The sequence below is a fragment of the Schistocerca cancellata genome, chromosome 5 (genome assembly GCF_023864275.1).
Source record: "Schistocerca cancellata isolate TAMUIC-IGC-003103 chromosome 5, iqSchCanc2.1, whole genome shotgun sequence".
Classification (NCBI taxonomy): Eukaryota; Metazoa; Arthropoda; class Insecta; order Orthoptera; family Acrididae; genus Schistocerca; species Schistocerca cancellata.
In genome coordinates, this window is record NC_064630.1 from 333,246,939 (window position 1) to 333,391,117 (window position 144,179).

Genomic DNA, 144,179 nt, shown 5'->3' on the forward strand with positions numbered 1-144,179 from the left:
GCATGACAGGGGGTGTTTAAATCTCTTACAAAAATTCATCTTTCCAATGGTTTTGTATCATTGATTCCAATGGAGCTTAAAGTAGCAAGTTTCTGGTAAGAGTTATCAGTTCTGCACAGTTATCCTACACTCTTTTGAAGGTATGTGTATTTCTCAGCAAAAAAATACTTTAAAATTAGCACAACTTTAGTTTTATAAACAGAATTGTTACAGAAATTACTTTTATTGATTACTTAGAACTGTCAGACACAAAGTATGTCACCAGAAGTCAGTACAAGTGATCTAAATATTTGATCTGCTATTATTGAATGGCTTGAAGATGAAAATTTCTTTTATCAGGAAGAGAACAGAGTCTCAGACATGATAGCTCACATCTTCTGGCATCCCAACCGAAGTGAGCAGAGATGGGTTAGAGAATACAGACTACAAAGTATGAGTACACAGTATCATAAAAATTGCCCCTACGCACACAGAGTCAGTCGGTGGGCAGGGAAGTACTGGAAAAAGAGAGAAATAAAATGACTGGATGTGGTGGTGGAATAATGGCTGTGTAGTGCTGGAATGGTAACAGGGAAGGGGCTGGATGGGTGAGGACAGTGACTAACGAAGGTTGAGGCCAGGAGGGTTATGGGAATGTAGGTTGTATTGCAGGGAAAGTTCCCACCTGAGAAATTCAGAAAAGCTGGTGTTGCTGGGGAGGATCCGTATGGCACAGGCTGTGAAGCAGTCATTGAAATGAAAGATGTCATGTTTGGCAGCATGTTCAGCAACAGGGTGGTCCACTTGTTTCTTGGCCACAGTTTGTCAGTGACCATTCATGCAGACAGACAGCTTGTTGGTTGTCATGCCTAAATAGAATGCAGCACATTGGTTGCAGCTTAGCTTGTAGACCACATGACTGGTTCATAGGTAGCCCTGCCTTTGATGAGATAGCTGATGTTAGTGACAGGACTGGAGTAGGTGGTGGTTGGAGGATGTATAGGACAGGTCTCATGTCTAGGTCTATTGAAGGGGTATGAGCATTGAGGGAAGGGATTGAGAGTGGGGTTGTGTAAGGATGGACAAGTATATTGGTATATTGAGTAGGTTTGGTGGACAGCAGAATACCACTGTGGGAGGGATGGGAAGGATAGTGGGCAGGACATTTCTCATTTAGGGCATGATGAGAGATAATCAAAACGCTGGTGGAGAATGCTCTACTGAGTTCATTATGAAAAAGGCAACTGGCCATGGACTAAATTGCTACTCAACCAAACATTTTAATCTGTTTATTAAAAGTCTACAATATGTAGAAGAAAGCGAGGGAAAAATAAATGATGATTTTAAAAATGCAGCTTGAAGCACAGTTTGATGATTTTATAGTATTTTAGATGATTTTATATTATAGTTGACATATGATCACTTATGATAATATTAATACATCTATGATATTATAATGGTGATACTGGTGGTGCATGAAAATACTCAAGTTCGTTATAGAACAGGGATGATGAGTATGGCTATGGGGTTTGTGGAACTACAGGTAGCAACTAAAAGTCACTGAGGGGAAGTAACATGGAGGGAGAAAACTCGAAGAATGGTGTGAGGTGCAGTGTTTTGACTAGGACTCAAAAGAGAGGCATATCTGCGGGCGAGATTTTGTCGTTGAGTAGTGGAGGTTATTTGGTACTGGGAGTTTGTTGAAGTAATGGTTGGAGAGGATGGATAAAGCATGAAGGGGCACAGAAGGTGGGGTACAATCAAAGTGGTACCGCAAGGTACCTGTATTGGTGATTATTGGTAGAATCTTGGGTGCTGGGACTACATTCTGCTGTTAATGTCTTTCATCCAAATAGGCTCCAAGAGGAGATGAAGGTTAGAGGAGTGAATTAACTGGTGTAGAATGCTACTTGGCAGATAGGTGGATGTTGTAGGTGAGAAAGAGCATACGGCTTTCCAGAATTTCCAGGAATTTGTAAAATTTAGGGCACACGGAGATAGTAGTTTACAGACCCCAGGTGCAGCCTGTTGGTAGTTTTGATAGTATTAGTTTTGGGATTTATGTTGGATGGTATGGAGGTGTGCATTCTGTGTTAGTTTGCTGAGTTAGTCAGAGGGTTGGGTTGTTTGTAGATGGAAAGGTGCAAATCATGTCAGAAATGGTGAGTCAGTAAGTGGTGTTTTAATAAATTTTTTGGCTCATTTGTAACTGGATTGAGACCACAGAATGTATTATAAAACTCCATCGGAACAGGCCTTAGAAGGCCCAATGGTATTGACTGGCTGCCATGTCATTCTAAGTCCACAGGTGTCATTGGATGTGGATATGGAGGGGCATGTTGTCAGCACATCGCTCTTCCGGGCGTGTGTCAGTTTACAAGACCCAAGTCGCTACTTTTCAATCAAGTAGCTCCTCAGTTTGCCTCATGAGGGCTGGGTGCACCCCGCTACCCAACAGAGCTCAAAAGACCGGATGGTCACCCATCCAAGTGCTAGCACAGCCCGACAGTGCTTAACTTCGGTGATCTGACAGGAACCGGTGCTACCACTGTAGCAAGGGCGTTGGCAATGTATTATAGTAATGAATATTAAATAGAGATCAATTAAGTTTACAGATTGGTATAATATGTTTCATACAAACTCTTGGAACTTGAGCATGGACTTTTCGTTAAAGGTCCATTCCTGTATTTTTAACCGTGTTGCTTCTCTCTGTGTTTTCACTAAAATCAGACTTCATAATAAGACAGCACCCAATGACAACGGTGGATCGAGCTGGACAACTTTTTGCTTAAAAGTCGGAACCTTTTGCCATTTCAAGGCACCCAACAGACTTACAATAACTAAAGACACAAAATAAAACATACATAGGTTGGTAATAACAATATATTCAGAAATAAAAACACAATGAAAAGAACAATTGTTGTTGTTGTGGTCTTCAGTCCTGAGACTGGTTTGATGCAGCTCTCCATGCTACTCTACGTTATGTAATTACGAGTGTCGTTTGGTTGCAACTCATCAAATATTAATAAAATAATGTAGTATTAATGGTGGTGTGCCACATACGTCTGATCTGGACAAGACCTAGAAAACAAAAGGTGACTCTTAGTCTAACAAATGACGATCAAATATCTTCAAAAGTTTCCAGCAGCTGCATACAATATTTATACAGCCATGGACTATATCTACAGCTCAAATTTCTTTTTCTGCTAAGAAAAGCTCAGCATGTAAATGAGCCTTTAAAGTGTGGCTAAAGATGTTGTCTTCGGTTTTCTGTGGATTTCCTTGAAGTTTCCAGTATGGAAAAGCAATGGAAAACTATAGAATATAGTGGATATTAGGTGGTGTCATCAACATATTGCAGAAGGTAGATATGAGGTGGATGATTCAGAATGTCCAGTGGCGGGAGGGGGGGGGGGGGCACAGAGCCTTCAGGCACACTGGCAATGGGGTGAAAAAGGTGGCAGCAGTTATGTAGTGTGGTGGCGGAGGAATGATGCTGTAAGGTGCATGCAGATAATTAAGAGGGCATTGGTTTGTAGCATGAAGAGCAGTCTAGAATGTCATGGCAACTCAAAAGGTTTTCGTATATCAAGGAACACAAGTAGTCACATTTATATTTATGGGAAATAATGTGGGTAAGGAAAACAAGTTAACTGTCAGTGGAATAATTGGGATGAAATCTACACTGGGTGTTAACAATAGGTAGATTTTTTCAAGGTGCTGATGGATTCGATTGGTAAAGATGGTTTCAAGGATTTTGCTTAAAACTGATGTGATATGGGTAGTTCAATAGAATGGGATCTGTGAGGGTAGTTTATCTCGTTTTAGAAAGAGTAGGACTTTTGATGTTTCCCAGTTTGACCTAGGACTTCTACTTTGGTGCACCTTAAATGGTTAGATAAAGCGATAATAGCATAGGAGGTCTGTCCCAGGCCAGATGTTGGCAGATGTAGCGATGCAAAGTGGATATGAATTTGCTTTGTGTCGTTGCCAGATCTCTTTATGTAATCAAATACTTATCCCCATCCACCCTATCGTCCCATTGATCTTTCCCTCCCATTACCATCCCCTTCCCACACTTCTCTCCATCAATTGGGTGAGGTATAGATAATAGTAAATTGAGAGAAGTGTTGTTCTGTTGGTTAAGAGAGCTGGCACAGCCTGTCTGGTTGCCAGATTTGCCATGTATATTTAGGACCTAATATATGATCCATATTTAAATGAACATATGCCTTGTGCTCTGTCCAGTATTTATGACACACTATCATAACATTCTATGTATTTAGCCCTATCTTAATTACTATAACTTATGACCTAAAATTTGACTCTCACACAGCATATATACATTATCTTTATCTTAATTATTGTAATATATGACCCAGAATAATTGCCATGTAAACAAACCACTCACAAGTGGTTAGACAAAGTAAAACAACATCAGAGGTAGTATCTGTGTCAAGTTGGGTGTGGGCAGAAGTAGTGGTGCAAAGTGAATATGAGCACACTCTGCATTGTTGTCATATGTCTTTATGTATACAAACATCAGTCCCCATCCACCCTTCCTTCTCATTACCCTCTCCCACCCACTATCCTCCTCCTCATCTACTTTTCTAGGCCAATTTGGTGAGGTATAAATGGCAGGAAATTAAAAGGGGCATTGACCAGTTGGTCAGGAGAGCTTGCACAGACTGTGTGGCTGCCAGACTTACCATGTATATTTAGGACCTAATTTATGACCTTTCTGTAAACAAACCAACCTCTTCTGCTCTTATCCAGTATTTATGACCCACTATCATAGCATTCTGTGTATATAGCCTTATCTTCATTATAACAATTTACAATGCAGTGGCATTATGCCACCTTACTGGGAGGGCCTGTAGACCCACATGGTGCCAATCTACTGGTTGACATTGGAGTGCAGATGGGCATGCTTGAGGGAAGGTTGAGATGGATAGTGGTGGAGATGTAGAGAGAGAGGGGGGAGGGGGTGGATGAGGTTGGCAGGAAGAGGGGAGGGAAAAGGAGATGGATGGACAGTGAGATGAGGAGGTGATAGACAGGAGGGGGAAGAGGAGATGAACCGTGAGACATGTGCATTATATGCGATATCCATGAACACAGGTGAAGCTACAAGTAAGTTTGCGGAAGTATTTCCTCTACTTTTTAAGTTCGAATGGTTTCATTAAAATTGAGCAAGCAATATATGTTGGAAGCTAAATGCTCTGGGTGTTTGAAGTAAACTATAATGTAGGCCCAACATTTCTCTAGACGAATGTGGTAAACTTTCTAAAAAACACATGAAATTATATGGTAGAACCAACTTCTATTAATTTACTACAGAATCACCACAGTCCTTGTATCCACAGCTGAGCAGCCCTGTTCCTGTGTTGCAGAATTTTACAATACTATCTCTGTATGTTGAGTGGTTAAGATGATGTGAAATCTCCATACTGTTTTGTTTTGTATTTCTAGGGTATGAAGTGTCTTGTTATATTTCCGAACGATGCATTTGGACCCATACTTAAAGCACAGAAAAGCAATCCTATTGCATGAAAGGTTCGCTTCTTACAATGACAACTACAATCGCTACGCCACGTGAATCTCAATGCAACCGCAGTGGCTCAGCTCAGGTCTAGGCTGTTCTTAAGTTGTGCAACTTGTGGGCGAGGTATGGGACGGACGGAGGTCGTCAGGCGAAATTTCCGTTGTGCTGGAGGGGGAGGAGACGGGTGTCCAGCGCACTGGCGGCTGATACTACACTTTGGGGTGAAGCACAGGTCTTTTTTCGTAGCTCCATAATTTAGTTAGAGAGAAAGAGACAGCGTAAAGTTTATGATCGCTATTTTGGTATTATTCTGTTAACGTTCGCAACCATTTTCATTGAAGACAGTGAGGAAAAAACATCTTAAAAAACAAAAAAAATTAATTCTGCGCATTTTTCCCAGCGATAAATTACTTGGCAGTGACCTTGGTTGTAAAAGTCTGCACTTTGCTGTGCAGGAAACGTTTCGCCTCTACAATAGCTCATCGTCAATTGGGAAATGCCTGTCATGGAATGGTTTCTGCACCTAAGGAAAGAGAAAGAGGTTGCTGGATGTCATGTCGGTAGAGTACTCGTCTGTTGGTTTAGGCAAAAACTGGTAGCCTAAAGAAACAGTACGTGTGACTGACCTGTGCAGAATGAACTAGGGTGTTATAGCGCAAAAACACCCTTTTGACAACTTCCCGCAAAAGCCACCTACAAGCTAGTCATAAGATGTCGATAGTACGTACCTGTGATGATTGGTCCCTTGCAAGCATTATCTGCTAACATCGCAGCATGACAGTCACAAAAATCAATCAGGGTGGCAGCGTCGAGTGATGATCGGATCTTTCCCTTTTTCCACAGTGGTGAATTCGCAAGTTTTCACTGCTTGCTTCGCTCATTTGCCTTGGGATCATAAAGATAGACCTGATACCCATAAAAGGCAGTTAGAAAGCCAAAGAAGTCATTAGGCTTGACCAGACACAGCTGCCACAATTCCGGTGCTGACTCAGATCGTTGAGCTTTTGAAATGGAAGTATGTAGTCGCGGAATCCACTGGCGGTCGGCCTATAGCGTGTTCAAATTGTCGCACAAGAGGTGGGAAACTGATCCATAACTATTTTTCAGTTCTTCCAAGTTCTTCAATTGTGAGGCGGTACCTAACCGCAGGATCATGTAATCGTGCTGTGTTGCTGCACAATTTCACAAACTCAGTATGGGTTTTTGCAGCATTGTTTCCCTTCAAATGGAGAAAACAAATTACTACGTGATATTCCACTTCATCAGTGGGCTGCACCATTTTGTTAAGCAATCTCTAGAGCTGTGCTGCATTACCACAGTCTAACGGAGGCCAACGAAAAAGACACTGCAGCACGTACGCGACAGGACGTGACACTGTAGGTCTTATGAGTTCCAGCATTCAGGCGGAGAGCAAGTAATTAATCTAGACGAGTTTAATAATTCTTAACTGAGCGTTTAAATGCATGCAAGCTCTTGATAGCACGCGATTCAGTTACTTTCTTGCTGAAATACTGATTTCCCGTGGACCCTGCACGGAAATGGCTGTTCGCGGAGTATGGAGCACAAGGTGACTAATGTGACATCAGAAGTTCTTTGCGAGGTCCGTGTTCCTCATATAATACGTGATGACACTTTCGCTCATTTATGTTATTGAGTACATGCGACAGCAGCGCGCCAAATGGACAGTAAAGCTACATTGTTGGACACGATATCTGATGAATACGAATAGTACGGTTTATATCAATTTGTAAAATAGTTTTTACAAAACTGAGAGTATGTAGTGCAACAAAATGGGCAGTAACTAAAAATTACGCCACATTTCTCTTTAATTAGTTTCCTAAGGACCCTGAGAGATACGAAACATTACATTACGGCACAGTTTATTTAGAGTTCTCTTATAACGTAGAGATATTTTGTGGTGAATGTCGGTTTCCTTCACGAGAAAAGACGGCTAGTATACAGCAGAAGACCGTACCTTCTGCAAAAAGACGTCATATATCTAGCCAAAAACGTGAAGTTTTCTTCGTTACACTTCAAACGAAATCACTGAATGCGAAATGTAGGAAACTTGTATGGAACACAAAACGTACGTTATTTAAGGTACAAAATAAGCCACTACAACTGTAGCTGAAGAGAAAACCACACAGACGTGATAATAAAACGTCGTTAAGCAATAAAATTATTTTCCAACACAAAAGAAACCAATTCTAAAATTCTTTCTACCTCTGGGCCATAACAGGGAAGAATCTTCAATATTAGCGTCATTTAAAGAAAAAATATTGTAATTCTATTTACAAAAATATTTGGATTTAGAGATTCGAGTGAAGTGTTAGAAAATATGAATTATTACACTCTATACAGAGTTGTTAGTGTCAAGATAACTGCCTATCATAATAAGAACAGACAGCAGCAGAAATATTTGCTTCTCTTGCATGAATAACAGTGTTTATATTCTGTTGCTCTCAGAGTAGTAAATTGCAATTATACACATATTCGAAAACATTTCTTCCTGAATATGTCGTAACTTGTGTCATTGAATCAGAGACGTATGGTTATTTTTACAGCCGACCGCTGTGGCCGAGCGGTTCCAGGCACTTCAGTGCGGAACCACGCGGCTGCTACGGTCTCAGGTTCGAATCCTGCCTCGGGCATGGATATGTGTGATGTCCTTAGGTTAGTTAGCTTTAGGTAGTTCTAAGTCTAGGGGACTGATGACCTCAGATGTTAAGTCCCATAGTGCTTAGAGTCATTCTTTTTACATTTATTTCACTATCATTCATTTATATTGATAGTTTAGTGATTTTAGAACGCAAAAATGTAATAAATACTTCTTTAATTAAGTAGAAGCAATGTAATGAAAAACGAACATTAATCTCTTGGCTAGCTTTCTCGCTGTCACGGGCGCTAGTGTCTTTTCAACTGTCAGACAGTAACAGCTTTTACAGAAGAATGCCATGACTCTACACTGAGGTGGATAACAATATGCATCTACACAGATGACGGTAGTACCGCGTACAAAAGATATAAAACGGCGGTGCTTTGGCAAAGCTGTCATTTGTACTCAGGTGATTCATGCGAAAAGATTTGCAACATGATTGTGGTCGCACGACGGAAGATAATACACTTCGAAAGCGGAATAGTAGTCGGAGCTAGACGAACGGTACATCCATTTCGGAAATCGCTAGGCAATTCAATACTCCGGGATCCACAGCGTCAAGAGTGGCTCGAAAATAATACGTTCCAGGCATTACTTCTCATCATGGACAACATAGTGGCCGAAGGTCTTCACTTAAGGCTCGAGAGCAGAGGTGTTTGCGTACAGTTGTCAGTGTTAACAGACAAGCAACACTGCGTGAAAAAATGGCAGAAATGGATGTGGGGCACACGACGAACGTATCCGTCAGGTAATGTGGCGAAATTTGGCTTTAATGGGCTGTGGCAGCAGACGACAGACGCGAGAACCTTTGCAGACAGCACGACATCTCCTGCAGCGCCTCTCCTGAGCTCGTGACCATATCGATTGGACCCTAGACGACTGGAAAACCGTGGCCTGGGCAGATACTGTAAGTCCCGATGTCAGTTGGTAAAAGTTGATGGTAGAGTTTGAGTGTGGCGCAGACCCCACGAAGCCATGGACCCAGGTTGTCAACAAGACACTGAGCAAGCCAGTGCTGATGTTGAAAAATATATCGGCTCAACCACTTGTTTATAGTGTAAAACACTAAGATTGAAGCGTTTCGGAAGTCAAGCTTCCATCATCAGAATAATAAAAAGTAAAAGAACCTGTTAAAACTCGCTAAAATGGAACATGCACCAGGCACAATAAAATTGATAATAAAATTAAAACATCGTGGCTACTTCCCTTGTTGCAGTCGTGTCTTCCAAGGTGCATCTCCACATAATCGTCTAAATATAAAAAAACTCTAAAATGATGCAGGGTGTATACGACCCGGGACAACCGGGAAATCCGGGAAAAACCCGGGAATTTTTCATCCGGGAGAAAACCGGGAAAAACCGGGGAATTTTTCGGAATTCCGGGAATTTTTCATTGTTTTAGCTTTCAGTTAAATTTTTTAAATTTTGGCTGCAGAATTGATACTCTAGCAAAGAATGTTATTGTATCCTGCTACTGGAGAATGATACTGCAGCAATAAAATATAAACGAGAGGGAAAAAAAGCAAAACTTTAGTGACAAAGGAAATGTGCAATTTACAACAAAAAAACCGTGCACGCACAAGCGTTTGCAAATAGCAAAAATATGTCAAAGGCCGTAGGGCGCAGACTGTAATTCTTCGTAACAATAAACTGCTTGCTATGAGCATGACGTCACAACTTTTCACATTAGGTTCGTTTGACCAATTGCCAGCGGTCTGTTGCGCATGCGCATTTGACTCGCGTATAAGCAGTACCTTCTCCTTCTACATGAAGTTTGGCTGTTAGTTGTGTCTGTAGCAGTAGCAAGCAGCCAGATGCAAACGAGAAAAATTTTTCTCACGCGCCCTAGCTGCCAGATTCACACTTGCACAAAGGTTGTCTGAGTTGTAGTGGGGAGGGGGTTAACCTCCACGTGACGCGTGTTTACGCTGCTTTCGCTTCTCCTCTTCGTGTACAGCTCCCAAGTCAAATGAAAACAAAACGGATTTCTGTGGCCGGGGAGCTATCAAGTGAATTAAAATACATTCACATAATTATGGAGGGCAAAAGTATATTACTAATTTCAGTTTTCTGATTTTATTTTATTTCCAAGTTAGTAGCAGTCAAGCATTAATCGCGTTGCAGAACAGTGAAGTTATTTTTGCAAGTTTGCTAAAGACATTTGGCTTTATTAATCTTTCCGCTGAGGCAATCATTTTATTTGAAACGAAGTGTTTCATTCTACAGTATTGGCTAGTTCCCACTTTTCGCTGAATCTCAAGTGCACGTTATCATCTTCTGTCATATATGGCATTATGCCATAATAAAGAACCAAAAATGAGATCGTAGAGTACTGGTACTCCAAGAAAATTTACATCCCAAAAACCACACTGAAAAGCTTAATATCATATGGGACATACTTCATTGTGAATCTGGAAAAAGTCAATTCGCACTTCAAGCCGAATTATGCATTTTAGTATGGTTTACGAAATTCCGATGCTCTGATGCCCTGTTTCTTTTATGGTGTAATGTAAGCTCTTTTAGTGCTTTATAAACACGAACATACTGGCTTCCTACACCACTGCAGTAGCACACGCACAATAATGCCTGTTTTCTGGTGCTCTCTGGAAACTGGTAAATCGAACCTATTTCTAACAGTCTTCGGATAGTATTGCGAACGGTGGTTAGAAAAGCGTTACTTTCAAAGTAAATTTCTTTTTACGCAAGATGAATTATGTTATGTGTGAGAAAGTGAGATGGATATCTAAACCACAGAGCGTTCGAAACTGAACAGTTTAAGGACCAGCCACTTACAAGAGTTTCGAGCCGAGACATTTATGTCATAATATTACATTTACTGGCACATTTGTGTGATGTATCTTAAAGTTTAACACACGCAAAAAAAGATCAATATTACATGTGAAAACTAAGCTTCTGTTGTAGCGTGTTAATCTTAGAGACTAATATTATATGTGAAAGCTTAGCTTTTATTGTAGATATACGGTACTGTGTACATTAACGTAAACCGTTAACTTTTGCTCTTGAGTGTTCGCGCTATTTAACCTGTGATCTTGCTATTGGCTGACTATAACACGTGTCCTATGCTCTGAAGAGCTGCTGTTATCGGCTGACGAGATCTCGTGGCTTGAGATATGACTCGCTTACAAAAGGACATCGCAACCTCGGTCTCAACGCTCCGCAAAGTAACGCGCTGTGTTTGGTGCAATTCGAATTTATGCTTTCGTAATACGAAAATATGCAACGTATATGTTGCTGCAAATCAAAGGTATCTTTTTTTGTTATAAGTCTCTCCAAAACTTCTCTGCCCGTCTTTTTTTTCCGGGAGGTTCTACGCGATTGTATAAAACGTTAACCATTCAAAGGATTGATAAGTTTTACAGTTCCGAGGGAAAATCTACTGTCAGTTAGCACAGAAAAAGTGTATTTTCGCCCGGGAAAAAGCGTATTTTTTAAACGGGATATCCGGGAGAAATCCGGGAATAATCCGGGAATTTTTTTTCCTTGTCCCCGTATACACCCTGTGATGTCGCCTATGGTGTTCAACATCTAACCACATGACTCTCTCCTCTCTCGTCGTAAACCGGCCTTGCGTCTTCGTTGATACCACACACCACGTAGCCAAACACGACACTGAAACGCGAGTGAGCTCACGCGCAAGTAAACAAGGAAGTCACAGAGATGTCTATACAAACAGATAACGTATACATGTTCCAAGGACCTCATGAACTGATGGTATCCTGCCAATTGCTAAAAATGTAGTTACTAAAATAAACCAGTGAAATGTTTGAAAAAGTTATTTGTATCACCAGTTAGCTGTTCATTCAGTGTGTTCTGATTATCCACGCTATGTATCGTAATTTCCAGCTGTTCTAGTAGTCCAGCTTTTTGCCTTTGTCCTGTCTATGTAAAATAACGAGATCCTGATCTATTCATGAGGTCCTTGGAACATCTATACGTTATCTGTTTGTATAATGTTTGTATAGACATCTCTGTGACTTCCTTGTTTACTTGCGCGTGAGCTCACTCGCGTTTCAGTGCCGTGTTTGGCCACGTGGTGTGTGGTATCAACGAAGATGCAAGGCCGGTTTACGAAGAGAGAGGAGAGAGCCATGTGGTTAGATGTTGAACACCATAGGCGACATCATTTTAGAGGTTTTTATCTTTAGACGACTACGTGGAGATGCACCTTGGAAGACACGGCTGCAACAAGGGAAGTAGCCACGATGTTTTAATGTTATTATCAATTTTATTGTGCCTGGTGCATGTTCCATTTTAGCGAGTTTTAACATGTTCTTTTACTTTTTATTATTCTGATGATGGAAGCTTGACTTCCGAAACGCGTCAATATTAGTGTTTTACACTATAAACAAGTGGTTGAGCCGATATATTTTTCAACATTGACATTCAAAATCACGACCTCTCGTCCACTATGGATAAAATCAAAGCCAGTGCTGGCTCCATAACGGGGCGGGCTCTGTTTACATAGAAAAGACTGGATCCCCTGGTCCAACTGAACCAGTCGCTGACTAGAAATGCTTAACATCGGCTACGTGGAGACCATTTGCAGCCAAACAACAATGGAATTTTTATGTATGACAATGCGCCATGTCAGTGGGCCACAATTGTTCCTGATTGGTTCGAAGAACGTTCTGGATATTTCGAGCGAATGATTTGGCCACCAACCGAACATTTATGGGACATAATCGAGACGTCAGTCCGTATATAGAATCCTGCACTGGCAACAATTTCGCAGTTATGGTCGGTTACAGAGGCAGCATGACTCAGTAAGCCTTCAGGGGACTTCCAGCGACTTGTTGAGTCCATGCAACGTCGAGTTTCATCACTACACTGGGCAAAAGGAGGTCCGACACGATATTAGGAGGTATTTCATGACTTTTGTCACCTCATGGTATGTTAGAGAGCTGCATTACTGTGACGCTGGAATTTCTGCGTGCAATAAGTCTCCATACATGTACCTGGAAGCAGACAAAAACAATAATAATCTAACTTTATAATTTTGAGGTGATAATTAAAACTTTATGACGATCCCTCGTATATAGTGATTATGAAGACCACGAAATCTGTGACTGAATAGGTATACAGACAACCATTTATAGAAATCTTTGAGAATTCTGCAGTGAATTAAAAGTTGTAGTGTCAGATGTCTCTTGTCCCATTCAGGACTGCTCCCTAAACCCCCTCCATTGCGGATGTCTATGATGTGCGTCCCCACAACTAAACAGTGTAGTCAGTTTGAAATCTCGAGGCTCATCGATTTCGAATCTATTGTGTAGTCGATGGAACAATGGAGTGTATGTGCCTATCTTTAAATGCAGCGATGAACTGGTACTGCATCAAGCAATGTTGGCTAGAGCCGGGAATCTGTACGTGCCACTGTTGAAGGTTTTTTTTTTTTTTTTTCAAATAATGTCTTACTATCGGGATTAATTTTCACAGTTCCTGAAGATTGTCTCAGCAACGGCATCGAAACTATGGCGACTGTTTTAGCAAGTGTGAGATGACGTTAATTTTTTTAACGATGTTCACGATATCCCACATAGACGAAACACAAGAACTGATATAATCATGATATGAAAGCATTTATTTGAGTTGCATTGTTACATCAGCCAAAACTAAACATTAATTTTAGAGGTCGATTCCTTATTACAGTCACTTACTTTAACTTATACAGAGAGACTGAATAGAGCTAAGGAACAGATATACTCACAGCTGTTTTTCGAGATCTGATACAAGCTGCCGGCCGTTGTGGTTGTAGGCGCTTCAGTTTGGAACCGCGGGACCGCTACGGTCGCAGGTTCGAATCCTGCCTCGGGCATGGATGTGTGTGATGTCCTTAGGTTAGTTAGGTTTAAGTAGTTGTAAGTTCTATGGGACTGGTGATCTCAGATGTTAAGTCCCATATGCTCAGAGCCATTTGATACAAGCTGCGCGCCTTGAATACTGCAGCTAACTGACATTAACCAGATGCTAGCCATCTGTCTGCACGTAGGAAGGGACATTAGATTTGAAACTGCCGTTGACAACGAAAAGATTTGTGGTTGAGTAAGGATTACGAATGAAGGAAATCTGTCATTTCTTTCTTAACTGAAACATCCTGGCACTTTCTTAAATCTATTACATGAAACAATAAACATTTAAATATAGTTGACAGGACGTATATTTTAACCACACTCCTCCAAAATACAAGACCAGTATCTGTCGACGTAAGAATGCTGGGAAGAGAAGCACAGCAGCAAGAAGCGATGTAAGCTCCCAAGACAGTGATCCGTCTTCCGTAATGCGTTGCCATACCGTTGCTACGAGTCAACGACCGTTGAAGTTCTGCAGCACTGCGTAGTAGGAGTACCCTGCGTTCAGCAGCTGCAACAGTATTGGCAGATTTGTCGTTACGTGCCACAGAAAAGTGTGTTTCATGTTAGGAAGTGAGCATGCAAGTGTTCTCAGCCACATACCACATATTATAATATTTCACCTCTACAATACGGGGTGTACAAAATCTTGTGTCAGAAACTTTAGAGAATAGTTCTTAACATCAAAACAGCGCAAAAAGTTCATATCACGAACATGGATCCGAAAAGTAAGGAATTAGGGTTTAACGTGCCATCGACAACGAGGTCATTAGAGATGGAGCACAAGCTCGGATTGTTTCAATGATGGGGAATGAAATCCCGGTCGTGCCGTTTCAAAGGAACCATTGTAGTAACTGATATCACTTAGTTCCACTAGGATCGATGTAGAGGAATTATGGGCAAAATTTAAGCAGATTGTAAAGCGAGGTCTGAAGAGTTTTGTGCCTAGTAAATGGATAAAGAATGGAAAATATCCGCCATGGTTTAATAACAAAATTCGGAAGATGCTGAGGAAGCAGAGGCTGTTGCACACACTGTTCAAAAGAAAACGCACAAAAGACGACAAGCGAAGGTTAGTACAGACTCCTGCTTCTGTGAAAAGATCTATGCGCGAAGCACACAACAACTACCACCGTCACACCTTAGCAAAAGATGTACCAGAGAACCCGAGAAAATTCTGGTACTACGTAAAATCTCTAATCGGGTCTAAGGCTTCCATTCAGTCCTTTGTTGACCTGTTTGGTGTGGTGGTTGAAAATAGCAAAACGAAAGCCGAAGTTTTAAATTTGACGTTCAAGAAATCGTTCACACAGGGGATTCGTTCAAATGTCTCACCGTTTGACCATCGGACAGACTGTTGTGTGGAAGACATAGTAATAAGCATCCCTGGTATAGAGAAACAACTGAAAGATTTGAAAGCAAATAAATCAGCAGGTCCGGATGAAATCTCAGTTCGGTTTTACAAAGAGTACTCAGTGGCTCATTACCTAGCCTGTAATTATCGTGAATCGTACGAAGTCCCAAGTGACTTGAAAAAAGCGCGGGTGACTCCAGTGTATAAGAAGGGTAAAAGAATGGACCCGCAGAATTCAGACCAATATACCTAGCTTAGGTTTGCTACAGAACCCGTGAACATATTCTCAGTTCGTATATATTAAACTTTCTTCAGACTGAGGAGCTTATGTCCATGAGTCATGCGAAACTCAGCTTGCCTTTTTCTCGCATGATATACTGCGAACTATGGATGAAGGGCGACAGCAAGATTTCATATTTTTAAATTTTCGGAAAGCATTTGACACGGTGCCCCATTGAAGGCTGTTGACGAAGTTGCGAGCGTATGGAATAATTTCAGAGATATGTGAGTGGCTCGACAGACAAGGGTATCGTCAGGAGCGCCCCAGGGAAATTTGATAGGATCACTGTTGTTCTCTGTATAAATGGTTCGAATGGCTCTGAGCACTATGGGACTTAACTTCTGAGGTCATCAGTCCCTAGAAATTAGAACTACTTAAACCTAACTAACCTAAGGACACCACACACATCCATGCCCGAGGCAGGATTCGAACCTGCGACCGTAGCGGTCGGGCGGTTCCAGACTGTAGCGCCTAGAACCGCTCGGCCACTCTGGCCGGCGTTCTCTGTATACATAAATGATTTGGCGGAGAGGGTGGGCAACAATCTGGGGTTGTTTGTTGAAGATTCCGTGGTGTTCGGTCAGGTGTCGAACTTGAATGACGTAGGAAGGCACAAGACGACTTACGTGGACAAAATTTCTAGTTGATGTGATGAATGGCAGCTAGCTCTAAATGTGGAAAAATTTAAGGTAAAGCGGATAAGTAGGAAGAACAAACCTGTAATGTTCGGATACCGTATTACTAATGTCCTGCTTAACACAGTCAAGTCGTTTAAATATCTGGGCGTAAAAGAGATATGAAATGGAAAGATCATGTGAAGATTGTGGTAGAGAAGGCGAGCAGTCAGCTTCGGTTTCTTGGGAGAATTTTAGTAAAGACTGGTTGACCGGTAGAGCAGACCGCATATACGTATGACGCTGGTGCGGTCTATTCTTGAGTAATGTTCGAGTGTTTGGGATCCGTACCACGTCGGATTGAAAGAAGACATCGAAGCAATTCACAGGCGGGCTGCGATATTTGTTACCGGTAGGTTTGAATTGACAGGAATGGGGGAAAGAAGTACAGTAGAAGAAGAATGGGTAGCTCTGAGGGATGAAGTAGTGAAGGCAGCAGAGGATCAAGTAGGTAAAAAGACGAGGGGTAGTAGAACTCCTTGGGTAACAGAAGAAATATTTAACTTAATTGATGAAAGGAGAAAATATAAAAATGCAGTAAATGAAGCAGGCAAAAAGGAATACAGACGTCTCAAAAATGAGATTGACAGGAAGTGCAAAATGGCTAAGCAGGGATGAACAAATGTAAGGATGTAGAGGCTTATCTCACTAGGGGTAAGATAGATACTGCCTGCAGGAAAATTAAAGAGACCTTTGGAGGAAAGAGAACCACTTGTATGAATATCAAGAGCTCAGATGGAAACCCAGTTCTAAGCAAAGAAGGGAAAGCAGAAAGGTGGAAGTAGTATATAGAGGGTCTATACAAGGGCGATGTACTTGAGGACAATATTATGGAAATGGAAGAGGATGTAGATGAAGATGAAATGGGAGATACGATACTGCGTGAAGAGTTTGACAGAGCACTGAAAGACCTGAGTCGAAACAAGGCCCCGGGAGTAGACAACATTCCATTAGAACTACTGACGGCCTTGGGAGAGCCAGTCCTGACAAAACTCTACCATCTGGTGAGCAAAATGTATGAGACATGCGAAATACCCTCAGACTTCAAGAAGAATATAATAATCCCAATCCCAAAGAAAGCAGGTGTTGACAGATGTGAAAATTACCGAACTATCAGTTTAATAAGTCACAGCAGCAAAATGCTAACACGAATTCTTTACAGACGAATGGAAAAAACTAGTAGAAGCCGACCTCGGGGAAGATCAGTTTGGAGTCCGTAGAAATGTTAGAACACGTGAGGCAATACTGACCTTACGGCTTATCTTAGAAGAAAGATTAAGGAAAGGCAAACCTACGTTTCTAGCATTTGTAGACTTAGAGAAAGCTTTCGACAAGGTTGACTGGAATACTCTCTTTCAAATTCCTAAGGTGGCAGGGGTAAAATAAGGGAGCGAAAGGCTATTTACAATTTGTACAGAAACCAGATGGCAGTTATAAGAGTCGAGGGGCATGAAAGGGAGGCAGTGGTTGGGAAGGGAGTGGGACAGGGTTGTAGCCTCTCCTCGATGTTATTCAATCTGTATATTGAGCAAGCAGTAAAGGAAACAAAAGAAAAATTCGGAGTAGGTATGAAAATCCATGGAGAAGAAATAAAAACTTTGAGGTTCGCCGATGACATTGTAATTCTATCAGAGACTGCAAAAGACTTGGAAGAGCAGTTGAACGGAATGGACAGTGTCTTGAAAGGAGGATGTAAGGTGAACATCAACAAAATCAAAACGAGGATAATGGAATGTAGTCGAATTAAGTCGGGTCATGCTGAGGGAATTAGATTAGTAAATGAGACACTTAAAGTAGTAAAGGAGTTTTGCTATTTGGGGAGCAAAATAACTGACGATGGTCGAAGTAGAGAAGATATAAAATGTAAACTGGCAATGAAAAGGAAATCGTTTATGAAGAAGAGAAATTTGTTAACATCTAGTATAGATTTAAGTGTCAGGAAGTCGTTTCTGAAAGTATTTGTATGGAGTGTAGCCATGTATGGAAGTGAAACATGGACGATAAATAGTTTGGACAAGAAGAGAATAGAAGCTTTCGAAATGTGGTGCTACAGAAGAATGCTGATGATTAGATGGGTAGATCACATAACTAATGAAGAAGTATTGAATAGAATTGGGGAGAAGAGGAGTATGTGGCACAACTCGACAAAAAGAAGTGACCGGTTAATAGGACATGTTCTGAGACATGAAGGGATCACAAATTTAGCATTGGAGGGCAGCGTGGAGGGTAAAAATCGTAGAGGGAGACCAAGAGATGAATACACTAAGCAGATTCAGAAGGATGTAGGTTGCAGTAAGTACTGGGAGATGAAGAAGCTTGCACAGGATAAGGTAGAATGGAGAGCTGCATCAAACCAGTCTCAGGACTGAAGACCACAACAACAACAGGTTTGAACAACGTGTAAGTATTTCGAAGATGATTCAGGAACGCAAGTGGGAATCACTAGAGGGAAGACGACGTTCTCTTCGAGAAACACTATTGAGTAAATTTCGAGAACCAGCGCCTGAAGCTGACTGCCGAACGATTCTACTGACGCCAACATTGCGCGTAAGGACCATGTAGATAAGATACGAGAATTTAGGGCTCATACGGAGGCATATAGATAGTCGTTTTTCCGTCGTTCTATTGCGAGTGGAACAGGAAAGGAAATGACCAGCAGTGGTACAAGGCATCCTCCGCCACGCACCGTACGGTGGGTTGCGGAGTATGGAATACAGGTTGCGCTGCGATCGAGGGGTACATGGGTGTATGGACAGAGACGCCATATTGGTGTACGAGTATGGCAAGCTGGGAATCTGGGTCCCGATGGTTGAGATGGTTAACGCAACAGTTGTAGAGAAGCGGAGCATCCGGGTTCGAATCCGGTACGGCACAACTATTCATATCGCATCACTGATTCATTTCAATGCCATAATGCGGCTGCCGTTCAGAAATATTTCCCTGAATTGTAAGTCATGATGGTTGGACTCGCATTTGTAGCGTCGTCCTCCTGACTCTTTGTCCAATAAGCTTTTCTTTACTGATTCTTATTTTTCAAATGTTCTGTTTTATTTCTGTATTAATATTACCAATGTCTACCGTTAAAATGATTTACTACTACGTACATAATGTAAAACATCGCATGTCACTATGATTGACGATTATGTACGACGTGTTTAGAGTTTCCAGGTAACAGGTTTTTAATTCGTAGCAGTAAATTGAATTGATTTGAATTGTGCTACCCACTAGATCGCCTCGGATGGGTCCGAAAATCCTTCGTTGGTTTCGTTACGTTGATGACTTTCTCTTTCTGTTTAAAAGCCCCAATGAGTTTTGCGGTGGACCACCTGAGTTCGCACCAGTCTGGTATACAATTTACAATCTAACACAGTGTTAACGACACACCCTCTTACCTTGACCTTTTAATCGCATTTTGTTTTTGGTATTGCCCGTAAACCGTAAACCACTGACGCGGTGCTCCATCGTTCTTCTAACCATCCCATGATATCTAAAAAGGCTGCTTTTCGTTCGCTGCTTTACCGCCTCCAGCAAGTCACCCTAACCCTTTCGACCGGGAATACCAGGTCACACAAGGTACTGTACTAGCTAAAAGTTACGATATAAATTTTGTTCACATTATTAATAAGGAAGTACTGAACACGACAAGTTCTGGCAATAACTGCTCCACGTTTTCTACTACTTTATCTCCTGTTAGGCAGGACAGCAAGAACCACCACCGCATTCCCTACTACGGACCCCTTTCAGAAAGAATAGGTAAACATTTTTAAAAAATAACATGAATCCAGCGTTTTTTTATTCCTCAGAATATAGGTTCCAATTACAAACACAAGGAACAGTCGATCAGGAACCCAGGTAAGAACACCGGGTTTTATTCAATTTCCTGTAATGACTGTTCTCAAAATTACTTTGGGCAGACAGGTAGGGATTTAGAATTTCGCTTGAAAGAACATTTCAACTTGTGCAGTTCGAAATCCGCGTTAACATGTAACTTACGTAATAACGAACATTCTATTTCAGATCTCCACAATAACTTCTAGATACTACATAAAGAGAAAAACGGCGCTGTTTCAAACGTGCTTGAGGAAATATACAGGGTGTTACAAAAAGGTACGGCCAAACTTTCAGGAAACATTCCTCACACACAAAGAAAGAAAATATGTTATGTGAACATGTGTCCGGAAACGCTTACTTTCCATGTTAGAGCTCATTTTATTACTTCTCTTCAAATCACATTACTCATGGAATGGAAGCACACAGCAACAGAACGTACCAGCGTGACTTCAAACACTTTGTTACAGGAAATGTTCAAAATGTCCTCCGTTAGCGAGGATACATGCATTCACCATGGAGTCCCTGATGCGCTGATGCAGCCCTGGAGAATGGCGTATTGTATCACAGCCGTCCACAATACGAGCACGAAGAGTCTCTACATTTGGTACCGGGCTTGCGTAGACAAGAGCTTTCAAATGCCCCCATAAATGAAAGTCAAGAGGGTTGAGATCAGGAGAGCGTGGAGGCCATGGAATTGGTCCGCCTCTACCAATCCATCGGTCACCGAATCTGTTGTTGAGAAGCGTACCAACACTTCGACTGAAATGTGCAGGAGCTCCATCGTGCATGAACCACATGTTGTGTCGTACTTGTAAAGGCACATGTTCTAGCAGTACAGGTAGAGTATCCCGTATGAAATCATGATAACGTGCTCCATTGAGCGTAGGTGGAAGAACATGGGGCCCAATCAAGACATCACCAACAATGCCTGCCCAAACGTTCACAGAAAATCTGTGTTGATGACGTGATTGCACAATTGCGTGCGGATTCTCGTCAGCCCACACATGTTGATCACGTTGGAATGAAGCCACTAAAATGAGCTCTAACATGGAAATTAAGCGTTTCCGGACACATGTCCACATAACATCTTTTCTTTATTTGTGTGTGAGGAATGTTTCCTGAAAGTTTGGCCGTACCTTTTTGTAACACCCTGTATGTAACAAAGTCCATAAGACAGTCCCCTGATAAAATTATCAGTAACCAAACGGAGTTAAGGCACAGAGTTTTACTGGCCAATTTTGACTATTTAAATTTTTGAAGTTACGCGTCTCAACATCTAATCAGTAGGTTAGCTTATTGCAGCTTTTTTATGTTAACATTCATGTTTATTCCCACTGCTGGTCCACTTGGAGGTCATTTGCTCCATTTAATGTCTACACTGTTTTAATGATTCAGAAATAAGTTTTAGTGCTTCAAAAATAATTAGTTCATCTTAGCAACATTATTATATTTATGATTACTCATGTTCACTTTTATGTAATACAGAGAGGCGAGTCTAACAGTTTGTGTGGTGACCGTAAGTCCTCAGCAGAACACTAGCGTCTCGCTTTCTGTTTTCCGCGTTGCCCACGTTAATTCAATTTCCGTCGTCGTCTTAGTACCCGGATGACAGCCACAGCACACGCTTCGACAACACACTCGTACCTTACGTTGTCAGCTACTAAGTTGGAGGCAAATACATGTGGGCGTGTCAGCTTTTCGTAAGTTTGACCGGCAGCATACGCATTTTGCTTTCGGTAGTTAGTGCCCCCCCCCCCCCCCCTTAACGGTTACAGCAATTTTACTGCTTTTACTGCTTACTGCTTTTAATCACCAACTTTATTTTATTCTTCAGACACTATGGGGCCCAGTACTTCCCCGATTAACATCTATGAAAGTAAACACTGACGCCAGCGCTGCCACAATACAAGTCGAACTAGCTCAGATAAAGTTATATATATATATACCAAGATGGTATCTGTTCTTTCATCTGTCCGAAAGAACAGATACCATCTTAGTATATATATAGTTAAGGCTCACCGGCCACTTGACCATCTTCTTCGTCTTCTGTGCGAATGCACAAACAATGCCCAACTCTTACGGGAATCGGCAACGCGCCGCGAGTAATGAGTATAATAGGCGGGGACACTACGAATGTAGTGCGGGACAATAGGTTGAGAATGTGGGTTTGGCGGGAGGCGTGCCGGAGATAAATCCCTGCAGTCGCGCTATCCTCTGTGTCCTCGGTGGCTCAGATGGATAGAGCGTCTGCCATGTTAGCAGGAGGTCCCTGGTTCGAGTTCGGTCAGGGCACACATTTTCATTCGTCCCCGTTGACATATGTCAACGCCTGTAAGCAGCTAAGGGTGTTCATTTCATTGTAATTTCAGATAAAGTCACGTGTGTCGGCTCAGTTGCCGGCCGATGTGGCCGAGCGGTTCTAGGCGTTTCAGTCTGGAACCGCGCGACCGCTACTGTCGCAGATTCGAATCCTGCCTCGGACATGGATGTGTGTGGTGTGCTTAGGTTAGTTAGGTTTAAGTAGTTCTAAGTCTATGGGACTGATGACCTCAGATGTTAAGTCCCATAGTGCTCGGAGACATTTTTTTAGCAGAGTTACCAATTTGGCAACGAGATGTCGCACGAAGGCTATCTGAGCTAGAGTAACAGGTAAACAGTGGGGGACTGGCAGTCAATCAGACTCCGCGTACAGATCGTTACAACATAAACAGCGTGCAAAACTCTTACGCGCTGACACAACCAGCTGTCAATAACAGACATGAACAATACGCAGTACCATGTAGTTCACAACACGAATTAAGAAACGAAACGGACAGTACCGGAAGGAGGATAATGTGATCAAACATCGAACATTTCAACCTTTCAACAGTGAGAAGCGTAATGTCCGCCCAGTTGTTTTTATCAAGAGTATTCATAATGTTTTTTTTCCCAGGGTTTGGACGGAAAGGCAACGCATACACTTCGTAGTCTCTTTTTTACAAGGTGACGCGCCACTATGGGCAACAGCTGTATCTGAAAAATGTCACACTATGCATCAATTCGAGTGTGCATTTTTGCAGAAATTTTCGTCAGACAGTGTATAAGAAAGACTGCGTAAAGAACTATATAGCCCTGAAATGTACAACCCGAAATTATAAACTTTGCGCAAGTATTTTGAAAAATACATAAATAAGACTAGGTATTGGGACGAACCCAAGTCTGATTGTGATGTGATCAGAATGATAAAGATGAAATTACCAAGTGGTGTTAGGAAATATTTGATCAACGTCCCCGAGTACGACATTCAACAATTCATGGACATAGTTGACTCCGTGGATTTGTTCAAAAATGGTTCAAATGGCTCTGAGCACTATGGGACTTAACATCTGAGGTCATCAGTCTCCTAGAACTTAGAACTACTTAAACCTAACTAACCTAAGCACATCACACACATCCATGCCCGAGGGAGGATTCGAATCTGCGACCGTAGCGGTCGCGCGGTTGCAGACTGAAGCGTCTAGAACCGCTCGGCCACAGCTACCGGCGTGGATCTGTTAATCGAGGACATGAAAAGTGAAAATAAGTGGAATCAGCAGAAAGCTGATTACAAATGCAGTAATAATAAGCCAATACCAAACGGTACTGGGAACAGACAAGAATATGGACAACCGAATCGTGGGCCAAACAATATAACGGTTATACTAATCAAAACAGAAAAACGCATCATGACGGGTGCGTGAGTAATGGTTACAATGGTATCGGTAATCCGCAATGGCGGAATAACCGGAACCAGTGGCGCGGATATAACGAACCACCAGCACAGTGGCAACAAAATGCAGCGCCACAATGGAATTCTAATTCAGGTCCACAACAGAACATGGCTGCAGGCTATAACCGCCCGCCACATAATCAGAACAACGCGACATATCAAACTCCACCATCGGGGAGGTTGGATAGCCAACCCAACCATAGTAGCAACAACCAAAATTATAGTGTGAGGATAATGGAGGGCCGGCCGCGGTGGTCTCGCGGTTCTAGGCGAGCAGTCCGGAACCGCGCGACTGCTACGGTCGCAGGTTCGAATCCTGCCTCGGGCATGGATGTGTGTGATGTCCTTAGGTTAGTTAGGTTTAAGTAGTTCTAAGTTCTAGGGGACTGATGACCACAGCTGTTAAGTCCCATAGTGCTCAGAGCCATTTGAACCATTTTTTTTTTTTATAATGGAGGTTACAGATAACCGTCAACCCAATGTCTGTCACCCGCCAACCTATAAACAGCCGCAATCCAATCTCCGTTGTTGGCTGTGAGATGGTGTAGTGAGGGTACATTCTATAATGACAATAACAATCTCTGTATGCTGAGGTATAATGACGGGATGAAAATAGAGGAGGAATTAGTAAATGTACCTCAAAAATGTAAACAAACAGATAAAGATGTTGTGCAAGCGGTATTACAAGCCGAAATATACGGTGCACCCATTCAAATAATAGTAGACACAGGTGCGTCAACTAGCGTCCTGAGTTTAGAACTTTAAAAGTACATAAGCCAAAACAATCACATACAAAATTGTCGAGTGACACGTGCAATTGGTGCACAGTCCCAAATCATAAAGCACCAGGTGCAAGTTAAATTTGTTATAGGAAATGAAGCAATAAGAAGCTCGTTCCTTGTTGTTAAAGGATTGATGGTCGCTTGCATTCTGGGAATAGAATTTTTACGCCAGAGGGACGCAAATATCGACCTTTTGTGCGGTGAATTGACCATTAGGAACGGGAGTAAACGTGTGACATTGCCAGTGTTACAAACACGAGAAATGCACGGAAAATATTGCAGTAGCTTTCAGGTTAGATTTGAAGGCCTACAGGTTATGAACTTGTACTCAGACTTACGTGGAAGAAAAGAACATTATAATGAATCTATTACCGAAGACAGTGAAGAGAAAAGAAATCTGATAAACACGAAGGTCATGGAATCAGAATATTTCTCAGTGGCACAACAGAATGAATTAATTCAGCTGCTCGTAAGTTATGAGAATGTGTTCTCAGAGAAACCAGGTGATATAAAAGGCTACACTTATAATATTGAGGAAGTACCTCATGATACATTTTGCCATGCCAACTACACCGTCCCATGGTCCAAAAAGGAGACAGTAATGAAAGAGATACGAAGAATGATGCAATGGGGGATAATTGAACCGTGCTTATCTCCATATAGCAACCCGCTTGTTGCATCAGCAAAGGCAGATGGTAGTATATGTCTCGTGCTTGACGTATGAGACATCAATAAAATAATCGTATCTGTGAGAACACGGCCCGAGAATTCGGATGAAAAAATACAGAAATTTTTTGGGGTCAAATATTTGACCTCTGTTGATTTGCGATCGTCCTACTGGCAAATCCAACTTACTGAGTCGTCAAGAAAATACACAGCATTTGTATTTTCTGGGAGAAGCTATCAGTTTAAAGTTTTGCCATTCAGGTTAAATGTATGCGCAGGAGTTTTCATTGCAGCGCTTGACACAATGTTGGGACCATATTTACTGCACCGTGCGACATTATATGTATACGATCTGTTAATAGCTACTCTAGATTTGGAAAGTCACATTGATATGCTAACACACGTACTCAAACGATTTTCCGAAGTAGATGTAACTGCAATCCTGGCGAAGTCCAAGTTTGGCAGATTGAGAATTAAATTTCTTGGACACATAATATCACCCACAGGTATTGTACCTGATAGAAAGAAAATTAAAGCGATTGAGAACTTTCCTCATCCAAGAACTAAGAAACAACTGAAGGCCTTTTTAGGACTAGTGTCCTTTTTTGACTGTTTATACCCGACCAGCTATTGAATAACAATGCACTTTTAAACTTTCTGAGAAAAAATGTACCATGGATATGGAATGACCAGTGTCAGCGAGCATTCGAGCAAATACGACAAGCCCTTCTGAATGCTAACTTATTATCGCATCCTGATCTGTCGAAGGAGTTTTGTCTTGCCACAGACTCTTCCGCTGTCGGAGTAGTAGTTTGTTTGTTCCAAATTGAGCAGAAGGAAGAAAGAAAGGAAATAAAAATAATTGGTTTCGCAAGTCGAGTGTTATCGAGTTTTGAACGTTCATACACTGTTACTGAACTCGAAGCACTGGCAGTTGTGTGGGTCAGAAAAAAGTTCTGGTACAATGTGTGTGGGAAGAATGTGAAAATCTTTTGCGATTTATTGTTGATGTGTAAGCTGATGCATGATAGATTGACTAGGTGGGTACTTGCACTCCAGGAATACCAATTCCGAAGGTATTAAGGGTAGTGACAATGTAATTCCCGATGCTCTATCACGTTTGCCGGAAGGTCTGCCAGAATTGACAGCAATACTGGAACAGTCATCAGAGTATAGAATCTTGATCATGAAAGATCATACTTATAGAAAAAAGTTCCTGCAGGTATGCAGGCAACTGCCTAGGTTACAGGATGAAGATCCTGTGTTAGGAAGAATCAAACAAGAACTCCAGACTTCTCGCCAGCACTCTCGCCGTCGAGGACTACATACTATATTCTATTACTTAAGAAGTCCACCAGCCACTCACGTATCTGGGAACCTACTCCGTATGCTCGTATCTTCATTAACACTCTGCAGTGGGGCACCGTGTCAAATGTTTTCCGGAAATCTATGAATTTGGAATCCGCCTGTTGCCCTTCATCCATAGATCGTAGTATATCATGTGAGAAAAGGGCGAGCTGACTTTTCAGGCAAGTGATACTTTCTAAAACCGTGTTGATTTGTGAACAGAAGCTATTCCCTCAAAAGAAATTTACTATATTCCAACTGAGAATATCTTCAAGTATTCTCAGCGAACCGATGTTAAGGATATTGGTCTGCAATGCTGCGGGTCCGTTCCTTTACCCTTCTTACATAAGAGAGTCACCTGCGCTTTTTTACAGTCGCTTGGGACTTCGCGCTGGGTGACAGATTCGCGATAAATGCAATCTAAGTAAGGGGCCAGTGCCATAGGGTACTCTTTGTAGAACTGAATTGGGATTCCCTCCCAATGCATAAACTCAAGTAACCTTATGTACAGAACAACTTCGCCAAACTGTAAAACATTGTATAAATGTCTAAGAACATAAATAAGATACTGTATACCCGAAAATACTATAGTTGAAAATAAAGAGGTATCGTAAGTTTCCGTATTCTAAAAACGTTACATAATATCTTGGATTACTGAACAGTACAGGAAAATAATCGGTTGATAATGCCTACAGACGTTGTAATGTAATTATGAAGTGAAGTAGAAAATAAAGTCAAACATGAAAATAAAATGTTTTCGGATGCAGGTCCATGTAACACATTTTATTTCTCTGTGTGTGAGGAATGTTTGCTGAAAGTTTGGCCGTACCTTTTTATTATGCCCTCTATACACCGCTTCACTGCCATGACTTATGTCAGTGGCGGACGGGCACATGCTACACCATCTACAGTGCTTCAAAGAGACCTGTGTGTTGTTTTAAGGAGGTGACATGTATTTTTTTATGTTTGCTTCATTCGAAAGTATACTGCAGGAAAAAAATTGGCACACCTGTAAAGACTAAGTTGATTTTGATCTAGTGACAGCATATGCCACATGGGGGAAAGAAGATGTACTGATAATGTTTCCAAAGTCGGCTAACACGTAGCATAGTGTCATAGATACCGGAGCGCCGTCCGTGTCTACCCTTTAATAAGAAATGCTCGCAGCCAGAAGGCCCACCGTGGTACAAAAGTGTGAAGCAAGCAGGCAGTCGTGCCACGGAGACGCACTCATGTTTCCAGTAGACCAATTGAGCGAGTTTGAAAGGGGTCAAATTGTGGCCTTCCGAGTGGCGGGATGGTCCTTTCGGAGAACTGCTACACAAGTTGGACGTTTGCGTCACTGGCGCAACGATGCTGGTATCAGTGGTCACTTGAACATTCTCACAGCCATAGACAAGATTCTTGAAGTCCATAAAGCAGAGGCCCCGTCAGGATCGTCGTACTGTAAGGGCAGCAGTGGCAGACCGTACATGTACGCAGCGCAGATAAGAGAACTTGTTAGCTCAAGTGTCAACACAAACTGTAGCGAACCGGTTATTTGCAGTGGGATTACGGGCACGCACACCTCCAGCCTGTTTTCCACTACCCCACAGCATCGACGTGAACGGCTCAGAGCATCGCTTTGGAGATGGAATACCGCGCCGCGGTCTACAGTGATAAGAGCAGATTCTGCTGCACGCAAGTGATGGTCATTTGCGCGTACGACGTATACCTGGTGAGCGCTGCTTCGAAGAGTGCATTCGTCCAAGACACAGTGGCCCACCCCAGGTCTCATGGTCTGGGGTGCGATAAACTACAACTCTCGTTCACCTTTGGAGTTTCTGGAGGGGACGCTAACAAGTGCTCGGCACGCGGAATGTTGTTAGAACCGTTCTTTTGTCGTTATTGCAACACGAAGGTGATGTGTTGTTCTTACAGGATAATGCTTGCCCACACACTGCCCATGAAACTCAACATGCTCTGCAAGACGTAGCCAGCACGATCTCAGGACTTGTTTGCAAACGAGCACGTGTGAGCTATGACAAGTGACTCATGCGACTTGGCAACCAACAACTCTTATAGAACTACATGAACAGGTCGAACGGGCGTGGCATAACGTATTCCAGGACAGCATTCACCATCTGTACGATCGATTGGATGCCAGAGTCTGAAGATTTTTGGAAATTTGTGGTAAGGTCTTATGGGACCAAACTACTAAGGTCATTGGTCCCTAAGCTTACGCACTACTTAATCTAAGACTAACCTATGCTAAGGACAACACACACACACACACACACACACACACACACACACACACACACACACCCATGCCCGAGGGAGGACTCGAACCTCCGACGGGGGCAGCCAGAGTTGGCACCTGCATTGCCGTCTGTGGAGACTATGCCTCGTACTAAGAGGGGTGTTTCGACATGAGTCGACAGCTGGTACCTCAGATCCGCTTGTGCTACTGATTTGTAAATGTAACCATTTCATGTACTTCATAAGCACTGTTGCAATAATAAATCTTGAGTTAACTGGAAACCTCTGAAAAGGAGTACCAATTTTTTTCCGGCAGTGTATTACGGTGTATGAAAAAGACGGAAAGGGCAGATATAATGGTGACGGTAGGCTGTGGTAATGTGCTGTAAAACTTACCGACAGGAAGGTGGCCCTCTGGATGGGGTAGACCCCACCAGCGGTGAGCGCCAACGGCCGCTGCGCGCGGTTGATGACCAGCTGCACTGCCCTCCCGAAGCGGGCGCTGGCGTCTGGCCACCCACTGTTGTACGCCGCTAGGGACACAGACTCTCCCTGGAACATTCAAGTAACCAGCAGAAGCACAGTTAATGTGCCTATCTGTATGCTGCACTATAAACGGGAAAAGGAACATAGCGTATGTACAGATGATAATTAATTGAAACCCTCAGCTGCCGACAGGTGTTGTTGATATACCTCGATGGGGACAGCTGAAAATGCCTGACCCGACCGGGACTCGAACCCGGGATCTTCTGCTTACATGGCAGACGCTCTATCCATCTGAGCCACCGAGGACACAGATGAATAGGGCGACTGCAGGGACTTATCCCTTGCACGCCTCCCATGAGACCCACATTCCCAACTGCCCACAATCTACATACGTAATGTTGCTAATAGATATTTTGCCCATCCACTAATTGCTCGCGCACACTAAGATGACGGTTCCCGTAAGAGTTTGGTCAACGTGTGCGCATTCGCACAGAACAGTTACTATCTTCATACATGTGTACAAGCCTGCAAGATTTTGTGGCCCTTGTCATTGCAAATAGGATCTTGTAGGTTTGTTAGGCCACGTCATGTTCCTCTTCAGATTTCCTCTTTAGAAATCGACGTTCCGACCTCTCTCTGGGACCTTCGAATGAAGTAGTACTAATTATGATAATAAGAAGAACGAGGAACCGCCTTCTCACCCAGTAAAGTTTCTGGAGTTACTGACTGCATGAGCACAATTCTTCGGAGGAATGGTATGAAGACCATATTATCATTCACTGCAAAATAAAAGACTCTCGACGCAACACGGTCGCGCCAGTTCACCTCCACACTCCGGTAATTTGTGAAGTAGATGGTTAGCTGTGGCAAAGTGCATTCAGGCGAAACAAGGAAAACAGTAAAAGAGAGTACATCGAAATAAATTCGCTAAATGCGAATAACTTTTCTTCAGCTGTCTTATGTGTATATGTACTACCTATTGGTGACATACGACAATTTTTGGAAGAGCGGGGCTGGAATGCGGGTTTACCGCTTATCGTGAGCGATCGCTCGACCGTTTACTTCTACTTGACCGACACAAACTTCCATATACTTCCCCAAACCATAATCTCCAACATTCGTCACTAACATCGTTGGTCTCGATTCATTAAAGTCTCATTCTCATCGGGGCTGGAACACAGAGTATAGCTGCAAGCATTTAGAGACGAATGTAGGAGACTATGGTATAGGGACGTAGACAGTGTGACATGTGGAAGTTTGAGTGGGTCCGGGAGGCGTCCACGTATAGCCTAGTAGTTGCTGGCACAGGAGCTCAGTGTGTGCCGTCAGAGGGTTAGCTGCCCTCTGTAACAAAAAACCTGAGTTGAACAAGCGTCATGGGACGTTCACCCCGTACAAATACAACGAACATTAACGAATAAAATGAGATCAACAACAAAAAAACAGTTAAGGTGAGTGTTCGCGATAAGTAGAAAAGCCAGGTTCAAGTCCCACTCCGGCAAAAATTTTCATGAATCACCAATACATAGGAAGTCTATACCTAATACAGCAGAAGCCAAGATGTTCGTATTTAGCTAATTTATTTCGAAGTATGTTCGGACGGCTGTGCATCGTCAACAATTTCTGTTCATCCAGACATGCAAAATGCTGACGGCACCGCCTACCTAGCCACTAACAACATCCTCCAACTCGACCATGCCTTCCTCCATCGCCACTTCAATCTCGTGGTCGAGTAGTGTACTACGTGGAAATTAAAGGTTCAAAGAGCACGACAGCTACGTGTGTTTAAAACGACGTGTGAAATTTGCACTAGAGTAACGTCAGGAGAACAGCGGCCAGTATATGTTTCAACAACGTACGAGCATGAGCCTAAGAATGAAACATTTATACTGAGAAGCAGTTGATATCACTAAGAACGAGAGTAATTTCAATATAGATGATGGATATATTCGTAGTCTTTCATCTTCACGGCAATTCGCCATCAGGGAAGTAAATGCTCAAACCACGATGCGCGACAAAAAAAAAAAAAAAAAAAAAAAAAAAGGGCTACAGAGAAGCAACGCTTGCAGCTTGATAGTAATATTTTGGTAAACATTCCCTCTCGCTTTCTCTGTGAGATATCGCTACCTATCCAATGACGGTGGCCCACGACTGGTAACTGGGAAATTTTATCCAAGAAATCCAGTTCTTCGGCACAAGCGTGGGAAAGACTCCGTTTTATAAGTGAAACCGATAAGGGACTTCGAGGGCTCTCAGAGTTAACTACGTCTACCTTGTGGCATCCTTCCTAAACAACCGGTATACATTTGTCACAGTCAACCACTTGTGCTCCCACGTATGAGTATTTACACCCTGTAGGTCTGCCTCGTGCCTCTGTCCTGTTTCCCCTCCTTTACATCATGTACACTGCAGACATTCCCTAAACCTCCCCCCACCCAACTCCTGCAAAATGCTGACGACACCGCCTACATAGCCTGTAACCACACTCTCCAACTCACCCATGCCTTCATCCAGCGCCACTTCAGTCTCGTGGTCGAGTAGTGTACTACGTGGAAACTTCAAGCAAATCTACAGAAAAGACATCATCTCTCTACCTACCACTAGGCGTTTCCGTCGTCCAGACCTCCACCTCCCCATTTATAATCAACCCATCCCTCTGACAAACACGCCACAGTAATTAGGGCTAACCCTCGACGGACAAATAACTTTGAACACACACCTCCTCATCATCGATCACAAAGTCATCAAATAATCGAAACCAACAGCAAAATGATTTAGGCAAGATATCTGTACGGTGCGAAAAGTGGCAATTGTCTCTCAATAAGGAAAAGTGTGAGATCATCCACATGAGTACAGAAAGAAATCCATTAAATTTCGGTTACACGATAAATCACACAAATTTAAAGGCTGTCAATTGACTACATACCTAGTAATTACAATTACGAACAACTTAACTGATGGAGATCGCATAGATGATGTGTGGAAGGCAAACCGGAGGTTACGTGTTAATAGCAGAACGCTTACAAGATGCCATCGGTCTAATAAAGAGACTGGCTATACTACATTTGTTCGTCCTCTGCTGGAGTACTGCTGTGTTTTATGGGATCCTCGTTAGATATGATTGACGGAGGACGTCGAAAAAGTTCAAAGAATATCAGCTCATTTTGTAATATCGCGAAAAAGGGGCGCGAGTGCCACGGATATGACGAATGAGTTGGGAAGGCAATCACTAAGACAAAGGCGTTTTTCGCTGTAGCGAGTTCTTTTCACAAAATTTCAATCACAAACTTTCTCCTCCCAATGCGAAAATATTTTACTGTCGCCACCCTACATAGGGAGAGAGGATCATCACAATGTTGTTGTTGTTGTTGTTGTTGTGGTCTTCAGTCCTGAGACTGGTTTGATGCAGCTCTCCATGCTACTCTATCCCGCGCAAGCTTCATCATCTCCCAGTACTTACTGCAACCTACATCCTTCTGAATCTGCTTATTGTATTCATCTCTTAGTCTCTCTCTGCGATTTTTACCCTCCACGCTGCCCTCCAATGCTAAATTTGTGATCCCTTCATGCCTCAGAACATGTCCTACCAATCGGTCCCTTCTTCTTGTCAAGTTGTGCCACAAACTCCTCTTCTCCCTAATTCTATTCAATACCTCCTCATTAGTTATGTGATCTACCCATCTAATCTTCAGCATTCTTCTGTAGCACCACATTCCGAAAGCTTCTATTCTCTTCTTGTCCAAACTATTTATCGTCCATGTTTCACTTCCATACATGGCTACGCTCCATACAAATACTTTCAGAAACGACTTCCTGACACTTAAATCTATACTCGATGTTAACAAATTTCTCTTCTTCAGAAACGCTTTCCTTGCCATTGCCAGTCTACATTTTATATCTTCTCTACTTCGACCATCATCAGTTATTTTGCTCCCCAAATAGCAAAACTCATTTACTACTTTAAGTGTCTCATTTACTAATCTAATTCCCTCAGCATCACCCGACTTAATTCGACTATATTCCATTATCCTCGTTTTGCTTTTGTTGATGTTCACCTTACATCCTCCTCTCAAGACACTGTCCATTCCGTTCAACTGCTCTTCCAAGTCCTTTGCTGTCTCTGACAGAATTACAATGTCATCGGCGAACCTCAAAGTTTTTATTTCTTCTCCATGGATTTTAATACCAACTCCGAATTTTTCTTTTGTTTCCTTTACTGCTTGCTCAATATACAGATTGAATAACATCGGGGAGAGGCTACAACCCTGTCTCACTCCCTTCCCAACCACTGCCTCCCTTTCATGCCCCTCGACTCTTATAACTGCCATCTGGTTTCTGTACAAATTGTAAATAGCCTTTCGCTTCCTGTATTTTACCCCTGCCACCTGTAGAATTTGAAAGAGAGTATTCCAGTCAACATTGTCAAAAGCTTTCTCTAAGTCTACAAATGCTAGAAACGTAGGTTTGCCTTTCCTTAATCTTTCTTCTAAGATAAGTCGTAAGGTCAGTATTGCCTCACGTGTTCTAACATTTCTACGGAATCTAAACTGATCTTCCCGTGGTCGGTTTCTACCAGTTTTTTCCATTCGTCTGTAAAGAATTCGCGTTAGTATTTTGCAGCTGTGACTTATTAAACTGATAGTTCGGTAATTTTCACATCTGTCAACACCTGCTTTCTTTGGGATTGGAATTATTGTATTCTTCTTGAAGTCTGAGGGTATTTCACCTGTCTCATACATCTTGCTCAGCAGATCATCACAATAAAACAAGAGAAATCAGATCTTGTACGGGATGATTTAAGTGTTCATGTTTCCCACGCGCTGTTCGAGACTGGTGCGGTAGAAAAATAGTGTGAAAGTGGTTCAAAGAACCCTGTAATGATGATGATGTTTAGTTTGTGGGGCGCTCAACTGCGCGGTCATCAGCGCCTGTACAAATTCGCAATTTTTACACAGTCCAATTTATTTAGACAGTACCATCTAGCCACTGTCGTGAATGATTATGATGATGATGATGACGAAATGATGAGGACAACACAAACAAAATGGTTCAAATGGCTCTGAGCACTATGGGACTTAACATCTGAGATCATCAGTCCCCTAGAACTTAGAACTATTTAAACCTGACTAACCTAAGGACATAACACACATCCATGCACGAGGCAGGATTCGAACCTGTGACCGTAGCGGACGCGCGGTTCCAGACTGAAGCGCCTAGAACCGCTCGGTCACTCCACAACACAAACACCCAGTCCCAAAGAACCCCATTCCAGACACTTCAGTGTGAATTGCAGAGTGGTCATGTACATGTAGAAATTTCAGTGTTTCTAAAACTGCCCAAGTCGACTGTTGGTGATGTCTTTGTGAAGTGGAATGGCGAAGGAAAAACCACAGCTAAACCAAGACCAGGCAAACCTCATGTGCTGATGGAGAGGGACTGTCGAGCATTGCAAAGGATGGTTGTGAAAAGTCACAGGAAATCAGCGGAAGGTTCCACTTAGGAACTCCGGAGTGTTGCCAGCAGTCCAGCTAGTACAGTGACTGTGCGTAGGGACTTAAAACGAATTGCGTCCAGTGGTCGAGCGGCCCCCTCATAAGGCACGCATTTCTGTAGTCAATGCTAAGAGACACTTCAGGTGGTGTAAAGAGCGATGCCACGGACAATGGATGACTGGAAATAAGCGATTTGGAGTGATGGCAATCCAGTGGGAGGATTTGGGTGTACTGAATGCCTGGAGAACGTTACCTACCGTTATGTTACGCTAACTGAGACGTACAGAGGCGTTGGTGTTACGGTATGGTGGTCCTTTTAGTATCAGGATGTGGTCCCCTTATTTAAGAAAACGCCACATGGAAACCTCCTTGTTTTCTATGTTATGTGGATGACACGTTCGTTATCTGGTCCCATGGAACGGACAAGCTCCTAGACGTCCTTACACGCCTGAATTCCATACATCCGAACATCAAACTCACTATGGAGACCGAAGCAGAAGGAAGATTACCATTCCTGGACGTCATGGTCAAAAGAAGAGCGGATGGCACCCTGGGCCACGGGGTGTACAGGAAGAAAACCCAAACCGACCTGTATTTGCAAACGGATAGCTGCCACCACCCTGCGCAGAGAAATGGGGTGCAAAAAACACTGGTGCACAGTGTGCGCACCATCTCTTATGCAGAGAGTCTGCCCCAAGAGCTGGAACACCTCAAAACTGTATTACGTAAAAACGGCTACTCGGAATGGCAGATCAGACGCGCTCTCCACCCCACCTCTACAGTACAGCGTGTGGAGACGGAAGAAGTCACGGTGAAAGAGATAGCCACTGCCTATACACTGTATACTGGCGCACTATCGGGGAAAATAGGAGGAATATTGAGGAAACACCGAGTAGGAACTGTCTTTTGCCCACCAAACAAAACGTGAGCATTACTGGGAAGTGTCAAAGATGATCGCGGTTTGCGGAAGGCCGGCATATACCAGATGCCGCGTCAATGTGGAAAGATTTATATTGGACAGACAGTGCGCACCATCGAAGATCGTTGCCGAGAACATCAGAGGCAAACTCGACTTCGGTACCCCAACAAGTCGGCGGTCACAGAAAACTGTTTGTCTGAAAATCACGAAATGGACTACCAACATACCAGGATCGTGGCACAGACATCTAAATACTGGGACAGCGTCGTTAGAGAGGCTATCGAAATTCTTAGCAGGGACGGACTTGAGATTGGAGCTACAAACTCAGCAGGGCATGGGAACCAGCATTGAGTCTAGGGCGAGGAGGCAATTACACCGACGACACCACAGACGCCCATGCCAGCATCTCACCGACCGCAGACGCGCGGGCGCCGACTGCGGAGAGAACGCCTCGAGAGGGGAGGGAATTTAAGACGGCCGCTCGCCCACAGGAGCTCATTTCGCCAGTTCACCTGACGATGGCGACATGTCTGATCGCCGAAATATTGTGCCAGTTGGACAGTATGAACCGGCAGTACACCCGTGGACTGTTCGAGCAAGAAATACGCCGGGAGAAACAGAAGAATCACACTGGTTTTGTTGATTCCTATCTCACGAGAGCATCGCTGCACAGAGTTTTTCGAGAAAGAGGTTTTGTTCCTTGTAGACAAAAATTATTCCCATTTTTTTAAATTAAAGAGAGATTCGGTCAAAAAATGTATACATTATTTTGAGACACCCTGTAGATTAGTGACGTAAATTGTGTTCTGCAACATTTTAAGTTACGTTCGATTTCATACTATTTTATTAAAGAAATTTTATGTATTACAAATTTTTATATGCGTTTTATTTCAGTATTTTGTCCCATTGTCATATCTACATGACTAGTCTGCAATTCTCCCTGCTTGTCAGAGGGTTCATCGAACCATTTTCACACTGTTGTTACTCTTCCATTCCAATCTCGAACACCGCGCTGGAAAAACGAAGACTTAAATCTTTCTGTGTAGCTCTGATTTCTCTTATCTTATTAAGATGATCATTTCTCCCTATGTAGATGGGCGTCAACAAAATATTTTCAGTTTGGGGGGGGGGGGGGGAGTTTAAGACCGAAATTTCGTGAGAAGATCTTGCCGGTGTTTTAATGATTATCACCCCAACTCGCTTATCATATCCGTGACACTGTCTTCCTCCATTTCGTGGTGGTGTAAAACGAGCTGCCCTACTATAAATTTTTTCAATGTCCTCCCTCAATCCTATCTTGTAAGGATCCAATACCATTGTCCATAATGCTAAACATTATTACGAATTTGGCCAAGCATTATAGACTAAAATTGTTTGCTTAACATTTCCAACTTAATTCACTCAAACTTGATGATTACATGCCTTCACTTTATAATGTGACACCCTACTCTAACACTACCTATTTTATAGAAATAACCGATACAATGTATACTGTCGATTTTTGTGTAGGTGCACATTCTCGGCTGTTTCACTAAAAGAATTTCATATGATTTTATATACAATGTATTATATTTCAGGCTAAAATGTATAAAAAGAAATTAATGTTACAGTCGATATGTACTAACAGTTAAAATTACGCCTCTTTTAAAAACATTTGAAATTACGAAATTACTGGCATACTTAAAAGTCCTATTATTAATTGCACAATCTGACGATAATTATTAAATTTATTCCTGGATTGATTTATAAAATAATAATATGTCTTGATGATGATTCTTTTTTGTCAAGAATATTGGTAATCTCTTTTGTTTTGTAAACTCTTTGGAATAATGTGTGTACCGCAGAATGTGGGAGTAGTGGGCATGGCTCTGATGGAAGTAGACGTTTTTCTAAGTTTGTCAACAACAAAGTAATTATTGGTTTTTTGAAAGTGGAAATTTTAAAAACGGTCTGATAGTTAATAGTGTGACAAAGAATAAAATTCAAGAAATATACAGGCAAATCTTCTTCAGTTATTTAGTCATCAGGAACCCACAACGTTAAATCAAAATTTCAGCCGCAAGAATGTAACCCTAGACGCAAGACTTAGAGCCAACGCCACGAAGAGAAAATGAAGATAAGTAAAAAGCTTTTCTTTTGTATATCTTACACCTCTCGACAGAATACTACCAAAGTCTGACAGCTCTTCGTTTGAATTTCGTGATAATCTGTTAATAGGTTAGTTGGTGCCGTTTGTGCGATCCTGTTATACGCTACTTTCACTAATTTTAAGTTCATCCACAGTGCGTTTTTCTACCAAATGTGATAACTTCAGCAGAATTTTCATGGCTGCTTTAATGTTAAATACACCAAAATACAACAGTTGCTCATTGTGTCCCGGTGAGTATCGAAGTGTTAGATTTACAGCATCCACCCCTAAATACAACGTGGATCTGATTTTCTCAGCCAATGTGTCGTGACATTTTATTATTTGGCATGGTACTACGGAGCGTGTCGCCAAATTTTGTTCTGTCTAGTGATCTAAATTTCATAAATTTGCATTTCACTTTTTAATGCGAGCTGTATTAATTTATAAACGATTCCTAGATAGTCTGTACACACGAAGCGGCAATTTGTGGAGTAAAAGATTATTTACATTTACTTTTAAGGGTTTCTCCGCTGTTCAGCATTTGGCCTGTATTCCCATTCGCCAGTTTTAACATTCATGGCAGCTTTCCTCTTCCATAGCTCTCTTTCTCATCTTTCCAATAATTCCCGCTCTCCATGTTATTCTCGGCTTCCCGGGGGCGAGCATTCCAGAACTGCTTTTGGCCATCGCCCTTGCTTCATTCCCCGTACATGGCCATACAATTGTAGCTCTACTGTCAGTTCTTTACACCATAGGTTGTTCCTTATCCATTAGCCCCTTAATTTCCTCATCTCTTCTCCTCTCTGTTCGGGACATCCTGGCTGCTCCAGTTATTCCATACCTTTCTACTGCCTGTGGTCTACTTTTCTGCCTCTCACCCAGCGTCTATCTTCCTTCAACATATGTTAGTATACTTTCCACTGCTGTCTGAGGAATCTTATTTATTCCTTTGGTGGAATCGGTCGAGTGGAGGAATGGGAACTCCCTCCGGCATGATACTATCTACTAATTGTTATTTGCCAATGATCAAGTATCTGATAGCACAAAGTGGAGAGAATGTCAAGTTGATGATAAAGAAGTTAATGGAAGCATTTGAACGAGGCGCGTTTAGAATAAATATGAGCATAACAGAATATCTAGTAGTGGGAAGAGATGGAAGAGGTACAGTACTGCCGCAAGGAACTCATAGCTGTAAGGTTTCTGTTCCATTATCCATTACTCAGGAAGCTTGGAAGCGGATGTGGAACGCAGGATCCAGCAGGCAAGAGCAGCACGTAAGATGCTAAGTGGTGTTCTGTGGAGCAGGGCAATATCAAAAGAAATAAAAGATAAAGCCCTCCGTTGCTTGTGAGGCTGCTGTTATATAATAATCTGATCCACTGGTAGGAAGAGTGGAATGCTGTAGCACCTTTGCTTTACGTAATAGCCATGTTTACTACTCAGCAATGGCGATTGCGGGATCACGATAGCGGTGACGTAGTCAGTGTAATCATCTAGAGATACCAGAGTCACCTTTCATGCTCAAAACCGTGTCTCGTCGCAGTGCGATAATTTTCACAGGTGGTAGAAACTGGAATATCGACAACATGGCGCTGTTAGGAGTGTGTGTCACGTTGATACAAGAAAAACAATAAATGAAATTAAAGCGATAAAAAAGTGTCCTACCTGCTCCCGGACGCTGTGTGCGCCTAAGCAGTACAGTAGGAGCTGCATGGCGACGGTAGGACCGGTAACCAGACACTTCACCAACGCCCCGCTTTCTGAACTCTGTGAACATAAGCACAAACCCATCACTCACTAACGGACAGTTCTGCAACTGAAACTTCCTTAGGAAATACCCCTGAGTGACAGACCGTTGTCGATGACGAACTTCTTGCTGCAGGTTTTACGTAATATATTGCTATTGTTTTGTTCAGCAGTAGGCACTCATTTGTTACCCGGTAAAGCTTAGCTGTACCGAGCATGTCAGGCTGCTTCAGGAGATACTGAGAGCCCAATGCTAAAGCGAGTGTACTGTTTATAGTACTGTAATTGGGTAAACACAACAGTTCTGCTTACTGTGGAGCAGTACAAGTCTCACGAAAGCTGTTCAATCATTCACGTCGTATGGAACACACGTGTGCCTTACTGTCTTGCATAACGAAACGGTTTACCGGCTATTAACAAAATTTATTTTCATAAAGCGTGTTTCTAAACTACCCTTACATACTCCTATGAATTTAGAAAAGGAACACATGTCTGGAGAACGAACCTTTTCCGTGCTGTAGGAGCGAATGTAAAACTGTGTGTTTCTTTGTTTCATGTCTCGTAGATGAAGGAGCAATAGTGACTTATTGCGTTCTGGTAACTACTATTTATTGTAAACTAGCGCGGTAATATTGCCCCGGAGCAAAAGTACCGACGAATGGTAGAATTTCTTAACGCACTCTGGTGTCCAATTTCCTCTGATGGTTAGAATCTCACACTGCTTCCCAAAGGTTAGCTTTGAGAACTGCTAACGCATTAATAAATCGCTTACAACTGTAATAATTACCAATCAAACGCACATTCAGCGAGCGCCTCTCTGGCAGCAGTCAATCCCCAACACCCCATCCCGCGCTGCCGTATTAGAAAAAAATATTTTTAATATATACGTGGTGTCTGTTCTTCCGGACATGTCTGAAAGAACAGACACCACATATATATAATTAAGGCGACGATGGCCAATGATCTCTTCAGCGCAGATGCTCCCCAGGCTCGAACTCTTACGGAATCTGCGAAATGCTGCGATAATCAGGATAATGGGTAAGGGGAAATACATTATCAGTGTGTAATTAAGTTGAAAATTGAGTCTGACGGGGGTCGCGCTAATGCATGTAGTTGCGATGAGCAGTGTGTCTGCATGGCTTAGTGACCAGAGCCTCTGCCTAGTAAGCAGGAGACATGTATTCTAGCCCCGGTACGGCACAAATTTTCAACTTTCCCCATTGATTTAAATCAGTGCCTGCTAGCAGCCAATGTCTGTAATTCCTCTGCGTCTTAAAATAAAATTATCATCTTTAGAAATCGAATTCCCATTCTGCCTCGCCACACGGACCTGTTATGGCAGAATGTGTCATTCATAATGACTATTAGCAAGTATTCCCAGAGTTATTTGGCGTGAAATCTCAGTCAGAACTATTTCCCGTTTTCAGGTACTCTACTTGCAACTGAAAATGTGAGGGGGCCCTGTATTTCTAAAAGTGGTATACCTTCAGTTAGCGACGTTTTTCCTACTGTCACCAGGAAACAAAGAACTCTCCAAAATGTTGAATGCAGGAAACATTCATATGCGCCAGAATGTTACCTGCTTGAGACCAACCTCAAACAGTCTCCTCTCGGTTAAGTAGATTTTAGATAGTAGATACCAGTCATAAAGTTAATATTTTTGGCGATTAATATATACAGTCTTTCGACAGCTTGTAATTTGATGTGGTACCAAATTGTGCTTGGTTTTCTCCATCCTTATCCCTTACATGAAACTAATATGAGCCTCCCGCCCTTCCAGCCGCACCCTCTAACTCAGCGCAGATCCGCTGTACGAACTTGGCCAGTGTCACAGAAAATTACACTTGTTGGTATTACTAGTTAAATTACTAGAAAGAGATGAGGAAGTGAACTGAAGCTTTATGCGACAAAATGTTAACTTGATTTTTGCAACGCTTTGATTCGGTTTCAAAAGTGACATGTAACCCCTTCTCCTTCTCTGAAATACGTTCACTCACAACTGTTGTGTTAGGGAGCTGCATAAATTCGTAACGTTTGTGTTTTGCAAGTTGAGATTCTAATTGCTACGGGTTTATTTATCGATAGTTATTGCATCATTACAAGCGTGAATTCAAAGGCAACTCGCTTAAGAGCACCGCCAAAGATGCACAAAGAAGGTAATCCGATATGTCCTGTGTAAACTCTATAAATAGCCCAACATACAAATGTCACAGAAACTGAATAACATACTGATGAAAAATTGTACCTATGAAACAACATATTCTCTGTCACAAGATACTCGGTTACTATCACTTGACATTACCAACCTTTACTGAAACATATCCATACAAGAAGCTGTAACAGTAATACGAAAGAACCTTATGAAACATAAGAAACTTGCATACACAGAGATAACTGAATTTATGGAAATACTCCAGATAATTCTAAGTTACAACTACTTTACCTTTAACGGCAACATTTATAAGAAACCAGATGGCTTAGTAATGGCTTCATGTATGTCAGATATCAGAGCTGACATATACATAAATCACTTGGAACAAAATTTATGTAGCAACCAAGAAACCTGCCTGAAGAAAATTGAATTTTATAGGGGATATGTAGATGACTCTCTACTGTTAGTGACAGGGGATGCCAAAGTCATAACAGACATTCTAAATTGCTTCAGTAATCTATTAGAAAATTACGTTTACAGTGGAACATAAACAAGACCAAAACATCAGTTACCTGGACTTTAATATTACAAGAAACAACAACACTTGCGCTTTCAAAATTTTTAGGAAGAATTCAGTGACCGACACCAAATTCCCAACAACCTCTTGTCACCCGGACATCCATAAGCAGTCAGCATACCGGTCATTGATACGTAGGGCTACTACAATATCTTTGAACCATGAAAACATACAATAAGAAAGAATTAGTGAAAAAGTTTGCAGTTGCCAATGATCGTACTGCTTCCATGGAAGTCACAGTACTAGATAAAATAAAGAAAGACCCTAACACAAAGTGTACCATAGAAAAAAAAAGACAAAAACAAATATTTATCTAGCATCCCATACGTTGGCAATAAATGACAGAAGACTGCAAATATTTTCATAAATCTCGAAGTAAAAGTTGGGCTTTCTACATCAAATAAACTACAACAAATACTAATACATAATATAAAGTGTAATTATGATGCATACTCAGACTCTAGAATCACAAAGTGACACGCCAGGAATGCTCCTTGATCTGCCTAGGACAACCAGACTGAACTTTTAACACCAGGTACACAGCAGACATTAAAGCCTACACACACAACATACACCAACATCAGCAATAGCCACACACGTACATAACACAGGACACCCACTTGGAAAAGTAGAAAAATGTGAAAGTACTCCATCGACTAAATGAAGGGCATAAATGGATTTGTTAGGAGAACTGGAGGTATATGCCCATTACAGAAAATACAAACAAAATGTTAAATGAAGAACATGGAAGTGGATCAGACGTTTTGACAATATGCTTGGATAAAAATAGTAACAAATGGAAATAAGCACCATTGTAAAATAGATATAAACAAATTATAATCCATATTGTTATGATAATTACTCTCTGTATAAAACCGTATCACACTCTGTGTGAAGACCTGTAACATTACCTCTGTCCACTACATCTAAAAATATCTTTATTTATTTATGTAAGTTATTCTCGATAATTAGTGTGCACTGAAAGTTTTGTGTGATGTTTAACATGTGTGAGACTGTATAAATAGACTATAAGGAAACTGTAAGTACAAGTTCTCCCAAATTTCGCTATTAACTGCAAATAAAATCGATAACTAACTAAAAATTGCGCGTTTTTTTATATATTGCAGTAAAGTCAACAAAACCAACCGGAACCCCACAAATCGAAAACATTGCGTAAAAATGGCATAGTACAAAGAGAAAACATTCTTGAGAACAGGAATCATTTCCCGAAAAACGTCGCGCACAATATGAATAAAAGAAAATCGTGACTGGTAGCGGAAAAGTTATTTATAAACGAACCCATTGTTTTCACAGTCACAGGCGTCCGAAAAACCATTTATAATGGACAAAATCAGATCATGTCATTTTTTTATGTGTAGTTCACTGTTTTATTTGAGTTTACATATTGTCATTTTGTCATTTGGAGATAGTGAGTGGAGCTGTGGTCGCTAGAATATGGAGTGCCAAGTGGAGAACTCGGAACATCTGCGATGTATTCTTCTGTTTGAATTCAATAGAGGGATGACAGCAGCGGAGGCAGCCAGAAACGTTTGCACCCTGTATAGGAATAATGCCACTGGATAGAGCACAGTAAGAAAATGGTTTTCTCGTTCCGAGGAAGATCATTTTGACATTAGTGACTGTCAACATTCAGAAAACCTTCGGGGTTTGATCACGATCGTTTAAACGCATTAATCCACAATGATGAGTGTACTCTGGAACTAACAAATGTGATGAATTGTTATAATTCCGCCAACGTGCAAAATTTTCATGAAATGGGGAAGGTTCAAAAATCGGTTGCATGGATACCACATGCTCTAAGCCAAAATCATAAAACTCAGCAGACGGCCATATGTACATCTCTGCTTGCTCGTCATCAACTAGCTCGTCAACAACACTGACCATTCCTATCCTGTATGGTGTCTTTATGCTACAATAAGAAAAAGAAAGGAATGGCTGGGCCCAAAAAAAGAGAAACTTATCGCACAAAGACCAGCGCGCATCCACAAAAGTTTATGTTATGCATCTGGTGGAAGTGCAACGGTGTGGTGTACTACGAATTGCTTCCCCGAGGTGTAACCATCACCACCAAAATTTACTGTCAACAACTAAGAAGTCTTGCAGGCGTAGTCCAAGAACTACGACCAGGAAGACTTCGTGAAATGATGCTAGTCCACAATAACGTCCACCCGCGCTCTGCTAGACTGAAAAAAAAAGACTGTACGGGAGATAGGCTGGGAAGTCATTCCGCCATTCCGCACCCGTCTTATTCATCTGATTTTTCTTTTTTTCTTCCTAATATTTTCACCATTTCCGCTCTCTATCGGACAACCTTCAACGAACTTGCTTTCCTGATGAAAATGCACTCCGAACATGGCTCGACGAGTTCTTCGCCTCAAAAACAATTGATTTCTGCAGTCGTGGAATCGAGAAGTCACCCCAGGAGAAGGAGAATATGTTATTCGTAAATAAGGTCTCTGTTATGTGTATCTATTGTGTCTATTAAACTTACGAAAAAACAAATTTGGCAACCCAACGAAACGGTCGGGCTCATCTGGGACTTGAACCCGGGACTTCCTTCCCCAAGGCAGGAATCATACTCATCGACCAACGAACCAGCTGCAATAGTGGGCTCTCGATGACCTAGATACTGCCAGTGGGAGGGAGATGAGTCTTGCTGGCCCTTGCGTTCTTATCATGGACAGACTGGGGTACCTTGGTGGCCAATGGAGAATCTCAAAGTCATACAAGCGATTCATAGAAAAAAAGGAGGCCACTTGGATCCGTGCAGGTTATCGGCGATCTTTGTATCAGATTATATTATGAAAGTCAGTGCCTTGGTCATATGCTACGTTATTAAAATTGATGTTCGGTGTTACAGCCATAGGCAGATTTAAAAGTTATATCTGCGACGCGTAAGTGCATAGTCAGTACTGAATAGGTACCTACATGTCGCTCCTGCATATTTTAGGTATGATGAAGGCTGCAAGGCCCGTAATCAATTTTAATAAAGTAGCATGAGACCAGGCATTGACTTTTATCATTTTATTCATAGAGAGACGTGCCGTGTGTCGACGAAGCGTGTTTCTGTCGGGAGGTGACACCGATATCTGTGATATGAGAGGTAACACACGATGACACAGGATGTCTCTGCCATACAGCTATGCCGGCAGAGTTTGTTGGATCTCTATTAGAGGTAACCTAAACTCACACCTCACGGTGGCTCACATCACAGCGCCTGCCATACCACCAGTATCTTTAGAAAATTGGACGAATAGGTCTTCGCGCCTTGGCACCACCGTACTCACAGTCAATGGTCAGCCAAGTTAGCGCAGACTCGACATGCATCGCTGAAAACGATACGCCCGAAAACCAGCCGACTGGGTCGTGGTGTTAACGGCTGCCTACGCATGGGACTGTCATTCAGTAGCCTCGCTTCTGCCAGCCTCGGACCATTGGTGCGGGATGCCACGACCGCCTGTAGCGAGTAGATACCTTGTGACTGGATGCTTGATGGGCAATACGACATTCGCCTCCTTGGGTCATCTGCCTCAGTCGACCAGAACACGGCCGCATTTACGCGCAGACAATCCACGCCACAGCACCACAAAAGAGCCCGTACAACGAAAATTTAAAATAAAAATAAATCTTCGTTTTGATCCTAATCCGTGCTGTGGGACCTCTTATAATCGTACCAGACGTAGATGTAGTTATTTTGTCTGGTCTTATTTGCATGAATCTTTCAGTGCACGGCATTCAGCCTTCAAACCGTGCGCTACCTCGTGTCATGTGCCCTATGGCTCCCCGTCCACAACGTGTCTTTCAGTTGTTTTGAAAAAAATGGTTAACGGAATTTTGGCAGTGTAAAATGAGTTACGTCTGGCAGAGAGGCAATTTCGTCCAGATCTTATTTCGTCTAAAGCAAGGTCCATACAATTTTTTACTTGCTGTCACCGGACACCCATTGTGGAGCACCATTAACAGATACATTTATTCGTTACTGAGATATTTCGGGAAACGTACAAGATGTGTCTCCACGTCGTTGACAGAGTGAGAGTCCTTGTTTGGTGTTGCAGCAAGTACTGTGGAATACCTGATTTTGGAATTAGTATTCTGAACCAAAATTGTAGGTATGAGTGTTTCATTGCAGTTCAGAATTGTTGGATTGAGGAAGTTTCACATGGTGGAACTTGTTGGACTGACAAGTCTGATCTAAGGAATGTGCACTTAAGAGAAAGGATAGGAAGGAGCTAAGAGTGGAGGCGATTTTCAGGAAGAGCACTGGCACCGAGTGAAAGTGGAACTTTGTAAGAATTTAGAAAATTTCAGGCAAAGCGTCACCTATTCAGATTGGGTTTATCACTGATGCAATGATATCAGCGGCTTTAACAGTTTTGTCTCTGTGTTGAAGGATGTGAAGATACCACTGCAGGAGATTTGATCATGGCATCTTGTGGGCACATACGATTCTGTGTGGTCTGTCTTGGCAGCAGATCACAACTCGAAGCAAATGACTTACCGGTTTGTAATGAAGCGACTATTGTAATTACATTGGTTCAAATGTTATTGTAATTCATATTAAATTGTGCATGCATTTAACGAATGATTGTAACTTCGTTAAATAGTCAGTGTCTGTTAACTTTTAACTGAATGTCATTTCAGAATAAAAATTTTAAACGTTTATCCAAAGAAGAACAGCGCGTTTCCTTACAGGTTCATTTAGTTAGCGCGGAAGCGCTGCGGAGATCGTCAGCCAAATCAACTGACAGACGCTGCAAGGGAGGCGTCCTGCATCACGGTGTGGTTTACTGTTAAAGTCCCGAGAGTGTACTTTCTAGAAGATTCATACAACTGCTTCCTCATAGGTATATTTCGCAGAAAGGCCACGAAGTTAACGTGGAGGCTCACCAACAATCGCTCATCCCGCGGAACATTCGATAGTGGAACAAGAAAGGGGGGAAATGGTAGTGGTACAAAACGTATCCTCCACCGCACACCGCAAGGTGTCTTCCGAAGAAAACATATACATGTAGTTTTCTTACGGTCCATAGCCTCCGAAAGAAAGCTTGTTGACTTGGGACAACAGAAAAGGTCAAGCGACCACAGCGACTTCTTAGCGAGAAAGTCGGAAGTCGAATAAGAAAATGCTTTTCTTTAATATGAACGTATAAAAATATTTTTGTCGCAGTAACTATCATGGCTAATAGTTACAACAGCATGTTGGAAAATTGATTTTTCTATGGACATGAATCTCAATTTTCTTTAACGTGGTTTATCACAACGGTGTTAACAAATTGTGTGCCTATAGTCATGATTTCAATTTCTATTCTCTCTTTTTTTAATAATCTCAGAAAATCGGACAATCGTAAAGTAAAATTTTATATCACTAAATAATAAATCTTAAATGCTGTGTTATTCGCTTTTAATTAGACAGTTGCTATAAAATTCTGTCTTTGTAGGATTTAGTTATCACATGATTACCACTGACGTGGCCCTCACCATAGATTCTGCCTAGGCTTCTAAGGATTCTAAATACGGTCCTGAATCAGGCATAAATTTGACGACGCCTTTGATCACCTTCACTTCCCAATACACTCACGTCTGAAAACCTCACGTGGCAGGATATTGCACGATTCGACCAGCCGACCACATACATATCGAAAATGATGCGTCTTCCAAACTCTAACTAGTCAACAATTATTTTACAAACGTTGTGTACTCTTTTTTCTGTCGCCTATACGTCTGGCGGTAATACTTGTATCGTTCGCAAAAATGTGCTTTTTGAATACCAATAACACCATTGCACACATGCGAGAAACAGTAGTCGCCTAAAATAGAACGTTATGCAACTCCATTAACGATTTTCCGCCGAGACAAAAACTCTCTTCTACTTCGTTTGATTGGATTATTTCTTTCCTCATTGTTTGAGTAAAATAAGACGTGAAATAGCCGTTCTCTAAATCATTAATTGGAACACATATCTGTAGAAAAAGTTAATGATTCACATACACACACTGATACAGGAAACAATCGCTTATGTTTTAGAAGGACACCAATCAACAGGTCCTACAAGAAGGGCTGAGGAAAACTATTGAACACTATTTATTATCAAGTACGCTTTAAAACAATTCACTAACGAAATATAATTTCTTTTCCTCAACAGCAACAAGATTAAAGGCTCAACTTAAAAAACACATTAACGATTGAACTTGAGCTTTCAGCCTCAAGTAAAGACTTAAACATGAAATACCAGAAGCGAAACAGTTTAGATATTCTTTAATGTTTTTTTTATAGTAATACAATTCATGAAAAGAGAAAATATTAATAATTTACACTGAAAATCATGCCGATGCACACCATAACCTGAAAATTACAGTAGAGTAATAGAGTGGACCCCACGTCAGGTCAGGGCAGAAACCAGTGGACGACACAACAGACACTGCACGTAGGCCTCGGGACGCTGCCTCTCAGAGATAAAAGCCGAGTGAGGATAGGTGGTGCGCGTAAATACAAGGGAGCGGAACCGCTCTCTTTGCTCGACTAATGAGCCCAAAGAGGGCATTGATCCGGAGCACAGCAAAGTCCTGTAGTAAAGGCACTCCGGTCGTCTACCCCAGAAGGGGACACGATCGGTTGACTTCGCTGAATCCTGCCAAATTATCCGGGAGAAACCCTGGTACTGCGCGAACAAGTACAGCCAGGACAGGACTAGGCTTGTCCCGCATTGCACGTCAAGAGCCGCACCGCCCTGCAAGGAGAAAGCCGAGCGCCAACACTCACACCAGAACAACATTGCGCCCACAATGCTGACCAACTCCCCCAGGAGGCCCCTACGTTCCACTGGACATACCGTTCATCACAATCAGCCAACCCGACTCCCACCCTCGGTTTTTGCAAAACCCACTTTTTCTCTTCCATCAAAGAGAGAAAATCAAAGACACTCTAACCAGCAAAGAACGTGCTCAAGTTGCTGGGTGCGAGCTGTCGAACTCGGCCCGTGGCTCACACATATGGCATCAAGATGACAAAAAGAGAACCAAATAGATCTACTTTGTTATTTGATTCTCGTAAAAGTTGGTTAACGGCGTTCTCAGTAGAGTAGCCGGCACGAAACGCGAACTATACGTTAAGGTATTTTCAGAATAAAAATCCGCTTCTTTTGCTAGTGACATTCTAAAGTTATTCCATGACCCGCTTTCGATGAAGAAAGCTTCACCTTCAGGTGCCACCAAATACTATGGGGCTGACATAGAAATTGAAAGCTACAGTTGTGGTCTGTGGTGTACCCACATAATTATGAAAATATAAATGGGTGGTGGTCGGGACAATCAGTCACGAGGGATCACACACATGTCAAACAAACTCATTGAATAAAACGCAAATTTTTGGGAGAGTTCTGTACAGAAATGAACTCAGTAATACTGTAAATAGATAGGTAATTGAACTCACTCTTAGGACCAGCGACCACAGCGACCACCTGGGCAGCACGACACGGAAGTGACTAGGGCAGACGGCCCAGAAGCCAGCTGACCGTGGCGACGAAAGCAACTGAAGTACGAGGTGGGGAATTGAAGTAAATAGCAGCAAAAGAGTTGGTTGATTCATTATCATAGAAAACTTAAATCAGTATGGCCGGACCCGGGTCAAAAGAGTTGAAAGCTAGGGTTGACTGGTCCGCGCGCTTACGTAATTTTGGTTCGCAAGATCGATACAAACCAGAATTAGAAAGATAAGAATAATAAAATAGCATGAAAATGTAGGGAAACGGCAAAAATGCCTAAAGCCCAACGTGGCAGAGTGCATTAGATTAAAGAGATGTAAGACAAAAAATACAACTAAAACATTGGGTATGTATCATATGTAAACAAATAGAGCAACAAGGAACGAGAGACAAGGTGCGGTAGCAGAATGATGCAGACTATTAGGATAGGTACTCATGTGTAGACTCGTCCTTACAGAGCAAAAGCATGTTTGTATAAAAATCATGGTTAGGCTTAAAACGATAAACGTAATAGCAATAATAATGTACATATAAGACAGCACTTCGCAGCCTCACAGTACCAAGCGTAATAAAAGTAAGCGAGAAGCAAAAGGACTATACATCAGGACTGATGAGAGCGAGTAAAGAAATTAAGCCCACGTCTAGTGGTGGTTCCCGGGTTCGATTCCCGGCGGGGTCAGGGATTTTCTCTGCCTCGTGATGGCTGGGTGTTGTGTGCTGTCCTTAGGTTAGTTAGGTTTAAGTAGTTCTCAGTTCTAGGGGACTGATGACCGTAGCAGTTAAGTCCCATAGTGCTCAGAGCCATTTCTAGTGGTGGTGGTGGTTAGTGTTTAACGTCCCGTCGACAACGAGGTCATTAGAGACGGAGCGCAAGCTCGGGTTAGGGAAGGATTGGGAAGGAAATCGGCCGTGCACTTTCAAAGGAACCATCCCGGCATTTGCCTGAAACGATTTAGGGAAATCACGGAAAACCTAAATCAGGATGGCTGGAGACGGGATTGAACCGTCGTCCTCCCGAATGCGAGTCCAGTGTCACGTCTAGTGGATGGGATCCCTATGTTAGCGTATAGCAGGATTAAGGCAACGATTGAGTCCTTCAAATGAAATAACGTAATCTACCTTAGATATATGGGAGCTCACTTTTTAAGGTACAAATTATAATAAATAAAAGTAAGTGTATGGGCAAATGCCTAAAAGTCAACATGACGAACGCGTAATAATAAAAAGATAAAATAAAAACTGCAACAAAAACAGGAGGTACTGATGGTATCGTAAACCATATCCAAAAATCGAGCAATAAGACGACGGCACATGAAGGGAGGCCAGAAAAAGATTGCAATCACTGAGATCGGTAATCATTTACGGTACTTTGTAATTAGTTGTCAATAGCTGCTGTCAAAACTGTTTTTAACTTGTAACTGGTTTTTGATAATACTTCTACTTAATTTGATTTCACTTACTGATTATTGGTATGAAATGGAGTATTAATGAAACAGATAGACTATTAAATACATTATTGATAAGATTTTCATGATTGCATTGCAATTCTTTTAAATTTCAGTAGAACATTAGTTCCTAGCTGCGTTGTACCTTGGAACTGTTTTTTCACATTTGGAATAAACTTATCTTTCTGGAGTAATTTTCGTAATTTCAGAAAAAGATTGCAGCGGAAAGAAAGTGAATGCTAGCATTTCAAAATGGGATACGAAAATGTATTGGACAGCTATTACAAAACTGAGTAGAGGCGAAAGCCTGAAAAGTGTTGCAAGTACAACACTCACTGACATAAACTCACAATTTTTAGAAAATGTTCGAAGACGACAGGGAAGGCTCTAGAGGCGTGGTGAAGCCAGCTTTCCTAAGGGAGTAAACCCTGAAATGAAATCCTGCCAGCTCATGGCAGAACAGCGGCAGTCCCACTACTGGGCTAAACCTATGCAGCGCCTGTAACGCGGCCAGGGGAAACTTTACCCCCACAAAAAACCTCACAAATGTGCCTCGGAATACGATGGAACCCCATAAGTCGAAAACGGCTAGGTACACTGGTTTACGAGTTGGCACGTGGAATATTAAAAGTCTGTATAGACCTAGAACTGTTCAGACAGTAGTCTCTGAACTAGAAGAGTATAAAATAGACGCTACTGCATTACAAGAAACAATATGGCTATGGGATGGGATATTACTCGTACGTCAGAAGGAATGAGTAGTATTTTATGGAGGTTGTGAAGAAAATGGCAAGCATGAACATGGAACGGGATTTATGGTGAGTGAGTGGGTGATAGGGCAAGTGAAGGCCTTCAGTGCAGTCAACAACAGGACATCGTGTGTAACTATTAGACATAGGTATGGTGATCTCACTCTTGTTAATGCATGTGCACCAACAAACGTAAGTGATGAAGAGGAGAAGAGTGAATTCTATGAAGAACTGGAAAGAACTCTGGAGAGAATTAATCTGTGAAACTTCAATGCCAAAGTGGGACAAGAAGAGATGTATAGACCAACAAATGGAAAAGAGAGTTTACATGCAAGAACAAATGAAAATGGCCTTCTGTTAATCAGTTATGTGTTAAGTCAGAATCTTGTGTTAAGCTCAACATCTTTACCCCGCAAACAGATCCACAAAGACACCTGGATTTCCCCAGATGGTAGCACAGTCAATCAGATAGATCATCTGCTGATAGATGATAGGCAGAAGAAGTGTGTGATGGATGTGAGATCGTACAGAGGAGCAGATGCGGACACAGACCACTTCCTAGTCATAGCCAAATTACGGTTACAGCTGTGCTACAAAATGAAAAAGAACAACATGGCCAAGAGACAGTTTGATATTAAGAAGCTTAAGGATCCAGAGATGTGCCAGCAGCATAACATTAAAGTGCGTAACAAGTTTGAAATATTGGTATCAAACCACACCGATGAAATAAGTGTTAACAAGCAATCGGAAGAAGTAAGGACCTCTGTAACTGAAGCAGCTACAGAAATTCTAGGAGAGAAAAAGCTAACAACGAAGAAGAGATGGTTCAATGAGACATGTGAACAAGCTGTGAAGGCCAGGAAGAGAGCAATGGCGGTGCACATGTTGGAGAGACAATGTGCGGTACAACAGGAAGCACTCAAGACCGTAAGAAGAGAAAAAAACAGGATTCTGAGAAGAGAAAAAGGAAGTTCATGAACAATATGACTGATGAAATCAAAAAGGGAAATACAATAACAGGGAGCGGGAAAATGTTTCAGATGTTGAAACATGTGAGGAATGCTCACAGAAACGAAGCTTTAGTTATTAATGATAAGGATGGAAATATGCTAACAGACAACAACAAAAATTCTGAATAGGTTGAGATAATATTTTGAAGTGCTATTAAATGCTGAAGATCCAGAGAGTGTCTTTCCACATGAGAATAATACAGAGGGTGAAGGAGAAGCTGCAAACATTCAAGTAGCTGAGCAAGACGTAGAAAGAGCAATGAGGAAACAAGAATAATAAGGCACCAGGAGAGGATAAGATAACGGTAGAGATGTTGAGAGCAGGAGGAGAAACACTTCAGTAAGAGCTATGCTATCTCATAAAAGAAATATGGGAAAAAGAGGAAATCCCAGAAGAGTGGAAATCGGCCGTCATTATCCCCCTGCATAAAAAGAACGGTAATAGGAATTGTAACAACTACAGAGGTATTTCTCTCCTAAATGTACCTTATAAAGTTCTATCTTTAATAATACTTGAAAAACTTAAGCCATTTGCAAAAGATATTGTAGGAGAGCATCAGGCAGGCTTCCAGGAAGGACGATCGACCATCGATCAAATTTTCACCATGAGGCAAATCTGGGAAAAGAGCTGGAAATTCAACCATCTGTTTTTGGGGCCGTTCGTGGACTTCTCAAAGGCTTATGACAGCATCCACAGATTAAGTATGTACAACATCCTGAGAGAGCTTGGTATACGAATGAAGTTAATAAATATGGCCAGGGTGTGCACAGCTGAAACAATAGCCAAAGTCAAATACCAAGAGGAGCTGTACGAGGAATTCCATATCAGAACGAGTGTGAGACACTGAGATGTTATTTCACCACTGTTATTTAATCTGGTCCTAGAGAAAACAATCCGAGAAATGAAAAGGGAAAACAAAGGGGTGACGCTAAATGTTAGGACAGATTTATTGGGTTATGCAGACGACATCGCAGCTCTAACAGAATCAGAGGAAGAGATGGCAGAAACTGTAGGGGACCTAGCGCAAAATTCAAGTAAGATCGGTTACGGATTAATGCGGAAGAGACCGAGGTAATGGAGGTATCATGAGAAGACCCTAACGACATCCCATTACAGGTAGGGATATGGAAATTTGCTGAAGTGGAAAATTTTAAATACCTTGGTACGTGGTTCAACAAGCAAAATAATTTAAAACAGGAAATAAACCAACGTATTGTGAACGGGTCTAAAACTTATGTCAGTCTAAAGCAGATAATATCCAAGAATCTGTCAATTAAGACCAAACTTAAAGCATACAATGCCGTGATAGTGCCAGTATTGTTGTATGAGACAGATTTCCTCAGCACAACAAAGAAGGATGAAGAAAACTTGTTGGTCTTCGAAAGAAAAATTATGAGAAGGATCTTTGGACCTGTCCAGGAAGGGAGCTCGTGGAGACTTAGAAAAAACCAAGAATTGTATGAGCTGATGAGACAACCGAACATCGTTCAAAAACTGAAAGCTCTGAGAATAATCTTGGCAGGCCACATTGCGAGGAGACCAGACACCTGTCGGGCGAAAGCCGTACTTATGGGAAGACCTGATGGAACGCTTCCAATCGGAAGACCCAGGAAGCGATGGGAGGATGAGCTACAGAAGGACCTTTGCCAGCTAGGAGTCCGTGACAACTGGATCCAAAGTGCACAAAATCGCCATCTATGGAGGAGGCGAGTGGTCTACAGGGTCCTCCATCACCGATTTGATTGATTGATTGATTGACGTGGTTTAGTCCTTGTAGAAGAATATACTAACCGAGAGATGCCATAAATATTTTATTTTCCTTTTAGGTGACAACACTTGCCGAGTGTTTTACTGGAGCTATCATCAACACTGTGTAATGTTTTCTGCTGGAAAGAAGTTATAATTTTCTTATTTTGGATGAGGTAGTTTCCAAGACTCTCACTTCAGGGAGAACTGTTGTTTCAACTTCTAGCTTGCTTAACATCCATGAAGACTGCCAGTCGTTGAAAATTTGTAATTTGAAGTGTCTTGTCTTGATAGCCAAAGATAAGCGAGACTTAGATAATAATATAGTAAAGGCGAACTGCTCGTTACAAATGAAAGATCACACTCCATACGCGTTCTGAAGCATTGTAATCTCCCACTTCCACTCCCTGCCCCTCCCCCTCTCCCACCCCGCCTCCCTTCTCCACACCTCTTCTCTAGTACCAGTCAGGGTGCACAGGTTTTTAGATCGACGCGCATACTCACGCGATCGTAGCGCGATCGAAGGGCATACTAGAAACACTGCCCAACACACCTGTACAAAAGTCCATCGGATTTTCACTGTGGTTTCCATTTCACAACCGATAGTTCCTTACTTTCCGAATATACAAGAAAACACATATATCTGGATATTTTGCACCAGATATCTCGCCATTTGGTCGTGTATGACCTATGATTACATTTGAAATCATCCTTCAAGAGATTTGACTGGACTGTTACTTGGATCGCAACATCATGTTAGGCTTTAGCAGCAACAGGTTTCACAGCCGAAATAAATATTTTAATGACAGTTATCTGCTCCACTGTCTGTCGTAACTTACATTAGATATCTTCTTATTTTGTCTTTTTCGCTGCTGGAGAGTTGCAGTTGCGAAGACATTTTCAGGTGTTTGGTATCATACGTGAAATGGATGTATTTGGGCTGAAGTCAAAACATGTTGGTCAAGCGTTGTCAAAATGCTATTGGGGGCAGCACTTGGAGGTATAACTGCGTATCTGTTATTGTCACACAAAAAATCATGGCGACCAATCCATCAGAAATATGTTATATGCTTTTTCACTTTATGTTGTAACGTGCAAAATGTTCGGCCATCAGCAGTTTCCGGAAAACTAGACTATAGGACTATGGGTTAGTAGTTGACTGACAGTTCCGTTGATCAGGGGTGGAACTCTATTACAGCAATTTTTCTTTCTGAATGGGATGGCAATTTAAGAACGTGGAATCTCGCTTACAACGTAGAGTTCACCGTCAACAGAAGCTAGCATGGCGCGATGCCCAGAAGTTCCACGGGCTGCTACGGCGGCTACTGGCTACTAATAACTCCGTGTGGCAAGCGCCTGCTTAACAGAGCGGTATTAATAGACCGCTCATTATCTCACTCTGGTGAGCACATGATTGCTCGCAGCCTGTTCACAGAAACAGTTTGTAGTTGCAAATGTTCTCCCTAAGTAAACTGGAACTGTTTCCACAATGGCCAACTGGAATGTGTAGATAAAACCAGAGTCGTAATCACGGTTAGAGTACTAATATACAGGGTGAGCTCCAATTCCAATGACAATATTTCGGAGGTTACTCGGTGATGTTTCCTGAGTATTCTGATGCAAGTGACCTGTGATCTCTGCTGGCTCGTTAGAGAGTAACTCCATCTCGTTTGATTACTTACGTCATTTATCTTTGTAACTACATCTACATGGATACTCTGAAAATCACGTTTAAGTGCCTGGCAGAGGGTTCATTGAACCACCTTCACAATTTTCTATTATTCCAATCTCGTATAGCGCGTGGAAAGAATGAACACCTATATCTTTCCGTACGAGCTCTGATTTCCCTTATTTTATCGTGGTGATCGTTCCGCCCTATGTAGTTCGGTGTCAACAAAATATTTTCGCATTCGGAGGAGAAAGTTGGTGATTGGAATTTCGTGAGAAGATTGCTCGATTCTGTCTAGGGTCTCTTTTTTCCTGCAGTGTCAGTTAACAGTAAGTCACAGGGGTGAGGAATCGATCTACTGATGAAGAGATGGCGTAAATGGCCGTTATGCACTTAGTGCGTGCGTTCACTGCCAATGGAGGTCTCTTGGCTTGAACGGGATTTCGGCGTTCCAGTTGTATTTAGAAGCCTTACGTATCACTGTGATTGGGATGGTGAAAGCATTCGAATGTTTTATTCCTAGTTTGCCCACTATCAGACTTTAAGAATGTGTAAGAGGCTCCTTAACAAAATGAGAGAAACAATATGCAGAATCACAGTAGGCACATTTGGTGAAAGCAATATCTATTATTCCTCAGAACCACAATCTTGAGCTGGAAAATTTTATGCCACTCGACTCATATTTTTGAATACAGCAACATGTGTGGGAGTACTGCACCCAGCCGCTTGCCAGGAATATTGAAGCATAGGCTGATAAACTGGAGCAGACAGCTGGATATGGGTAACAGAATGTATTTTCATTATGAAAATTCTACTTCCTAATTTAGTGTCAGTCACTGCAGAGAGTCCTTATAGAGCTTGTTAGCCTTCATGCATATGGGCCGGCCGTTATGGCCGAGTGGTTCTAGGCGCTTCAGTCTGGAGCCGCGCGACCGGTACGGTCGCAGGTTCGAATCCTAACTCGTACATGTATGCGTGTGATGTCCTTAGGTTAGTTAGGTTTAAGAAGTTCTAAGTTCTAGGGGACTGATGACCTCAGATGTTAAGTCCCATAGTGCTCAGAGCCATTTCAACCATTTTCATGCATATGCCGGAAGAAATATACATGCAAGGACTGAACGAATTTTGTTGTTTTTAGTCGAATGATTAAACGGTCAGTATCTATACCCGCAAATGAATCATTTACTGTTGTTGTGGCCTTGTGAGCACTCCAGAAAACATAAAAAGTATACACTTCTGATTATTTGCTATATTTTCAATAACAACATTCATGAAAAACGATTTTAACCAGTCTTTTGACGTTTTCACAAATATATGTTTGCTGGAGGATGGTTTTCAAACAGCCTGTTTACCCTTCGGGCGAAGAATTTTTTCCCGAAGACAACATACAGTTTTGTTAGGTGTCCACTCATTGAAAGGCCAGCATCTTCCGTACAACTATCAGTTGTATTGCGTGCTGTCTGGACCACGGCAACTGTTAATTTTTCCTCTGTGTAGATAGTGTTACACCAGAAGTTAGTTCATAGTTAAATGCACTTTGATCAGTGGCAGTATGTGGAAACTTGCAGTTTTCTGGTATAATTCTTCAACAAAATGGGTCCCAGACTGACAAATATCTCGGTCTTTCTGTACATCTCTGGATGCCATGCAAATCATTGGCGTACATTCTGTTTCTTTCTTAAGACGTGCTAAGAAAGCAGCAGAACATTTAAACCTTTTGTGCCCAATTTCTCTTGCTTTTTGCATAGTCCAAAATTTCGGTGTGCCAGTAATGGACAGATTTTCCTTAGTTCCGTGCTATGTCAGTTTGGGATAGAATGTGTTGTTTTATCTCCAGTTCTTTCATTGCCTTGTTTCCTTGAAATACCTGTTCATTACGTCTTTTCTTCTCCACATAATCAAGTATTACTTTGATGTTCGATGTGCTTTTTACAGATGGATGTCTCTGCAATAATGGGCTGTAGGTCGCAACTTTTCGTGAGGGTGTATGGTAATCATCATAAATACGTTCCAGAAGTTCTTCCGAAAATTTTGTTTGAGTACTAACTGTACCGGATTTGTTTTGTGGTGAAGGTGCATAGTCATTAGAACTGTTGGCTTCTCTTTTAGGAGTACTGTTTCTGCTACTGCTTCTAACGCTACAATCACCAAAAAAGCACTGCAACAAACACAAATATTATTAATCGCGTTAATGTCCACAATCCTATCCTATGTAACTTCAGTTGAGCAGTCAAATGAATATCCATGTTTCTAAACAATCAGATCCACCAAAAATATTGTCAAAGTGTCATAATCTTGTTCTACAATGCCCTCCGTTAGATAACAACTTCTTAACTTGGATTCTGCAATATTTAAAAAATGCCAAACAGTAATATTTACCTTCATTTTTGCTGTATACATATGACAGTACTGACACACGTATATTAAAAACGTCAAGTACTCGCTTAGGTAGCTGATTGCCTGGTTTGTTAATCATCTCCCTACCCCTCCTCCTAAGAGACTGCAACTGCTGTTGTGTACAAGAGCAACGTATTACACGCCATCACAGGCGTGGCTATAAATCTGAGATTGGGTCTGTACACAAATGTTTAAATAGAAATTTCTGTTCAAGCTGAGAGACGTCTCTTGTGTCAGCAATGGGGTAACAGCACAGTGACGATGAACGTGTTCCGTAGCGACAGCAACAACACCACATATCCTTTGCATCTGTAAATTTTGATGGGTATCACTGTTAAAGTACAACTAACTAGCCCGCACCTTCTAAATTTGCACTGTTGCGCAGATATTTTCAGATCAGTACAGATACGGTATCTGACCAGAAGTATCCAGACTCCTACGTACTGCCTAACTGACCACTAGATGTAACGATAAACGAACGCGTCAGTATAGAAGGATACGATCATTTCATTTCGTTTCAATAGAGAACCAGTAACAGCAGAATGTGTCGATCAGCACAGCTCAATGACTTCGAACGCTGACAAGTCGCTGGATGTCATCTGAGTAACAAGTCCATTAGGAGCAATTCGATCTTTCTAAACCTGCCCAAGTCATGTGCTTGTGATGTGACTGTCAAGTGGGAACGCGAACGACAACTATAACAAGACTAGATAGACATCATTTACTGATGGGCAGGAACGACCGAGGATTTCGTATAGTGGTTGTAAAAAAATCGCATGGAAACAGCGGAAGAAATGACTCGTGAGTGTGACTAGCAGTCCAGACAGCGCAATGACTAAGCGTAGGAAGTTAAAAAGAATAGGGTACAATAGTCAAGCAGCTCGTCATAAACCACACATTTCTGTAGTTGATGCTAAGCTACGTTAGAGGTGGGATAAAAAGCAACTCCACTGGACAGTGGATGACTCGAAACGTGGGATTTGGAGTGACGAATCACGCTATACCCTGTGACAATCCAATGGAAGGGTATGCGTTTGCTGAATGCCTGGAAAACGTTACCTACCATTATGTGTGACACTAACAGTGTGGTACGGGGGACGCGGTGTTACAGTACAGGAGCGTTTTTCGTGGTTAGGGTGTGGTTCCTTGTTGCGCTTAAGAAAATATTAAATGCGGAAGCATAAGAAACATTTGCAGCATTCTGTACTGCGTGCAGAACAAAAACAATTCGAAGACGTTGCTTGGTTGTATCAGTGTGATAACGCACTGTCGTAAAGGAGCATCTGTGAGGCAATGAACTGTGAACAATAAGATTCGTGAAATGGGCTAGTCGGCTCAAAATCCCCACACGAATACAATGAAGCCCATATGGGATGACTTAGAACGACGTCGACTTCCCTCCACACCTCAGCGTCCAACATCACTATCTCCTCAGCTTTCAGCTCTTGAGGAAGAGGGGACTGCCATTCCTCCACAGGCTTTCACACACCTCAATCAGAGTATTCCCATCAGAGCTCGAACTGTCATAAAGGCGAAGATCGACACATACCATAGTAACGTGCACTAACAGGTTTCCGAGTACTGTTGATCAAATAGTGCACAAAAGTAAATCTGGGTTCTGTCTCTAGGAATCTGTAGAAATGCACTCGTAGGAAGACAGTTATGAGAAAAAGGCCTGTACCTCCCCAGCCCTAATTGCCTAATGACATAGGTATACTTATTTCCAGTGAAGGACTGTTGAATACTGTGCGACTACAAAAGACGTAAAATGTTTGATCCTTTGATTTATTCTTCTTCGTGCAAAGGAGATTTATAAGATTCATACACTGATGAGGTCCACCACTAACCATGTACCTTGCTGGGATAGGGCAGCTTGCGTGCCTCTTCTATACAGAAAGCCATATCGTAGGTGCAACTACAACGGAGAGGTATCTCTAGAGAGGCCGCAAAAATATGTGCTTCCTGAAGGTACTGCGAAATGCTCAAAGCAAGGGGAAACTACAGCCGATACATTTCCCGAGGCTTAATGATGGCATCTTCGAGGGTAAAATATTTCAGAGATAAAATATTCTCGTATTTGGATCTCTGAGCGGGAACTACGCATGAGGATGTCACCAGGAGAAACAATACTGGCGTGTTATGAAATGGAGCGTGGAGAGTTGGATCCCTTAATCGAGTAGGTTGGTTGGAGAATTTAAAAAGGGAAATCAAGTTGTGTGTACTGAGAATTAGTGAAATGCACTGGGTTTCTGGTTAGGTCAGTACAGGATTATCAACACAAAATGAAATACAGGTGATACAGGAGTAAGTCTCATAATGAATAAGAAAACACGAATGCGTGTAAGCTACTATGAACAGCATAACCAACGCATTACAGTAGCCAAGAGAGACACTAGGCCACCACTCTCCACAGTAGTATAAGTTTATATATTTACTAGCACCGCACAGGATGAAGAGACTGAAAGAATTTACGATGATATAAAAGAAATTATTCAAGTAGATAAGTGAGACGAAAAATTAATCGTGATCGGGAACTGGGATTCGGCAGGGAAAGAACGAAAAGAAAAACAGCAAAAAACCGTGGACTGGGAGGGAGCAATGAAAGAGGAAGCCACCTGGTTGAATTTTGCACAGAGTACAATTGATCAATTTTGCATTCCATGTCAAATCGCGGAATTTCGGAACATTTTCCTGCTGGGCCATCACGGACTTCCATGAAATTTGTGTTAAGATTCGCACAAGTCCCCTATGAACTTTGGTAAGTTTTAACGCTCCTCGAAGCAATACTGACCAAGATATAGTTATTCGTTTGACTCCATCAACGACTTTGTGCAAGGTGAGAGTGAATGTCTGGGAACTTTGAGGTGTTATATCAAGGGCAACAGTTCCTTGAAAGAAATGAAATTTGTCCATCTTGTACAACTTTTTGTGCTCTCTTAAGTATAATAATGAAAAGAATTTTACGACATTTAGCCATAAAATTTTAAGCAAAATCGTCCGAAAAAATCGGGTCCCGAAAAATGTCAAAGTTTGGCTTCTTCTCAGGGTCTAAAGGTGTGACGACCATGAAAAATAGAATGTAATAACCTAACAACGCAAAGTTCTCAAATATAAAGTTTCTTTTGGCTACTACCTTCCAATACTGACTAAATTAAGTGTAAAATTGAAGATATTGTAAAAAGATAAAAAAATGCGCTGTTTTTTACTTGATTTTGCGGAAAACTATGTTCTACAAAACTTTGCAAATTGATCTCCTTAGAAAGACTTTGGTTTTATCCGGAAAAGTGCAACTGATTATGCGACGTAGGCTAGCAATAGTAGATAATTTGAGTCACAGTCGGGCGCAAAAATCGTGGCACGGAAAAAAATGTAAATTTCCGATACTTGTATCTCGTACTGTAAACGCATGCCGAATATGAGTATCTCGGTAGCACAAAAATGTGGAATACAAGATTTCATTCACCTACTATTCACCAATAATTCATCTAATATTGAGAAACGGTGAAAATAGGGTATATGAGACACTTCTTTTACAAATAACTTTCTCTATTTAACTTTCAAAACCAGTTTTATTCGAAACAACGTATTTTATACCCCCTCCCCCTCCCCCCCCCCCAAGAACACTGTATTTAATTTCCAAAATGGGCTAACAATACTACGAGAACTGAGGCAAAGTAGTTGGAAAAATCGCGCAAATGTATAAAGTTTTAAATTTGCCTTTTTATGTTATCTTATTATCTTGTGTAACTTTGGGCGCAACAGCTTAGCAACAGGTTTTTCAATATAAAATATCGTTTAAGTACTGCTTTCTAAATTTGCACAAAATCTGTTCAAACTTGCTTTCCGTAAAAATTACAAAAATAGATCACATTCAATTCGCCTTTAGAAAATTTGTTTTCCATAATTCATTTCAAACTAATCAGAGTGGGAAAGAGTATATACTCAAACATCCACAAAATCATGTTCGATTTTCCAGTGTGCGCTAACAATACCTGAAAATGACTGACAAACTTGAGGGAATGTACCACGGCAACAGGCTACATTGCAGCAATCTGTTATGTGTATTTTCTTGCTTGTGTTTTCTGTTTTAAAATTAACAAGTAACATCTCACTGTTTTTCGTTGGTCCATGATGACACTGTCACTACACGCTAAAGAACATGAACCGATAATGTGATCGCCATAGGGCCCATGCATTACTAGCCACGAATGAGCTTCTTCATCCATGTTCCCAAGCCTTGTTTGGTTCCGTAATTTACATTCAAAGCCTTGTGATAGTATCTGTCAAGAAATATTGAATCTAATTGACAAAAGAAGAAAATAAAAAAATCAGCAAGTGAATCAGGTAATGTGGAATACATCCGGATACGGAAATGAGATTGAGAGGAGTGGCAAATCAGAAAAGGCAGGACAAGAAGTGCAAGCTTGTAGAACTACGCACGAATATGGGAAACGCAGATGGACCATAAAAGATATTTAATAAGACCTTTGGAGAAACGTCTGTGTGAATATTAAGAGCTCAGGTGGCAAGATCATACTAAGTAAAAATGGGAAGGCTTAAAGGTGGAATACATACGCAGAGGTCTATATATGAGAAACAAGCTTGAAGATAATATTATAGAGTGATAAGAGATAGCAAATGAAGACTACATAGAAAATATGATACTGGAAGAAGAATTTGAGAGAACCCTGACAGACCTAAGCCGAAACAAGTCCTCTGAAACAGACAACAGCCATTCAGAATTATCGACATTCTTGGAACAGTCATCAACCCTTATGTTATCTCCAAGATTTTACTTGCACCCGTCCTCGGCGAAACCTACAACAACGAATTAAGACAGTATCTAACAAATTTATCCACATTCGTGCGAAAATAGAAAGCTAGTTAATCAGTCGGCAGCCTTCGTTCAGTGCAATACGGGCCAGGGATAGAAACTTGCTACTCGTTGCGGAGGCTTAGAATCTTGCGCAGACCGTGTGTTTCAGGCTCGACCGTCTAAGCAGATCCAAGCTGTTCTCCCTCCGTCCTAACGTACTGCTGAATCTAACACAAGATTAATGAAGTAAATAGTGAAAGAATACCAATCGCCTCTATGGAGACACCTTTTCTTAGTATCTTCACAATATTCCAGTGTAATATTATGTTACTTCATGCAAAAAATCTGTACTGCTTCTGAATAATTACACATTCATAGTTCAACTACCGGAGCAATATGCTTAGTTCACGTCTTTTCTCTCCAAGAATTATCCTTACACATACCGTCTTTTAACGATAATGGATACCGTCTGTTACATCAAGGAATAAAACCTAGTGGACGGGCTGTATAAGCAACACAACCTATGTGGTGTTGGTATAACACAGCTGCATCACATTCACATAGCGCCTTTGGTCTGTAAGTAGCGCACTTCCCATGCCATGAATTGTAGACGTTTTTGTTTCTCAGACTCAAGTCCAATATTTTATTTCTTCATAAATGAGATGTTTCGCAAGGTACACGAGACAGGAGAAATTCTTTCAAACTTCAAGAAAAATGTAACAACTCCGATTCCGGAGAAGTCACGTACTGACAGATATGAACACTACCGTACTATCTGTTTAATAAGACATGGCTGCAAAACATTAACATTTATTATTTACAGGAGAATTAAAAAACTGATAGTAGTTTGAGGTCCGGGGAAATGTAGTAGAACGCGATGCCAAACTCACTCTTGACTTACCACAGAAGATAAACTGAAAAAAGGCAAAGCTTTCGACGACGTTGTCGGCAGTAAACTTTTTTGAAATTCTAAAGGTTGATTGCATGGGAGTAAAAAGATATCTACAACTTCTACAGAAATCATACAGAAGTTACTAGGGTCGAATGACAGTAGTTGACGAGGGAAAGAAACAGGAGTGTAGCCTCTCGCCTACGTTATTCAATGTGTATATTGAGCAAATGCTAAATGAAACCGAGAAGAAATTCAACGAGGGAATTAAAGTTCATAGAGTAGAACGAGAACCGTTCCTGTTAGCCGATGGCATTTTAATATAGTCAGAGGCGGCAAAAGATTCGGATGAGCAGTCCAACAGGATGGTAGTGTCTTGAAAAGAGGATATAAGATAAACATCAACAAAAGTAGGTAGAGGCTAATGGAATTTAATCGAACTGAATCAGGTGCTGCAGGTAGAGCTTTTTAGGAAATGAGTTACTAAAACTATTCAGTGAGTTTTGATATTTTGGTAGCAAACCAATTAACGATGAGCGAACTAGAGACGATATAAAATGCGGACTGGAAATAGGAAGTAGTGCAGTTCTGATAAAGATAAATTTGTTAACAATGAACGTAAACTTCAGTGTTAGAAAGCCTTTTCTAAAGGTATTGGAACAAAGCTTAGTCTTGCATGGAAATGAAACGTTGCGAGTAGAAGGTTTTGAAATGTGGTGCTACAACTGACTGTGGAAAATTACATGGGTAGATCGAGTAAGTAATAAAGAGGTACGGAATCGGGCTCCTGAAGAAAGAAACTTGAGTCATAAGTAGACTAAAAGAAGGAATAGGTTGAAAGAACACAACCTTAAACATGAAGAAATCGTCAGTTGGTAATGGAATGGAGTGTAGTGGTTAAAAACTGTAAAGATAAACTAAGGCTTGATTAGAGTAAGCTAGTTCAATAGGATGCAGATTGCAGTAGTTATCCAGATATGATAGGGCTTTTACGATACAGACTGGTGTGGAGAGCTGAATAAGAGCAGTGTGCGGACTGATGACCACAACAACAGCACCTGATGAGTTTTTCTTTTCCTGGAACCACAAACACGTAAAATTTTCGAAAAGATTTTTCCACCAAATCACTGTAATAGTATATCGGTAGGCATGAGATAACATGCGCTACCAATATGTTCCAAAACACCGCACATAAAAACGGAATTTTTACGGATCTCATACCTCGGTTTCTGTTGGTGATAGAAAGGTAGCGTCAAGTGTTTTGGGTAGCCCTTGGGGTACCGACCGTTTGTATATCCTAAAGAAGGATCGTCTTATTGTGACTATCCTACTGTACAGGGCCAAAGAATGAAATGTTACACTCTACCTGTAGCTTCGGCAAATCGAGGAGATACGTTGCTTCTTTCTGCATTAGATGTGGTCCACGGTTCGTCTTAAGGGGCTTATGTAGATACCATTTAGTTCACTGGCGGTTCATGAGAAAATCTGAAAAAAGAGTTTTTCATCATTTTTAAACCGTGTGCAGAGGATATCTAAAAAACTATCCACAGAAAGTTGCCCACATTTTAACAGTTTATTCTCTGTGCATTTATCTAAGAGTGCCGTCTTCCGGTTTTCAAATATCTTTATCCGCCATACATAAACACCTCAAAAACACGGTTTACGGTACCAAAATAGAGCCGCGGATTCCAAGACCGCTATGCACATAAAATGGATGTCATTTTTACAATATATTTCTAAGATCCAGATCTCAGAAATGCTTGAAAATTTGCTTGTTATATTTCTCCGTAAAATACGCACGTAAATCCCGTATGAGGCGCACACGTAGTTTATAAAGTGACGTGGCACAGAGGAATATGTCTCCGTTATCATCAAATGGGTTTTGAGAACCCTGAGATATGAAGTACATACAAAATTTTTGTGTACGTAAAATTTGATCTGAGGTGTAAAATTAGTTTTGTGTTGTTGGAATTTCACATAAGCAAACTATCAAAGGCCCGCCCGGCTAGCCCCGCGGTCTAACACGCTACTTCCTGAGCGGGAAGGCGTGCCGGTGCCCGGCGGATTAGCATCAAGGTCCGGTGTGCCGGCCAGCCTGTGGATGGTTTTTATGCGGTTTTCCATCTGCCTCGGAGAATGCGGGCTGGTTCCCCGTATTCTGCCTCAGTTACACTATGTCGGCGATTGCTGCGCAAACACTGTCTCCACGTTCACGTACACCATAATTACTCTATCACGCAAGCATTAGGGGTACACTCGTCTGGTGTGAGACGTTCCCCGGGAGTGTGGGGGAGGGGAGGGGGGGGGGTGTCCATTGCGGGCCAAACCGCACAATTACCCTGAGTTCGGTGTGGGACGGTGGTTGGGTAGGTGTACTGCTGTGGCCTGTTGTGGGGTTGTGAACCACTGAGGGCTACGTCGGGAGGAAGCCTCTCCGTCGTTATGTATTTATATTTATATACAATGAAATGAAGCTTACACCTTTGTTTCGGACGTCCCATTTGCATTACAGCTTCACTACATTTGTCAGACATCCAAGTTTTCACTCATTTTATGTATCGTAGATATTTAAGAGACATTTAATTACGAGACAATTGGTTTACATAACCTGATATTTATTTTTCGACCATGATTTGTGGGATGATTTTTGACGTCGCAACACTTGAAAATGGCCTAAGACTAAAATACAGCCGGCCGGGGTGGCCGAGCGGTTCTAGGCGCTTCAGTCTGGAACCGCGCGACCGCTACGGTCGCAGGTTCGAATCCTGCCTCGGGCATGGATGTGTGTGATGTCCTTAGGTTAGTTAGGTTTAAGTAGTTCTAAGTTCTAGGGGAATGATGACCTCAGAACTTAAGTCCCATAGTGCTCAGAGCCATTTGAACCATTTTGAACTAAAATACAGATAGTGAAAGAAACACATTATATACAATTAAATGGTGGAAGCATCTTTTCGAGAACAACAACACCGATGACCCAAAACATTATGACTAATGCCCTGTGGTATTTCGGCCTTTTGCTATGATGCTACGGGCGACATTCACCTGAGCTTACATGGGACCAATGGTAGTAATTGCAGGCGCCATGACCGCTGTGGACAATGTGAACATCATTGCGGACAATTTGTATCCCTACGTGACATGTCTTCCCCAATGGCTATGACATCTTCCAGCAGGGTAACTTGAGCGTGTCAAAAGGCCAGAATCGTGCCACAGTGGTTTGAGGAGCATGATGGAGAGTTCAACGTTGATGTCTTGGCCACCAGCCCGATGAAACACATCTGAGTCACTAAGGCACTCACAGACCACCATCCCGTAATTCTGGGAACATCGTGCCTTTTGCATAGACATCTGGTGCCACATACCTCCCGAAACCTACCAAGAACTTGTCGAACCAGTACCATACAGAATCTCTGCAATATTGCATTCCGAAGGTGGACCAACGCGGTATTAACCAGGCAGTTGTGATGTTTCAGCTCACTGTGATATTTACTTGTTCGAAGGTCAATGTCTGATGATCGAAAAATAAACACCCAAAAGTGGACGAACAAATCGGAAAAAATTTAAAATGGGCGGAACACGTTAAATGACTGAGATATTAAAGAATAACGTTGCAAACGATTTGTCGAATAAACAAAGAATTCTAAGTGGAAGTAAAAAATCACTGTAAGAAATATCACTTCACATAAATCCAGCAACAACAAAGGTGAAACATAGAATGAATCCTTATTTTAGTGATTGGGAGTGAAGTAGTTCGAGTCCAAACATCGGCTGGGCATGAAATTTTTTAAGACGTTCGTGCGAAGAGACGGACTATTAGATTTGTTAATGGTAGGTTCGCCCAACACTACTGAGAGAATTTAGAGGACCGACATTTGAAGCTGAAAGCAGAACAATTCTATTGCTGTCAAGGTACATTTCGCATAAGTACTACGATAACAAGGGAAATTAGGACTTGTAGGGAGGCATACAGATGGTCGTTTTCTGCTCGCTCCATATGCTAGTACAAGAAGAAAATAAGTGACTAATTGTGGTACAAGGTACTCTTGAAACTTCCTGGCAGATTAAAACTGTGTGCCGGACTGAGACTCGAATTCGGGACCTCTTCGTCGCGCACCATACAGTAGTTCGCAGAGTATGTATGTGGACGTAAAGGTACTTGTAAAGGAACAGAGGTGAAACTGATGACATTACTGCACTGAAGACGTGAAGGAGTCAGGTTTTGCGTAACATGCTATTTGATATTATTAATAATAAATAAAGTAACCAGTTCTACTAAGAAATTGGGAACCAGAGTCGAAGTTGGTCACCGACAAATAAATTAGGCTTCTCCTAAACCGAATGTTTGTTAGTAGCTAGAGTTTTTATGGCTGCTCACAATTTATTGAAAAAAGTGATCCTGAAGTTTCAGAACATTTTTTCATCTTGTTCGTACACAGCTATTTTGAATATTTATTTTACTGTTGACAGTCAAAAAGCTTATACGTGTTTCAGAGAGCTCGGCGAATTTTTACTTACGAAAAAGATGAATAAAACAAGCTACCTTATAGTGTGTGGCGGAGAGTGCTTCATGCATCAGTGTCACTGTTCGTGTCACGAATTGTCTGTTTGAGAAGACGATTGTACCTAAGCTTCGGTGTGAGACGAATCTCTATTTTATATTCATAGTCTTTTAGCGAGTTATATGTAGAAATAATAATATATCGGTTGACACTTCTAGGAACGTATGCTCTCGGAATTTTAGTAGCAAACATACATTGACCCACAATTCCTCTCTTGTGGCGTGTGCCACTGGAGTTGGATGAACGTTCCATGACCCTTATACGGTTAATAAATGAGACTGCGACGATACGGTCTGCTGTACTTAGGATCTTCTCTGTTACTTGCATCAATCCTATCTGGTACAGATTCCAGACTGACGAGCAAAATTCAAGTACAGTTCGAACGAGGGATTTTTCCAATAAATCTCAGTCTGACATCAGCCTTACCTGCGATTAGTTTTATGGGGTCGTTCGACTTTAAATCGCTCTTTACGTAAAGTCTTTAAAAATTTAGTGGGTATTATTGCTTCTAGTCATTGTTCTGCTATAGTATAATCATACAGTAATCGTCTTTTTGCCTCTTTATACGCAATACGTTACATTTGTTTAGGCCAAGGGTCAACTACCAATCCCTGTACCATTCGTAGGTCCTCTGCAAATCTTCCTGCATTTCGTTAAGATTTTGTTTACGACGGCATTTTCCGCAAAATATCTCTTAAAACTTCGGACGCTATGCGCTACATCGTTTATATACACGAGGTGTGATCAAAAAGTAAAGGGAGTTTTTAATTTCGTGGGCTTTATACATCCAAGTTGCAGAACATTTTTTCATCTTGTTCGTACACAGCTGTTTTGAATATTTATTTTACTGTTGCCAGTCAAAAAGGTTATGCGTGTTTTCGAGAGCTCGGCGAATTTTTACTTACGAAAAAGATGAATGAAACTATTTGCTTTAAGTTTTGCTTGAAAAAATGGAATAACGTGCAGCACCATATTCTAAATGTTGACTGTGGCTTTTGGCTAGTTTGCTATGAATAAGACAAGAGTTAACGGTGGCATGAACGTTCAAAAAGGATCAGGAAGACGTTGAAAACGACGAACACCCTGGACACCCTAGCACATCAATTACTGACGACATTGTGGAAGAAGTAAAGAAAATGGTTCTGAAAATCACCGAATCATCATCAGAGAGATTGCTGATGATGCGGCATATCCTCTGGCTCATGATAAGAATTTTTTGCGGACCTTTTGGGCACCAAACGTGTAGCACGAAAGTATGTTCCGAAATTTTTAAATTTCGACAAAAACCACGTTGTGCAGATATCGTTCAGTAATTGCTGAATGATGTCGACAATGATCCAGAACTCATAAAGAACAGTTGATGAAACATGAGTATACGGGTATGAGTCGAAACCGAGGCCCAATCGTCCCATCCGAAGCTGACTCAAGTGCCAAGACCGAAAAAAGTTCGACAAGATCGATCGCATGTTAAGATTCTTCTCACTGTTTCCTTCGATTATAATGGTATACTGCATCTTAAGTTCCTACCTTACGCTCATAAGTCGGTAAGAAATATTACATGGGTGTTCGGGTGAAGCAATCAGGAGAAAACGACCAGAATTGTGGCAAAACCACTCGTGGAAACTGCTTCATAATGCTCCCACTCACACCTCAGCGCTTGCTCGTGATTTTTTGGCAAAAGAAAAAACCGTTATCTTGCCTCAGCCGCAGTATTCGCCAGCCATGGCTCCCTGTGACGTCATTGTATTCCCGAGGCTGAAGAGAACAAGGAAAGGACGTCGTTTGCTGATAAAGGAGATAAAAACAGAATCGCTGAACATCATAACGAAAAGTGAGTTCCACAAGTGCTTCTAAGACTAGAAAAAGCGCAGGCACATGTGTGTTATATCTGAGGGGGATGGCTTTGAAGGGGACAAGATGAACAAATAGAGATACCTAGAAAAAAAATCCATTACTTTTTGATCATTCTTCGTACTGTGAAAAGTAATGGTCCCAAAACATCACGACCGAAGTTTCTTTTATGTCTGAAGATTTTTCTCCATTAATAATGACATGCTCTGTTCTGTCTGCCAGGAACTCTTCAGTTCAATCACAAACCTGGTCTCGTATCACGTATTGCTCGTAGTTTATTAATTAGACTACAATACCGAATTGTATCGAACTCCTTCTGGAAATCGAGAAACACAGCATCAACCTGGGCGCCGGCATTTACTGCTTTCTGTGCCTTAACAGAGCGAGCTGGACTTCACACGCTACTTCTGTTTATTCCTACAAAGAATATTTTTCGGTCTCCATAAATGTCATAACACGCGAGCATAAAACGTGCTTCGAAATTCTAAAAACAAATTGACGGCAGCTACGCAGAATTTTAGTTTTGTGCCTTTCTTCAACAATCCTTCTTGGAAACGGGAATGATCAGCATGTGTTTCCAATCACTGGGAACCCCTCGCTCCTCCAGAGACCTACGGTAGACTGCAAGCTCCTTCGCATATTCTGTGTAAAATCGCATAAGAATACCTTCAGGTCCAGTCGCCTTTCCTCTGGCGAGCGATTTTAGTTGACTGAAATGTACCGCGGTCATTTATTTCGCTTTCGCTGTCATTTTTGGGTTTGTGTCGTACTATCTTCCTCATAAAATAATTTTGAAACAAAAATATTTGGTATTTCGGCCTTGTCTATGCCATCCACCGTTACGATGCCGGTATAGTTACAGAGTGTCTGGACAGAGGGCGTTGATCTGTTTACTTATTTAACGTGAAACCAAAATTTCTTACCATTTTCTGCCCGGTCGGTTGATAGGACTCTACTTTCGAATTCGTAGAACTCCTCGCGCTTGGCTCTCCGTATGCTAATTTGGCTTCGTTCGCTTTCTGTTTGTCTACAAGGCTTTTGCTACAGTTAAATCTGTAGTCAAGCAATCTTTGCTTTCGAGGTAGCTTTCTGACAAGACTGTCGAACCATGGTGGGTCTTTCCCATCCCACATAACTTTGCTTTGATGACACGTCTCCTTAATACATTGCAAATGAAAAGTCACATCGAAATACTGTGTAACTGGAAACCAAAACTTGACAAGATTCTACTTTGTGTATTCGAAACATTAAATATTAAAGATAGCACATGCAACACATTTTGAATCTCTAGCACGTGTGAGGCCTTACAAAAAAAATTTGGTAGGACGCATTTTCTCCTTTCTTTTTTCTGACACCGATCGTCGGTCAGTTAAAGGATGGGGAATTCTAGATCTTCTCATGATAAGGTTTAATGTTGAGGCCTGTATACCATTGTTGAAAGCATTGTTATTCTCCTGTGCGAGTTCGTGCCTATGATTGCTCTTATAGCCACAAAGCGTATACTATGAACACCACTGTACTTACGTATGCCGCTGGGAAAATCAACATACAGCCGTCGAACACACCAAGAGCCAACTGCATCATTGCAATGGGGTTCATGACGCTTTCCAGGTGCTGGACAAATCTGAAAAAGGTTAAGTTCTGTTAATAAAAGAACAAAGATAAGAAAATTACGTTTCAGTCTTTTTGCTTTATAAAGCAGGTGTTGAAGATTATTATAATATGACCTCAAGTCACCCCACCTTTTTTATTTGAGATCAACATTGGCGATTCTTTAGTTCGTTTTTCAGACTGATTCGGGAGCAATGTAACAGTCACACATTTTCGTCATTGATTAATGTTTTATGTCGCTATAATGTTGTTTCCTAGCATATCATGTGAAAGTTGTTTTCCTTGATACCATAGCACTAAATACACTACCGGAAAAAAGTTAGTACACCTGGAAAGACAACGTCGACTTTGATCCGATGGTGGCATACGCCACCTAGATGATAGTGGATGTACTGATAATGGTATCAACGTCGTCCGCCAGCAGATAGGGTAGTGGCATAGCTACCAGAGCCCCGTCTGTGTCTACGCTTTAATAGGGAATACTCACAGACAGAAGGCTCAGTACTGCACAAACGCGTGAAGCCAGCAGGCAACTATGCCAGGGAGACGCACTCGCTTGCTACAGCTGAGTGAGTTAGGAAAGGTGTGAAAATTGTGGCCCTCCAAGTGGCAGGAAGATCCTTTCGGAAAACTGCCACACAAGTACGGTACAGTTGGGCAACCATTCTTACTAGCGTCATGTGAATATTCTCAAACCCGTAGACGAGGTTCTGGATGTCCACGCAGCACAGACACCCGCCAGGATGGTATTGTAACGGCAGCAGTGGCAGACCGTACAGCTACCACAGCACAGATAAGACGGCTTGTGAGCCCAGACGTGAAACACAAACTGTTGCGAACTGGTTATTAGCAGTGGGACTACGGGCACGCACACCTACAGCCCGTCTTCGACTCACGCCACAGCATCGACGTCCACGGCTCGACTGACGCCGTCTGAGGATCGCTTGAAAATGGAATGACGCGCCGTGGTCTTCAGCGATGGAAGCAGATTCTGCCTGCACGCAAGTGATGGTTGCTTGCGCGTACGACATAGATCTGGTGAGTGCTGTCTTGTAGAGTGCGTCCTTCCAAGACACACTGGCCCCCATCCGAGGCCTTACGGTCAGGGGTGCGAGAAGCTACAACTCTCGTTCACCTTTGGTGTTTCTGAAGGAGACATTAACCGGAGCTTGGTATGTGCAGAATGTTATTACACTCTCTCTTGCAACAGGAAGGTGACATGTTGTTCCAACAGGATACTTCCCGACCGCACGCTGAACGTGAAACTAAATGTGTTCTGCGAGGCGTGCAGCAATTTTCCTGGCCAGCACAATTTTCGGACTTGTCTCCAACGGAGCATGTGTGGGGTATGATGAGACAGAAGTAAATCGTGCGACTCGTCAATCAACAACCCTCACAGAACTACGTGAACAGGTTGAGCAGGCGTGGCGTGACGGATCCCAGGACATTACTCGCAATCTGTCCGAACGACCAGATGTCAGAGTCAGTATGTGCATTGCCATCCTTGGAGGGTACACAACATAATAATATTGGTGTTTGAACGTGGTTCGATACCTGATTCCTCAGAACCACTTGTGCTATTGATCTGTAATTGTAATCATTTCATGTATTTCATATGCATTGTTACAACAATAAATCTTGACTAAATGGAAACCTCTAAAAGGGTGCACTTATTTTTTTCCGGCAGTGCATGTTTTACAATTTTGTTCCCTGCACTAATCTCAAGAAATGAATTCCGAACCTTATGCATAACGAGCTTAGAGGGGGCAACTCTTAATCAAGAGCAAAGAGGACTAAAGCGAGCTGACCTGAGTGGCCGGCCGTGGTGGCCGTGCGGTTCTAGGCGCTTCAGTCCGGAACCGCACGACTGCTACGGTCGCAGGTTCGAATTCTGCCTCGGGCATGGATGTCTGTGATGTCCTTAGGTTAGATAGGTTTAAGTAGTTCTAAGTTCTAGGGGACTGATGACCTCAGATGTTAAGTCCCATAGTGCTCAGAGCCATTTGAACCATTTTTTTGAGCTGAGTGGTGTGGTGGAAGAGGGAGGGGGGGGGGGGGGGGGTGAGCGGAAGGAGGCAACTATTGTATATAAGTTTCGTGGAAAGGTATGGGTGGAGAAAATGAAATACAATTTTTTACATAGTAAGAATCAAAACTGTGTATATTAATCACCAAATATACCAATATTTCTACTTTATAATAGGTACCAGCCACGTTCAACATATTTAATTGCAGGTGAATCGTTTGAGTTTCGTGCATACGATTTTGATCCACGCAGTTAACGTACAGATACATGCGTATACATTTCGTACATACATTTTTAATACTTTTTCACTGTAGCTAGTAAAACTAGAAAAAACCAGACAAGTGCGAGAAGGACTCGCGCTCTGAGGTTTCTGAACAAATTTATTTACGTGTATAGATAGTTCATCAATAGGTTTTGATAAGTGAGTCTGCGAGTATCAAAATGTGTAACACATATGGCCGTATCAATTGACTGCATTGACTTACAAGCTCAAATTATTTGCATAGGCCTTAGTATTTGGCATAAATTTCAACTTGATCCTTATAGCCATTCCTGAGAAAAGAGGGTATTTACAGATGGGAGTACCTTTTGATCGCAGAGACTTTTCTACTTGCCGGCCGTGGTGGCTGAACGGTTCTAGGCACTAGAACCGCGCTACCGCTACGGTCGCAGGTTCGAATCCTGCCTCGGGCATGGCTGTGTGTGATGTCCTTAGGTTAGTTAGGTTTAAGTAGTCCTAAGTTCTAGGGGACTGATGACCTCAGATGTTAAGTCCCTTAGTGCTCAGAGCCATTTGAACCATTTGATTTTTCTAATTAACTTTTTCAGAACGCCGAGGGACCCATAGACCTTAGTATCTGGCATTAATTTCAACTTGATATCTCTAACCCGTCCACGAGAAAATGAACACTTAACAGGCAGAGGGACAAAAAATGGAAAAATAATATTTTTTGTGTAATGTACGAGTAATTACAAATTAACAATTTGGATTTTTTATTTACTTGTACTACGGAACCTTGCTTTTTGCCAAGTTTTACCACTCTAGCTTAACGGGAAGTACCCTATATGTCTTGATGAGTCAGTTTGCAAGTTTCGAAATATGGAGACATAAATTATCGTACCTTTTGACTGCATTGACCTAGAAGGTTAAGTTTTTCGTGTTGTCAAAAGACCTTAAACCTTAGTACGCTACATAAATTTCAACCTGATATCTCTACCCGATCCGGAGAAACAAAGGTGTTAACAGTCGGACAGACAGGAAATCGGACGCGACGACAAAGTGATGATATAAGGGTTCCCTTTTTCCCCACTGACGTACGGACTCCTACGAAACAACGGTAACTGAAGGAACAATGCGACTCCAGGCTTATAGAATCCAGTGCCAACTGTTGTGTTCGGGTATAATCGGAATACCGGCAAACGGTCGAATATTTTGACATTTCACGTCAAGTGGCTCTGCGTAAACTTTCTACTAATTTAGAACCATTACGGGTTGTTGCCAAACTGATACTGAATTTATGCGTCTGCCTGTGTGGTAGGCGAGTATTTGCGTTCGATTTCGAAGCTTATTTTTCTGTAGGTTCGGGGGTATAGCTGTGTTCCCGTCTTTCTCGCTGCACACGCCCTTGTTGCGCACACTACTATGTAAGCAAAACTCATTAGTTTCTTTGCATGCACTTGAATTTTTTGAGCGTTGGATACTTTTTCTCGGATTTCTGAGTTCCTCCTTCCCCCATCTCATGTTTCATCCATCAGAGAGAAAAGATGCAACCGTTTCCAAAGCCGGCCAGTGTGGCCACGCGGTTAAAGGCGCTTCAGTCTGGAACCGCGCGACCGCTACGGTCGCAGGTTCGAATCCTGCCTCGGGCATGGATGTGTGTGATGACCTTAGGTTAGTTAGGTTTAAATAGTTCTAAGTTCTAGGGGACTGATGACCTCAGATGTTAAGTCCCATAGTGCTCAGTGCCATTTTAACCGTTTCCAAAATACTACCGCAAGTTGGTTGCAATGTGCTTACCTACGCTTCAGAGATAACGCGTGAGACAAGATGAGTAAAAACCAAGTAGACGGTATTGAGCAATCCTACGTAGCCTTATCTTATCGCAGGAGTGCCGGAAGCCACCAAGTTTAATACTTTTAAAAAAGTTTTCTCGTTTTCTTTTGCTAATGATCCTCCGTTCGTGAATGATTACCTTCGCAAACGATGACACATGTTATTCGGAAACGATCAATCCTAGTGCAAGTATTCTGATTTACAGTGTGTGATCAAAAGTATCCTGGCTGAAAATGACTTACAAGTTCGTGGCGCCCTCCATCGGTAATGCTGGAATTCAGTATGGTGTTGGTCCACCCTTGGCCTTGATGACAGCTTCCACTCTCACACACATACGTTCCATCTGGTGCTGGAAGGTTTCTTGGAGAATGGCAGCCCATTCTTCACGGAATGTTGCACTGAGAAGAGGTATCGACGTCGGTCGGTGAGGCCTGGCACAAAGTCGGTGTTCCAAAACATCCCAAAGGTGTTCTATAGGATTCAGGTCAGGACTTTGTGCAGGTCAGACAGTTACAGGGATATTATTGTCGTGTAACCACTCTGTCACAGGCCGTGCATTATCGTGTTGAAAGATGCAATCCCATCCCCGAATTGCTCTTCAATAGAGGGAAGCAAGAAGGTGCTTAAAACATCAATGTAGGCCTGGGCTACGATAGTGGCATGCAAAAGGACAAGAGGTGCAAGACCCCTCCATGGTAAACACGACCACACCATAACACCACTGCCTCCGAATTCTACTGTTGGCACTACACACGCTTGCAGACGACGTTCACGGTCATTCGCCATGCCCACATCCTGCCATCGGTTCGCCACATTGTGTACCGTGATTCATCACTCCAAACAACGTTTTTTCCCTGTTCAATCGTCCAATATTTACACTCCTTGCAGCAAGCAATGCGTCGTTTGGCATTTATACACGTGATGTGTGGCTTAAAAACAGCCGCTCGACCATGAAATCCAAGTTTTCTCGTCTCCCGCCTAACTGTCATAGTACTTGCAGTGGATCCTCATGCAGTTTGGAATTCCTGTGTGATGGTCTGGATAGATGTCTGCCTATTACACAATACGACCCTTTTCAACTGTCGGCGGTCTCTGTCAGTCAACAGACGAGGTCGGCCTGTACGCTTTTGTGCTGTAGTATCCCTTCACGTTTCCATTTCACTATCGCATCAGAAACAGTGGACCTAGGGATGTTTAGGAGTGTGGAAATCTCTCATACAGACGTATGACACAAGTGACACCTAATCACCTGACCACATTCGAAGTCCGTGAGTTCCGCGGAGCGAACATGCTGCTCTCACGCGATGTCTAATGACTACTGAGGTCGCTGATATGGAGTACCTGGCGATAGGTGGCAGCACAACGTACCTGCAAGAATGCTGTAATAGGTTACTTCCTCAAGATCTGTGAAAAATCCGCAGAGTTCCATAGAGCGTTCCTCTATCATAGATTGTTGAGTTTAAATGTAGCAAGAAGATTGTGTTGTATATGGTTTTCGTCATCAACTTTTTTTTCTTTCCTCGATCTAGAAAACAATGATACTGTGTTTTTCACCGTCACAACCGTTGCATTTTAATTATAGTGACCACACTAGTACCATAGTCAGAGCATGAGATCTTTAGTATCTTCATGGAAAAACTGATACATGAAATCTACCGTACGTATATATCTCAGTCATTACGTTTCATGTCTTTTAAGTCTGTAGCACAATTCATAAAAATTATACAGTTAGGTGACGGACGACATGTTATTATTACTACACAGTTCTGACAACACTGAAAAAAGAAAAACATTAGAAATAGGCAACGACATTGTAAGTACAACATTTTTAGCAAAGGATTCAATGGAAAATTAACTTTGTTGAGCGACGACTTCAGCTAAACATCCACAGAGCTTCATATGAAGTAGAAGCTTGTATGAAACGTTTACACACTTAATTGTCAGTAAGGCTGTTTATGGCTACAGGCTCAGTTCCACGTGTGCTAAAGGAAGATACTGAATTGCTTCAGATTAAATTCCGTACTCACTGCGTATTTTTGGTGTGAGTGTTTTAAGAGCACAAGGCAATTGTTTAAGATTAGAACAGATGCAAGTCGAGTTTCAGTTCGTAACGTCAGATTTTACAATTTCCAAAGACAACTTTGATGTTTGACAGTAAATGCGTTCAATATTAAAGTCACAGGATTTTCATATACATGAAAATATTGTGCAAGACATAAATACAGGATATTTAAATCTGTTAAAGGACATTTTCGCTAGTGGATGTGCAGTTGTTCTCTGCATATATTGCGTCGGAATACTTCGTAAGTTTACTGTTTTTCTGATCACTTAATCGTCGCGTTTTTCGACTCCGCAGATTGAAATCATAGACAAATCATGCAACTCAGATCACTGTAAATCGTGTGAGAAGCTATAATACTTCCTCTTGTTGTGTTTCGCGCTCCGTGAACGACGGTATCATTACTTCTCCCTTGGATAAAGTAGGGGAAAAAACCGTCTTATTTATTCATCTCAAGGTGTTTGGACTGACTGTGTGTAAGGCCAATCGGAACTCCACTAACAAAATTTAGAAGGCTGTGCAGGGATACTTCCTTAGCATTCTGGTATAAGGTACCGGTGGTCTCATGTGGTTCAAATGTTCAAATGTGTGTGATAGAAACTAATTCGAAGCAGGTCACGCTACTTGCTGCTGACAACGGAAAAGCACACTTTACTCTTCGCCCTCAAGCTTGCAGTTTGCTCGGTTCTGTCTCGGTTTTTGTTATTCCTGACGTTAAGAGTCATGCACAGCACTACTGGATAGATTTACTGAGGAGTAGTTGGACGATACGCACCTCGTACATGGCTTTACTTAAGGGAATCGAAGAGCAGCAAAAAAACGCTGTGTAGAACTGTATGCATAACACATCTCTCTTATATTATTACTATCCTTATAGATGTCACCTTTGTTAAGTTAAAGATCTGGAATTACATCATCACATGTTTAAATAGAGTATAGCCAACTAGTTAGGAAATAAATCTAGAAAATACGCACAAAACACACGATATCTGACCAATTCCATCCCGACACCTATTAGTGGACATCAATACGAGATTTGTCCAGCCTCGGCTTTATAATGCCTTGAACTCTGCTGAGTACACTTTCAACGAGGCGCTCGAACATCGTCGGAGCAATGGTAGCCCATTCTTCCTCAAGAGTCGAAGCCAGTGCAGCTAGTGATATTGAACGCTGGAATCCGGAGCCAAGTCATGGGCAACCCTTGGCGACCCGCGTGCCTTATTCACACACTTAATTGACTCGACGGCAGCACTCTTAGCGGATGAAGTCAAACGCATAGCATCCTTGACGTTAATGTTTATGGAATAACGCGCCGAAATGCTTTATGACAGGGTGCATTGTCATAATGATTCAAACAATCATCGTCTCCAAACTCTTCCACCACGCCGGCATCTGCATACTAATCTTCCTTCGTTGGAACTCTTCCTCTTCTGTTTGCAGTACACAGTGCTGTAAAATGTGTCACATCCTTCCGAATTCCGCAGTTTATTAAGCATAATAAGAGGACTACAGCCTAACGAAGAAAAACGCCCCTACACCGTACATAAGACCACCTCCTTCGTGCTTGAGTGACTACGCTACACATGGCTGCAGGTAACATTTTCGATTCATTCGCCAAACCTCAGACCCTTCCATCGGACTGCGACAGAATATAGCGTGATTCGATGCAACTCGTTTCCATTCATCGACTGTACAGTGGCGTCGCTTTTTACACGTCAAGCGTCGCTTAGCGTTGACTAGAGAAATGTGTGGCTTCTGAGAAGCTAACGGCCATTGTACAACATTCTTTTTAACTTGCTAAACACGGTCATTGTACTAGTTGGACTCATGGTAGCACATTGGAACTCTCGAGTGATTCCTAACGCTAATTTCATGCAATTTTTCGCAACACCCTCCGCAATGCACGACGGTCCCTCTCCGTCAGCACATGAGATGTACCCATCTTTATTTACTTATGGTTGTCCCATCCTGTTTCTATGTGACACAATCACATCGCCAACTGTCGATTTTAGCAACTTTAGGAGGGTGTAAAAGATTCCTGATGGGTTTGTTGCTCAGGTACCATCCAGAAACTAGTGCACGTTGGAAGTAACTGAGATCTCTTGATCGGCCCTTTCTGCTTTTACTGCTTTCCTACTTACAACACAATAGTCTCCACCTCCTTTTCTACTAGCGGGACCATATCTCGGCCGGCCGCGGTGGCCGTGCGGTTCTAGGCGCTGCAGTCCGGAACCGTGGGACTGCTACGGTCGCAGGTTAGAATCCTGCATCGGGCATGCATGGATGTGTGTGATGTCCTTAGGTTAGTTAGGTTTAAGTAGTTCTCAGTTGTAGGGGACTTATGACCTACGATGTTAAGTCCCATAGTGCTCAGAGCCATTTGAACCAATTTGAACCACATCTCGTGACATCTAGTGGTCAACTGCGTACTACACAGGGCTGCTGAGACACTTTTGATCAGAATGTGTATCTGAAGTGTTCGAGAAGTATTTCACTAATAAAGCCCATTACGTTACCTTGGACGGAAAATGTTCCACAGAAGCGAAAGTAACATTGGGTATGCGCACAGGAAGTGTATTAGAATGTCTAGCGTTCTCAGCTTAAATAAAAGGCTTATCAGACAGGATGAGCAACACTATAAGGTTTTTCGCTCTATATGGAGATGTGTACAGGAAAGTAGCGCAGTTGGACGATCGTAGGGGATTGCAGGAAGACCTGCACAAAGTTTTCGCTTGGCGTAATGAATAAGGGCTCTCTTTAAATGTAGTTTAATTTAATGTAATATAATGCTTATTAGTATGAGGAAATGTCCACTTTGAGCACGTCGAATTGCATAAGCAAATAGGGGTAATACTGGAAAGCTATATGATGTGGTACGATCACGTTACACCAGGTTTTGGGACAGCGAATAGAAACGACAGATGTGCTGGTAGGATCCTAACAAGTCTGTTCAGCCGCCACAAAATTGTAACAGAAATGATTGGGCAAGTTAAATGGGAATACTGGTGAGCAACACGATGTAGTTCTCGCTAAACCTCGTTGGCTGAATTCAAAGAGTACTGTGCAACCATTACGCTACCACCATCGTGTATCTCGAGTTGCGGTCATGAGAATGAGATAAGAGAGGCATACAGAGAGTCCTTCCCTCAACATGGGAGTGGAGTATGAAAAAAAATCGAGAATATTGGTGTGATGTGCCATCCGCCATGCACTGTACAGTGGCTTGCGGAGTATACAGGATGATTTCTTGACGATGTTACAAGTGTTCATAGATGATGGATAAGGGTACGTAAGAGACCCTGATCCTCAAAAGACCGAGCAGAAAGTTGTACGCGAAAATTGTTTCTTCCTCCTCTCCGCTTAAATCCACCAGCGTGCACAGTCTTTATCAGAGACACGTTATCAAGGTTCCAGCAACATATCCCACTTTTTTGTCAGCGGATGTGTTTCCAACGGAATGGAGCCCCAACTCTCTTTGGACTGAGGGTTCACGAACACCTGAAAAGTGGACGGGCAAAGAAGGTACTGTTTCGTGGCCAGCATGGTCACCTGATCGCACCGTACTTGATTTCTTCTTGTGTGGACCACGTGGAAAGCCTCGTCGACGAGGCACCTGTCCAGACTGAAGAGGATCTCCTGGGAAGGACTCTCGCTACCTGCCACACTGTTCTAACGACACCGAGAATATGACGATGAAAACTCTCAAAGCTTTTCTATATAACTAACGTTATTAACGTTCTACATCTTCATTATCCATTCTGCATATATATTTCTCGACGTAATAACCGAGGCGAACACTTCACATACACACCAAGGAGAGACCAGTTTGTTGATACCGTCACTGCAGAATGTTTGACCTTCTTGACGGAACCACAGCCTCACCTCTGCTTACAACGCTTCATCGCTATCAAAGTGAAGTCCCGAACGTATTTTTAAGTTTTGGAAACAGATGGAAATCGGATGTGGCCAAGTCGGCACTGTATGGGGATGATCAATGACAGAGAACCGAAGGCGGATTGATGCAGAAGTCACAGTGTGGCCTGGCATTGACATGCTGAATGAGAGGATGCTCCACATGTGGACGAACTCTTCGAATTCGAAACTCGATTACAGCACGCTGCTTCTCACGCACCGACATGGTCACGCTACACAACGCCTTGTTACGCGCTGCAATAGAGGGCTGCAAATATGTAGACAGGAAGAATAAAAATGTAGAAAGTTAATAATGTTTGTTACATCTAAAAAGTTTCAAGAATTTTCACATAAGAAGTTCGGAGGCGTTACTTTTCAGCACGTCCTACTAAAATGGGTACGACAGAACTTTGTGCGACGATGTCATGCGCCCTTTGACGCTGGGTATTGTCATTCTGAACAACCGTTGTAAATGTAGCGGCTTGTGAAACTTGTGCAGGAAAATGGAATTCATTATTACTATACCATAAACTTTGGATTTTCGGTCTCTCTGAGATCAAGTTATGTGGGCCTTTACTATTGCATCAACGCGGTAAATTATCTGAGGGTATTCGGGAGCATCAACAGGAATTCTGTTCGTCGTGATCAGTGTTGTGTTGTCTTCATCATCATTTCACCCCCATCCGGCGCGCCGGTCACCCAATTTGGCGTCGAATGTAATAAGACCTGCCCCGCAAGGAGCCTCCCGGCCAATGGCGCCAAACGCTCATTTCCATTTCCAGTGTTCGAAATTTGGGGCCATTAGTCTGAGCGCTGCGTAAGGCCAACGAAGAACTTGACTAGTTTTTCGCTTATACCTTTCGACTCGGTCGTTTCCGGACAGACGATCCTTACCTCCAATTGATACATTTATCCGTCTCCGTCATCCCTGAAAGTTTGTAACATCATCACGGAGTCACCGTGTATACGGAGTGCTCAGAAACAGTCTGGAAAGCTTGTAAGGGTGTCGCAGGGCAGGTTGCGCTGAGAAATAATCGTTAAGAGAAATATTCGATACGTTGTGCAGTTTGCGAGTTATTTAAAACTGAAGTTGGCTAATCAGGTCGACGCGCGCAGGAGCTCAAGAGGACTGCCGGAGTCATTGTCACCAAATGAGTTCTTCGTTTGGTTTTCTCAAACTGAAAAAATGTAGCTTTTGCTCAGCTAATTTAAATTCATCACTTCCGACGGAAGGCACATGTTAACTGGTAATGAGCATTTGAACAGGTGGTAACTCACGAAACCACGGGTGTCTGTGCATTATAGCATTTTAGCGAGTGCAAGTGATTGAATTTACAAATTATATCCCTTCTAGCCGACTTCTTTAGACTTGTAACGCTACTACAGTTGGACTAGGATACGAAAAGGAATAGGGCGCTGTTCAGGGAGTAACCTGTTGTGGACTGGCAAGACAGCCAATCCACTAGGAGGAAGCCGAAAGGCACGCGTTTAAGCTCACGCAGGCTGATGTGAGGTCTGGAACAGGACACGGAATGAGACTAGTAAAAAACGTACGTAGCTTCTGGAGTACTTAACTTTAATACATAATTGGTGAACATCGCTCTTGACGGTACATGTTTTACAGCATCAATAGTAACTGGTAATGGCGCCTTGCTAGGTCGTAGCAAACGACGTAGCTGAAGGCTATGCTAACTATCGTCTCGGCAAATGAGAGCGTAATTTGTCAGTGAACCATCGCAAGCAAAGTCGGCTGTACAACTGGGGCGAGTGCTAGGAAGTCTCTCTCTAGACCTGCCGTGTGGCGGCGCTCGGTCTGCAATCACTGATAGTGGTGACACGCGGGTCTGACGTATACTAACGGACCGCGGCCGATTTAGAGGCTACCACCTAGCAAGTGTGGTGTCTGGCGGTGACACCACATAACCGATACGTTAATCAAGACGTGCGGCAGGAATTTAAATTCACATCTATCTTAAAAAAGTATTGTCTTCCAGACAGTGCCAAATGTCTAAGTCGATCTGTTCTCTCAGTGAATGCTTCGACGTTAAGTATGCAGCGCCATGCGGTTAATTGTACGTAATACCCTTCCACAGTATTGAAACAATCCATGAGCACGGGGTTGCTTCCTTTCATCTACTACTGGTATTGCATATGAAAACTAGTTTCAGTATTAACTGATTGTCATGGTAATGTGACTCGACTGTGTTCCTCCGGAGCAGAGATCAAACTGGTTGCTCCTCAGCCCTCCATCCGAACTCAATTCTTCTTAACATGATTTGCAAGAAATATAAGGCAATGGGAGTAATGATTACTTACAAGAAATGTTCAATTAATCTGTGCATCTAAATGCCACTGACATGCGCGGATTGAATAAAAATGGTGTGAACGCTTTCAATAGGGTGTGGTGGTAAATAGGAAACTTACAAGAACTTCATTTTTCGACATAGTCTCCCTGCGTTTCAAAGCACTTGGTGTATCGTTGTACAAGCTTCCTGATGCCCTCATAAAAGAAGGTTCTCGGTTGAGCTGCGAGCCAGGAATACACCGCTTCTTCCACTACTTCGTCAGAGGCAAATCGAAGGCCCCTTAATGCCTGAGTGTCCGCCCCCGGTAGCTGAGTGGCCAGCGCGACAGAATGTCGGGCCCGGGTGCGATTCCCGACTGGGTCGGAGATTTCCTCCGCTCAGGGACTGGGTGTTGTGTTCTCCTAATCATCATTTCATCCCCATCAACGCGCAAGTCGCCGAAGGGGCGTCAAATCGAATGACTTGCAGCCGGCGAACGGTCTACCCGATGGGAGGCCCTAGTCACACGACATTTACATTTACAGTGCCTGAGTGGACCAAACAAGTGAGAGTCAGAAGGGGAAACATCGGTACTATATGGAGGTTGATCCAATACTTCAAACTTGAGTTTCTCGAGGGTTTCAGCAGTGTGGGCGGCATTATGCGGACGGGCATTGTCGTGCAACAACACAACACCTTTTGACAGCAAACCTCGGCGTTCCTTCGAATTGCAGGCTTTAGCCTGGCACTAAGCATCTCATTGTAGCGTACACTGTTTATTATTCTGCCTCTTTTCCTATAATGTTCCAATACTGAACCATGTGCGTCCCAAAAAACCGTAAGCATCAGTTTTCCTGCGGACAGTTGGGTCTTAAACTTTTTCTTGCACGGCGAATTTGGATGTTTCCATTACATACTCTGACGTTTACTCTCCGGCTCGTAATGATGGATCCATGTTTCGTCACCAGTAATGGTCCTCTCCAAGAAGTTGTTCCCTTCGTTACTATACCGATCCAAATGTTTTTTTTTTTTTTTTGCAGATTTCCAAGCACGTTTGTTTATGCCACTGTGTGAGTTGTTTTGGGACCCATCTTGCACAAACTTTATAAAACCCAAGTTTGTTGTGGATGATTTAGTAGACAGAACCGTGATTAATTTGGAGACGGTATTCCACTTCGTCAATAGTTAATCATCTCTCCAAGAAAATCATTTCACATGAACGCTCAATGGTTTCTTCATTTTTGGTGGTAAACGGTCGTCCGGCTCCTTCATTGTACGTAAAATTTGTACGACCATTTCGGAATTTTTTAATCGATTTGTAGACACTCCGTTGTGGCAAAACACTGTTCCCGTACTGTACCAAAAGTCTTCGATGAATTTCGACCCCTGATACGCCTTCCGACCACAAAACACGGATAATTGAATGTTGCTCTTCTTTGGTGCAAATAGACAGCGGAGCAGCCATGACTAACAGCACGAAAGCGATATCGAAACTAACCTCGCAGCTTGAAAATAGCAAAGATATAAAAACAAATAAACAAAGCATGCGTTATCAACGTAAAACGACAGGACTACCAAAATAAACAAAAATATAACTAAATTTCGGATAATAGTTGACTTACCCTCGTACTTAAAGAGACTAGCAAGTCATGGACTTTCCGCTGCTTGTATTATTCTCTCGTTGCCTGGACAGGCGGTTCCCAAATTTTCCCTACGATGTAAGTAAGTATGGTTTACAGAAAAGTCCCACTGCCAATTCGGTCAGTAATTTCGTGAAATATTGAACATCAAATTTTTGTTGTCTCTGGAAACTGTTAGATAGCTACCTGCAACTGGTATTAGCGCTGCACTCCGAGATAGTCGCTAAATAATATAAACTGCACTCTTCTCACGGCACCGAAATCTTCTCTAAATCGTTTTGTAATTACTTGTGATCTTCTGATGGGTTTAGCAGACGGAAAACGACAGCATCATTTGTAAACAATCTAAGAGGGCCCCTCAGATTGTCTGGTACATCCCTAAATGTAGATTAGAAGCAGCAGAGGGCCTATAATATTTCCTTGGACAATGCCACATATCATTTGTGTTCGATGCATTTCCGCCAGTTATTACGAACTGTTTTGAAGAGATAAACAGTCTTGGCTGCAAAACAAGCTTTATTATTTTAAATTTTGCCAATAACGCGTTTCGTCTTGTTTACGGGCTCTTCATATTGGTTTGCACAACAGGTGTTAACACATAGGCTGCATAATGACCTCGTTGTCGACGGGACGTTTAACACTAACCACCACCACCACATAGGCTGCAGTCCTTGCAAATGTCTTAGCAGGCAAACGCCGTTGTCAATACTATAAGAACACTGCGTGGTGCTCTGATATAAAATAGTGTTGAGTGTACGGGAAGTCACGTGTAAAATGCGTAAAAGACCTCAAGAGGTAGCTGCCCATGATGCGTTTTACCCGCGTAATGCCATTTTTACATTTTCTGATGCATTCCTGTATGCCTGATCCAGCTTCAAGTGTCTCTTCACTGCGCTTTATGCAGGGCACTGCGCGAAGTCTCTTAAAACTGGACAAGGGCAAGTACCTACTTAGGTCTTTTATGTAGTTTAGACCAACACTATTTTACATCAGGCAACCACGCAATGTTCTTAGAATACTGACAATGGTGTTTGCCTGCTTACGCATTTACATGGACGGCAACCTATGTGTTTAACACCTACTGTGTCAGCCAATCTGGAGACGCCTTAAACTATACGAAACGCGTTATTCGAAAAATATAAAACAATAAAGCCTGTTTTACAGCCGAGACTGTTTGTCTCTTCGAAACGTTTATCACTGATTGCTGTATCGTCCCATCATGAAATGGAAAATGTTCTACCGTGAGCTGTGATCTTTCCGACAGGAGAGTTACTCCCGCTTGAAATCAGCCTTGTCGGCTTCGACGACCGACCATTTAGGAGGATTAAAAAAAGACTGATCCATAAACTCCAGATTGAAAATAACCTCCTTCCCCCAAAACCTGACTTTCATGCTCAGTTGTTTTTTCGTTAGAATCGTTTCCTCGTAAATTGTTTTTTAGCACATGTTCTCCACCTCTGCTTACCTTGAGATTTCCTGGTGAGTCCTGATACAAAAGCATAATTCGCCGTACATCTCGTCCGCTGTCGCAGTCTTCTGCCCCCGCCCGTTCCCTTTTGCTGTGTCATGCACCTGCAGGTCGGCAAGACGCGATGCCAAACTTCTGAGCAGTGCGGCAGTGTAGATCATAGCCACTGTGAAGAAGCAATCCATATGCACGTTGATTAAGCCGATGAAGATTACGGATAGAGCCTGTAGCGCGTATGAGAGTTCATACAGGGGGTAAGCGTTCGCGTCCGTTAAAGGAAGTTGCTGCAGGGGTAGTATTCTAGCTTCCGGTGGGGCGGCGAGGGGTGCTGTCAACCAGATGGAGAGCAGGAAACAGTTGTACAAGAGCAAGCCCCTCGCGATGCGAACGGCCCGTTTCTGGGCTGCCGGGAATATAGCCTCAAGCAACGGCCGCCCGTGAACGGATTCCCTCTCGGCTGCCACTAACGCGTCCAGCCAACGTACCAGCCGACAGTACTTGCGCTCGTGGCGCAGGAAGAATGTCACTTTAAGAACGCCTACTATGACTACCGAAACGTTGGACAGCGCCAGCGTGTAGGCCTCCATGTCGCCACTCAGCGTACACAGGTTGACCACCGCTTCTGCAAAGTGCCCCAAGCACAGCGCGATAAAGAACGCTGTCAAAGTTCGGAATAACAGCGAGCCTGGGAGTGGCCACAAGCAAAGGAGGTGAAGGATGCGCAGGTCGTACTTGAGTACTGAGTGCTCCGTGTATTGCCACGTCAGCGGCTCCGTCTCTTCCAGATCGCAGCCCATTAGTGGACAAAGACAATACAGGTGAAAAACTAGCTCACAACGGAATCTACCGCGCTTTAGGAAACCCCTTCTTATCTTAAATCTCACCGGTAGTGTCACAAATGACAGGAACGGACGCGCTCTCTCAAGTTCCTACGATCTTCCCTGCCACGTCTGTGGTACTTATAACGAGAAACACAGATCAATACAGGTACCGACGCAGTTATTTGTTATACTGTTTACGGACGATTGGACTAACCTCAGTGGAGATCACAGAGAATTCCTGATTAGCGTAACAAAATCCCGTAATTAATCTCGCGCAGGACAGCGAAGAGACTCCCTTTACGTCACTGCTACGCGCACACCTCACAGCATCGGTTCTACGTCAATTACTCAGGATCGCTAATATTCCACTACCGGACTTAAACACCATCGACAAATAAGTAATCCATTCTGGTGGCTAGTTCCTCGTGGCCAGCCTTCTGTAGAAATCGTATTTCAAAGAGAATACTCCTCTCGATAGAAATTATATTTCTCATCTCACGAAACAAACGAGGAGAGTTAGGAATGAATTGTTAATCAAAGACCATTAAAACTATTCGTAACTGCAAGCCGATTGTAAACACAGCGTACTCCTACGGAGCTGGGTCTGCCTCGTAAGCTAATTAATGAGTCATTTTGAACTTCTGTTTTGTAATTTATGTTCGAGAAACATTGTTTACTAGAATCAGTAAACTGTCTATAATACTGGTTGTTACCCTTTGTTGTTTACCAGAATCGTTTATGCACAGGTACAAGTATGACACAGAAAACAAAAGATCGGTATGACGCAGATGTTTGCTACAAGAAACGTAGCATTACGCGAAACAATTCTTTCGTGCTCGTAAAATGTGCATAATTAATCGTATTGTTTTTCTTTCAAGTATAACATTCGCTGGGTGGAAGAGCGAACCCTAACCTGTCCCAGGCGCAGCTGCGACACCGTGAGGAAATAAGATGTTCCTGGTACAGTTCCGTTCGACTGAAACGTGTTATTTTGAATCAAACAAAGCCGGGCATATTATGTAAGCATTAGCAGCTATACGCCAGGCATGTGCTTTAACGAGTACTACTTAACCGCTACAGCATCTGTCGTTCAATATATGTAAGTTCTTACAGATATGAAATTGTTAGACAAGTTTCCGAGACTTAAGAATGGTGTGATGGTAAATCACAAATCATGTGCTTCGCCTAGCTTTTATCTAAAGAAGAGATTCTATAGCTACGAAGAGAAACACAAATGGCCGGAATCGTAATAAAAACTGTAGGGACTGATAAAATCTTCTTGGGTTATCAATCGAGTCGTGACCTCATGTTGTCACCTGACGATAACGAGTAGGAAGCTCTTCGAAACGCTGGGGCGTCACGACACGACGACTTGGTTAGTGACCTGGGAAGACTTTATCAATGAAATTCGCCGTGGAAGTCTGAATTACTTTTCAGTGTTTATAAAGAATTATAATGTCTGTGCGCACCACTTAGTAAAATGTGTTAATAAAGGAAATAAATTTCCCAAATCGGTCTGTGATCATTGGGGCAATTTGCACTCAGTATATTATCTAATTTTGAAGCATATATAACGAATTCGTGTGTTATATTTATGTGAACTCCGGATGTAGTTATTGGTTCCAACTGAGTAAGCAGCTGTATCTACTTTAATCATGTTTTATGTTGTAAATTAAGGTACTGCAATTTTAGAGATTCGTTTTATTTGGGTGTGACCTGAGAAATGAAGACACTATATCTCCCCAGGTACCAACTCTCGGCTAGTACTTGTATTTCTGTAATCTTTCGAGGCGAGTTGATAGTTGACGCCCGACTTATGCATAGAGTTTATTGAAACTGACATTGAACGTTGTGAACGTTGCTTTAAAAATTTCAGGTATTGGTGAAATACTCTTTTTCCTTCTTTTTATCATATTAGTTTTTTCTTATTTTTGTACATCTGGTGAAGTATAACTAACACCTCTCACTCTTATGTTCCTTTGATCTTAATTATAGACTTAGTGATGATAGAAATATGCTACGCGATAAATAAAGAAATATACTACGCGATCTAGATTGCTATACTCAAAAACCAACCATAAAAATGGTTCCGAAATTCATTTCAGATTGAGTGCAGTTGAGATCCCCAGCTTTCTGTGTTCTCTCCATCATCCCTGGTGTATGTCCAATACACGAAGTATTTACAAAATAAGAGACGAACATCATAAAGGTCTACTTAACACTCTTCAGATATAAGAAGGGTATATTTTCCAGGAGTGTTTTCCGGTTTCACTCTTTATATACGACCAGGAAAGGCTTTCTTTAGTTCGTGGCTTTGACAGCATTTTTGACAGAATATTACAATTACTTAATATAATGAATACCGTACAGTCGGTTATTTACCTCGAACGATGTGAAATACGCTTTGTAAATAATATCTACACGGATTTATTGCTAAATTTTAGTTGTTGCACTCCTCTTGGCTTGTGGAGGTAATACAATACTCAAGAATGTTATAGTTGTATAAGTTTATAGATTATATTGACGCATATTAGTTACCAAATGTGTCTTTCAGCATTCAAGAAAAGAAATGTAAGTGGTTTCTTTCCTTTTTTTAGTATGTGATATTCTAAATATTACAATCGTTGGAATTTGTCAAAGACTCAAGTCCACATTTTTTGTGTTAAAGCACAACAGATCTCAATAATTTGAGAATTTCAGAGACTAAAAAACAGATTACACACATAATGCCTATTCGTCTATTATTGCCAGAGCTGTGAATGTTTATATCTGAAGTACTGGACTTTTTTTGTATGAAGCTGTCCTCAACCCAAAGGCTGCAGTGCTTTACTAGGCATGATTATTTTATAGTTCATAAGCGCTTGGTTTCATCAAACTTTGAACTTACTTACTCAGCATTATTGGTTAAACTAGGCCACTTCGAGAATAATTTCTGGTGGAGCTGTTTGCTAGTAAGCCTACCGACCAGATCACGGCTTGATATAGGGTCAATATGGCTCACTGTTCATATAGCGGTGACATCCATTCTGTTTATTAAATTAAGCTTTATTCAAAGCTAACCTGATTTGCATCCTCATAATGGCGCTACAAGTACCACTCTTATGCGACCGGAGAGAAAACTGAACAGATGTCATCTTTCAGACGTAGAAACACGGCTACCAACTTCCGTTTATATCTCACAACTTGTTCTTGATGTTGTTACTTTTTTCTGCCAGGTTTTAAATTTGCAAGCATACTCGTGTTGTGTGTGTCTCAGGCCCTGTAGAAGTACCCAGTCTGTTGACACTCCTTCAACCAACGACCAATGCTTTTCTTGGTTGGTGGTTCAGTACCGGATTGGAGACAAAATGCTTCCTGCACTTAAATTTTCGACTCACTTTCTCCGAAGGTAAAAGTGCAGAAACCTGCTACTCGATGGTAACCATTTTACTCACTACTGACGCAAACGAATGAGTGTATTAAATCACTCAGATAAGTTTCGCCTTTATTAACAAGGCAATATCATTGTGTATCCGGGAATTACATATTATGTTTGTTTATAAGCACTGATTTTAGACTTAAAACAGTTCACACATAAATCTTAAAGTAAAATGCAAAGGTACTTACAAGTAAATCTGTATCATTTCTTGACGACTGTACTGCTTTCACTCCTGTGGTAACATGTTCAGAGTTACATATTTTTCCGTTCTTTTGTTCGTCATTAACATATTTTAGTAGAAATTCTTCGCTTTCAGTGAACTCTTTGCACATACTGTGGCTGATACTATAGAGTCACTATAGTTGACATCACTTTAGTAGTAAACACAACTTCACGTGCCATTCTTGGTCCTCGTGTGTCATTAAGCACATGCAACGTGCATAATAATAATATAAAAAACAGAAGAGGGGTTAGTTACGATAACAGATATGTTTATGGCCAGCGTATTGATCAGTTTGATGGCAGATGTGTGGTAAGAGGTAAGTGGATGACTACATTTTGGGAAGAGGGTTGGTAAGGAGGAATGGTATTTATGATTATCTTTTGTGATGTTTATTTACTGTGCTATGAATCAGTGTAAACAGTGAGCTGTTTTTCGTTTTGACTTGGTCATTTAAGAACAGTTCTCTTTTTGCCTGTGTTTTGTGTACATCTTAGTTTTCTTTTAGAGTTACCATGTGACTTTTACTATTTATTCTAACTATTTTCATTTCTTTATCTTATGTAGATGACCTGTGATTCATTTCCATTAAGTGCTCTGCAAATATTGAGTGGTTTGTCCCAAATTTCCAGGCTCTGATACGTTCTTTGTATCGAGAGTTGAATGTTCTGCTAGTGTGTCCCATATATCTCTTATCTCATGTATTACATTGTAATTAATGTATTTCTGCTTTCTGATTGATGTTACTTTCACTTTTTAGTTTTGGGATGTACTTCTGGACAGAACGCTCTGTTTGTGAAGCAATGTACATGTCTTGTCTTTTGAAATTGTCCATTATTTCATGTGTGAATTGTGACTGCATGTCACTGTCTACCATCTTATGTCTTCTTTGTTGGTATCACGAGTGTTTTATGCTGTTCTAACAGTGTTTGTGCTTGTTTGTGTAGATTCATGATATGCTGCTGTTTGTGGCCCTACATGTCCCATGTTTACAGAATTTCTTTCTTTTTTAATTTTGTTTAATTTTAAGGCCAGATTATTCTACCCATTTTTTAGAAGTTTTGTGTAATGGTGATTAGTTCTATTTCCAATAATATTTCTAAATGTAGATTATTCTACATAGTTTGTAAAAATGTTTTCTAATGGTCCTGACACTGGACAGCCCATTGGTTGCGCCTCTCCCTGTAAATAGTATTCGTTAATGAATTGAAATTATGTTTGTTACTTCTTATAATCTGAGTATTGCGACGATGTGTTTATCTGAAAGTTGTCTTTCAGGATTTGGCCCACGATGTTTGTTGCTTCTGTTGCTGGTAAGTTAGAGTACATATGTTCTATATCAAAGGAGAGTGGGGAAGCTGTCTTTGGGATTTTTATATCTTTTATGAGTTATATTAATTGTGTGATGTTCTATGAAGTCCTGTCCTCTTCAACTGTTTAGGTTTCAGACAGTAGTTTTAACATGAATGCTACAAGTGTGTAAGTGTGAGGGTGGCTGAAGTTAACAAGGAGTCTTGCCAGGGCTGATGCAGTGGGATTGTTCTGTATTAGTTTCGTTCTTTCTCTGTCATCTAATCCAAATAGTGTTTTATCTTAGTCTCGAATCTGTATGTTGGGTCTGATTTCAATTTCTTAATACTACTTTGTTAAGTAAATTCTTGTATTAGGTCAGTGTACTGCATTTTGTCTGAAAGAACTAAAGTATTTCCTTTGCTGGTTTTTATGTAATTGTGTCTTTGTTTTGGAGTTCCTTTTCGAGTGTTCTGAGTGTTGTGGGTTATGTCTTCATATTGATTTGTTATTCCGCTTTGTCGTATTTGTTACAATTTTGTGGAAGTTGACGTTGCTGTTTTCCCTTTTCTCTTTTCGTGCTACAACAGCTTTTTGATTTTATTTTGAGGTGTTCTGTAGAGTATTATCTATTTTTGTATTTGCATTATACTTCAGCCCTTTTTGTAACAGCTCATGCTCTTTGTTGTTTAATTGTGTGTCTGTGAGATTTGTCGGTCTCGACTAAAATTGGTGTGTTGCTTTGGTTGTTCGTGTTTATGTATTGTGCTTGTTGTATCATAAGCTCTTTTACATTTTTTTCTTTTATCTTTCATTTCTTTCATGGCAGTTTCCTACAACTTTCAATGCTGTTAATCAGATAAACGAAAACAGTAGTATTTTTAATGTTATATACTTGTTTTAGATAGGTTTTGTATGGTTCTATATTTAAGGCTTTATTTTTTTGTGAAGAGATTTGTTTTCGTATTTTAGCCACACTTTCTGTGCTATATGAATTATTTTTTGAGCAGTGGTCGAGCTGGTTATTCTTTATATTGATGCAGTTAGGCACAATATCAGTGTATTGACAAATATTGTTGAATTTGATGTTCTGGACTGTTGGATGGATGGTACGTTGTATTCTTCCGAACTTGTGGTAGAGCCGTACTGAGAATGCCTACCGTGGTGATAGCTCACTTCACCTGGCCTGTGTTCTTAAGCTGCATCTTTTCATTCCCAACTCCTAGTTTTTTGAGGCAGTGTTCCTCATACTATAAATTTCTATACATATTCACTACGTTAATCAGTAAAATACAATATGCCGTTGTGAGTGTTTCAATTTGCTAAGTTTTTCTGAGAAATATAATTACAAAAACGAACAAATGAAAGACACTGGAAAACATCAAATTCTACAACATTTTAGCGCAAATTTTGTGTCGTTTACAAATACTTATTCTCAAGTAAAATATTCAAAAGCAAAGAAATACAGAAAAACAATGGCGCAAAGTGATAAAAAATTAAATGAAGAAATAAACATCAAAAAACAGGTATCGTTTTACAGGATTTTCCCCACAATATTGTTGAGAGCTGATACGTAACAGTAGACATGAACAAATAAATGGGAGAAAAGTGTACAATTGAATTTGAAATAGTCGAATTCCTATGTTACGTTATACGACTGTTTTTAAGGTGTTGACTGTCACGAGACCGCCGCCGGCCACAGCAGAGCTGTGGACTGGCCTGCTCTGGCCAGCGAAATGTGCGTTCGGCAGTCAAGGGGTCGATTTTGTCAGTCTGTAGTATAACTGTTTGGTAAGTATATATAAGGATGCAGTAACAATGTATGTTGTGTTAGTTTCAGCAGTTTCCGTTATTCCGCAACATTGTCAACGTCATCGTCATTGTCTGTGTCACCTGCTTCGTTTAGTTCCAACTGACGCGGTTAGGTTGGTGTGTTTTGATTTTGCCACAAATTTTGGTTTTCGATGATACGACGGTGGTATCACTTTACTTAGAGCGCCGAGGCTTTTTCTCGAGTTCATCTGCGAGAGGTCCCACCAATTTTGTTAACCAGATAAACGAAAACAATAGTATTTTTAATGTTATATACATGTTTTAGGCAGGCTTTGTATGGTTTTGTATTTAAGGCTTTTTTGTGAAGATATTTGTTTTCATATTTTAGCCACAGTTTCTGTGCTATATGAATTATTTTTTGAGCAATGGTCGAACTGGTTAACCTTTATATTGATTCAGTTAGGCACAATGTCAGTGGATTGACAAATATTGTTGAATTTTATGTTATGGACTGTTGGATGGATGGTAAGTAGTATAAGCTATAAGCTTACTCAGTTCGCTGATTCCGTCGACGTCATTTTATCGTCCTTTGTTGTAAGTTATACTCACAGCCAAAATCAACAGCAGCTTTCTCTTCTTACTGGCCCAGGTATATAGTTTGGCCACCACATCTCTGAACCTTGTATAAAGCAGCCCCACCGGAACTGTCTGCTCGTAACACAGCTACATCTGTTCCCGAAAAAATAACCTGACTGTCAATACGATCTTCTTCTGGTCATTCTTCTCTAGCACTAGGATAACAGGCTTGACGAGAGCTTTATAGTGATGTGAGCAGCATGCTTACATCTGCAGCAGTGTTTCATTGTTAAGACACTTATGCTGAGCTCCGAGGATGCGATATCTTAACAGCTCATGGTGGAATTCCATCCACTATCCACCCTGGTATCGCATATAAAAAGCTGTAGCAGACGCTTTTAATTCTCGATTGTTCTGCTCAGTGATCCTAGAATCATACAATGAAGGCTTTCACGACCGGATGTTTCAACTGCTGAGAATTCTTATGGGTTGTATGGCCGTGGTCCATGGAACTCTTCTATCCCTGAAGTTTCGTCCAAAGCTACGCAGGACGTGCTCCTGGATGTGCCAAGTCTAGCCGACTGACGAGTCGGACGTCGAAGAACGGCGTAAATAACGTGGAAAGTGGGCGTGGTCTGGATTTCACGTGATAGCAGAGATAAACCTTGTCAAGGATAAAATATAACTATCGATCATACACTCCTGGAAATTGAAATAAGAACACCGTGAATTCATTGTCCCAGGAAGGGGAAACTTTATTGACACATTCCTGGGGTCAGATACATCACATGATCACACTGACAGAACCACAGGCACATAGACACAGGCAACAGAGCATGCACAATGTCGGCACTAGTACAGTGTATATCCACCTTTCGCAGCAATGCAGGCTGCTATTCTCCCATGGAGACGATCGTAGAGATGCTGGATGTAGTCCTGTGGAACGGCTTGCCATGCCATTTCCACCTGGCGCCTCAGTTGGACCAGCGTTCGTGCTGGACGTGCAGACCGCGTGAGACGACGCTTCATCCAGTCCCAAACATGCTCAATGGGGGACAGATCCGGAGATCTTGCTGGCCAGGGTAGTCGACTTACACCTTCTAGAGCACGTTGGGTGGCACGGGATACATGCGGACGTGCATTGTCCTGTTGGAACAGCAAGTTCCCTTGCCGGTCTAGGAATGGTAGAACGATGGGTTCGATGACGGTTTGGATGTACCGTGCACTATTCAGTGTCCCCTCGACGATCACCAGTGGTGTACGGCCAGTGTAGGAGATCGCTCCCCACACCATGATGCCGGGTGTTGGCCCTGTGTGCCTCGGTCGTATGCAGTCCTGATTGTGGCGCTCACCTGCACGGCGCCAAACACGCATACGACCATCATTGGCACCAAGGCAGAAGCGACTCTCATCGCTGAAGACGACACGTCTCCATTCGTCCCTCCATTCACGCCTGTCGCGACACCACTGGAGGCGGGCTGCACGATGTTGGGGCGTGAGCGGAAGACGGCCTAACGGTGTGCGGGACCGTAGCCCAGCTTCACGGAGACGGTTGCGAATGGTCCTCACCGATACCCCAGGAGCAACAGTGTCCCTAATTTGCTGGGAAGTGGCGGTGCGGTCCCCTACGGCACTGCGTAGGATCCTACGGTCTTGGCGTGCATCCGTGCGTCGCTGCGGTCCGGTCCCAGGTCGACGGGCACGTGCACCTTCCGCCGACCACTGGCGACAGCATCGATGTACTGTGGAGACCTCACGCCCCACGTGTCGAGCAATTCGGCGGTACGTCCACCCGGCCTCCCGCATGCCCACTATACGCCCTCGCTCAAAGTCCGTCAACTGCACATACGGTTCACGTCCACGCTGTCGCGGCATGCTACCAATGTTAAAGACTGCGATGGAGCTCCGTATGCCACGGCAAACTGGCTGACACTGACGGCGGCGGTGCACAAATGCTGCGCAGCTAGCGCCATTCGACGGCCAACACCGCGGTTCCTGGTGTGTCCGCTGTGCCGTGCGTGTGATCATTGCTTGTACAGCCCTCTCGCAGTGTCCGGAGCAAGTATGGTGGGTCTGACACACCGGTGTCAATGTGTTCTTTTTCCCATTTCCAGGAGTGTAGTACGACAAAGATAAAAACTTCTCATCGATTCTGTAGCGCCACTGTCCATATATCGCTGAGTTTCATAGCCTCTTCCTTTCTGTTTTATTTACTATGACGAACTATTATCCACGTCTGTATAGAGAAGCCATCGAAATATATAAACATGGGGATAATTTTAACAGAAAGGAAGAAGCTTTGAAACTCAGCGATATATGGACAGTGGCGCTACAGAATCGATGAGAAGTTTTTATCTTTGTCGTACTATGATCGATAGTTATTTTTTTATCCTTGACAAGGTTTATCTCTGCTATCACGTGAAATCCAGACCACACCCACTTTCAAAGGTATTGAGCCCGTTCTTCGATGTCTGACTTATCAATCGGCAAGACTCAGCAAAACCAGGAGCACCTCCGACGATGTCAATCGTAGCTTTGGACGATACGTCAGGGATAGAAGAGTTCCATGGACCACGGCCATACAACCCAGAAGAATTCTCGAACCTAGGATCGTTTGACAGCTGCAGCCTGTCTTCTGTGCAAATGCGAAAAGTTATCTAGTTTCATATTTGACGTACGTATTCTGCTCAGCAGAACTGTGCAATTCGTCTTCCGAGTTAAACCAGGCGTAAGTCAGTCGATCGTCAACCGTAGTGTTAGCTAGCTAGTCGACTGGCTAACTCGGTGGGCAGCGCCGTCGAGAGTCCCTTCGTTTCTCCAAGGATCCTTCCTCGTCCCCAGTGTGTCACCTTGCCTATGATGTGTACAAAAAGAACCGACAGTTTAGAACAACAAACACAACTCTGCTGGAGTGCATGCGCGACACAGGTCCTCCTCTCCAGTGGTGATGAAGATGCTCCCTCCTTAACGGAGGATCTTCCCAATCTTCGCTGAACGTTTGGCCGTTCCTTCACCCTTTCACAGCCTCATTGCTATAGTAGAGTCAACGAAATAAGGCCTCTGGCAGCTGCAAATTACAAGCGGCAGCAGGCGAAATGATAGTCGTCCATAGAGTTACAACACTGAGGCATTGTCATAGAGATGTATACAAACTCGTAGTACGTGGCTGGTTGAGGCATGCATCCGAACCAGCTGTGCCAAGTACACTATAGATGTTAGGGATCTTCTTTCGAGGACTACAATTTCTCGCTGGTGCTGATCTGAAACACACGAAAAAAGTTCCCTTACTATATTACAAGAACATGTTATTTCGCCAGTACTGTCGTTCTGGAACTGCACACTCGTTCCTTGGTTGTTAGTTAATTGGTAATGTGATTTTCCATATTTCTTGCAGAAGTAACCTTCCAATTACCCCATCATCTCCTGGAGATGAGGTACTTTGACTACCTGGTGGTGCTCTGCTATCGGTAAATCCAGTGGTAGTTGGAAAGTGATTTTGACACTGTGCAGGCCATATGAACGCGAATCATCCATTCTTCCCCATATGATAACTACATACCCCAAAACTGAGTAAAGTAGCTTCTTACACAGAACTACTCCAAGGTGTGGAAGAATCGAAGTCAGGTTCAGCAGCGGGAGAAGTTGGAACAGCCTTCCCGCCGCCCTCAGTTCTTCGGCGTGTCTGGCCTTGTCTGACGTCTGTCAAGAGTGACACACGGACACTTGGCAGTGCTTCCCCAACGCACATTTCCATCCATAATGTCGATCTGTCTCTGAGCAACAAGGATTTTTTCATTTTGTACGGAATGGAGCCCCTCCATGCCTGCACTAGCATGGTGACCATCACAAAAAGTTCTACTGTCACTTCTGCAAATGGTCAGTAATTCAAATCGAGGAGTTCACACGATGTGGGGCTGTGATGTTGTCCGTACGTTTGTGTGAGATTACCCACTATTACGGGCCCATTTAGAGTTAGTAGTGGACAAAAACGTTGAAGAAATAGAGGGTTAAGGGCAGAGGGAAACTGGTTGTCTCACTACGTGCTTGGCTCTTCATTGTGTTGAAAGCCAAACTCCATTTTTCCAGCCTTGTCACTGGGAAGTTGCACGCAGCCTACAATATGCCTTACATAAGCTAGACGTTCATTCAGCTCGTAAAAGTACCATATCGTCCGATTACAGCGCACCTGCGTTTGAGAACACGTTAACAATTCCGCTGTGTACAGCAGTGGAACGTACATCATACTTCACTAGACTCCCTTTAGGGTCTGATGCTCTGAGCCAAGCCATTCTATGCCCTGGATGGAAGATTACACCTTCGAAATAGGGCACTTGCGTTCTTGGAATTTCTTTCATACAAAGTTTGCGTAAGCGACTGTCGTGCAACACGGAAACAGATGCACGTTAGACGTACACGATCACCACCCTGAAGAAAGTTCGACACTCATTTGCTCCCACTGCTTCCTTGACGAGTTTCAGAAGTAGATAAGAAGCGGCATGGCCTTAACTGAAGACAAAGTGCTTCTCGAGGAGTGCATATAGTAAAGGAGGCGCCTGTCATATAGCTCCTTGAAAACTGTGACGGTGTAAGCAACAGGTTACCAGCTTCAGAAATTCTCAAACCTAAGCATGCTTTAACACCATTAGAAAGGTACTGAGAAGCGCTCGGCAACATGCTTTATGTATCCAGTATCGACTGAGCGTCGATAGAAATGAAATTCTCTGCGAACTTGGCTGTCAGTACGTCAGACTTGGTGACTGGCACACAGACCACATGGCAGTCCACTTAGAGTGGCGAGATTTTCTGCATAGAGTGCAGAAGTGAGTTTGAGCTTTTCCACGCAGAGGCAGCGTCCAGAGAGTGGCTACCCTACCAACCCACTCCCGGCTTCTGTGCTCCGTAACTGTAGCCACGGTCTGTGAGATCGTATCTGAGACGTGCGGCAGGAGTTCACGCGATCGGTGACAACTGGTGACATGTTCCAGAGTTGCCTCGGGATCTGACATAGCCCTTATTTGATTCTGTGAGGTCTTCTCGTAATGCATTCCGGATGACACCCTTCGTGCAGATTTCGTGCTGCCAAGGCACCATACCATCGATGTCTATATCAGAGATGACAGGGACGTGATCCAACGACAAAGGATTGTGTGGGCTTGGTGTCATATGATGTGGTGCGTCTTTAATAACAGCGATATCGAGGTCATGCACTCTTTCACCATTATATGAAGAAGTAGCCTGTGTAGGATCTCACAAAGCCATCGGAAATGCTTCGTGCCATGAAGTGGCGTAGATGTGAATTCCGGGCAGCATGTTTGGCTTTAAAGTCACAAGTGACAAGGAACTTGTCATCTAGTGACAGAATCGCCTCAAAGTCTGCCACATGCAATAGACCCTTGAAATACCGCAGGCAGCGATAAAGGTGATCTTGCGACTGCAAGTGATAATTGCCATCGCCGTGGCTTTGATCACAGGGATTGAGTGTAAGATTACTCGGCAGTGACTCAGTAAAGCACACACATAGACTGTTGTCCAGCCACCACCTGCCTCCTTGTCTGTGCGGTAGCAAACATAGTTTGAGATGAGTGTGAATCACACGTCCACAACCTCCTCACAGAGAACCTGCGGGAATTCTCTGACTTGTGTGCAGGCACCACCGTCTTTCCACACCCAGACCATGATTCTGTATAATTTTTCTGCCACTGTGGTCTTCTATGGGATACCTGGTGGCAGTCATGACAGCTGAAGGGACTGTGGCGGTAGTACGATGTGGCAATCTCGAAATGAGCTTTGTGATGGACGCGAGGAGCGGAGTGTTTCTCCAGGACGCGGGCAACATCTCTGCAGTCGTAGTGAGAATCACGCACCTTGGCAGCGTTACGTGACACACAGTCACCGACAAGAGCATTACATACCTTAGGAGGGGTCTGCTGTGACTTAGCGATGGTGCCGATCACCTCTGGGAGTAGTGTCGTGGTAAATAGCAGCTACATGTAACTGGTACAGCTGCCTGCTAGCTGGTTGACACTGGTAGCTGGGTAACACAATTGATGTGAGCCGTTGCGTCCCACGTTTGTGGTCTAGAAGTCTTGGCCCACTGGGGTTTGCCTGTATCAATTATGGACCAGTCAGCTCCTCTTTTGTGTTTAGCTTCCACTGAATGAGCTTGAAAAACTGATTCATCTGTCCTACCTTGCTTCACCTCTACGGTAGAGCTCATAACTGAAAGAGCTTTCGTCACACCGCCTTCACCCTACAGTGTAATATCCTGGTCCCTTTGTAAATCGTAGGTGCGCTTACAGATCACGCAGACGGTCCAGCCCCCACCTGCTGCTCTCCGCAGAGTGTGCACCTAGGTGTGAACTGGATTGAGCAAGAAGACAAGTCTTGCTGCGTTGTCCACCTAAGTAAGCACTTCACACACTTCTCAGGGATGAGAGTACTTGGTTGTGTGTCTAGGCGTTCGGCACCACAAACATTGCGGCAAGCCGCGTTTCGCATGTGGCTTTTCGGTATTTTGTTGTGTTTTTCTTACCAGCAACGCTCATGTACAGCGGCATCTCCTCCCATATCTTTTAAGATCTCAGGTATTCGACAGAACACATGCTGAAGCCTGTTCCTAGTTACTGTATTTAAGAGAAAGGAAAAAAAGGTAGTGAACTTAAGTACACAAAACTTTATATCATGGCATCCATCGCAGATTTATAATAGACACATAAACCTGCTGGAGAGTGCAGTACAACTAATGGTCTATCTCAAGGGGGATGACCAATGGACTAGTTGACAGATCTTTGCTCAATCCAGTTGCCATAGAATGATGCACTTGATTTTGTCGTCTCTGACATGCTGCATTTCTTCTAACACAGCTCTCTTCCACAAGTTTCCTCCTAAAGTAGAACAACTAGTCCTGTTCTTGGTCTTCTTCTTGATGGATATCCTTTCACCTCTTAGCACCAAAAGGTATCCATTTCTCAATCTACACCGAACGTCCTCATTGAACATCTGTCTCAGACAGAACTCCATAGGTAAATCCTTCCTAGTAGTTAGTCTTGGTCCACACGGAATATTAACCAGGTTGGCCGGCCGGGGTGGCCGAGCACTTCTAGGCGCTTCAGTCTGGAACCGCGTGACCACTACGGTCGCAGGTTCGAATCCTGCTCGAGCATGGGTGTGTGTGTGATGTCCTTAATTTAGTTAGGTTTAAGTAATTAGGTTTAAGTAATTCTAAGTTCTAGGGGACTGATGACCTCAGATGTTAAGTTCCATAGTGCTCAGAGCCATTTGAATCATTTAACCAGGTTGCCACATTTTAGGACGTGGACTAGTGTCAACCCCAACTCTGTTCTTGATTGACGGGCCGCCAATTTACTGCAGTTTTTGTTTCTATAAAAATAGTATTAAGGCTCTCTTCAGCCACTTGAGAGCGATGAAGCACCTGCATCAAGCAGCACTTCAAGGATCATATCACATGTTGCCACCGCCACCCGCCTCACCAAGCCGTCCATGGTATCTGCTTCCAGGCAATTACATGATAGTCACAATACTACAGGATTTTAGTGTGCTGGGTTATTTTGAAGATCTCTGATAGTTTCCAACGAGCCTACATTTGATACTTCCTTACTGAATTTCTTGACGATATAATGTGGCAGTTCCAACATTATAGTCCTTATTTGTAATTTTTACCTGATCCCTCTTAATGTAGCCGGCCGGTGTGGCCGTGCGGTTCTAGGTGCGTCAGTCTGGAACCGCGAGACCGCTACGGTCGCAGGTTCGAATCCTGCCTCGGGCATGGATGTGTGTGATGGCCTTAGGTTAGTTAGGTTTAAGTAGTTCTAAGTTCTAGGGGACTGATGACCTTAGCTGTTAAGTCCCATAGTGCTCAGAGCCATTTGAACCAACCTCTTAATGTAGTTTAACGTGTTCTTGTGATAAATAAGCTTCAGTTCTTCATTTCCTTGTAAAAAGTGAAGATGTGCTTTAGCAATAATAAGTCGCTGCAGAAAAGAATATCCTTCTTCCGAGGCTTGGTTGCTACTCTGTGGCCAATCTCCATGCAGTATGCCTCTCGGAACTATCGCCAGACAGTGTTGACCATGGGTGTCAATGGTCATTCTTGATGCTCCCTTATGTCGATTATCTCCAACTTCCAGAAAATAGTGCACTGGTTCATGAGGCATTTCACTGAAGTTCCCCTGGTTGAAAGCAACTGTTACCTGGTTAACTGCAGTATCACTTCTGTTTCCACTAAAACTATGTCCTGAGATTTTGGGAAGAACCTCAGGAGGAGGCGCATTAACTGCTAGTTCCGACATTACAATTTTCCAGTATTAATCTGCTGTGATGAGGACTTCAATAGCCGGCCAGTGTGGCCGAGCTGTTCTAGGCGCTTCAGTCTCGAACCGCGCGACCGCTACGGTCGCAGGTTCGAATCCTGCCTCGGGCATGGATGTGTGTGATGTCCTTAGGTTAGTTAGGTTTAAAGTAATTCTATGTTCTAGGGGACTGATGACCTCAGATGTTAAGTCCCATAGTGCTCAGAGCCATTTGAATCATTTTTTAGGACTTCAATAGGGAAATCTTCAATCCCCTCTCTTGAATCTGCCAACTATGTATCCTCTCTTATGCCCATATCTCCGACGCCTTGTGGTACTGTTGATTGATATGAGACTTTATTGGCACTTTCGCATGCTGTAACAGGGCTGTAGGCGTTGATAGAGTATCTAATCATATCAAAATAAAACTTCCTCCTTCACAGGGTTGAAGTGGTGAATGACTCAATCAAAGTTTAGGTTTCGGCAACATTGAGTTGGATCGTTCGATCATTGAGTGGTGGATAAAATATGACCAACTCCCTGTGTCTAAGATTGCACATGTCACTCGTGACAGTGCCTGTCTGTTACTGCTAGTGTAGTTGTTCTTCCAAACAGCATTCCACACAAGCAATTCAGCTGTCTGCTTACCTCTCATTACTCGTACTTTAGGTACTTAGGCTATGCATGGCTATGTTTAAAACTAATAGTTCAATGTTGTCATAGGTCTGCGCCGTGCACGTCTGCTTTCATGCACCATGGCAAATTTGTAGAAAACAATTACCTGTAGCTGCGATCCTGCCGTCAAATAGTCTATGTACTGGCTAGAATTGTGAGTTAATGGAATACAAAATAAATGCAAAATAAAACTTAATAAATAATTTAATAACAAAGATTCTGTTCCAACGTCTGTACTTGATGTAGATGACAGAGAATTATGCTGAACAGTGTTTATTCAAGAAAAGTCATCTCAAATAAACAGGAAGTTTTCCTAAGATATTCATTTAAATTGCAGATTGAAAATATCCTTATCAAATGCAATAAAGTTACGTACAGAGCGTTATGGTAATGGTAGAAAATTAACAAAAGTAAATAGCCATCAAAGATGCACGAAAAGTAAGGCCATTTTGTGATCACAATACACAAAATATTCACCAGCTCAAAACAGTTCAGAGTTCACTACGATGATTCATAAATTAACACAAGTGATACGACGAACAGTAACTCATACTTTGTCTACTCTCAATTCTGTAATACAAGTGGAAAAAGCTAGAGTCCTACTTTGGACCACATTCACCCCTCGCTTCAGAAGTATGGTAGCGGCCATTCACCGCTCAGCTTCAATCACCTATATAACTGAAGCATGCACATTACATCCGAAAAGTTCCAGTCTCCATTTGACTGCCTTAGTTTTCCGCTACTGTCTGCTTTTCCATTGACTGAAGGCCGTCCCCACCAAAAATACGTCGTTCTTAAGCTATACAGGCAAGATCTGACTCAACATGACGACTTCTCAGACTAACCTAATATAGTACAATAATATTTAGATAAAGAAATGCCAAACATATGTTAAACTCGTCTCACTTACAATAAATGTAAGTAATAATTGGTTCATAAATAAATAAACCAGTATTCTTGCAGAAGTACGTTCATATTAAATAACTATAGATGATCACTAAATGTTATTTAAACAATTATTCATGCCTTCTCAAAAAAAGCGTCTTTCATTTCTCCTTTCAATTGTGGTGTCCGCTAACACATGAAATCGACCACTTTTAAATTAGCACAGATTTCCAATTGCTCCTGTAATCAATATTTAAATAAAGTTATTGGCAAAATAGTAAACTTTTCACTAAATAAAAACATAAGTATGAAAAAATATAAATTACCGATGCTGTGTTCATTTGCTGTGTAAATGTAGAGAATACGACGTTCTGACAAAGATTCGCATACTGAAAAGATATAAAAAACGTAATAAGTCAAGAAATAAAATAGACACAGGTAAGTAGCTATCAGCGATGGTAATTATAGTGCAGTGCTATCATCTGAAATACTGTGTGTTGGAATCCCATGAAGTGTTTAAAAATTGTTAATTCAGAGGCTCATTGTGACAACATTTAGTCACTGTAAATTGCTAACTTTGTCGTTTTAAATATCTTGAAATTATTATTGTGTCACTAGATGCGCCTCATTTTTCTCGGATCGCCGACGTATTCAGATTTACTTTAATATTTGTTTGTTAATTATTATAAATTCTCAAAGAGCTATAAGAAGACATCTTTCATCTTGTCTGACACTCTGTCATTTTTGGAACATTGTCTGTCCTATTAAGCGTCAAAATTCCCCATACCGGGATTTTCCGCATTTTCGGCAGAGCCTCTACAGATGCTTTTCCCCAGTTGATAAGCGTCAAAATTCCCCATACCGGGATTTTCCGCATTTTCGGCAGAGCCTCTGTGCCCGGAGCTGGGCTCACCAGCGACGGTCGCTACCTCTGGACTGACCGCGGCGCTTTGGCTGCCCTGGGGCTGTCCGCCAGCACTCAGACAATCAACAAATTCGTCTTACCTCGTACCAGCACTGGGCGATCGGTTAGCTCTCCTAAATATACGTAACGTGACACAGTTTACCACTACCAGCCAATCCTCTGATACTCGCATGATCAGTCTACAAGTATGTCAAGTTGGGAGTCGTTATTTCAGTCTTGTACACTGCTGGGAAGAGGCTGTTGCAGTTGTGTATGTGGCGATCACCCTTACATTTCGGACAGATGCTTTTCCCCAGTTGAAACACTGATTTTTGTGGTGGCCCTGGGTAAGACATAAGAGGCAGTAGTGCATTTTCTTGAGGCTATCTATTCTAGCCAACCCCGAGTGCTCCCTTTTTTCGCAGAACACGTAGAAATGTTCTGGATTCTGTTGTTTTGTCTCCTTGTTCCCCTCTGTTATAATCTTCACATGCTGTGGGTACAAACTTCTCTTGTGTAGCGGTATTTCCTGTATCTTGCGTGTGGTGATAGCTCCCTCCACCGCTTCGTTTCTAAACTCCATAGGGTGTGTAAGATTCCCTTCTTGGATCTTTTGCCGTCGGTTTGGATAAACCGGCGTCTCCAAAATATTTCTGGCATTGTACTAGTAGTTCAGGGGGAGCACTCTTCCTTAAGAATCCACATACTCTCTTAATGCTCGTAGTTCAGCGATCCGCTAATGGCACTCAGTGCCGGTGGCGTTGGGAGCCTCTGAACTGGCTGAAGTGGAAGCGCTTAGGTTCTCCAAGAAGTCAAGATTGCTTTGGGTAATCCTGTTCTGGATATCATATTACCTCGTCTGCTCATATGCGCTAGTTATAACAGCAGTCCCAATAACCAAATGCTTGGTTTCCCCATTTAGATACCAATGGAGGAATACGTGCTTATTGATAACTGACACCACGTAAGCAGTGAAGTGCTACCAGAATCAAGGCACTGCTCCTATGTCATCTGAGAAAGGATGCGGCTTGATTGTAAGCCTCGTGATGTCTACAGACGCGTATTGGCGAACTTCTTAGGTTTCCAAACGCGTGTCAGCAGTATTTTTGTCACCTGAACGTGTTCCTCCGAAAGGCTCTTTCTCCTTTCAAACAGCACGTTACATTTGTCTGTAAGATCTCACAAGCTTCTACTTCGCCCTCGTATTCGGTATCATCAAGCAAATCCTGTACTGAATCACTTAGTGTATTCAGCTCCTCTAGGGTTTGCTGCAGGCGATCCTCAGAATGTCCAATTTCCTCTTCTGGTGAAGAAACAACGAACGTGTTCGTCTGGCTCACGAAACGCAATGCTTGGAGCTTGGTCCTAGTTTTGGGAGAACCGTAACTGCGATAATTCAAGGCGCATGGTTTTTTGCTAACTTCGGGAGGGAGCTTCTGTACTGGTCACCACCCTTAGAACTGGTCGCTGACGACTGACAGATGGCACCGCTATCTAGTAATCACCATCTGCACGACTTGCGAATATTTGCTGTTACTTGCAGATGGTGCCGCTGTCTAATAGATCGAGCAGTTTTACGATATTTCTTGCACTATACAATAATATGCCTGCTGCCCGATATTGTTCTATAACCAAAATGTGTGTAGCACATAATATCATAAGTAAACAACCAATTAGTAACATTTGTGCAACTGTTGTACAGTCTACCACAACTTATCTGAGTGACCTGACTGTGGGTTGTCGTGATCATAAGTCGAGATTAAGTCGCTCGAAATCTTCGCCGGCGACGTGAAATCCTCTTTAACTTGGCGCCAAAATGTTGCTACTTATTATTATTAAAGAGGATTGAAAACACAGTAAACTTCAGCACACGCAACTTTATTTCACAGATCCATCACTTTGTTACACTCACACACACACACACACACACACACACACACACACACTCAGAGGACAGAACTGTCTGATTTTTACTAGAAAATGGCAGCAATGCCCGAAGTATCTCTTCTCGTTCCCCAACAAAGTCTACTGTCTATAGTATCTTCTTGAGGCTCACTATCACTAAATGAGAGGCGATTTCTGGAAAACCAACGTCTAGAGTTTGTCTTCTCGACTGCTGGACATACAGAAAGGAATCTTATTTTCCAGAGAAGACAGTCGTCAGCTTATTGTAGTCCTGGGGGCAGTAAAGTGCGACGTTGTAGATCTCTCTACCGGCAGCTCTAGATTTCAAATTCGCATTGGCTGTGGCGGCGGCAGTGTCGAACAACTAAGCGTACTTCCCTTTAGAGCTTTAAAGCCGACGACAACGGCTGAGGCCGCTCGTTCTTTCGGCAATTCTCCACGGCACTCCTCAACGCCGCCCATTGTCATGGTATCAAATAAGTTACCTGTCTCTGCAGGGGCAGCAACCTAGAGCTCGCACCTGGGCGCAATGTACATCACCCTTTCGAAGCTACCTGTACCCATCTGAACACCAGGTTCCTTATTACCTTTGTTGTTCGTACGAACCTCCCGAACAGTGCATACCAAGACTGCAGACATATACCTGTAAAGAAAAGAAAATTGAATTACGTAACTTTATTTTTTTCGAACACATAATTAAAACTTTATGTCTACTGCTCATATAGTAACAGAATACGTACTATCTGTTTAGAATTCTCAATAAGTTCTCAATAATGGAGAGTTTTTTTATTTTAGAAGATGGAGGTATTAGCATTTGCTGGTGCACAACAAGGACCCTCTACCAACGGCCCGTGGCACTATCGTAACATTGGTGGCAGATGTAAGTGGAAGGGCAGGTAAGAAAGAAAAACACCTAACAAGGATAGAGCCTGGCTTTCGAGTATTGACATTCCCACATGGGAGTAATATTTAAATATATGAGTTTGGAAATATTGATTGTGCTTGCGAAAACACAGGGAAGGAAGAACCTGTTTATTTTAAAAAGGAAAAAGGGAGGGGGGTGGTAAGGTGTCAGAAATCTAGTGATTAGTTTGATGTAACCAACCACGATTCCTTCTTATCATTTTTTCATCTCTAACATGAACATACTCTGTATATGTTTCGTTCTTTGTCTTCTACTAGTATACAGGATGATTCAGGTGCGCCTAACGATAGGTTTTATCAAACCCGCAATACATTCAAAAACCACAGAGGAGATTTTCAAATTCTCTCGCTCGCTAAGTCAAAATATTAGTCCCACAGAAAAAATGGACGGAATCTTTTTGTAGGAAATATAATGTACTTCAATTTTGTATTGGGATGTCTTTTCGCAGGAGGCCAAATTTCTCGACTTACTCAAGAAAAACGCTTTTGAAGGTCACTTTCGTACTTTATTCTTGAATAATTTGAAAACTATGGTCTTTAGCGAAAACATATCCTGGCAGAAAATTTAACTACGCTAGTGAAAATTACCAAACTATCAGTTTAAGAACCCGTTGTAAGATACTAGCACGAATTCTATACAGAAGAATGGAAAATGAGATAGTAGCAGATCTCCAAGAAGATCAGTTTGGATTCCAAAGAAATCTAGGAACATGGGAGGCAATACTTACCTGCGACTTATCTTAGAAAATATGTTAAGGAAAGGCAGTCCTACATTTGTAGTATTTGTCGACAATGTTGACTGAAATACACTTTGAAATTCTGAAGGTAGCAGGGGTAAAATACAGGGCGTGAAACGCTGTTTACAACTTGTACAAAAACCAGATGCAGTAATAAGAGTTGAGGGGCATGAAAGCTGTTGAGAAGGCAGTGAGACAGGGTTGTAGCCTGTCCCTGATGTTATTCAATCTGTACATTGAACAAGTAGTAAAGGAAATAAAAGAAAACATTGGAGTAATAATTAAAGTTCAGGGAAAAGAAATAAAAGTTTTGAGGATTTCCGATGGCATTGTAATTCCGTCAGTGACAGCAAGAGACGTGGAAGAGCAGCTGAATGGAATGAACAGTGTTTTGAAAGGAGGGTATAAGATGAACATCAACAAAAGCAAAACAAGAATAATGGAATGTAGTCGAAGCAAATCAGGTGACACTACAGAAATCAGATTAGGAAACAAGGCACTTAAAGTAGTAGTGAGTTTTGCTGATGATGGCAGAAGTAGAGAGGATATAAAATGTAGGCTAGCAATGACGAGAAAAGTATTTCTGAAGAAATCTGTTAACAGTCAATATAGATTTAAGTGTTAGGAATTCTTCTCTGAAGGTTTTCGTCTGGAGTGTAGCCATGTATCTAAGTGAAACATGGACGATAAACAGCTTAGATAAAAGGAGAACAGAAGCTTTAGAAATGTGGTGCTACAGACGAATGCTGAGGATTATACGGGTCGATCATGTGACTAATGTGGAAATAGTGAACAGAATTCGGGAGACAAGAAATTTGTGGCACAACTTGACCAAAAGAACGGATTCGTTGACATGACACGTTCTGAGACATCAAGGGATCATCAATTTAGAATTGGATGGAAGTATGTGTGTGTGGGGGGGGGGGGGGATAAAAATCGTAGAGTAAGACCAAGAGAGAAATACAACAAGCAGATTCAAAAGGATGTAGGCTGCAGTAGTTATTTGGAGATGGAGAGGCTTGCACAGAATAGAATAGCATGGAGAGATACATCAAACCAGTCTTCAGACTGAAGACCACAACATCGAATTTTACAAAAAGGTCCTGATCATTTTTTCTGTAGGACCAATAGTTTGTGCGTAGTGAGCGAGAAAATTTGAAAATCTCCCACGTGGTTTTTGACGGCGTCGTGGGTTGCATAAAACCTATCAGGAGGGGCAGCTGAATCACACTGTATTTGCCTTGTATGGCCCACTGCAGTCAATGTAAGTTATTCCCTTACGTCGTAACGACAATTCTGCAAAGATCCTCCTCATTACTTATCCCATGACTTAACTGCCTACATGTATCTGTAACACCGTATCTCGAACGTTTCACTTCTTTTCTGGTTTTCTCACAATCCATCATTTACTCCTTTGCACCAGATATAATTTTCAAGAATTTTTTTTTCAAATTAAAGCCTATGTTTGATACTATGAGAAATCTTTTCGCACAAAAGGCTCTCTTATCCTGTGTTAGTCAGCTGCTTCTGTCCTCATGGTCATTACCATCATTCTACAATTTTCCGATAGTACAATTTTCAGATAGCAGATTTCTCTGATTTTGTTTTCAAGGTAGAAGGAAACATTATCTTTGTCTATTGTGTGATCCCTAATTTTGATGCTAAGGTTGTTGCTAGTCTCACTTTTACTCTTCATCAGTACTTTCGTCTTTCAAATAAGTCACATTCTTTGTTCAGTGGACTTTCATTCGAATCAATAGGTCCTGGAATTCTTTCTCATTTTAACAGAGGATACGAATGTTGTACATGAGTCTCATTATTGATATCCTTCCACTCTGAATTGTAATCTCACTACAGAACTTTCTTTTTATTTCCTTCAATGATTCTAACAGGTTTAAGAGAAGAGAGAAACACTGCATTCCTGCCTCAAGCCATTTTTAATGTGAGCACTTTTCTCTGCGCCTCTCTTTCTTATTGTTTCTTCTTGGTTCTTGTACACAAAAAAGACAAAATAATGGTTCGGCTCTGAGCACTATGGGACTTAACATCTATGGTCATCAGTCCCCTAGAACTTAGACCTACTTAAACCTAATTAACCTAAGGACATCACACAACACCCAGTCATCACGAGGCAGAGAAAAAAATCCCTAACCCCGCCGGGAATCGAACCCGGGAACCCGGGCGAGGGAAGCGCGAACGCTACCGCACGACCACGAGCTGCGGACCAAAAAAAGACAATCAAACTAAAATGACACAGATGGAAAATCCCAGTAAACTTCAGTGTTTCAAAAGTAATCACTGTAACTGTTAATAAATTTTTCCACTGTCAGACAAGATGGTCTATGCCTTCCTGGAAAGATATTCGCAGTTGCCTACCTATAGAACCATGATTGTGCCCAGGCGCGCACCTCTTCGTCTGAAGCAAATCGCCGGCCACGAATGACTTTCTTCAGGGCCCCATAAATAAGAAAACCGCATGGGGAGATATCTGGACTGTATGGAGAGTGTGTGAGGACTTTCCAGCGCAATTTCTGCAGCATAGCCAAAACAACGGTCACCCCAGATCAGGAAAAGTCATGATAACCTTTTGCTTTCACTGCACGGATACGTTACTCATTGACATATTGGAACATGGATCCACAACTAACACACTGCGGTACGTGGTCACTGCAGAAACTACAGCGCGCCATCAAGTCCAAGCGGCCAGAAATGTTGACCAGCGGCATCATTCTGTTGAAGGATAATGACCCACCCCAAGTTGCAAAGACTGTTTCGAGAACGCTGCAGAAATTTTGATGGAAAGCCCTTTCACATCCTCGATACAGCAGCGATCTCTCCCCATGCGATTTCCACGTTTTTGGAGCTTTGAAAAAAAAGACATTCATGGTCTTCGGTTAGCTTTGGAAGAAGAGACGCATACTTCTCATATAGTGTAAGCTCTCAGTCTCAGCCAAACACAATGAAAAAGACTTTTAAAAAAGGGCTCTATCGCACTTAGACAGTGGCCATATGTGTGTGAGTTGTGCTTGTGTGAATATGTGTGTTTTCTAATGCAGAAGAAGGAGTGTGTCCAAATGGAAAGGCCTGAGATAAAACTGTGGATATAAGTGAAGTCTTAGTTCAAAAGTGATCACTAGAGGCCAGAGCACAGCTATCCCATTTTTACACGAACCGAAGGATTCCCTGTTCCCAGAATCCTTGTGGCTGTGACAGGAGGCAGTCCTTCACTGTGTTCTTCAGTTCGTAGCTGAGAGCTGAAGCGCTTCTCTTTGAGATTTTTTTTTAGCGGACCGAACAAAAGGAAGTCGTAGGGTGACATGTCTGGGCTGTAGAGCGGATGCTCAAGCTGCTCCCATGTGAATTTCGCTATTACCCTTTGTGTGCTCTTGGAGATGTGTGAACTGCGTCGTCGTCGAGCAGAATCACTCTCTCAGTGAGCAGCCCAAGTCGTTTGTTCTTGATGGACTTGCAAGTTTGCTACTTTGTTTTATAATCAAGAATTTAATAAAAATGGATAAGATAATGTTAATCAGAACACAGGGAGGTCTTGTGATCTAAATAACAATGAATTTATTCATTCTTAATCCCACAAAACAAAGAAATGGCTAAAGGAACGTCACACAAACATTTTTATTTGACAAACGCTTTCACTAATATGAGGTCTATGGTGGACAATGTGATCAGCTGAGGATCGACACGCGACACTAACCAGAACACTAATCGCCTTATCTGACGTCACACATGTGAATCCGGGTTATGGAATAAAAACTACGCCACCATCAAGCATCTATACTCTACTATTCCAAAAACAAAAATATGGTTCGAAAGAAGAGGGTGCTGAGAAGTATATATTGGAGCCCTACGCCGTAGCACCGAATACTTCACCCTTATGCTGGTTATGGCGGCACACCACGATGCGTTCGGCTACTGAAGTCATGGACGGCAGCAATCTGTTATTAATGGCGCACGCCCGAAAAATGCAAGTACGGGGTCTCGCATTCGGCTAATTCAGAACGCTGGTACTTCCCTATGAGCCTCTGAAACCCCTGTGGATTCCACTGTGTAGGTGGACCCATTTACTGGTCTGCCAATCCAGTTTGACTCCACCCCATGGCTATGCATGACTGAAGATGTCAAATGTTTAGATGGCAGACTCAAGAAATGTAAAGTACACCCATGCATCTCTCGTTGTGTGCATGATGCTAGAAGCAGTACCTCTGACGGTGCAGAAGGTGATTGGCACAGGCTCTAAGAGGCACACTAGCAAGGGACACGAGTCACACCATTTAGGTAGAGACCCGCAGTTCTTTACTAGCGAAGCACAGTACAGGAGTGACCACTTCTCCCTCTCTCTGCTTTCCTCGCCAGCTCGATGGCAAAGCACATTTATATCTTAGACTACTCCCACTTTAGCACAAGCCAATCACAAGTTTGAGTGCGGAATTCGAAGCTGGGAGCCTGCTCCTTGCTCTGCATACACTGATTTGACCAATCAGAGACTTTAATGTTAATTGGAAGAAAAGAAAGAAAAAAAAAGATTCAGCTTCGCGGCCTCTTTCCCGGGCGTTTACGCCGTGTCTTTTGCTAACAACATGACCAGGATGGAACCACAGCCCTCCATAAAAAGATTGTTATCTCCCGTGTTGTGTCCATTTCGAAGTTTCCAAAAAACTACCAAAAAGTCACTAAAAGGCTCGGGCCTTCACAAATACGTTTTGTAACAGAGTGTGGATGTCTGGGCGCCAGTGAGCTGCCCCACAGACATTCGCAGAAAGATCACAGTTGTCTTGTTGGCTTCCTGCCTAACAAGGGCCCATCCTCTGCTTTACTACCGGTCTACAATGCGCTGCCCATTGCAGTGGCGACTTCTCGGCGCTAGTCAGCCTACCTGGACGCGGCTGCCGACCTACCAGCGCCAACCAACGTGTCTGCACAATGAGACCGCGGAACTCGGCAGTACGGAATTGTTTTCACCCAGGTTCCACAGAAAAAGCGCTGTCACCGTAAGCTTTTACTGCAGTCGTTTAAATTGGCACTCTATTTCTTTGAACGCAGCTAAAGCTTGCCGCTATTCCTTCATTAGAGTACACAAGCAAGAGTGTTAACTACAGCACACCATTTCATCACGACGTATGAAATCAGATGGTAATAAAGATCAACTTGCCTAAGAACATTAAGTGGCATGACACTGAATCAGAAGTGAGAGTACCCTGAAATACATCAGACTTGCGTAGTCTACAGAGTGACTCACAGTTCACTTCACCGTAATGGCTTTTTCGTGCTCGAGGAATTCGACAAGTATCGAACATCGGACCTCGGGCGTCGAAACAGAAGGTGAGGATCAAGTTGCCTGCCAAGGCCACACCTTTAAATTATTAGTAGTCCAGTCAATGAGTGCTTGAAAGGGTGGGAGGGTGGTGTAGAATGCACGGAAAATGCGAGAATTTTTGACTTCAAGACTTTGTTAGGAATAGTTAGGAGGTAAACATACTAAAAGTCCCCACCCCTGGGCAGTGAGCTAAAGGCCGAAGGAAGTGGAAAGTTCCCACTATTTGGTTCTTCACTAACATCTCAAAACGATTCATTGTAGAAAAAAATGTTCCAATTGAAAATGAAAGTCATATGAATTCCCTACTAAACTGTAATTTGCTATCATGGTGGATGACAGCACTTTAACAATGGAAATGAGGTAATTAGAACTGAAACCAACACTCTTTTATAATTATGGCTTTTACTGTATTATTAAAAACCATATATGAAAGTATTTACACGGATTGATAGTAATTCAAAAATGGAAAAACTGTGCATTCACGGCAACAGCTTGGTTTTTTTGAGGTGGAAGGATCGAGGCACATTCGTCTTCCTTAGCAGATGTCGTCAAGGTTGCCGATAACAGTGGGGAAGCCTCTCGAGGAACAACAAAGGCCAACCACCTGGCTTCTTCCAAATGACCTGACGGTGAGAGGGAGAGGGGTGGGGGCTCGCGTGTTCTCACTCACATTCTTCCTTTATCTTCAGTTCACTTCAAACATTTGTCGAGCTATGTACAGAGTTTTTGTTTCAGTGTTATGGGTCGGGTTTTTTTTGTGGATTTTGTTTTACATTTAAGCAAACGTTGACTTTGTAGTGCACACAATTGCTACTCATTGTCTTTTTTTTTATGAAACAATCGATGGACCAGGTGATGGTGTTTCCACAGTAAAAAAAAGGAATATTATCAATTGTCAAAACAGGTAGGGGAAATGGAGATAGCAATAGCTCCCCATTAGAGGTTTGGACACCTTTCTCATTCATACCGAATGTCAGCAGAATTACGTCAGACCCTAATCCATCAAGGTTCATTTAAAAAGACAGGCACCTTCAACGCCAACTTTGAGAGCCAAACTATTCTGTTTCAATTTCAAAACAAAATGTTTCTCTTGTGCCCAAAGTGTTGAGCATGAGCGAAAGAAGCCCAAAGAGAGATGTGGGAAGATGAGTTCAGTTAGTAACATCACGAAGGGACGTGATAAAACTGACATTCAGATAATGGGTATGGATGCTGCTCGAGCTAGACGTTATCAATGAGGAGATGAAGTGATGGGTCGTCTTTCTTCCTTAAATGATTTAGTTGCAGAGGAGGCCGTGAATCACTATGAATATCGGTAGGACTTTGTAAAGCCATTATACCTGAAACCCTGACATTCACGTATTAAGACTATGTTTCACACAAAACGTGACTTATTGGAGGTAAATAGTGACTGTCAGTTTACTATAATCTGAATTATGGGTCCTATAACTGAGAGAAAGCTTGAGTGGAGAACTATCAAAATAGAACTGTTGAAGGGGTATGGCGATCATGTTATAGTGCTCGCAGAATCCAACTGATTCAAGGTGCTAATGTTTTGTTTCAGAAACACCAGATACAAATTGCTAACCAATGTTTGGTATAATAACAACGAAAATAATGAGAAAGAAAGAAAAGCGACGATTAGCTGTCCAAAAGCTGCTGAGATAACAAGGCGTAATATTCAGTGTGAAGTGAACGGTTATAAAATTGTAATACTAACCTGAGAAGAGGTAATTTCTTGAAGGATGGACTCTCCCCCAATTCCTCCAAACCTTTCTTGAAGAGTTTATGTTGAAAGATAAAAAAGAGAATTAGGAATAAAAGAGGTAGTGTATTCGACATGCCATTACATCAGTTGTCAGGCCTCGTACCTTCTTGGCACCAATACTTAAAGGCATCTCCCTTCTGCTCCACGGGAAATGCGCCTCAAAGAAGTTTATGATCTTCTAGCAGATCTGAGTTTCTGCTCATCATACTATGAAGCACAAAAATCGTAATTATCTCAGATCACTCATGCTCAGGTAATCTACAAACCAGCTGCATTCAACCAATTTGGTTTTGATAACGTGGATTTCAGTGTTTACACCTTATATGGGCTTAATACATTCCACGCTATGGGTTACTTGACTTATTCGTTTGGCTCCTATGCGAGCATAGGGCATCCAGGTAAACAGCCATCTCTGTGTTTGGCCATTTCCCTAAATTCTGTTCTAGGCGCGCAGTCCGGAACCGCGGGACTGCTACGGTCGCAGGTTCGAATCCTGCCTCGGGCATGGATGTGCGTGATGTCCTTAGGTTAGTTAGGTTTATGTAGTTCTAAGTTCTAGGGGACTGATGACCACAGAAGTTAAGTCCCATAGTGCTCAGAGCCATTTTGAACCCTAAATTCTGCCAACATCTTGCCAACTCTCTTGCTTCCCCTTCCACTGTCATCTTCCATGTATCTCTAGGCCTGCCTTCTGATAGGTGGTGGCTCTATATGTAGCCTTCACAAGGGCGTCTGTAACTGAGATGCTTACCAAGCAGAGAAGTAATGCATTACATGCATTGATCAAAACCGATAGTGCATTGAGAATGGCTAGTTTCTATCTCAAATCTAGATCTTCCAATAAAATTTAAAAAGGACGACTGATAGCTGAAATCTATTATCTACAAGTCAATATAACAGTCGCTACGTGCAACAGCCGTCTGAATGGAAGGTAACCTGATGTAGCAGAGAAGTGTTACTGAGTTTCTTTTTGGCGAAAACCAGAACATTGCAGACATCCTTAGACTCTTGCAGAATGTCTACGGAGACCTGGCGGTGAACTAAAGCACATTGAGTCATTTGGCGATGCTGTCATCGTCGTAACAAGGTTGCACAAACCTGTCCAGTCTGTCACATGCCAGCCGTCCTCACACAGCTGTGACTCCTGTTGTGTCAGAATGTGCGGATATTACCATTCGAGGGTACTCGAAGTTGTGTACCATCTGGGTTTCTTGCTGCCTAACAGAAGATCATAAAGAGCAACGAAGGACCATCCGTGAGGAATTGCATGCGCTTTACGAGGCTGATCGTGAAAATTTTTTGTCGAACTTCACATGGGTTATGAAGCATGGCTTCATCACTTTGAACTGGAAACAAAATTGCGATCTATAGAGTGGCGCTATACCATCTCTCCTCAGAATGACAAGTTAAAAGTCACACCCTTAGTTGGAAAAGTCATGGCGATAGCCTTCTGGGATAATGAAGTGATTATTCTGTTTGATATCCTCCCTCACGGTCAACAGTCAACTCTGAAGTGTACTGTGTTACCCTCATGAAATTGAAGAAACGACTCCAGCGTGTTTGTTGCTTCGAAAGTGCTGGCAAACTTCTTCTTATGCGTGACAACACAAAGCCTCACACAAGTATGCTCACCTGAGAGGAGATCACTTGACTTCACTGGACTCTTTCTCATTCTCTGCCAGGATCCTGCACCTTCTCTACTTCCATCTGTTTCGCCAAATGAAGGGTGTACTCGGTAGGAAGCAGTACGAGGATGATGAGGAGGTTACTGAAACAGAACGATGTTGGCTGCAATGTCGACCAGTAGAGTGGTACCATGTGGGCATAAAGGCCCTTCCAGTAAGACGGCATAAGGACGTCACATTTAACGGCGATTGTGTTGAAAAATAGCGTTTTGTAGCCAAAATTGTGGGCAATAATATGGTCTGTTGGGACCCTGAATAAAATCAACCTCCTTTACAAAAAAAAAGTGATGCATTACTTATTGAATGAATATTATATAACAAGAGTAGAAACGCGTGAAAAGTTTTGAGTGGTTACCGTTCCTTTTATAAATGCCTCCTCATCAGAATATGACACAGTTTATACGGCACTGCACTATGCAGGTAATTTGGATGATTAAACAGATTTAAAATATGTATTCGTACTTTTGACCAACCCCTAAATTGGAAAGCCAGGGATATTGTTGCAGTTGCCACGAATAAATCACGCTCTGAGCTATCGAGTAGTGTTGCTCTTCTAGTCGGAATTCATATGCTGTTGTCATTTTGGGGTGTGTATGGTATATCATGATGGAAGCTGGTTTGAAAGATGTTTTATCCACTATATATAATCCATATATCAGTGAACAAAATGCTGAGTGAACACGCCTTTGCCAGAACAGTGCAGGGTCATTTTCTTGTTGAAAAGCCTTTTCAAACTTTATATTAGATAATGTCGAGAGCTCAGATGACGAGCAGGCATGCATCAGTACCCTCACATCTTCTAGCCTTCCTCAGTTAACTCTTTGAACCAAAGCAGTGGGTATCAAATTTGATGAAATGATGATTAGGATCAGCAACAAGGACCTACTGCAATGCTATGGACCCAATACTTCAAAATGGTGACAAAGGAGTACATCCATGCCGAGAGGTCTGTCAATTTCCTTTCCTAATTTATTCGTATTTTCTGCTATCAATCACTTTTATTTGTTTTATGTTCAAGTTAACATATTGCAACGACTTTCGAACATGTTCTCCCCATCTTCAGACGTTTATGCGAACAAAAAGTTGTTACTATAAAATAAATTGTGTTAAACTAAATTAACATAGCACTCTTTATTTACTGTTCGCTGCTACGGCGCTTGTTGTGATATTTGTCAAGGCCAAGTCAAGTAATGTCTTCTGTTGGAGTGGAGCTTTCTTTCGTGGTTGTTGTGATTGACGCTACAGCCTGTGTGGAATGCAGAGTTTTGCATTATGTTGCGGAAATCGTGTGACGACACACTTTTTTGTATGACAGTTCTCCACTTACGATTTTGGCGTCTTAAAGCTTCGTTTTTCATCCTTGGTACACTAGCGGAGCAATTGCGTAACATTACACTATTGTACTATTTATTTTGTCACTGTTTTTCATGCAATTCACTGGATAAATTTTTCTTCATGCACTGGAGTTCAAAATTAAATCAACAAACTGCTATTTCCCCAATCTGTGTCTAATTTACGATATAATCATACAAACTGTCAACAGATGTCGTTACGATCGTGTTTTGCACGGAAGATGACATTTCGATCAATGGACAATCACGCCAGCTATAACGGCAGGGCACCTATCAAGCGGGGTAGTGTTTGCAGGGTAGTCCCCTATTCACAATCGCTGTGTACACAGTCACAGACGGTGCAGTATGGCACGGAGAAGACACCTACAGACTCTCTGCTGTGGAGGGCCGTAGCAAGAATAGAAGCAGGGGAGTCACAAACGCCGGCCGGAGTGGCCGTGCGGTTCTAGGCGCTACAGTCTGGAGCCGAGCGACCGCTACGGTCGCAGGTTCGAATCCTGCCTCGGGCGTGGATGTGTGTGATGTCCTTAGGTTAGTTAGGTTTAATTAGTTCTAAGTTCTAGGCGACTGATGACCTCAGAAGTTAAGTCGCATAGTGCTCAGAGCCATTTTTGAGTCACAAACTGATGTGGCTTAAAGTGAATCTTCTATTGCTTCTCGCACGCGGCGACAGTTTATAGAGACCGGAACTGTGTCGCGGAGACCAGAACAGGAGCAACCACGAGTGACATCTTATTTCTCTGTAAGGGCACGGCGGTACCGCCTTAGTACTGCACTTCAACTGGCATCTGACCTCGCAGCATCCACTGGATGTGTTGTATAGAGGCAAACGGTATGCAGAAGACCTCAGCAGAGTGGCCTTTATTGTTGGAGACCTGCTGTCTGTTTACCTCTGGCGTGTCTTCACAGAAAGAAACGTCTAGAATGGAGCCACCTGGACGGTCGAACGATGGGCCAGTGTTCTTTTCACAGATGAGTCCCTATTTAATCTGGAGAGAAATTCTTGGCGGATTCGCATCTGGAGGGCACGTTGGACACGCTTTCGGGATCCCAACATTGTTGATATGCTCCTTCACTCATTAATACAATCTCACAACAGACAAAAATAAACTGAACAGGCACCCACAGGTGACAGCACCCTAGCAGTTAAATATGTAAAAATTCCATATCTTGGTATATCGTCTGACAAATAAGCAAAGCTGTTCAAAGATACAGATATAAATACCAGCTTCAGCACCAACAACAACTTAAGTATGTATCTGATTCATAATATAAAAAGGCCACATACAGATCCTGCTGCATCTGCCATTTACAAAGATACTTGCAGCGAACACAACAAATATTGCATAGGCCAAACAGGCAGAAATTTCAGAACTCGATTTAAAGAAATATAGACTACTACATTCTAGGTAAATGTAGAAAATTAGCCAACTTAGCAGTAGCAACATACATTAAAGACAAAAAGGCCATCCTCTGAAAATCGAAGACAATTTTGAAATTTTGCGCCGAAATGGAAAAATTAAACGAATGGGTATCATGGAAGAAACGGAAATTTTCGCTTATAATACAAAATATGGAGAGATAATATTCTTAACGAGATAACCGAATTCAAAAACTCAAAATTCTTCAGTAGTCTTAATCCAGTTCTAATGCAAGCGATTTAAGATGTGGAAATGTGAAGCAAACGAATCCCAGATTGTCAGATATGAATTTTTACATATTTAACTGCCAGGGTGCTGTCACCTGTGGGTGCCTGTTCAGTTTATTAGTAAATACTGAAAGACATCTTTTGATTCTTTTTTGACACAATTCATGTCAAGAAAGGAGTATGGTGCTGTTTTCTTCAGGCTCAAAGATAAACTGGATATTTTTATGTAGTGTTGAATTTATTAGAAAAGGTTGTTCCTCCTTCATCTGCACCAGCAAATAGAATGAGGGTGTCATCCACATACCTTTTATAGAATTTAACTTTACTTGTGATCTTATCTTCTAGTGTCAGTATTTTATTCACTATATGGTTGCTAAATATTTCTGTTATTAGGCCACTGAGAATGCTTCACACTGCTAGCCCTAGGCCCTGTTTGTAAATTTTGTTGTTGAGAGATAAGTAAATATCTGAGATTACTAAAGTAAGTACATCTACAAGCTTTATTATTTCTGGCCTGCTCATTGTTTTTCAATAGGTTCTTTCTTATTATTTCAATTGTTTCAGCCATTGGTGTATTTATGTTGCTGTGTAGTGCAATGGAAAGATATTTTGATATTTCAATCATTCAGTGAAAAAGCGATAGGCACTATCGATAGTCAATAACGCCATCAAAATATTTAAAATATCGATATACCGACAGCACTACCAGCTATCGCCCATCCCTATTTTAGCCAAGACCAACCACTACACATTGTTGGGTTCATTTGAGCTCAGCCATTGTTTTGTTAATCAGCTCAGTTCTTACCTGCATTTGAATATAATGTAAGTGCTGCCGTATATTGTTTTTGTGCTGTTGTGATAATTTCTAATTTTGGATGAATTAGTAGAACAAAGAAGAGGAAAACCAATTTTGGTTTGTCCACTAGCTATGGTAAGTTAAAGATATGTACATGCTACTATAGTGTCCTAATTACCTATTTACAGCAGTTTAGTGTTAACACTGGAAACGTTATTTGACGACTGGTAGAACTTGAGGATTGCAATATTCCAGTATTTCACAAGGCACAGTAGCATTAAACATCATTATAAATAACATTACATTAAAGTCAGCGTATAAAAATACATTTGGATTTGCCTGGGTGGCATAGAATTCGCGTTGATCAACAAAAATTTCGCCCAAACGGTGATGGTTGCATTCCTTTAAAAAACATGCTCAAAAATCTATCATTATAAGTCCAAATGGCAATATATCACTCATTCTGGCCACCCACGAGGTACTCAATTACAAAAACCAGTTCCGATACAGAACGATGGGGAGGAGTTTGTGGAGATCGCAAGGGCATGTGGTGACAGTACTCGTGTCTAAAACATTTTTCAGCGAGCTGCTTGAATTCGTCTGAGCTGACTGCAACGTGCACCCCTCACTTTTTTCGTCCAAAATTTATATATGCTCTTAATATACTATTATAAATGAAACGAGGAATTCCAAGTACTATTAAATCTTAAAATATGTATGCACTGTCAATTTTTTTTTTTTTTCAAATTTAGCTCCGACTGGGGTTGCTCAGCTCAATGAGTCGAGATAGCAATCCCTGGATTCTGGAAGTGAGGTGGCCGTAATCCAGCCGCTGGCAACTTTGAAAATGGTATTCTGTGGTTTCCCATCTCCAATTTAGGTAAATGCCTGGTTGGTCCCTTGCTATAGACCACAGCCGATTCCTTTGGCATTCCTTGCTTTACTGACAATTTCAAACTCCCTTAAAGATGCAACCTCTCTGCTTAAATGAAACGAGCTACGCTAATGGCGCACCCAAAACAGCTCTTTGGAGACTCCCAACACTAAAAGCCATATTTACATGGGAAGAAGTCCAGTGGTCGTCATTGTGTACAATGCATCTGTGTATGAAGATGGCTCACTTGTGGATTGGCAACATATCATGTCTTCAAATTTCACTACAAGCACAATGTGTTGCTGTGAAACGTCTTATTCGGAATATCCTTGGGACAATGAGTACGACCGTCACGTGTCTAGCGTATTTGTAAATACACGTCGTACAAACGATATCGAGGAATTTATTAGCATCAAAAACCATATAACCACATTATCATGCATAAATGCAAACTAATTTTTGAGCTGAAATTGGTAAACGAATCAACGCTAAGATCCCAAGAATTGTACTTGGGAAAGAATAATTTTAATAAAATGTAAGAAACATCAATAAAATTTCAAACTGTATTGAGGAACTTGGATTGCTTTGGTGTGTTTCAGATAAATCATAAATTTAAATACAACACTTTAGTACGAGGAAGATAGTTATTGTCAAAGAAGATTTGAACCTGATTAACTTTTAAGTTATTCAAGCCAACATTAAGATTCTTCTGCTCTGCAGTAATGAACCTTATATCATAAGAATGAACGATTTTGTTAACAAACAAATATACATATATTTGGTAATATGATAACTTCACTCTTTATTCTTGCTTAATTTTGTAGACCAATTACTGTTAAGGCCTCATAAAAGCCAATCCCCCCCGGCTACGTCTTTGTGAAGACTTTGATGTAATTATATCTGAATTTGTTGTTAATGGGGATTCCTAATCCACAAAGTTCTTTGGTAAAAAAGGTAATAGTATCTACTATTTGTGATGGTTAGGTTCGATTTCTGAAGACCCATTGTCGTCAGAGATGTTGTACAGCGGTTTTTAATGATACACCGGCACATCAAAGAGCACAAAAATAGCTGAACGGAGTCGACGATATCGGCTCAGGAATAGTGTGGACATGAACATCAGTTTGGAAAGCGAAGTTAACGTCAGACAAGAGGATTTCCTTTCCAACTTTCGTAATAAGAGCCAGCTGATAAGCCTGCTGATACTGTAGCTGCAGAAAAATGAGGTAAATAGCTACGCTCCACCTAAGCACCAAGGGACAGCTGATGCTGACGTTGATATTGTGAACACAGGTATCAACAAATCGCAAAATTCCTCGGTTGTTGTTATTGGAGAGGATATCGATTTGGCTGTTCTCTTGGCACCCAAAACCCCAACTGATCGAAACATTCCGCTGGTAAAACCTGGAAGAAGAAAGGTCAATACGAGTGTATATTTCTCACAACAGCTGTTGCAGGAGCTGAAAATGAAGTACAATGTCCATTTGTTATTCTTATATGCATTCATAGGCTGTGACACAATATCTGCAGTGTATCGAAAAAGTAAAATGGGTTTTGTCGAACTGTTATCAGAAGTCCAAAATCATACAACTCGCTCCTGGGGCATTTGCCAGCGGTTGTTCTTCCACTGACACCATTGTGACAGCTGGCATCATGAGTAATCTCCCATAGTATGGCCCTCCAGCCACAGGAAAATTCCTCAACGAGTTTCACTACAAACTGGAAACATGAAGTCTGATCGCTGAACACTCCCTCCTATGGGAGGAACCTAATGGTGGGGTACCGAATTGGGGTGGGGAGAGGAGGAATGACATACTAGTTCCGAAACACTCAAGAGTGGATCCCGCTCCTGACGAAATATTGAAAATTATATTTTGCTGATGCAGGAAAGGATGTGACAGTGGGGCGGATGGTTGCAGGAAAGCATTGTTAAACTGCTCTGACACACGTGTAAACTGCAAGGCAGTTGCAACAACGGACTCGCAGTATTAATCCATGAAAAAGTGACTACGACGATATCTATATACCGCCAGTCTCCTTTGCGAAGTCTCCGCTACTTATGAAGAGGAACGCGTCTCGACCTTTCCGTCTCAAATTCCAAGCCTTTGCCTTTGCACTTTTTTTTTCATTTTTGGCTTACTATCAGTCCATGTAAATACTTTCATTATATGATTCGTAATAATATGATAAAAGGTACAATCATAAAAGAGCGTTGAGTTAAATTGCAATTTTCTTACTTCCATTGCTGCAGTGTTGTTATTTATCATGACAGCAAATTGCAGGAGTTAAAACGCAACAGAATCTCAACATACTCATTTCTACAGGAACGTCGAAACTGAGCGTAACTTTTAGAATTTCTATAACTTCTGATTGATATTAAACCTTAAAGATCAAAACTGTACAGACTTTATAGGACGTGAATCTGAGTACCTCGACATAAAAAATCAATGTCACAATGTTATTTCGTTTTTATTTACGTAAAAAATATAACCTTCACAATAATATGGGTCTAGGCACAATCGTTCTACGTGGCAATCACAAAGACCCAGGTTTTACAACGTCACACAATATTTTTTCTGTACTGTCTCAAATTATCCCTGATCCTTTTTCATACAATGAGACAGTCGGCTAGGACACTGCCAACCAAATTCCCACCAATTTGAATAGGGGTATGAAATTGCTTAGGACAAAGACCAACAAAAGAGCTTATCGGCGATGCTTCTCACACACAACCAAAATTACACTGCACTAGAATTTATTTATTTAGAGCCATGGCCACCCGACCTAAGTGAGGGACCTTGGTACACACTCTTAATTCGTAACTACACTCTAGCATGTTACTTGGAGACAGAATGCTTGGCTGTAGAATGTCGAACCTTCATGAGCAACGAAAGTCGTTTACTAAGGTAGTTGCTGAATGATACCACTAGGTGTGTATGAAAATATGTCTTAATTTGTTTCTGCTTTATCTTATACTGATTACATTATACGTCAAGACTGCTAGGAAACTTTATGATGCATCTTTCTACATGGAGTTATTTTTCCACTGGGAAACAGGATACAGTGTTGTACCTAGGTACTTTTTCTAATCAAGTAATGCATTGAGGTATTTTTCCTCTTTGCCTTTGCTAAGAATAATTTTAAATACATAAATTTTTTAACGTGAAGCCTTTTTTTAAGTCGGACTAAAAGGCATGTAATGATTTCTCCTAGCCTATACATAGTCCAAGCCGCATACAAATAGTCCTAAAAATTTGTGCTTGTGAATGTTTAATAGATACGACAATAGTTGTAACATTTATAACGAAAAAGGTGGGGCACCTATAATTCGTAACTAATGCAACTATAGTTCAACCTCTGTTATCTACTGTTTGTAATGCTATGGCTATTAAAAATTCACAAGCAAAAGTTATCAGGGTTATCTGTATGGGATTAGTTATCTGTATGGGGCAAGGAGAAATATTTTATACAATTTCGTCCTATTTATAAGCATATTACATTAAAAATTGATTTTTATTTAAATAATTATTTATTGCTTCTTTGTGTTATGAGTGAGAAATTTCTCAATGGATTTTAAACATTTTGATCAGATTTTATTTTTATTTAAATAATACATTAGCTTTTTATGCACAACTTCACCCCTGGTCACTTATATTTCTTCCTTCCCATCTCTCCGTCCGTGTATTCCCCCCTCTTTCTCCTCAGCCATGGTCATCGACTTGCATACCTCCTGAAACGCATTCCAATACTACCTGTCCAACATGCCGGTCCTGCAGACAACTGAGATGTCAAGTGTTACCAAACTTTTTCAGCCCCACCTCCACCCTTACCGAACGGACGGAGAAGAAAGCGAGTTGATAGTACATTGTCACTCAGATCTGAGCTATGTCTGAAATTTCACGTCTCTTGCTCATCGAGTAGTTAGTTTAAAATCAATTACAAAATTTGTACCGAACAAACAGAGTGATAATAAAGCGACCCAATAAACACGTGTAGAAATGCTTAACGTTGATTCAATAAAACTATTGTTCACATTTTACTCCTACGCAAACACCACTGTTGTTATTCAAATGAAATTTCTTTCTCTGCCGTAGATAAAACATAATATGCTATATACTATGCCTACGATTTGTTCAGTAATCTAACAGGCAGAGGAAACAGCAATATATTGCTATGCAATATGCCGGCCGAAGTGGCCGAGCGGTTACAGGCGCTACAGTCTGGAACCGCACGACCGCTACGGTCGCAGGTTCGAATCCTGCCTCGGGCATGGATGTGTGTGATGTCCTTAGGTTAGTTAGGTTTAAGTAGTTCTAAGTTCTAGGGGACTTATGACCACAGCAGTTGAGTCCCATAGTGCTCAGAGCCATTTGAACCATTTTTTTTTTTTTTTTTTGCTATGCAATACTTGTAGTATAAATAAAATAATGTATCTTGGTATTTGACAGAGTTTCAAGTGCTGAAAACTGAGTGCCAGAACCTTACATCTACATCAGCAACTATATTCTGCCTTCCACTGTAAAGTTCTTGGCAGAGGGTACTTACGTTGTACCACGAATTGCGGTTTCTTCCCATTCCAGTCACATATGGACTGCGCGAAGTATGACTGCTTAAATGTCTCGGTACGCTCTGTAAATTAGCCTTGTCTTGTCTTCACGCTCCCTCCAAAAGCAATATGTAGGTGGTTATTTTGTATTTCTGGATTCCTCACTTAATACTGCTTCTTCGCGAGACAGTTGGTGACCGTTTTAATGCGTCAATTCCTGTTTTTTAACATCTCTGTAACTCTCACCCGTGAGTCAAACTTGTGACTATTGGTACTGCTCCCTTTGCATACGTTTAGTATTCCTTGTTAGTCCTATTTGATATGGTTCCCACACACTTGAGCAATATTCTAGAACGGGTAGTAAATGTCTTGTATAAACAATTTTTTTTTGCACTTTCCCAGTAGGCCTATACTCCCAATGAACCGAAATCTGCCACCACCTTCACCTATGATTGAGCCAGTCTGAGAATTCCACCTCCTATCCCCACAAATAATTACACTCAGGTACCTGTTGGAGCTGCCATCGGCTTTGCCGCAGTTGAAACACCGGCCCCCATCAGAACACCGAAGTTAAGCGCCGTTGGGCTTGGATAGCTCTTGTATGGGTGACCGTCCGGTCTATCGAACGCTGTTGGCAAGCAGAGTGCACTCAGCCCTTGTGAGGCAAATTGAGGAGCTATTTAAGTGAGAAGTAACGGCTCCGGTCACGAAAACTGGCAACGGCAAGGAGAGCCTTGTGCTGACCACATGCCCCTCCATACTCGCCTCCAGTGACGCCAATAGGTTGAGGATGACACGGCGGTCGTTCAGTACAGTTGAGCCTTCCTTGACTTGTTCGGACGGAGTTTATTTTTACCTTTTGGAGTTGACTGTTCCTAACTGTGAACAGTGTTGTCTTCGGACTTTATTTTCCTATCTCACTGGATATTTATTGCAGTTTTATTTTCAGGCATTACTTCATTATAGATATATTCTTAATCTGAAAGTAGTGTAAGATCACGATTAATATTGAAAATAGACTTATTTTATTTTGTTTATCTGATAGTGAACTGGTAGTTCCACTGGGACGAAATTACTCTGTAACTACGGCATATGATCTGAAGGTGGACAAACTGTCATTCTGAAATAATCAGTGATATACATACAGAATGTAAACCTATTTCATATAAATAAAGATCGCGGATAACTCCCTGTGGCAAATGCATTAACACTCCGCGAACCACCTGAGGTGTGTGGGCCAGCCTTTGTGGCCGAGCGGTTCTAGGCGCGTCAGTCTGGAACCGCGCGACCGCTACGGTCGCAGGTTCGAATCCTGCCTCGGGCATGGATGTATGTGATGTCCTTAAGCTAGTTAGGTTTGAGTAGTTCTAAGTTCTAGGGGATTGATGACCTCAGATGTTAAGTTCGATAGTGCTCAGAGCCATCTGAACCATTTTTGAGGTGTGTGTCGGAGGGTAATTATGGTTCCACGCACTAATCCACTTTACCCGTTCCTTCGCGAATGGCGCGTGGGAAAAATGAGTGTCGGTAAACATCCGTATTATCTCTAATGTCTCGAATTTTTCTCTTTGTGGTCATTTCAGTTGACATATGTGGGAGGATGTAATATGTTGTCCGACTCTTCCCGGAACGTACTCTCCCAGAATTTCAGTAGTGAACCTCTCTGTGATCCACAATGCTTTTCTTGTAGCAACTACCACTGGAGTTGGTTGAGCATATCTGTAACGCTCTTGTACCGCCCAAACGATCCTGTGACGAAACCCGCCGTTCTTCATTGGATTTTCTCTATCTCTTCTATTAATCCTGACAAGTTAAGGATCCCAGACTGATGAGCTGTGCTCAAGAATCGCTCGAACATGTGTTCTGTAAGCCACTTCTTTCGTAGATAAATTACTTCCTTAAGATTCTTCCTATGAAACCCAGACTAACATATTTTTTCCTAGGTTTTTTATGCACTCATTCTGCTCAAGGTCGCTTCGGGTAGTTACTCTTAGCTATTTTAAGGAAGACACTGTTTCCAGCAACTTGTCATCAGTAGTGTAGGTCTACAGTCGTGGATTTCTTTTCCTGTGTGTGCACAGTATGTTACATTTATTTGCGCTTAGGGTCAACTGCCACTCTCTCCACCATACATCAGTCCTCTGGAGGTCCTTCTGGAGATCGATACAGCCTACTCTCGTTGCTACTTTCTTATAGACAACCGCATCATCTGGAAACAGTCTTATGGAGCTTCCGACGTTTGCTACTGGCCACTGTGGCCGAGCGGTTCTATGCGCTTCAGTCCGGAACCGCGCTGCTGCTACGGTCGCAGGTTCGAATCCTGCCTCGGGCATGGATGTGTGTGATGTTCTTAGGTTAGTTAGGTTTAAGTAGTTCTAAGTTCTAGGGGACTGATGACCTCAGATGTTAAGTCCCATAGTGCACAGAGCCATTTGGACCAATAATAACTGATGTCACGCGGAGTGGCCGCGAGGTTAGAGGCGCCATGTCACGGATTGCGCTGTCCCTCCTTCCGGAGATTCGAGACCTCCGTCGGGCATGGGTGTGTGTTGTTCTTAGTATAAGTTAGTTTAAGTAGTGTGTAAGTCTAGGGACAGATGACCCCAGCAGTTTGAGCCCTTTGGAATTCACGCACAATTGAACATTAATTACTGTTGGTATTGTACTGAGACAGGATGCGAGTTCAGTTTAGTAAGATTTATTTCGGAAGGGGAGGTAGGGGGAGGTTTAGATGCCCCTCTCCCTGTTCCCTGCTGGGTACTTCCTTGAGTTGCTTTGTGTGTGATCCGCTTTCATCCAGGTTCGTACGCTATCCGAAATACCCTGAAATTTCGCCAGACTTGACAAGGTCTTGCTCCCTCTTTCACCCCCATTTATTGTCCTCACACGTATGTTCACTTCTGCTCCAATCCTGGTCCCCAAATTGTGTACTACTTCAGTGCCGACAGCGTCGCCTCGCCCTGGACAGGTTTGGCTCTTCATACCTCTTTTCATTTCCGCTGTTCAGCACCCTTTCTGACCATAATTCCTTACTCTCCGCCCGTTGTGTGCTGGAATATTCTACGTTAAAAAATTAAAACTATAGGATACCAGTAACAGTTCGTTTATTCCATTTTGAGCATCTCAGTAAGCTTGTATCACACTCCCACTAGCAGCATCGACAAAATAATTGTAATTGAGCCACCCTGCAATAGATTATCAGCGTATAAAATGCTCTCACGATACACACAGAAAAAGTTTATAGTAACATCCAATTCTTTAAAAACCTTTCTCACAACAATGTATGTTTTCTTGGCACTGTTCGGCAAAATACACACATTAAAAAAGTTTTGCATCGCCCCAGTTCCCAGAACTCCTGAAGACAGACGTTGACAGACACAGTCACTTTTTCTGTTCAGAGATGTCACTAAACCCGCCCAAAGTTGTAAACAACCATGCATGAGCAGCGCCTATTAGACGGAGGGGGGTCCGATAGCCCATCACTTCCAGTCATTCCACCAGGAAGGAGGTACACGGCTCGGGTTGTCTGTAGTTCAACCACGCCTAGACGGTCAATACCGCGGTTCGATGGCGTCCGCATTGTTACTTTGTACCAGGAAGGACTCTCACCAAGGGAAGTGTCCAGGTGTCTCGGAGTGAACCAAAGCAATGTTTTTCGGTCATGGAGGAGATACAGAGAGACAGGAACTGTCGATGACATGCCTCGCTCAGGCCGCCCAAGCGCTACTACTGCAGTAGATGACCGCTACCTACGGATTATGGCTCAGAGGAACCCTGACAGCAATGCCACCATGTTGAATAATGCTTTTCATGCAGCCACAGAAAGTCGTGTTACGACTCAAACTGTGCACAATAGGCTGCAAGACACGCTATTTCACTCCCGACGTCCATGGCGAGGTTCATGTTTGCAACCGCGACACCTTGCTGTGCGGTACAGATGGGCTTAACAACATGCCGAAAGGACCGTTCAGAATCGGCATCGCGTTCTCTTCACCGATGAGCGTCGCGTATCCCTTCAACCAGAGAATCATCAGAGACGTGTTTGGAGGCAACCCGGTAAGGCTGAACGCCTTAGACACACTGTCCGGCGAATGCAGCAGAGTGGAGGTTCCCTGCTGTTTTTGGGTGGCGTTATGTGGGGCTGACGTACGCCGCTTGTGGCCATGGAAGGTGCCGTAACGGCTGTACGATATGTGAATGCATCCTCCGACCGATAGTGCAACCATATCGGCAGCATATTGGCGAGGCATTCGTCTTCATGGACGACAATTTGCGTCCCCATTGTGCACATCTTGTGAATGACTCCCTTCAGTATAACAAAATCGCTCGACTAGAGTGGCCAGCATGTTCTCCAGACATGAACCCCATCGAACATGCCTGGGATAGATTGAAAAGGGCTGTTTATGGACGACCTGACCCACCAGCCACTCTGAGGATCTACGCCGAATCGCCGTTGAGGAGTGGGACAATCTGGACCAACAATGCATTGATGAACTTTTGGATAGTATGCCACGACGAATACAGGTATGCATCAATGCAAGAGAACGTGCTACTGGGTATTAGAGGTACCGGCGTGTACAGCAATCTGGACCACCACCTATGAAGATCTCGCTGTATGGTGGTGCAACATGCTATGTGTGGTTTTCATGAGCAATAAAAAGGGCGGAAATGATGTTTATGTTGATCTCTATTCCAATTTCCTGTACAGGTTCCGGAACTCCCGGAACCGAAGTGACGCAAAACTTTTTTTTATGTGTGTATATTGTTTTAGAAACAATTTGACGAGATCTTCATATTTTGGTAGTCGTTACCGGTTCTCAGTGCCCATGCATCCCCTCCCAACCCACCTCTCATGTATCCATTGTTTCTTCTATCAAAGCAGTAACCCTCCAAACTGTCGTCTCTGCCCCTGTCGTGGCATCTCCCTTAATGAAACCTTAATTAATACTTCGAACTAATTCGCACCTGTAAGTTCTCTATCATCTCTACAGCCAAATTTAAATTTCATTCTGCTTTTTTGTGGTTTCGTACCGAATCTCACGAACTTGTTTTGAGTACCTCCTCGGTCCCAGTACAATTTTTGTGAGAGTTATCAGATTCAAAAACAGAGCAGCCTGTTCTTCATTTACATTTAGAGTCCGTTCTTCGTGTTGATTATATCTCTCTTCTTACATTTCGGTAGATCTTTTATTCTTTTCTGCTTAACGTTATATCATCAATTAAATGTTTTCGCCTTATTTTCTTTTAAGGTTTTGTGTGTATGCTCATATACGTCCAGAACCTATCTCGTTATTCCACATTTCCTAAAGAAATTCTGTTCCTCTCTGCTCCTCTCTGAACTTACTCATTATCTCGGTCAACACAGCTTCGTGATTTCATCTCATCGTCCCTTTTTACTTCTATTATCCTCACGTCTGTGTTTTAAATGTAAAGCTGTGCTCAACGCGAAACACGATTCGAAGACCACACTGTTTTTCTAGTCAGGGAATATAGGGCATAGTTTTCCCTTTCCTCCCTCTAATCCCTGAACTGACTTATCCAGTCAGTTACAGGGGAACCAACAATTGAAATTACACTACTAACGACGGTGCTTTTATACATTACTATACCCTTCCTAGACGTGAGGAACGAGATAAGTGAAGAAAAAACCATAGGTCCGACTGAGGAATGAACTGGATTGGAAGTCTGGCACTTGCCTAAAGCCTTATGCACTAACTCGGTATGTAATTCCCACATTATGTCTTTAAGAATCTTGTAGCGCCTTGCCGCTAATCTCTTCCTCATTTGAGGCTCGCTCTGTACTACTGAATGTGTGGCGTTCTAGCAGGTTCTGTAGTCTCTCGGTTGGTTTGGAATACTCTGCTGGTAAAGTTTATAAATTAAATATACAGCCGTCCAGCCATCGCCACCCCTACCCCCACCACTACCACCCAACCCTGTCCCCTAATCCCATGATACTGAATTCCAGTTCTTGCAGTCATCTTCTCCCATTCCTTCAGTTACTTTGATTAAGGAATATATAGAGCTAGTACTTTTTACTCCAAAATGATCAATATTAATCCACAATATTATGAATATATGTATGTGTATGTATGTACGTACGTATGTTCCATACATCTCTGTAAACTGCTGGACCGATTTCAACTAAATTTGATACACATATCAATTAATGTCAGGCAATAACCGTTGTTGGGAAGAACCACATACCTATCACAGGGGTGGGACTGGAGATGAAAACGCAGTGTAGTCCATGACGTGCGATTACTCAGACTCTTTCATCAAGTATTTAGTAATGAGAGCACTTAGGAACTTGCAACAAGCTCTGCACCCAATATCAAACCCTTATATGATATCATACTCACTGAGATGCGTGAAGAATATCTGCAAAATGCATGCCGTTTAAATTTATTACTTCTGCTGCTGCTACGAATTCTATTCGCAATACATTTCGCTGGCAGTATCCACATGTTCCGCTGAGTGGACCCTCAAAATTTTATCATTGTACTACACATAGTTGTGAAGACATGGCGCCATGAACATTGAGCTCTGTGAAAATGAAACTTAATGGCGAAATTCACGAGAGATACAGGGGAAATATGTTTAGAAATATGTGTGAAATATATTAAATATATGAGAAATATTTGTGGCATGTGCATATGCGGGCAGCGCCAGGGCTAAGAAACTCCTCCTAAACCCCTGGATCGGTTTCAACCAAACTTGGTGTAGGCTACAAATTATTCACTGTCTGAAAGAAATGCTGCGGGAGTAAGGATCAGAAACCTCCTGTTGGGATGGGGGATAAAGTGGATAGAGAAAAGTGGAGGAAGAAGGAGATGGAAGGTACAGGAGGAGAAGGGGTTGAACAGAAAAATGCAGAGGAGAGATGGGCATATAGAGGGAGGAGGAGGAAATAAGGAGTGAGGTGAAGATAAAGGAGGCAGGAAGAGATGGTCTGAGAGGAGGGAGGAGCAGATGGGCTGAGGGGGGGGGGAGGGCGGAAGCTGATGGGCCGAGAGAGTGGGGAGGACCACATAGACAGAGAGCGGGAGGAGTAGCAGATGGACAGAGAGAGGGTCAGGAGGAGATAGAGAGTGAGAGGGGCGGTGCAGGAGGTGGACAGAAGGAGAAGGAGACTGGCAGAGAGGAGAGCGAGCGGAAGCAAGACATGGACTAACAGAATTGGGATAAGTACACACCCAGGCAATGCCGGATACTCAACTAGTATAATATAATATGCTCGCAATATCCTTTTCAGCGCCTCTGCGCCTTTTACCCATATTTTACACCACTATTCATGTTATTGTTACTTTAGGAGATCTTCAGAAAGCATATCCCTTGTAATCCCTGTCGTCACTGCTGCTCTCCATGCTGTCTCTCAGTCTACCCTTGCTCCATGTCCGACAATAACAGCGCATTAGTTTACCTCAGCTTTTCCATGGCACCTGAAACCAGTTCGTTGCTTTTGCATCAACTTTTATGAGCTACGGCTCACATATTGCATCCACACTGTCCGTTTCTTAGAGTCTGTCTTTATCTTTCTAATCCAGAGTTCACCTTCCCTTCTGCGGAACACGATCTCATGGTAAGAACACACACTACATCAGCAACTCCACCAAGCAGCGAATGTCAACTACACTGAAGCACCAAAGAAACTGGTATAGGCAAGAGTATTCAAATGCAGAGATAGGTAAACAGGCAGAATACGGCGCTGCGGTCGGCAACGCCTACATAAGACAACAAGTGCCTGGCGCAGTTGCTACATCGGTTGTTGCTGCTACAATGGCAACATTTAAGTGAATTTGAACGTGGTGTTTAGTCGGCGCACGAGCGATGGGACACAGCTTCTCTGGGGTAGGGATTTTCCCGTACGACCATTTCACGAGTGTACCGTAAATATCAGGAGTCTGGTAAAACATCAAATCTCCAACATCGCTGCGGCCGGAAAAGGATCTTGCAAGAACGGGACAAACGATGACTGAAGAGAATCGTTCAACTTTACAGAAGTGCAACCCTTCCGAAAATTGCTGCAGATTTCAGTACTGGACCATCAACAAGTGTCACTCATATGGGCTTTTGGAGCCGAAGTCCCACTCGTGTACCCTTGATGACTGCACGACACAAAGCTTTACGCCTCGCCTGGGCCCATCGACACCAACCTTGGACTGTTGATGCCTAGAAACATGTTTCCTGGTCGGACGAGTCTCGTTCCAAATTGTATAGAGCGGGTGGACGTGTACTGGTATGGAGACAACCTCATGTATCCACGAAGCCTGCATGTCAGTATGTTCAAGCTGGTGAAGGCTCTGTAACGGAGTGGGGAGTGTGCAGTTGGAGTGATATGGGACCCCTGATACGTCTAGATACGACTCTGACAGGTGACACGTACGTAAGGATCCTGTCTGATCACCTGTATCCATTCATGTCCATTATGCTTTCAGAAGGACTTGGGCAATTCCAGCAAGACAATGCGACGCCCCACATGTTCAGAATTGTTACAGAATGGCTCCAGGAACCTCTTCTGGGTTGAAACGCTTCCGCTGGCCACCAGACTCCCCAGACATGAACATTATTAGGAATGTTTGGGATACCATGCAATGAGATCTCCACCCCATCCTGATCTTATGGATTTATGGGCAGCCCTGCAGGATTCATGGTGTCAGCTCCCTCCAGCACTAATTCAGACATTAGTCGAGTCCATGCAACGTCGTGTTGCGGCACTTCTGCGTGCTCGCGGGGGTCCTACACGATATTAGGCAACTGCACCAGTTTCTTTGACTCTTCAGTGTATATTTGTGTCTCGCCCAAATAATCGGTTACCTGGATAAAACTATTCTTATGGACACATTGGTAGTTAACGCAAATAGGTATCACAGTTAGTTGCTCTAGGAAACCATACGCTGCATACGAATCCCTTGAATCAGCATTACATCTAGTACCAGGTTATTCGTAAGAACCTCCAGGGTTTCAAAGGACGACTGTGCAAAAACTAAAAGACGCACAGCAACCAGGCAGTATCAGTGGAGAGAACATCTCTCCAACTCATATTACAGGTGCTCAGTATGGGCATGTCTGTGATGCGTCAGACGTGAACACGTGCGAGAATTTTACTGACGTCACTGACAGGTAAAGATAAAAAGGTAAGATTAATATTTAAAACTTTAAATGGCGGACAGGGTGGGCAGCAGTCTGCGGTTGTTTGCTGACGATGCTGTGGTGTACGGGATGGTGTCAAAGGAGAGTGCCTGTAGGATGATACAAGATGACTTAGACAAAATTTCTAGTTGGTGTTATGAATGACAGCTGGCTCTAATAGTAAAAAAAAAATTAAGTTAATGCGGATGAATAGGAAAATAAACGTAATGTTCGAATACAGCGTTAGTTGTGTCCTTCTTGACACAATCACGTTGTTTAAATATCTGGGCGTAATGTTGCGAAGCAATATGAAATGGAACAAGCATGTAACGACAGTAGTTGAGGTTATTGGGAGCATTTTAGGGAAATGTGATTCATCGGTAAAGGAGACCGCTTGTAGGGCGCTCTTGTGGCCTATTCTAAAGTACTGCTCGAGAGTTTGGGACCTGCAAAAGGAAGACATCGGAGCAAGTCAGAGGCGGGCTGCTTAAATCGTTATTGGCAGATTCGAATACCACGCAGATGTTACAGAGACGCTTCGGGAGTGAAATGGGAAACCTAGGATGGAAGACGACGTTCATTTAAAGGAACACTACTCAGAATACACTATGTGATCAAAAGTATCCGGACACCTGACTGAAAATTACTTACAAGTTCTTAGCGCCCTCCATCGGTAACGCTGGAATTCAGTATGGTGTTGGCCCACCCTTAGCCTTGATGACAGCTTCCACTCTCACAGGCGTTCGTTTAATCAGGTGATGGAAGGTTTCTTGGAGAATGGCAGCCCAGTCTTCACGGAGTGTTGCACTGAGGAGAGGTATCGATGTCGGTCGGTGAGGCCTGGCACGAATTCGGTGTTCCAAAACATCCCAAAGGTGTTCTAGAGGATGCAGTTCAGTACTCTATACAGGCCAGTCCACTACAGGGATGTTATTGTCGTTAAACTACACCGCCACAGGCCGTGCATTATGAACAGGTACTCCATCGCGTTGAAAGATACAATCGCCATCTCCGAATTGCTCCTCAACAGTGGGAAGCAAGAAGGTGCTTAAAACATCAATGTAGGCCTAGACTATGATAGTGCCACGCTAAACAACAAGGGGTGCCAGCGCTCTCCATGATAAACACGACCACACCATAACACCACCCACCGCCTCCGAATTTTACTGTTGGCACTACACATGTTGACAGATGACGTTCACCTGGCATTCGCCATACCCACATCCTACCATCGGATCGCCATATTGTGTACCGTGATTCATCACTCCACTGTTCAATCGTCCAATGTTTACGTTCCTCACACCAAACAAGGCATCGTTTGACATTTGCCGGCGTGATGTGTGGCTTATGAGCGAGCAGCCGCTCGACCATGAAATCCAAGTTTTCTCTCCTCCCGCCTAACTGTCATAGTACTTGCAGTGGATCCTGATGCAGTGGATCCTCATGCAGTTTGGAATTCGTGTGTGATGGTCTGGATAGATGTCTGCCTAGTACACATTACGACCCTCTTCAATTGTCGGCGGCCTCTGTCAGTCAACAGACAAGGTCGGCCTGTACGCTTTTATGCTGTACGCGCCCCTTCTCGTTTCCACTTCGCTATCACATCGGGAACAGTGGACCTATGGATGTTTAGGAGTGTGGAAATCTCGCGTACATACGTATGACACAAGCTACACCAAATGCTTGACCGCGTTCGAAATCCACGAGTTCTGCGGAGCGCCCCATTCTGCTCTCTCACGATGTCTGATGACTACTGAAATCTCTTATATGGAGTACCTGGCAGTAGGTGGCAGCACAATGCACCTAGTATGAAAAACGTATGTTTTTAGGGATGTCTGGATATTTTTGACCACATAGTGTATTTAGAGAACAGACATTTGAGGCTGACTGCAGAATGATCTTACTGCTGCCAACATACATTTCATTTAAAGACCGCGAAGATATGATACGTGAAATTACAGCTCATACGGAGACATATACACAGTCATTTTTTCCTCGCTCTATCTTCAAGTGGAACAGGAAAGGAACCGACTAGTAGTACCCTCCACCACGCATCGTACGGTGGCTTGCGACGTATATCTGTAGATGCAGGTGTAGAACGAAATCGTGACATCCATGGACAACTTGTTTAATTACCAAAAACACATTATTCTGTAACGGCAATATCAGTATCATCAGTACAAGCTAGTTTTAAACTTGAAAATTAAGAATCAGATGTAAACATAGGATTTTCTTAAAGTTAGCGTGACAGTGTGCGAGTTCATAAATGATCTACTGATTTCGTGTAAAATGGCACAAATATCATAAATGTGTAATATTACTCATGTAATGAACGTTAATTTTTTCATGTGCTAGCCAAAGGTTTATATATGACTTCTAATTTATAAATAGTAAATATCCACAAAGTTAATACAGTAATCGTAAAACTACTTTTATTTTGTTACGAAGTTGTCAGACGGTAGGCTTATACCCAAGATACATAACTAACAACATATATCTTGAATAAAAGGGCTTCACACAGTATTTTAGTAAGTAGGTGCCCATACAGTACTGATTACGTATGATCTGTCGTTCAAACTTTAGTTGCTACTTGTTCAGCATTACTGCTGAGCAGCTCGCAGTGTTCAAAAATTGTTGTCATATGTAGAAACAAATTAGATTAGACGCTACTATTGTGTATCTTTCGTGGAAGCACAATGATGAACCAGATTCCAGACAGACGAAATCATAATAGTTGCTTTGGGTCTGGGGATACTTCAGCATCATACAGGACGAGATGCTAGGACAGCCGGCGAAGCAATGAGTCAGATTACCTTTACTGTACAGACTGGCTGACTCTGTCGTCATGATGCAGATCTTACAGGAATAGGAAGAAATGTAGCAGTCCTCCCAACTGCCAAATCGACGAGAATATACAAAAAAAAGAAAGAAAACAGCCTCATAGGAGCAAGTTTGCAGACATAAAAATATCTACTTAAATCTATTAGGAATTAAAGGTGCTGGCAGATAAAAAAAGTTTTAAAAATAAATTGTAATCATTTCTCCTTGGTAAATGATTCTCCTTAGATGAATTTCTGAGTAGAATGGAAGTCTTTGGATCAAATTTATTAAATTTTATTTTAAATTAAGATTAAAACAAAAAATCTTGTTTGGTAAATAGCCTTCAAGTAACAGTGTTTTCACATTGTAAATGAATCTTATTTGTGAACCTACTGGAAGTTCCACAGCACGATGTGTTGTCGCGAAACATGATCCACGGAGCAGACAAAAAATTAAAATAAAAAATCTAAGCTATCCTTAAAAGATATTGTTCTTTTAGACAAGACTACTTATGCATCTCGCGTCACGTTGTTGTTAGACTGTTATTCATCATATCTGTCCAGGGTGGAAAGACAGACATCTGACATCTCCGGGCTGCGAGGCTCACCCACATGAGCTTGTGCATCTGTCACGTGATATTGTGGTGCTCAAGGTCCGAAAGACAGTGAGCGACATATTTCATACAGCATTAATCAGTTCAGGAATACCTTTATCCATGAGTATTGCGACAATGTTCCGACACCTCGCCCGGCGAGCTATGTCATCCTTGCTAGACTTCGGAAGAAGACAGAGTATTTCACAAGTTTCGGATATAGCACATCATAATTTCCTTACAATGCCTCTTTACCTGTAAGTTCCCAGCTCACTGGAGAGGCTGTTCTCAGGCACTGCAGCATTCATAGCGACTAACTCCGTAGCTCCTCTCCTCCCGTGACTCTTATAGCTGAGTAACAGCGAAATATCGAATACCAATTATCATCCTAAATGCTTTTCGAAAATCAGAAGCTCTTTCATTACAGACAGGGTGGTAGCTCTGGATATCCGTTTGCCTGAAAGGAACGATTTAATCTGAAGAACGGCATTTAAGAATAATTGATCAATAGGTTAGGAGAAGTGATTGACGGTAACAGACAAAGGAAAACATCTCTTCAACGTACCAGTACTGTCTAACAATCTCACGCCGTCGACAAAGATGCTTCAAACAGAATAAGCAACTGTTGTGCAGTGACCAAACAAGCAGTAAGCGGGACGTGCTTCTGCTCGGTCTCGCTGTGGCGGTCAACGTTAATTGAAGACATTGCCGTCTATTCTCCGTAAAAAACTCAGTGATCAAACGATCTTAAGTAGCTCTTGTTAATGTTCCCCGTTTGTTCTCTTTAGCTTGACAGTCACAAGAGCACGGGGTTTCCCTTTCGTTCACCGCCTCTTCTCTACCTCACCCGGCAGTTGAGCGTGACGTCACAATCGCGAACAGACATGTAATAGTGAACCTAGCTTGCAGTTAATAGATGCATGACTTTGGAGAACTAAATCAATAAAAAAATGTTTGAATATAAGCTCCATCATACTCAAAAGGAGAAAAATGTCCATTACAGTAAATATACAGACACCGTTAACAATTTGTAGCGTACAAACAAATAGTGATACGTCCTTAAATACAGACATACGCTTTTGTTGCACAAGAAGAATGATAATTACTCTACTCCCCAGAAACATTCTTAATTAATTGAAAAGGAGACCACAAGAACAGCACTCATTTTGTAGAACAAATTGTTATGTACTTCAGAAAGCACAGCTGAGACTGTCACACTCCCATTACTGTCAGTACATTTTAATAGAATGTTTAGCAACTAGTCATTACCATAATGTATTCTTCAGTAAATAAACATCTGCGAAAGTATACAGTAGCAGAATCAAAACTTTGGCAGTAAACACAGGCCCGCAAACGACCTGCTTGCGAGAGAATTGCGAACGTGTTGCCCCTAGCAGTATTACATCTCGTCCTCGGTAATATAAATATACACTCTAAGACAAAAAAGAAAAAAAAAAGAAAGAAAGAAAACGACGCAACAGGAAGGAATTATCCGAATGGGATGGAAGTCGGTTGATGTGATGTACATGTACATACAAACAAATGATTACAATTTCAGAAAAATTTGATGATTTATTCAAGAAAAATAGCTTCACAAACTGAGCAAGTCAATAGTGTGTTGACCCATCTCTGGCCCTTATGCAAGCAGTTATTCGACTTGGCATTGATTGACAGACTTGTTCGATGTCCTCCTGAGGAATATCATGCCAAAGTCTGCCCAATTGGAGCGCTAGATCGTCAAAATATCGAGCCCTGCCCATAGTTCCCCAATTAGGGAGAGATCCAGCGACCTTGCTGGCCAAGGTATGGTTTGGCAAGTGCGAAGACAAGCAATAGAAACTCTCTAATTGTTCAGGCAGGCATTATCTTGCTGGAAACAAATTCCAGGACGGCTTATCATGATGGGCAACAAAACGGGACATAGAATATCGTCGTCGTACCGCTCTGGTGTAAGGGTGCCGCAGATGACAGCCAAAGGGGTCCCACTACGAAGATAAATGGCATCCAGACCATCACTCCTGGTCAGGATGAATGGCAGGTATACCACCGCTGTTCAGGGCGTCTCTTTCCTGGCCATGGGGGCTCAGTTCGAAGCTGGACTCATCATTGATGACAATTCCAGACTGAAGGCGTGTCTGGAGACGCCCTAGACAATGGTGGGATACCAACGTGACTGTCTCCAGCCATACAGCCCTACAAGCAGGTCTGATTGTCTGGGGAGCCATTTCATTTCACAGCAGGATTCGTTTGTTCGTTTGGTTGTCATCCGCGGCACCTTTACAGCACAGAGGTGCGCCAACGATATTCTACGCCTCCATTTGTTGTCCTTCATTGCAAACCATTTTGGGCTTACATTTCAGTCAGATAATGCCAGCCCGCACGTGGTGAGAGTTTCTACTGCTTGTCTTCGTGCTTGCCAAACCCTAACTTGCCCAGCAAGGTCGCCGGATCTCTCCCCAACTGAGAATGCTTGGAACATTATAGGCACCGCCCTCCAACCATCTTGGGATTTTGAGTATCTAACGCACTAATTGGAAGAATTTGACACGATATACCTCAGGAGGACATCCATCAACTCTGTCAATCAATACCTGGCTGTATAACTGCTTCCACAAGGGCCAAAGTTGGCCCAAGCATTTTTGACTTGTTCAGTTTGTGAAACTCTTTCTCTTGAACAAATATCCATTTTTTTCTGAAATTTTAATCATTTGTTTGTCTGCACAAGCACGTCACATCTACCGATTTCCATCCTTTGTGGTGCGCCTATAAAAGGATGTGTTCCACGTGTCATTTTGGCATTTGGATGCAATGCTGTTCTCGTTTCTGCAGTAATCTTGACAAGAACTGTACTATCCACTACTGCAGTTAGTCAACCATCCCAGCGGGAGTGCTATACACTTCACTTTTGAGACGACTGCAGACAGAAAAATCAATGCGACTGTCAAATGATCTTGACGGCCAAAGTACAGGCTCTGCTCAACTTGTTCATCTTGCATACTGATTAACAATTTAAAGGTACCTTGAAGTGCCTAGCAGCATTG

The 144,179-nt window shown here is 42.3% G+C and overlaps 2 protein-coding genes and 1 non-coding gene across 3 annotated transcripts; all 3 read right to left on the bottom strand.

The window, feature by feature from the left end:
- Positions 1-14,492: 14,492 nt before the first annotated feature.
- Positions 14,493-88,245, bottom strand: LOC126189037 (odorant receptor Or2-like). Its single transcript, XM_049930887.1, has 5 exons — positions 88,157-88,245; positions 72,630-72,729; positions 39,663-39,764; positions 29,369-29,524; positions 14,493-14,560 (listed from the first exon to the last, which is right to left on the bottom strand). Exons 1-5 carry the CDS (start codon positions 88,204-88,206, stop codon positions 14,504-14,506), a joined length of 465 nt encoding a protein of 154 aa, XP_049786844.1. The 5' UTR covers positions 88,207-88,245; the 3' UTR covers positions 14,493-14,503.
- Trnat-ugu (transfer RNA threonine (anticodon UGU)) lies at positions 29,691-29,765 on the bottom strand. Its single transcript has one exon. It is a non-coding gene; the product is annotated as a tRNA-Thr (tRNA).
- A 10-nt stretch (positions 88,246-88,255) lies between the features above and the next one.
- On the bottom strand, positions 88,256-88,956 carry LOC126188530 (uncharacterized). The gene is made up of 2 exons (XM_049930131.1): positions 88,409-88,956; positions 88,256-88,325 (listed from the first exon to the last, which is right to left on the bottom strand). Exons 1-2 carry the CDS (start codon positions 88,954-88,956, stop codon positions 88,256-88,258), a joined length of 618 nt encoding a protein of 205 aa, XP_049786088.1.
- Positions 88,957-144,179: the final 55,223 nt, after the last annotated feature.

Coding starts and splice junctions, on each gene's coding strand:
- LOC126188530 (XM_049930131.1), bottom strand. CDS start 88,956: ATGGGCTGCGATCTGGAAGAGACGGAGCCGCTGACGTGGCAATACACG. Junction 88,326..88,408: donor GACGCGAACGCTTACCCCCT/GTATGAACTCTC, acceptor GCTTCTTCACAG/TGGCTATGATCTACACTGCC.
- LOC126189037 (XM_049930887.1), bottom strand. CDS start 88,206: ATGTACGGCGAATTATGCTTTTGTATCAGGACTCACCAGGAAATCTCA. Junction 72,730..88,156: donor ACTCACCAGGAAATCTCAAG/GTAAGCAGAGGT, acceptor AACCTTTTTCAG/ATTTGTCCAGCACCTGGAAA. Junction 39,765..72,629: donor TGATTTTCCCAGCGGCATAC/GTAAGTACAGTG, acceptor TTATGTTCACAG/AGTTCAGAAAGCGGGGCGTT.